We start from the raw sequence: 144,179 nt of genomic DNA on the forward strand, positions 1-144,179 counted from the left end.
GCGTCCAGTTTTAGATTACGATGCTTCACTTCAGGTTTCTTGTATGCCTTGGACCTTCTTATTGACGATGAGGCACAGAAATTGAATCCGAATTCAATACAAAAGGCACAATGCCGACTTAAGTACAAGAGGACTGACACTCTAACTTTCTAAGATTTGAACCTCTCCTGTGAGTCCAGTTTTAGATTCCGATGCTTCACTTCAGGTTTACTGTATACCTTGGGCCTTCTTATTGACGAAGAAACACAGAAATTGCATCCGAGTTTAGTATAAAATGCACAGTGGAGACTTAAGTACAAGAGGACTGACACTCTAACTTTCTATGATTTGAAACTCTCCTGTGAGTCCAGTTTTACATTCCGATGCTTCACTTCAGGTTTACTGTATCCCATGGACCTTCTTATTTACGATGAAACACAGAGTTTGCATCCGAATTTTAAAAAAAATCACAATGCCGACTTAAGTACAAGAGGACTGACACTCTCACTTTCTATGATTGGAACCTCTCCTGTGAGACCAGTTTTAGATTCCGATGCTTCACTTCAGGTTTACCGTTTACTTCGGACCTTCTTATTGACGATGAAACACAGAAATTGCATCCGAATTTAATACACAAGGCACAATGCCGACTTAAGTAAAAGAGGACTGATACTCTCACATTATGTGATTTCAACCTCTCTTGTGAGTTCAGTTTTAGGTTCCGATGCTTCACTTCAGGTTTACTGTATACCTTGGGCCTTCTTATTGACGAAAAAACACAGAAATTGCATCCGAGTTTAGTATAAAAGGCACAGTAGAGACTTAAGTACAAGAGGACTGACACTCTAACTTCCTATGATTTGAACCTCTCCTGTGAGTCCAGTTTTAGATTCCGATGCTTCTCTTCAGGCTTACTGTATACCTTGCACCTTCTTATAGACGACGAAACACAGATATTGCATCCGAATTTAATACAAAACGCACAATGCTGACTTAAGAACAAGAGGACTGACACTCTCACTTTCTACGATATGAACCTCTCCTTTGAGTCCAGTTTTAGACTCCGATGCTTCACTTCGAGTTTACTGTACACCTTGCACCTTCTTATTGACGATGAAACACTGAAATTGCATCGGAATTTTATACAAAAAGCACATTGCCGACGTAAGTACAAGAGGACTGACACTCTCACTATCTACGATTTGAATCTCTCCTGTGAGTCCAGTTTTAGATTCCAATACTTTGCTTCAGGTTTACTGTATCCCTTGGACCTTCTTATTGACGATGAAACACAGAAATTGCATCCGTATTTAATACAAAAGGCACAATGCCGACTTAAGCACAAGAGGACTGACACACTCACTTTCTATGGTTTGAACCTCTCCTGTGAGTCCAGTTTTAAATTCCGATGCTTCACTTCAGGTTTACTGTATACTTCGGACCTTCTTATTGACGATGAAACACAGTAATTGCATCCGAATTTAGAACAAAAGGACAATGCCGACTTAAGTAAAAGAGGACTGACACTCTCACTTTATGTGATTTGAACCTCTCTTGTGAGTTCAGTTTTAGGTTCCGATGCTTCACTTTAGGTTTATTGTATACCTTGCCCCTCTTATTGACGATGAAACTCAGAAATTGCATCCGAATGTAATACAAAAGGCACAATGCCGACTTAAGTACTAGAGGAATGACGCTCTCACTTTCTACGATATTTACCTTTCCTGTGAGTCCAGTTTTAGATCCGATGCTTCACTTCGAGGTTACTGTATAAGTTGCACCTTCTTATTGACAATGAAACACAGATATTGCATCAGAATTTAATACAAAAGGCACAATGCCGACTTAAGTACTAGAGCACTGACACTCTCACCTTCTATGATTTGAACATCTCCTGTGAGTCCAGTTTTAGATTCCGATGCTTCACTCCTGGTTAGCTGTATACCTTGGTTCTTCTTATTGACGATGAAACTCAGAGTTTGCATCCGAATTTAATACAAAAGGCACAATGCCGACTTAAGTACTAGAGGACTGACACTCTAACTTTCTATGATTTGAAACTCTCCTGTGAGTCCAGTTTTACATTCCGATGCTTCACGTCAGGTTTACTGTATCCCTTGGCCCTTCTTATTGACGATGAAACACAGAAATTGCATTCCAATTTAATACAAAAGGTACAATGCCGACTTAAGTAAAAGAGGACTGACACCCTCACTTTCTGTGATTTGAACCTCTCCTGTGCGTCCAGTTTTAGATTACGATGCTTCACTTCAGGTTTCTTGTATTCCTTGGACCTCCTTATTGACGATGAGACACAGAAATTGCAGCCGAATTCAATACAAAAGGCACAATGCCGACTTAAGTACAAGAGGACCGGCACTCAAACTGTCTATGTTTTGAACCTCTCCTGTGAGTCCAGTTTTAGATTCCAATGCTTCACTTCAGGTTTACTGTATCCCTTGGGCCTTCTTATTTACGATGAATCACAGAGTTTGCATCCGAATTAAATACAAAAGGCACAATGCCGACTTAAGTACAAGAGGACTGACACTCTCACTTTCTATGGTTTGAACCTCTCCTGTGAGACCAGTTTTAGATTCCGATGCTTCACTTCAGGTTTACTGTATACTTCGGACCCGCTTATTGACGATGAAACACAGAAATTGCATCCGAATTTAATACAAAAGGCACAATGCCGACTTAAGTAAAAGCGAACTGACACTCTCACTTTCTATGATTTGAACCTCTACAGTGAGTCCAGTTTTAGATTCCGATGCTTCACTTCAATTGTACTGTATACCTTGGACCCTCTTGTTGACGATGAAACACAGAAGTTGCATCCGAATTCAATACAAAAGGCACAATGCCGACTTAAGTAAAAGAGGACTGACACTCTCACTTTATGTGATTTGAACCTCTCTTGTGAGTTCACTTTTAGGTTCCAATGCTTCACTTGAGGTTTATTGTATGCCTTGTACCTTCTTATTGACGATGAAACTCAGAAATTGCATCCGAATTCAATACAAAAGGCACAATGCCGACTTAAGTACAAGAGGACCGACACTCAAACTGTCTATGTTTTGAACCTCTCCTGTGAGTCCAGTTTTAGTTTCCGATGCTTCACTTCGAGTTTACTGTATACGTTGCACATTCTTATTGACGATGAAACACAGAAATTGCATCCGAATTTAATACAAAAGGCACAATGCCGACTTAAGTAAAAGAGTACTGACACTCTCACTTTCTATGATTTGAACCTCTCCTGTAAGTCCAGTTTTAGATTCCGATGTTTCACATCAGGTTTGCTGTATCCCTTGGACCTTCTTATAGACGATGAAACACAGAAATTGAATCCGAGTTTAACACAAAAGGCACAATGCCGACCTAAGTAAACAGGACTGACACTCTCACTTTCTATGATTTGATATTCTCCTGTGAGTCCAATTTTACATTCCGATGCTTCACTTCAGGTTTACTGTATCCCTTGGCCCTTCTTATTGACGATGACACACCGAAATTGCATCCAAATTCAATAGAAAAGGCACAATGCCGACTTAAGTACTAGAGGAATGACACTCTCACTTTCTATGGTTTGAACCTCTCCTGTGAGACCAGTTTTAGATTCCGGTGCTTCACTTCAGGTTTACTGTATACTTCGGACCCGCTTATTGACGATGAAACACAGAAATTGCATCCGAATGTAATACAAAAGGCACAATGCCGACTTAAGTACTAGAGGAATGACGCTCTCACTTTCTACGATATTTACCTTTCCTGTGAGTCCAGTTTTAGATCCGATGCTTCACTTCGAGGTTACTGTATAAGTTGCACCTTCTTATAGACAATGAAACACAGATATTGCATCAGAATTTAATACAAAAGGCACAATGCCGACTTAAGTACTAGAGCACTGACACTCTCACCTTCTATGATTTGAACATCTCCTGTGAGTCCAGTTTTAGATTCCGATGCTTCACTCCTGGTTAGCTGTATACCTTGGTTCTTCTTATTGACGATGAAACTCAGAGTTTGCATCCGAATTTAATACAAAAGGCACAATGCCGACTTAAGTACTAGAGGACTGACACTCTTACTTTATGTGATTTGAACCTCTCTTGTGAGTTCAGTTTTAGGTTCCGATGCTTCACTTTAGGTTTATTGTATACCTTGTACCTTCTTATTGACGATGAAACTCAGAAATTGCATCCGAATTCAATACAAAAGGCACAATGCCGACTTAAGTACAAGAGGACCGACACTCAAACTGTCTATGTTTTGAACCTCTCCTGTAAGTCCAGTTTTAGTTTCCGATGCTTCACTTCGAGTTTACTGTATACGTTGCACATTCTTATTGACGATGAAACACAGAAATTGCATCCGAATTTAATACAAAAGGCACAATGCCGACTTAAGTAAAAGAGTACTGACACTCTCACTTTCTATGATTTGAACCTCTCCTGTAAGTCCACTTTTAGATTCCGATGTTTCACATCAGGTTTGCTGTATCCCTTGGACCTTCTTATAGACGATGAAACACAGAAATTGAATCCGAGTTTAACACAAAAGGCACAATGCCGACCTAAGTAAACAGGACTGACACTCTCACTTTCTATGATTTGAAATTCTCCTGTGAGTCCAGTTTTACATTCCGATGCTTCACTTCAGGTTTACTGTATCCCTTGGCCCTTCTTATTGACGATGAAACACCGAAATTGCATCCGAATTTAATACAAAAGGCACAATGCCGACTTAAGTACAAGAGGACCGACACTCAAACTGTTTATATTTTGAACCTCTCCTGTGAGTCCAGTTTTAGATTCAGATGCTTCACTTCAGGTTTACTGTATCCCTTGGATCTTCTTATTTACGATGAAATACAGAATTTGCATTAGAATTTAATACAAAAGGCACAATGCCGACTTAAGTACAAGAGGACTGACACTCTCACTTTCTATGATTTGAACCTCTCCTGTGAGACCAGTTTTAGATTCCGATGCTTCACTTCAGGTTTACTGTATACTTCGGACCCGCTTATTGACGATGAAACACAGAAATTGCATCCGAATTTAATACAAAAGGCACAATGCCGACTTAAGTAAAAGCGAACTGACACTCTCACTTTCTATGATTTAACCCTCTCCTGTGAGTCCAGTTTTAGATTCCGATGCTTCACTTCAATTGTACTGTATACCTTGGACCCTCTTGTTGACGATGAAACACAGAAGTTGCATCCGAATTTAATACAAAAGGCACAATGCCGACTTAAGTAAAAGAGGACTGACACTCTTACTTTATGTGATTTGAACCTCTCTTGTGAGTTCAGTTTTAGGTTCCGATGCTTCACTTTAGGTTTATTGTATACCTTGTACCTTCTTATTGACGATGAAACTCAGAAATTGCATCCGAATTCAATACAAAAGGCACAATGCCGACTTAAGTACAAGAGGACCGACACTCAAACTGTCTATGTTTTGAACCTCTCCTGTAAGTCCAGTTTTAGTTTCCGATGCTTCACTTCGAGTTTACTGTATACGTTGCACATTCTTATTGACGATGAAACACAGAAATTGCATCCGAATTTAATACAAAAGGCACAATGCCGACTTAAGTAAAAGAGTACTGACACTCTCACTTTCTATGATTTGAACCTCTCCTGTAAGTCCAGTTTTAGATTCCGATGTTTCACATCAGGTTTGCTGTATCCCTTGGACCTTCTTATAGACGATGAAACACAGAAATTGAATCCGAGTTTAACACAAAAGGCACAATGCCGACCTAAGTAAACAGGACTGACACTCTCACTTTCTATGATTTGAAATTCTCCTGTGAGTCCAGTTTTACATTCCGATGCTTCACTTCAGGTTTACTGTATCCCTTGGCCCTTCTTATTGACGATGAAACACCGAAATTGCATCCGAATTCAATACAAAAGGCACAATGCCGACTTAAGTACTAGAGGACTGACACTCTCACTTTCTATGATTTGAACATCTCCTGTGAGTCCAGTTTTAGATTCCGATGCTTCACTCCTGGTTTACTGTATCCCTTGGTTCTTCGTATTGACGATGAAACACGGAAATTGCATCCGAATTTAATACAAATGGCACAATGCCGACTTAAGTACTAGAGGACTGACACTCTCACTTTCTACGATTTGAACCTCTCCTGTGAGTCCAGTATTAGATTCCGATGCTTCTCTTCAGGTTTACTGTATACCTTGCAACTTCTTATTAACGACGAAACACAGAAATTGCATCCGAATTTATTACAAAAGGCACAATGCCGACTTAAGTACAAGACGAATGACACTCTCACTTTCTACGATATGAACCTCTCCTGTAAGTCCAGTTTTAGTTTCCGATGCTTCACTTCGAGTTTACTGTATACGTTGCACATTCTTATTGACGATGAAACACAGAAATTGCATCCGAATTTAATACAAAAGGCACAATGCCGACTTAAGTAAAAGAGTACTGACACTCTTACTTTCTATGATTTGAACCTCTCCTGTAAGTCCAGTTTTAGATTCCGATGTTTCACATCAGGTTTGCTGTATCCCTTGGACCTTCTTATAGACGATGAAACACAGAAATTGAATCCGAGTTTAACACAAAAGGCACAATGCCGACCTAAGTAAACAGGACTGACACTCTCACTTTCTATGATTTGAAATTCTCCTGTGAGTCCAGTTTTACATTCCGATGCTTCACTTCAGGTTTACTGTATCCCTTGGCCCTTCTTATTGACGATGAAACACCGAAATTGCATCCGAATTTAATACAAAAGGCACAATGCCGACTTAAGTACAAGAGGACCGACACTCAAACTGTTTATATTTTGAACCTCTCCTGTGAGTCCAGTTTTAGATTCAGATGCTTCACTTCAGGTTTACTGTATCCCTTGGATCTTCTTATTTACGATGAAATACAGAATTTGCATCCGAATTTAATACAAAAGGCACAATGCCGACTTAAGTACAAGAGGACTGACACTCTCACTTTCTATGATTTGAACCTCTCCTGTGAGACCAGTTTTAGATTCCGATGCTTCACTTCAGGTTTACTGTATACTTCGGACCCGCTTATTGACGATGAAACACAGAAATTGCATCCGAATTTAATACAAAACGCACAATGCCGACTTAAGTACAAGAGGACTGACACTCTCACTTTCTATGATTTGAACCTCTCCTGTGAAACCAGTTTTAGATTCCGATGCTTCACTTCAGGTTTACTGTATACTTCGGACCCGCTTATTGACGATGAAACACAGAAATTGCATCCGAATTTAATACAAAAGGCACAATGCCGAATTAAGTAAAAGCGGACTGACACTCTCACTTTCTACGATTTGAACCTCTCCTGTGAGTCCAGTTTTAGATTCCGATTCTTCACTTCAGGTTTACTGTATCCCTTGGACCTGCTTATAGACGATGAAACACAGAAATTGCATTCGAGTTTAATACAAAAGGCACAATGCCGACTTAAATAAAGAGATCTGACACTTTAACGTTCTATGATTTGAAACTCTTCTGTGAGTCCAGTTTTACATTCCGATGCTTCACTTCAGGTTTACTGTATCCCTTGGCCCTTCTTATTCACGATGAATCACAGAAATTGCATCCGAAGTCAATACAAAAGGCACAATGCCGACTTAAGTACTAGAGGACTGACACTCTCACTTTCTATGATTTGAACCTCTCCTGTGAGACCAGTTTTAGATTCCGATGCTTCACTTCAGGTTTACTGTTTACTTCGGACCTTCTTATTGACGATGAAACACAGAAATTGCATCCGAATTTAATACAAAAGGCACAATGCCGACTTAAGTAAAAGAGGACTGAAACTCTAGCATTATGTGATTTGAACCTCTCTTGTGAGTTCAGTTTTAGGTTCCGATGCTTCACTTTAGGTTTATTGTATACCTTGTACCTTCTTATTGACGATGAAACACAGATATTGCATCGGAATTAAATTCAAAAGCCACAATGCCGACTTAAGTACAAGAGGACTGACACTCTAACTTTCTAAGATTTGAACCTCTCCTGTGAGTCCAGTTTTAGATTCCGATGCTTCACGTCAGGTTTACTATATACCTTGGGCCTTCTTATTAACGAAGAAACATAGAAATTTCATCCGAATTTAGTACAAAAGGCACAATGGAGACTTAAGTACAAGAGGACTGACATTCTAACTTTCTATGATTTGAACCTCTCCTGTGAGTCCAGTTTTAGATTCCGATGCTTCTCTTCAGGTTTACTGTATACCTTGCACCTTCTTATTGACGACGAAACACAGAAATTGCATCCGAATTTAATACAAAAGGCACAATGCCGACATAAGTACAAGGGGACTGGCACTCTCACTTTCTACGATATGAACCTCTCCTGTTAGTCCAGTTTTAGATTCCGATGCTTCACTTCGACTTTACTGTATACCTTGCACCTTCTTATTGACGAAGAAACACAGAAATTGCATCCGAATTTAATACAAAAGGCACAATGCCGACTTAAGTAGAAGAGGACTGACACTCTAACTTTCTATGATTTGAACCTCTCCTGTGAGCCCAGTTTTAGATTCCGATGCTCCACTTCAGGTTTTCTGTATCCCTTGGACCTTCTTATTGACGATAAAACGCAGAAATTGCATCCGAATTTAATACAAAAGGCACAATGCCGACTTAAGTAGAAGAGGACTGACACTCTAACTTTCTATGATTTCAACCTCTCGTGTGAGCCCAGTTTTAGATTCCGATGCTTCACTTCAGGTTTTCTGTATCCCTTGGACCTTCTTATTGACGATAAAACACAGAAATTGCATCCGAACCTAATACAAAAGGCACAATGCCGACTTAAGTACAAGAGGACTGACACTTTAACTTTCTATGATTTGAACCTCTCCTGTGAGTCCAGTTTTAGATTCCGATGCTTCACTTTAGGTTTATTGTATACCTTGCACCTTCTTATTGACGATAAAACACAGAAATTGCATCCGAATTTAATACAAAAGGCACAATGCCGACTTAAGTAAAAGAGGACAGACACTCTCACTTTCTATGATTTGAACCTCTCCTGTGAGTCCAGTTTTAGATTCCGATGCTTCACTTCAGGTTTACTGTATGCCTTGGACCTTCTTATTGACGATGAGACACAGAAATTGCATCCGAATTCAATACAAAAGGCACAATGCCGACTTAAGTACAGGAGGACCGACACTCAAACTGTCTATGTTTTGAACCTCTCCTGTGAGTCCTGTTTTAGATTCCGATGCTTCACTTCAGGTTTACTGTATCCCTTGGACCTTCTTATTTACGATGAAACACAGAGTTTGCATCCGAATTTAATACAAAAGGCACAATGCCGTCTTAAGTACAAGAGGACTGACACTCTCACTTTCTATGATTTGAACCTCTCCTGTGAGACCAGTTTTAGATTCCGATGCTTCACTTCAGGTTTACTGTATACTTCGGACCTTCTTATTGACGATGAAACACAGAAATTGCATCCGAATTTAATACAAAAGGCACAATGCCGACTTAAGTAAAAGAGGACTGACACTCTCACTTTATGTGATTTGAACCTCTCTTGTGGGTTCAGTTTTAGGTTCCGATGCTTCACTTTATGTTTATTGTATACCTTGTACCTTCTTATTGACGATGAAACTCAGAAATTGCATCGGAATTAAATTCAAAAGGCACAATGCCAACTTAAGTACAAGAAGACTGACACTCTAACTTTCTAAGATTTGAACCTGTCCTGTGAGTCCAGTTTTAGATTCCGATGCTTCACTTCAGGTTTACTGTATACCTTGGGCCTTCTTATTGAGGAAGGAACGCAGAAATTGCATCCGAGTTTAGAACAAAAGGCACCATGCCGATTTTAATACAAGAGGACTGACACTCTAACTTTCAATGATTTGAACCTCTCCTGTGAGTCTAGTTTTAGATTCCGATGCTTCACTTCGGGTTTACTGTATACCTTGCACCTTCTTATTGACGATGAAACACAGAAATTGCATCCGTATTTAATACAAAAGGCACAATGCCGACTAAAGTAAAAGATGACTGACACTCTCACTTTCTATGATTTGAACCTCTCCTGTGAGTCCAGTTTTAGATTCCGATGCTTCACTTCAGGTTTACTGTATCCCTGGGACCTTCTCATTGACGATGAAACACAGAAATTGCATCCGAATTTTATACAAAAGGCACAATGCCGACATAAGTAAAAGAGGACTGGCACTCTCACTTTCTATGATTTGAACCTCTCCCGTGAGTCCAGTTTTAGATTCCGATGCTTCTTTTCAGGATTACTGCATGCCTTGGACCTTCTAATTGACGATGAAACACAGAAATTGCATCCCAATTTAAAACAAAAGGCACAATGTCGACTTAAGTAAAAGTGGACTGACACTCTCACTTTCTATGATTTGAACCTCTCCTGTGAGTCCAGTTTTAGATTCCGATGCTACATTTCAGGTTTACTGTATCCCTTGGACCTTCTTATTGACGATGAAACACAGAAATTGCATCCGAATTCAATAGAAAAGCCACAATGCCGACTTAAGTACTAGAGGACTGACACTCTCACTTTCTATGATTTGAACCCCTGCTGTGTGTCCAGTTGTAGATTCCGATGCTTCACTTCAGGTTTACTGTATCCTTTGGACCTTCTTATTGACCATGAAACACAGAGTTAGAATCCGAATTTAGTACAAAAGGCACAATGCCGACTTAAGTACAAGAGGACTGACACTCTCATTTTCTATGATTTGAACCTCTCCTGTGAGTCCGGTTTTAGATTCCGATACTTCACTTCAGGTTTACTGTATCCCTTGCACCTTCTTATTGACGATGAAACACAGAAATTGCATTCCAATTTAATACAAAAGGCACAATGCCGGCTTATGTAAAAGAGGACTGCCACTCTCACTTTCTGTGATTTGAACCTCTCCTGTGAGTCCAGTTTTAGATTACGATGCTACACTTCAGGTTCACTGTATGCCTTGGACCTTCTTATTGACGATGAGACACAGAAATTGCATCCGAATTCAATACAAAAGGCACAATGCCGACTTAAGTACAGGAGGACCGACACTCAAACTGTCTATGTTTTCAACCTCTCCTGTGAGTCCAGTTTTAGATTCCGATGCTTCACTTCAGGTTTACTGTATCCCTTGGACCTTGTTATTTACGATGAAACACAGAGTTTGCATCCGAAATTAATACAAAAGGCACAATGCCGTCTAAAGTACAAGAGGACTGACACTCTCACTTTCTATGATTTGAAAATCTCCTGTGAGACCAGTTTTAGATTCCGATGCTTCACTTCAGGTATACTGTATACTTCGGACCTTCTAATTGACGATGAAACACAGAAATTGCATCGGAATTAAATTCAAAAGGGACAATGCCGACTTAAGTACAAGAGTACTGACACTCTCACTTTCTATGATTTGAAACTCTCCTGTGAGTCTAGTTTTACATTCTGATGCTTCACTTCAGGTTTACTGTATACCTTGGACTTTCTTATAGACAATGAAACACAGAAATTGCATCCGAATTTAGTACAAAAGGCACAATGCCGACTTAAGTACAAGAGGACTGACACTCTCATTTTCTATGATTTGAACCTCTCCTGTGAGTCCGGTTTTAGATTCCGATACTTCACTTCAGGTTTACCGTATCCCTTGCACCTTCTTATTGACGATGAAACACAGAAATTGCATCCGAATTTAATACAAATGGCACAATGCTGGCTTAAGTACATGGGGACTGATACTCTTACTTTCTACGATTTGAACCTCTCCTGTGAGTCCAGTTTTAGATTCCGATGCTTCTCTTCAGGTTTACTGTATACCTTGCACCTTCTTAGTGACGACGAAACACAGAAATTGCATCCGAATTTAATACAAAAGGCACAATGCCGACCTAAGTACAAGAGGATTGACACTCTCACATTATACGATATGAACCTCTACTGTGAGTCCAGTTTTAGATTCCGATGCTTCACTTCGAGTTTACTGTATACCTTGCACCTTATTATTGACGATGAAACACAGAAATAGCATCCGAATTTAATACAAAAGGCACAATGCCGACTTAAGTAAAAGAGTACTGACAATCTCACTTTCTATGATTTGAACCTGTCCTGTGAGTCCAGTTTTAGATTCCGATGTTTCACTTCAGGTTTACTGTATCCCTTGAACCTTCTTATAGACGATGAAACACAGAAATTGCATCCGAGTGTAATACAAAAGGCACAATGCCGACTTAAGTAAAGAGGACTGGCACTCTCACTTTCTATGATTTGAAACTCTCCTGTGAGTCCAGTTTTACATTCCGATGCTTCACTTCAGGTATACTGTATCCCTTGGCCCTTCTTATTGACGATGAAACACAGAAATTGCATTCCAATTTAATGCAAAAGGCACAATGCCGGCTTAAGTAAAAGAGGACTGCCACTCTCACTTTCCGTGATTTGAACCTCTCCTGTGAGTCCAGTTTTAGATTACGATGCTACATTTCAGGTTTACTGTATGCCTTGGACCTTCTTATTGACGATGAGACACAGAACTTGCATCCGAATTCAATACAAAAGGCACAATGCCGACTTAAGTACAGGAGGACCGACACTCAAACTGTCTATGTTTTGAACCTCTCCTGTGAGTCCAGTTTTAGATTCCGATGCTTCACTTCAGGATTACTGTATCCCTTGGACCTTCTTATTTACGATGAAACACAGAGTTTGCATCCGAATTTAATACAAAAGGCACAATGCCGTCTTAAGTACAAGAGGACTGACACTCTCACTTTCTATGATTTGAACCTCTCCAGTGAGACCAGTTTTAGATTCCGATGCTTCACTTCAGGTTTACTGTATACTTCGGACCTTCTTATTGACGATGAAACACAGAAATTGCATCCGAATTTAATACAAAAGGCACAATGCCGACTTATGAAAAAGAGGACTGACACTCTCACTTTATGTGATTTGAACCTCTCTTGTGGGTTCAGTTTTAGGTTCCGATGCTTCACTTTATATTTATTGTATACCTTGTACCTTCTTATTGACGATGAAACTCAGAAATTGCATCGGAATTAAATTCAAAAGGCACAATGCTAACTTAAGTACAAGAGGACTGACACTCTAACTTTCTAAGATTTGAACCTGTCCTGTGTGTCCAGTTTTAGATTCCGATGCTTCACTTCAGGTTTACTGTATACCTTGGGCCTTCTTATTGACGAAGAAACGCAGAAATTGCATCCAAATTTAGAACAAAAGGCACAATGCCGATTTAAGTACAAGAGGACTGACACTCTAACTTTCTATGATTTGAACCTCTCCTGTGAGTCTAGTTTTAGATTCCGATGCTTCACTTCGGGTTTACTGTATACCTTGCACCTTCTTATTGACGATGAAACACAGAAATTGCATCCGTATTTGATACAAAAGGCACAATGCCGACTAAAGTAAAAGATGACTGACACTCTCACTTTCTATGATTTGAACCTCTCCTGTGAGTCCAGTTTTAGATTCCGATGCTTCACTTCAGGTTTACTGTATCCCTTGGACCTTCTCATTGACGATGAAACACAGAAATTGCATCCGAATTTTATACAAAAGGCACAATGCCGACATAAGTAAAAGAGGACTGACACTCTCACTTTCTATGATTTGAACCTCTCCCGTGAGTCCAGTTTTAGGTTCCGATGCTTCTCTTCAGGATTACTGCATACCTTGGACCTTCTAATTGACGATGAAACACAGAAATTGCATCCCAATTTAAAACAAAAGGCACAATGCCGACTTAAGTAAAGGAATACTGACAATCTCACTTACTATGATTTGAAACTCACCTGTGAGTCCAGTTTTAGATTCCGATGCTTCACTTCAGGTTTACTGTATACCTTGCACCTTCTTATTGACGATGAAACACAGAAATTGCATCGGAATTTAATTCAAAAGGCACAATGCCGACTTAAGTACAAGAGTACTGACACTCTCACTTTCTATGATTTGAAACTCTCCTGTGAGTCTAGTTTTAGATTCTGATGCTTCACTTCAGGTTTACTGTATACCTTGGACCTTCTTATTGACGATGAAACACAGAAATTGCATCCGAATTTTGTACAAAATGCACAATGCCGACTTAAGTACAAGAGGACTGACACTCTCATTTTCTATGATTTGAACCTCTCCTGTGAGTCCGGTTTTAGATTCCGATATTTCACTTCAGGTTTACTGTATCCCTTGCACCTTCTTATTGACGATGAAACACAGAAATTGCATCCGAATTTAATACAAATGGCACAATGCTGGCTTAAGTACATGGGGACTGATACTCTCACTTTCTACGATTTGAACCTCTACTGTGAGTCCAGTTTTAGATTCCGATGCTTCTCTTCAGGTTTACTGTATACCTTGCACCTTCTTAGTGACGACGAAACTTAGAAATTGCATCCGAATTTAATACAAAAGGCACAATGCCGACCTAAGTACAAGAGGAATGTCACTCTCACTTTCTACGATATGAACCTCTACTGTGAGTCCAGTTTTAGATTCCGATGCTTCACTTCGAGATTACTGTATACCTTGCACCTTATTATTGACGATGAAACACAGAAATAGCATCCGAATTTAATACAAAAGGCACAATGCGCGACTTAAGTAAAAGAGTACTGACACTCTCACTTTCAATGATTTGAACCTGTCCAGTGAGTCCAGTTTTAGATTCCGATGTTTCACTTCAGGTTTACTGTATCCCTTGAACCTTCTTATAGACGATGAAACACAGAAATTGCATCCGAGTGTAATACAAAAGGCACAATGCCGACTTAAGTAAAGAGGACTGACACTCTCACTTCCTATGATTTGAAACTGTCCTGTGAGTCCAGTTTTACATTCCGATGCTTCACTTCAGGTTTACTGTATCCCTTGGCCCTTCTTATTGACGATGAAACGCAGAAATTGCATCCGAATTCAATACAAAAGGCACAATGCCGACTTAAGTACTAGCGGACTGACACTCTCACTTTCTACGATTTGTACATCTCCTGTGAGTCGAGTTTTAGATTCCGATGCTTCACTTCTGGTTTACTGTATCCCTTGGATCTTCTTATTGACGATGAAACACAGAGTTTGCATCCGAATTAAATACAAAAGGCACAATGTCGACTTAAGTAGTAGAGGACTGACACACTAACTTTCTATGATTTGAAACTCTCCTGTGAGTCCAGTTTTAGATTCCGATGCTTCACTTCGAGTTTACTGTATACCTTGCACCTTCTTATTTACGATGAAACACAGAAATTGCATCCGAATTTAATACAAAAGGCACAATGCCGACTTAAGTAAAAGAGTACTGACACTCTCACTTTCTATGATTTGAACCTGTCCTGTGAGTCCAGTTTTAGATTCCGATGTTTCACTTCAGGTTTACTGTATCCCTTGAACCTTCTTATAGACGATGAAACACAGAAATTGCATCTGAGTGTAATACAAAAGGCACAATGCCGACTTAAGTAAATAGGACTGACACTCTCACTTTCTATGATTTGAAACTCTCCTGTGAGTCCAGTTTTACATTCCGATGCTTCACTTCAGGTTTACTGTATACTTCGGACCCGCATATTAACGATGAAACATAGTAATTGCATCCGAATTTAATACAAAAGTCACAATGCCGACTTAAGTAAAAGCGGACTGACACTCTAACTTTCTATGATTTGAACCTCTCCTGTGAGTCCAGTTTTAGATTCCGATGCTTTACTTCAGATTTACTGTATACCTAGGACCCTCCTGTTGATGATGAAACACAGAAGTTGCATCCGAATTTAATACAAAAGCACAATGCCGACTTAAGTAAAAGAGGACTGACACTCTCATTTTCTATGATTTGAACCTCTCCTGTGAGTCCAGTTTTAGATTCCGATGCTACATTTCCGGTTTACTGTATCCCTTGGACCTTCTTATTGACGATGAAACACAGAAATTGCATCCGAATTCAATAGAAATGCACAATGCCGACTTAAGTACTAGAGGACTGACACTCTCACTTTCTATGATTTGAACATCTCCTGTGAGTCCAGTTTTAGATTCCGATGCTACATTTCAGGTTTACTGTATCCCTTGGACCTTCTTATTGACGATGAAACACAGAAATTGCATCCGAATTCAATAGAAAAGGCACAATGCCGACTTAAGTACTAGAGGACTGACACTCTCACTTTCTATGATTTGAACCCCTTCTGAGAATCCAGTTTTAGATTCCGATGCTTCACTACAGGTTGACTGTATCCTTTGGACCTTCTTATTGACGATGAAACACAGAGTTAGCATCCGAATTTAATACAAAAGGCACAATGCCGACTTAAGTAAAAGAGTACTGACAATCTCACTTTCTATGATTTGAACCTGTCCTGTGAGTCCAGTTTTAGATTCCGATGTTTCACTTCAGGTTTACTGTATCCCTTGAACCTTCTTATAGACGATGAAACACAGAAATTGCATCCGAGTGTAATACAAAAGGCACAATGCCGACTTAAGTAAAGAGGACTGGCACTCTCACTTTCTATGATTTGAAACTCTCCTGTGAGTCCAGTTTTACATTCCGATGCTTCACTTCAGGTATACTGTATCCCTTGGCCCTTCTTATTGACGATGAAACACAGAAATTGCATTCCAATTTAATGCAAAAGGCACAATGCCGGCTTAAGTAAAAGAGGACTGCCACTCTCACTTTCCGTGATTTGAACCTCTCCTGTGAGTCCAGTTTTAGATTACGATGCTACATTTCAGGTTTACTGTATGCCTTGGACCTTCTTATTGACGATGAGACACAGAACTTGCATCCGAATTCAATACAAAAGGCACAATGCCGACTTAAGTACAGGAGGACCGACACTCAAACTGTCTATGTTTTGAACCTCTCCTGTGAGTCCAGTTTTAGATTCCGATGCTTCACTTCAGGATTACTGTATCCCTTGGACCTTCTTATTTACGATGAAACACAGAGTTTGCATCCGAATTTAATACAAAAGGCACAATGCCGTCTTAAGTACAAGAGGACTGACACTCTCACTTTCTATGATTTGAACCTCTCCAGTGAGACCAGTTTTAGATTCCGATGCTTCACTTCAGGTTTACTGTATACTTCGGACCTTCTTATTGACGATGAAACACAGAAATTGCATCCGAATTTAATACAAAAGGCACAATGCCGACTTAAGAAAAAGAGGACTGACACTCTCACTTTATGTGATTTGAACCTCTCTTGTGGGTTCAGTTTTAGGTTCCGATGCTTCACTTTATATTTATTGTATACCTTGTACCTTCTTATTGACGATGAAACTCAGAAATTGCATCGGAATTAAATTCAAAAGGCACAATGCTAACTTAAGTACAAGAGGACTGACACTCTAACTTTCTAAGATTTGAACCCGTCCTGTGTGTCCAGTTTTAGATTCCGATGCTTCACTTCAGGTTTACTGTATACCTTGGGCCTTCTTATTGACGAAGAAACGCAGAAATTGCATCCAAATTTAGAACAAAAGGCACAATGCCGATTTAAGTACAAGAGGACTGACACTCTAACTTTCTATGATTTGAACCTCTCCTGTGAGTCTAGTTTTAGATTCCGATGCTTCACTTCGGGTTTACTGTATACCTTGCACCTTCTTATTGACGATGAAACACAGAAATTGCATCCGTATTTAATACAAAAGGCACAATGCCGACTAAAGTAAAAGATGACTGACACTCTCACTTTCTATGATTTGAACCTCTCCTGTGAGTCCAGTTTTAGATTCCGATGCTTCACTTCAGGTTTACTGTATCCCTTGGACCTTCTCATTGACGATGAAACACAGAAATTGCATCCGAATTTTATACAAAAGGCACAATGCCGACATAAGTAAAAGAGGACTGACACTCTCACTTTCTATGATTTGAACCTCTCCCGTGAGTCCAGTTTTAGGTTCCGATGCTTCTCTTCAGGGTTACTGCATACCTTGGACCTTCTAATTGACGATGAAACACAGAAATTGCATCCCAATTTAAAACAAAAGGCACAATGCCGACTTAAGTAAAGGAATACTGACAATCTCACTTACTATGATTTGAAACTCACCTGTGAGTCCAGTTTTAGATTCCGATGCTTCACTTCAGGTTTACTGTATACCTTGCACCTTCTTATTGACGATGAAACACAGAAATTGCATCGGAATTAAATTCAAAAGGCACAATGCCGACTTAAGTACAAGAGTACTGACACTCTCACTTTCTATGATTTGAAACTCTCCTGTGAGTCTAGTTTTAGATTCTGATGCTTCACTTCAGGTTTACTGTATACCTTGGACCTTCTTATTGACGATGAAACACAGAAATTGCATCCGAATTTTGTACAAAATGCACAATGCCGACTTAAGTACAAGAGGACTGACACTCTCATTTTCTATGATTTGAACCTCTCCTGTGAGTCCGGTTTTAGATTCCGATATTTCACTTCAGGTTTACTGTATCCCTTGCACCTTCTTATTGACGATGAAACACAGAAATTGCATCCGAATTTAATACAAATGGCACAATGCTGGCTTAAGTACATGGGGACTGATACTCTCACTTTCTACGATTTGAACCTCTACTGTGAGTCCAGTTTTAGATTCCGATGCTTCTCTTCAGGTTTACTGTATCCCTTGGCCCTTCTTATTGACGATGAAACGCAGAAATTGCATCCGAATTCAATACAAAAGGCACAATGCCGACTTAAGTACTAGCGGACTGACACTCTCACTTTCTACGATTTGTACATCTCCTGTGAGTCGAGTTTTAGATTCCGATGCTTCACTTCTGGTTTACTGTATCCCTTGGATCTTCTTATTGACGATGAAACACAGAGTTTGCATCCGAATTAAATACAAAAGGCACAATGTCGACTTAAGTAGTAGAGGACTGACACACTAACTTTCTATGATTTGAAACTCTCCTGTGAGTCCAGTTTTAGATTCCGATGCTTCACTTCGAGTTTACTGTATACCTTGCACCTTCTTATTGACGATGAAACACAGAAATTGCATCCGAATTTAATACAAAAGGCACAATGCCGACTTAAGTAAAAGAGTACTGACACTCTCACTTTCTATGATTTGAACCTGTCCTGTGAGTCCAGTTTTAGATTCCGATGTTTCACTTCAGGTTTACTGTATCCCTTGAACCTTCTTATAGACGATGAAACACAGAAATTGCATCTGAGTGTAATACAAAAGGCACAATGCCGACTTAAGTAAATAGGACTGACACTCTCACTTTCTATGATTTGAAACTCTCCTGTGAGTCCAGTTTTACATTCCGATGCTTCACTTCAGGTTTACTGTATACTTCGGACCCGCATATTAACGATGAAACATAGTAATTGCATCCGAATTTAATACAAAAGTCACAATGCCGACTTAAGTAAAAGCGGACTGACACTCTAACTTTCTATGATTTGAACCTCTCCTGTGAGTCCAGTTTTAGATTCCGATGCTTTACTTCAGATTTACTGTATACCTAGGACCCTCCTGTTGATGATGAAACACAGAAGTTGCATCCGAATTTAATACAAAAGGCACAATGCCGACTTAAGTAAAAGAGGACTGACACTCTCACTTTCTATGATTTGAACCTCTCCTGTGAGTCCAGTTTTAGTATCCGATGCTACATTTCCGGTTTACTGTATCCCTTGGACCTTCTTATTGACGATGAAACACAGAAATTGCATCCGAATTCAATAGAAATGCACAATGCCGACTTAAGTACTAGAGGACTGACACTCTCACTTTCTATGATTTGAACATCTCCTGTGAGTCCAGTTTTAGATTCCGATGCTACATTTCAGGTTTACTGTATCCCTTGGACCTTCTTATTGACGATGAAACACAGAAATTGCATCCGAATTCAATAGAAAAGGCACAATGCCGACTTAAGTACTAGAGGACTGACACTCTCACTTTCTATGATTTGAACCCCTTCTGAGAATCCAGTTTTAGATTCCGATGCTTCACTACAGGTTTACTGTATCCTTTGGACCTTCTTATTGACGATGAAACACAGAGTTAGCATCCGAATTTAATACAAAAGGCACAATGCCGACTTAAGGACAAGAGGACTGACACTCTAACTTTCTATGATTTGAACCTCTCCTGTGAGTCCAGTTTTAGATTCCGATGCTTCACTTCAGGTTTACTGTATCACTTGGACCTTTTTATTTACGATGAAACACAGAGTTTGCATCCGAATTTAACACAAAATGCAAATTGCCGACTTAAGTACAAGAGGACTGACACTCTCACCTTCTATGATTTGATCCTCTCCTGTGAGATCAGTTTTAGATTCCGATGCTTCACTTCAGGTTTACTGTATACCTTGGACTCGCTTATTGACGATGAAACACAGAAATTGCATCCGAATTTAATTCAAAAGGCACAATGCCGACTTAAGTAAAAGCGGACAGACACTCTCACTTTCTATGATTTGAACCTCTCCTGTGAGTCCAGTTTTAGATTCCGATGCTTCACTTCAGGTTTACTGTATACCTTGGACCCTTTTGTTGACGATGGAACACAGAAGTTGCATCCGAATTTAATACAAAAGGCACAATGCCGACTTAAGTAAAAGAGGACTAACACTCTCACTTTATCTGATTTGAACCTCTCTTGTGGGTTCAGTTTTAGGTTCCGATGCTTCACTTTATGTTTATTGTATACCTTGTACCTTCTTATTGACGATGAAACTCAGAAATTGCATCGGAATTAAATTCAAAAGGCACAATGCTAACTTAAGTACAAGAGGACTGACACTCTCATTTTCTATGATTTGAACCTCTCCTGTGAGTCCGGTTTTAGATTCCGATACTTCACTTCAGGTTTACTGTATCCCTTGCACCTTCTTATTGACGATGAAACACAGAAATTGCATCCGATTTTAATACAAATGCCACAATGCTGGCTTAAGTACATGGGGACTGATACTCTCACTTTCTACGATTTGAACCTCTCCTGTGAGTCCAGTTTTAGATTCCGATGCTTCTCTTCAGGTTTACTGTATACCTTGCACCTTCTTAGTGACGACGAAACACAGAAATTGCATCCGAATTTAATACAAAAGGCACAATGCCGACCTAAGTACAAGAGGAATGACACTCTCACTTTCTACGATATGAACCTCTACTGTGAGTCCAGTGTTAGATTCCGATGCTTCACTTCGAGTTTACTGTATACCTTGCACCTTATTATTGACGATGAAACACAGAAATAGCATCCGAATTTAATACAAAAGGCACAATGCCGACTTAAGTAAAAGAGTACTGACACTCTCACTTTCTATGATTTGAACCTGTCCAGTGAGTCCAGTTTTAGATTCCGATGTTTCACTTCAGGTTTGCTGTATCCCTTGAACCTTCTTATAGACGATGAAACACAGAAATTGCATCCGAGTGTAATACAAAAGGCACAATGCCGACTTAAGTAAAGAGGACTGACACTCTCACTTTCTATGATTTGAAACTGTCCTGTGAGTCCAGTTTTACATTCCGATGCTTCACTTCAGGTTTACTGTATCCCTTGGCCCTTCTTATTGACGATGAAACGCAGAAATTGCATCCGAATTCAATACAAAAGGCACAATGCCGACTTAAGTACTAGGGGACTGACACTCTAACTTTCTATGATTTGAAACTCTCCTGTGAGTCCAGTTGTAGATTCCGATGCTTCACTTCGAGTTTACTGTATACCTTGCACCTTCTTATTGACGATGAAACACAGAAATTGCATCCGAATTTAATACAAAAGGCACAATGCCGACTTAAGTAAAAGAGTACTGACACTCTCACTTTCTATGATTTGAACCTGTCCTGTGAGTCCAGTTTTAGATTCCGATGTTTCACTTCAGGTTTACTGTATCCCTTGAACCTTCTTATAGACGATGAAACACAGAAATTGCATCCGAGTGTAATACAAAAGGCACAATGCCGACTTAAGTAAATAGGACTGACACACTCACTTTCTATGATTTGAAACTCTCCTGTGAGTCCAGTTTTACATTCCGATGCTTCACTTCAGGTTTACTGTATACTTCGGACCCGCTTATTAACGATGAAACATAGAAATTGCATCCGAATTTAATACAAAAGGCACAATGCCGACTTAAGTAAAAGCGGACTGACACTCTAACTTTCTATGATTTGAACCTCTCCTGTGAGTCCTGTTTTAGATTCCGATGCTTCACTTCAGATTTACAGTATACCTAGGACCCTCCTGTTGATGATGAAACACAGAAGTTGCATCAGAATTTAATACAAAAGGCACAATGCCGACTTAAGTAAAAGAGGACTGACACTCTCACTTTCTATGATTTGAACCTCTCCTGTGAGTCCAGTTTTAGATTCCGATGCTACATTTCCGGTTTACTGTATCCCTTGGAAATTCTTATTGACGATGAAACACAGAAATTGCATCCGAATTCAATAGAACTGCACAATGCCGACTTAAGTACTAGAGGACTGACACTCTCACTTTCTATGATTTGAACATCTCCTGTGAGTCCAGTTTTAGATTCCGATGCTTCACTTCAGGTTTACTGTATCCCTTGGACCTTCTTATTGACGATGAAACACAGAGTTTGCATCCGAATTTAATACAAAAGGCACAATGCCAACTTAAGTAAAAGAGGACTGACACTCTGACTTTCTGTGATTTGAACCACTCCTGTGAGTCCAGTTATAGATTACGATGCTTCACTTCTGGTTTCTTGTATGCCTTGGACCTTCTTATTGACGATGAAACTCAGAAATTGCATCGGAATTAAATTCAAAAGGCACAATGCTAACTTAAGTACAAGAGGACTGACACTCTAACTTTCTAAGATTTGAACCTGTCCTGTGAGTCCAGTTTTAGATTCCGATGCTTGACTTCAGGTTTACTGTATACCTTGGGCCTTCTTATTGACGAAGAAACGCAGAAATTGCATCCGAATTTAGAACAAATAGTACAATGCCGATTTAAGTACAAGAGGACTGACACTCTAACTTTCTATGATTTGAACCTCTCCTGTGAGTCTAGTTTTAGATTCCGATGCTTCACTTCGGGTTTACTGTATACCTTGCACCTTCTTATTGACGATGAAACACAGAAATTGCATCCGTATTTAATACAAAAGGCACAATGCCGACTAAAGTAAAAGATGAGTGACACTCTCACTTTCTATGATTTGAACCTCTCCTGTGAGTCTAGTTTTAGATTCCGATGCTTCACTTCGGGTTTACTGTATACCTTGCACCTTATAATTGACGATGAAACACAGAAATTGCCTCCCAATTTAAAACAAAAGGCACAATGCCGACTTAAGTAAAGGAATACTGACAATCCCACTTACTATGATTTGAAACTCACCTGTGAGTCCAGTTTTAGATTCCGATGCTTCACTTCAGGTTTACTGTATACCTTGCACCTTCTTATTGACGATGAAACACAGAAATTGCATCGGAATTAAATTCAAAAGGCACAATGCCGACTTAAGTACAAGAGTACTGACACTCTCACTTTCTATGATTTGAAACTCTCCTGTGAGTCTAGTTTTAGATTCTGATGCTTCACTTCAGGTTTACTGTATACCTTGGACCTTCTTATTGACGATGAAACACAGAAATTGCGTCCGAATTTAGTACAAAATGCACAATGCCGACTTAAGTACAAGAGGACTGACACTCTCATTTTCTATGATTTGAACCTCTCCTGTGAGTCCGGTTTTAGATTCCGATACTTCACTTCAGGTTTACTGTATCCCTTGCACCTTCTTATTGACGATGAAACACAGAAATTGCATCCGAGTTTAATACAAATGGCACAATGGTGGCTTAAGTACATGGGGACTGATACTCTCACTTTCTACGATTTGAACCTCTCCTGTGAGTCCAGTTTTAGATTCCGATGCTTCTCTTCAGGTTTACTGTATACCTTGCACCTTCTTAGTGACGACGAAACACAGAAATTGCATCCGAATTTAATACAAAAGGCACAATGCCGACCTAAGTACAAGAGGAATGACACTCTCACTTTCTACGATATGAACCTCTACTGTGAGTCCAGTTTTAGATTCCGATGCTTCACTTCGAGTTTACTGTATACCTTGCACCTTATTATTGACGATGAAACACAGAAATAGCATCCGAATTTAATACAAAAGGCACAATGCCGACTTAAGTAAAAGAGTACTGACACTCTCACTTTCTATGATTTGAACCTGTCCAGTGAGTCCAGTTTTAGATTCCGATGTTTCACTTCAGGTTTACTGTATCCCTTGAACCTTCTTATAGACGATGAAACACAGAAATTGCATCCGAGTGTAATACAAAAGGCACAATGCTGACTTAAGTAAAGAGGACTGTCACTCTCACTTTCTATGATTTGAAACTGTCCTGTGAGTCCAGTTTTACATTCCGATGCTTCACTTCAGGTTTACTGTATCCCTTGGCCCTTCTTATTGACGATGAAACGCAGAAATTGCATCCGAATTCAATACAAAAGGCACAATGCCGTCTTAAGTACTAGAGGACTGACACTCTCACTTTCTATGATTTGAACATCTCCTGTGAGTCGAGTTTTAGATTCCGATGCTTCACTTCTGGTTTACTGTATCCCTTGGATCTTCTTATTGACGATGAAACACAGAGTTTCCATCCGAATTTAATACAAAAGGCACAATGTCGACTTAAGTACTAGAGGACTGACACTCTCACTTTCTATGATTTGAACCTCTCCTGTGAGTCCAGTTTTAGATTCCGATGCTACATTTCCGGTTTACTGTATCCCTTGGACCTTCTTATTGACGATGAAACACAGAAATTGCATCCGAATTCAATAGAAATGCACAATGCCGACTTAAGTACTAGAGGACTGACACTCTCACTTTCTATGATTTGAACATCTCCTGTGAGTCCAGTTTTAGATTCCGATGCTTCACTTCAGGTTTACTGAATCCCTTGGACCTTCTTATTGACGATGAAACACAGAGTTTGCATCCGAATTTAATACAAAAGGCACAATGCCAACTTAAGTAAAAGAGTACTGACACTCTGACTTTCTGTGATTTGAACCACTCCTGTGAGTCCAGTTATAGATTACGATGCTTCACTTCAGGTTTCTTGTATGCCTTGGACCTTCTTATTGACGATGAAACACAGAAATAGCATCCGAATTTAATACAAAAGGCACAATGCCGACTTAAGTAAAAGAGTACTGACACTCTCACTTTCTATGATTTGAACCTGTCCTGTGAGTCCAGTTTTAGATTCCGATGTTTCACTTCAGGTTTACTGTATCCCTTGTACCTTCTTATAGACGATGAAACACGGAAATTGCATCCGAGTGTAATACAAAACGCACAATGCCGACTTAAGTAAAGAGGACTGACACTCTCACTTTCTATGATTTGAAACTCTCCTGTGAGTCCAGTTTGACATTCCGATGCTTCACTTCAGGTTTACTGTATACTTCGGACCCGCTTATTAACGATGAAACATAGAAATTGCATCCGAATTTAATACAAAAGGCACAATGCCGACTTAAGTAAAAGCGGACTGACACTCTCACTTTCTATGATTTGAACCTCTCCTGTGAGTCCAGTTTTAGATTCCGATGCTTCACTTCAGGTTTACTGTATACCTTGGACCCTCCTGTTGACGATGAAACACAGTAGTTGCATCCGAATTTAATACAAAAGGCACAATGCCGACTTAAGTAAAAGAGGACTGACCCTCTCACTTTCTGTGATTTGAACCTCTCCTGTGAGTCCAGTTTTAGATTCCCATGCTTCTCTTCAGGATTACTGCATACTTTGGACTTTCTAATTGACGATGAAACACAGAAATTGCATCCCAATTTAAGACAAAAGCCACAATGTCGAATTAAGTAAAAGAGGACTGACACTCTCACTTTCTATGATTTGAACCTCTCCTGTGAGTCCAGTTTTAGATTCCGATGCTTCATTTCAGGTTTACTGTATCCCTTGGACCTTCTTATTGACGATGAAACACAGAAATTGCATCCGAATTCAATAGAAAAGGCACAATGCCGACTTAAGTACTAGAGGACTGACACTCTCACTTTCTATGATTTGAACCCCTTCTGAGAATCCAGTTTTAGATTCCGATGCTTCACTACAGGTTTACTGTATCCTTTGGACCTTCTTATTGACGATGAAACACAGAGTTAGCATCCGAATTTAATACAAAACGCACAATGCCGACTTAAGTAAAAGCGGACAGACACTCTCACTTTCTATGATTTGAACCTCTCCTGTGGGTCCAGTTTTAGAATACGATGCTTCACTTCAGGTTTACTGTATACCTTGGACCCTTTTGTTGACGATGGAACACAGAAGTTGCATCCGAATTTAATACAAAAGGCACAATGCCGATTAAGTAAAGGAATACCGACAATCTCACTTACTATGATTTGTAACCTCTCCTGTGAGTCCAGTTTTAGATTCCGATGCTTCACTTCAGGTTTACTGTATACCTTGCACCTTCTTATTGACGATGAAACACAGAAATTGCATCGGAATTAAATTCAAAAGGCACAATGCCGACTTAAGTACAAGAGTACTGACACTCTCACTTTCTATGATTTGAAACTCTCCTGTGAGTCTAGTTTTAGATTCTGATGCTTCACTTCAGGTTTACTGTATACCTTGGACCTTCTTATTGACGATGAAACACGGAAATTGCGTCCGAATTTAGTACAAAATGCTCAATGCCGACTTAAGTACAAGAGGACTGACACTCTCATTTTCTATGATTTGAACCTCTCCTGTGAGTCCGGTTTTAGATTCCGATACTTCACTTCAGGTTTACTGTATACCTTGCACCTTCTTAGTGACGACGAAACACAGAAATTGCATCCGAATTTAATACAAAAGGCACAATGCCGACCTAAGTACAAGAGGAATGACACTCTCACTTTCTACGATATGAACCTCTACTGTGAGTCCAGTTTTAGATTCCGATGCTTCACTTCGAGTTTACTGTATACCTTGCACCTTATTATTGACGATGAAACACAGAAATAGCATCCGAATTTAATACAAAAGGCACAATGCCGACTTAAGTAAAAGAGTACTGACACTCTCTCTTTCTATGATTTGAACCTGTCCAGTGAGTCCAGTTTTAGATTCCGATGTTTCACTTCAGGTTTACTGTATCCCTTGAACCTTCTTATAGACGATGAAACACAGAAATTGCATCCGAGTGTAATACAAAAGGCACAATGCTGACTTAAGTAAAGAGGACTGTCACTCTCACTTTCTATGATTTGAAACTGTCCTGTGAGTCCAGTTTTACATTCCGATGCTTCACTTCAGGTTTACTGTATCCCTTGGCCCTTCTTATTGACGATGAAACGCAGAAATTGCATCCGAATTCAATACAAAAGGCACAATGCCGTCTTAAGTACTAGAGGACTGACACTCTCACTTTCTATGATTTGAACATCTCCTGTGAGTCGAGTTTTAGATTCCGATGCTTCACTTCTGGTTTACTGTATCCCTTGGATCTTCTTATTGACGATGAAACACAGAGTTTGCATCCGAATTTAATACAAAAGGCACAATGTCGACTTAAGTAAAGGAGTACTGACACTCTCACTTTCTATGATTTGAACCTGTCCTGTGAGTCCAGTTTTAGATTCCGATGTTTCACTTCAGGTTTACTGTATCCCTTGAACCTTCTTATAGACGATAAAACACAGAAATTGCATCCGAGTGTAATACAAAAGGCACAATGCCGACTTAAGTAAAGAGGACTGACACTCTCACTTTCTATGATTTGAAACTCTCCTGTGAGTCCAGTTTTACATTCCGATGCTTCACTTCAGGTTTACTGTATACTTCGGACCCGCTTATTAACGATGAAACATAGAAATTGCATCCGAATTTAATACAAAAGGCACAATGCCGACTTAAGTAAAAGCGGACTGACACTCTAACTTTCTATGATTTGAACCTCTCCTGTGAGTCCTGTTTTAGATTCCGATGCTTCACTTCAGATTTACAGTATACCTAGGACCCTCCTGTTGATGATGAAACACAGAAGTTGCATCCGAATTTAATACAAAAGGCACAATGCCGACTTAAGTAAAAGAGGACTGACACTCTCACTTTCTATGATTTGAACCTCTCCTGTGAGTCCAGTTTTAGATTCCGATGCTACATTTCCGGTTTACTGTATCCCTTGGACCTTCTTATTGACGATGAAACACAGAAATTGCATCCGAATTCAATAGAAATGCACAATGCCGACTTAAGTACTAGAGGACTGACACTCTCACTTTCTGTGATTTGAACATCTCCTGTGAGTCCAGTTTTAGATTCCGATGCTTCACTTCAGGTTTACTGTATCCCTTGGACCTTCTTATTGACGATGAAACACAGAGTTTGCATCCGAATTTAATACAAAAGGCACAATGCCAACTTAAGTAAAAGAGGACTGACACTCTGACTTTCTGTGATTTGAACCACTCCTGTGAGTCCAGTTATAGATTACGATGCTTCACTTCAGGTTTCTTGTATTCCTTGGACCTTCTTATTGACGATGAAACACAGAAATAGCATCCGAATTTAATACAAAAGGCACAATGCCGACTTAAGTAAAAGAGTACTGACACTCTCACTTTCTATGATTTGAACCTGTCCTGTGAGTCCAGTTTTAGATTCCGATGTTTCACTTCAGGTTTACTGTATCCCTTGTACCTTCTTATAGACGATGAAACACAGAAATTGCATCCGAGTGTAATACAAAACGCACAATGCCGACTTAAGTAAAGAGGACTGACACTCTCACTTTCTATGATTTGAAACTCTCCTGTGAGTCCAGTTTTACATTCCGATGCTTCACTTCAGGTTTACTGTATACTTCGGACCCGCTTATTAACGATGAAACATAGAAATTGCATCCGAATTTAATACAAAAGGCACAATGCCGACTTAAGTAAAAGCGGACTGACACTCTCACTTTCTATGATTTGAACCTCTCCTGTGAGTCCAGTTTTAGATTCCGATGCTTCACTTCAGGTTTACTGTATACCTTGGACCCTCCTGTTGACGATGAAACACAGTAGTTGCATCCGAATTTAATACAAAAGGCACAATGCCGACTTAAGTAAAAGAGGACTGACCCTCTCACTTTCTGTGAGTTGAACCTCTCCTGTGAGTCCAGTTTTAGATTCCCATGCTTCTCTTCAGGATTACTGCATACCTTGGACTTTCTAATTGACGATGAAACACAGAAATTGCATCCCAATTTAAGACAAAAGCCACAATGTCGAATTAAGTAAAAGAGGACTGACACTCTCACTTTCTATGATTTGAACCTCTCCTGTGAGTCCAGTTTTAGATTCCGATGCTACATTTCAGGTTTACTGTATCCCTTGGACCTTCTTATTGACGATGAAACACAGAAATTGCATCCGAATTCAATAGAAAAGGCACAATGCCGACTTAAGTAGTAGAGGACTGACACTCTCACTTTCTATGATTTGAACCCCTTCTGAGAATCCAGTTTTAGATTCCGATGCTTCACTACAGGTTTACTGTATCCTTTGGACCTTCTTATTGACGATGAAACACAGAGTTAGCATCCGAATTTAATACAAAACGCACAATGCCGACTTAAGTAAAAGCGGACAGACACTCTCACTTTCTATGATTTGAACCTCTCCTGTGGGTCCAGTTTTAGAATACGATGCTTCACTTCAGGTTTACAGTATACCTTGGACCCTTTTGTTGACGATGGAACACAGAAGTTGCATCCGAATTTAATACAAAAGGCACAATGCCGATTAAGTAAAGGAATACCGACAATCTCACTTACTATGATTTGTAACCTCTCCTGTGAGTCCAGTTTTAGATTCCGATGCTTCACTTCAGGTTTACTGTATACCTTGCACCTTCTTATTGACGATGAAACACGGAAATTGCATCGGAATTAAATTCAAAAGGCACAATGCCGACTTAAGTACAAGAGGAATGACACTCTCACTTTCTACGATATGAACCTTTACTGTGAGTCAAGTTTTAGATTCCGATGCTTCACTTCGAGTTTACTGTATATCTTGCACCTTCTTATTGACGATGAAACACAGAAATTGCATCCGAATTTAATACAAAAGGCACAATGCCGACTTAAGTAAATGAGTACTGACATTCTCACTTTCTATGATTTGAACCTGTCCTGTGAGTCCAGTTTTAGATTCCGATGTTTCACTTCAGGTTTACTGTATCCCTTGAACCTTCTTATAGACGATGAAACACAGAAATTGCATCCGAATTCAATAGAAAAGGCACAAACCCGACTTAAGTACTAGAGGACTGACACTCTCACTTTCTATGATTTGAACCCCTTCTGAGAGCCCAGTTTTAGATTCCGATGCTTCACTTCAGGTTTACTGTATCCTTTGGACCTTCTTATTGACGATGAAACACAGAGTTAGCATCCGAATTTAATACAAAAAGCACAATGCCGACTTAAGGACAAGAGGACTGACACTCTAACTTTCTATGATTTGAACCTCTCCTGTGAGTCCAGTTTTACATTCCGATGCTTCACTTCAGTTTTACTGTATCACTTGGACCATTTTATTTACGATGAAACACAGAGTTTGCATCCGAATTTAATACAAAATGCACAATGCCGACCTAAGTACAAGAGGACTGACACTCTCACATTCTTTGATTTGATCCTCTCCTGTGAGATCAGTTTTAGATTCCGATGCTTCACTTCAGGACTACTGTATACCTTGGACCCGCTTATTGACGATGAAACACAGAATTTGCATCCGAATTTAATTCAAAAGGCACAATGCCAACTTAAGTAAATGCGGACAGACACTATCACTTTCTATGATTTGAACCTGTCCTGTGAGTCCAGTTGTAGATTCCGATGCTTCACTTCGGGTTTACTGTATACCTTGCACCATCTTATTGACGATGAAACACAGAAATTGCATCCGAATTTAATACAAAAGGCACAATGCCGACTTAAGTAAAAGAGGACTGACAGTCTCACTTTCTATGATTTGAACCTCTCCTGTGAGTCCAGTTTTAGATTCCCATGCTTCTCTTCAGGATTACTGCATACGTTGGACCTTCTAATTGACGATGAAACTCAGAAATTGCATCCCAATTTAAGACAAAAGGCACAATGTCGAATTAAGTAAAAGAGGACTGACACTCTCACTTTCTATGATTTGAACCTCTCCTGTGAGTCCAGTTTTAGATTCCGATGCTACATTTCAGGTTTACTGTATCCCTTGGACCTTCTTATTGACGATGAAACACAGAAATTGCATCCGAATTCAATAGAAAAGGCACAATGCCGACTTAAGTACTAGAGGACTGACATTCTCACTTTCTATGATTTGAACCCCTTCTGAGAGGCCAGTTTTAGATTCCGATGCTTCACTTCAGGTTTACTGTATCCTTTGGACCTTCTTATTGACGATGAAACACAGAGTTAGCATCCGAATTTAATACAAAAGGCACAATGCCGACTTAAGGACAAGAGGTCTGACACTCTAACTTTCTATGATTTGAACCTCTCCTGTGAGTCCAGTTTTAGATTCCGATGCTTCACTTCAGGTTTACTGTATACCTTGGACCCTCTTGTTGACGATGAAACACAGAGGTTGCATCCGAATTTAATACAAAAGGCACAATGCCGACTTAAGTAAAAGAGGACTGACACCCTCACTTACTATGATTTGATCTTCTCCTGTGAGATCAGTTTTAGATTCCGATGCTTCACTTCAGGATTACTGTATACCTTGGACCCGCTTATTGACGATGAAACACAGAAATTGCATCCGAATTTAATTCAAAAGGCACAATGCCGACTTAAGTAAAAGCGGACTGACACTCTGACTTTCTGCGATTTGAACCTCTCCTGTGAGTCCAGTTATAGATTACGATACTTCACTTCAGGTTTCTTGTATGCCTTGGACCTTCTTATTGACGATGAAACACAGAAATAGCATCCGAATTTAATACAAAAGGCACAATGCCGACTTAAGTAAAAGAGTACTGACACTCTTACTTTCTATGATTTGAACCTGTCCTGTGAGTCCAGTTTTAGATTCCGATGTTTCACTTCAGGTTTACTGTATCCCTTGAACCTTCTTATAGACGATGAAACACAGAAATTGCATCCGAGTGTAATACAATAGGCACAATGCCGACTTAAGTAAAGAGGACTGACACTCTCACTTTCTATGATTTGAAACTCTCCTGTGGGTTAAGTTTTACATTCCGATGCTTCACTTCAGGTTTACTGTATACTTCGGACCCGCTTATTAACGATGAAACATAGAAATTGCATCCGAATTTAATAAAAAAGGCACAATGCCGACTTAAGTAAAAGCGGACTGACACTCTCACTTTCTATGATTTGAACCTCTCCTGTGAGTCCAGTTTTAGATTCCGATGCTTCACTTCAGGTTTACTGTATACCTTGGACCCTCCTGTTGACGATGAAACACAGAAGTTGCATCCGAATTTAAAACAAAAGGCACAATGCCGACTTAAGTAAAAGCGGACTGACACTCTCACTTTCTATGATTTGAGACTCTCTTGTGAGTCCAGTTTTACATTCCGATGCTTCACTTCAGGTTTACTGTATACTTCGTACCCGCTTATTAACGATGAAACATAGAAATTGCATCCGAATTTAATACAAAAGGCACAATGCCGACTTAAGTAAAAGCGGACTGACACTCTCACTTTCTATGATTTGAACCTGTCCTGTGAGTCCAGTTTTAGATTCCGATGCTACATTTCAGGTTTACTGTATCCCTTGGACCTTCTTATTGACGATGAAACACAAAAATTGCATCCGAATTCAATAGAAAAGGCACAATGCCGACTTAAGTACTAGAGGACTGACACTCTCACATTCTATGATTTGAACCCCTTCTGAGAGTCCAGTTTTAGATTCCGATGCTTCACTTCAGGTTTACTGTATCCTTTGGACCTTCTTATTGACGATGAAACACAGAGTTAGCATCCGAATTTAATACAAAAGGCACAATGCCGACTTAAGGACAAGAGGACTGACACTCTAACTTTCTATGATTTGAACCTCTCCTGTGAGTCCAGTTTTACATTCCGATGCTTCACTTCAGGTTTATTGTATCACTTGGACCATTTTATTTACGATGAAACACAGAGTTTGCATCCGAATTTAATACAAAATGCATAATGCCGACTTAAGTACAAGAGGACTGACACTCTCACTTTCTATGATTTGATCCTCTCCTGTGAGATCAGTTTTAGATTCCGATGCTTCACTTCAGGATTACTGTATACCTTGGACCCGCTTATTGACGATGAAACACAGAAATTGCATCCGAATTTAATTCAAAAGGCACAATGCCGACTTAAGTAAAAGCGGACAGACACTATCACTTTCTATGATTTGAACCTGTCCTGTGAGTCCAGTTGTGGATTCCGATGCTTCACTTCTGGTTTACTGTATACCTTGGGCCTTCTTATTGACGAAGAAACACAGAAATTGCATCCGAATTTAGAACAAAAGACACAATGCCGATTTATGTACAAGAGGACTGACACTATAACTTTTTATGATTTGAACCTCTCCTGTGAGTCTAGTTTTAGATTCCGATGCTTCACTTCGGGTTTACTGTATACCTTGCACCTTCTCATTGACGATGAAACACAGAAATTGCATCCGAATTTAATTCAAAAGGCACAATGCCGACTGAAATAAAAGATTACTGACACTCTCACTTTCTATGATTTGAACCTCTCCTGTGAGTCCAGTTTTAGATTCCGATGCTTCAGTTCAGGTTTACTGTATCCCTTGGACCTTCTCATTGACGATGAAACATAGAAATTGTATCCGAATTTTATACAAAAGGCACAATGCCGACATAAGTAAAAGAGGACTGACACTCTCACTTTCTATGATTTGAACCTCTCCTGTGAGTCCAGTTTTAGATTCCGATGCTTCTCTTCAGGATTACTGCATACCTTGGACCTGCTAATTGACGATGAAACACAGATATTGCATCCCAATTTAAAACAAAAGGCACAATGTCAACTTAAGTAAAAGAGGACTGACACTCTCACTTTCTATGATTTGAACCTCTCCTGTGAGTCCAGTTTTAGATTCCGATGCTACATTTCAGATTTACTGTATCCCTTGGACCTTCTTATTGACGATGAAACACAGAAATTGCATCCGAATTCAATAGAAAAGGCACATTGCCGACTTAAGTACTAGAGGACTGACACTCTCACTTTCTATGATTTGAACCCCTGCTGTGAGTCCAGTTTTAGATTCCGATGCTTCACTTCAGGTTTACTGTATACCTTGGACCCTTTTGTTGACGATGGAAAACAGAAGTTGCATCCGAATTTAATACAAAAGGCACAATGCCGACTTAAGTAAAGGAATACTGACAATCTCACTTACTATGATTTGAACCTCTCCTGTGAGTCCAGTTTTAGATTCCGATGCATCACTTCAGGTTTACTGTATCACTTGGACCTTTTTATTTACGATGAAACACAGAGTTTGCATCCGAATTTAATACAAAATGCAAATTGCCGACTTAAGTACAAGAGGACTGACACTCTCACTTTCTATGATTTGATCCTCTCCTGTGAAATCAGTTTTAGATTCCGATGCTTCACTTCAGGTTTACTGTATACCTTGGACCCGCTTATTGACGATGAAACACAGAAATTGCATCCGAATTTAATTCAAAAGGCACAATGCCGACTTAAGTAAAAGCGGACAGACACTCTCACTTTCTATGATTTGAACCTCTCCTGTGAGTCCAGTTTTAGATTCCGATGCTTCACTTCAGGTTTGCTGTATACCTTGGACCCTTTTGTTGACGATGGAACACAGAAGTTGCATCCGAATTTAATACAAAAGCACAATGCCGACTTAAGTAAAGGAATACTGACAATCTCACTTACTATGATTTGAACATCTCCTGTGAGTCCAGTTTTAGATTCCGATGCTTCACTTCAGGTTTACTGTATACCTTGCACCTTCTTATTGACGATGAAACACAGAAATTGCATCGGAATTAAATTCAAAAGGCACAATGCCGACTTAAGTACAAGAGGAATGACACTCTCACTTTCTACGATATGAACCTTTACTGTGAGTCCAGTTTTAGATTCCGATGCTTCACTTCGAGTTTACTGTATACCTTGCACCTTCTTATTGACGATGAAACAAAGAAATTGCATCCGAGTTTAATACAAAAGGCACAATGCCGACTTAAGTAAAGACGACTGACACTCTTACTGTCTATCATTTGAAACTCTCCTGTGAGTCCAGTATTACATTCCGATGCTTCACTTCAGGTTTACTGTATACTTCGGACCCGCTTATTAACGATGAAACATAGAAATTGCATCCGAATTTAATACAAAACGCACAATGCCAACTTTAGTAAAAGTGGACTGACACTCTGACTTTCTGTGATTTGAACCTCTCCTGTGAGTCCAGTTATAGATTACGATGCTTCACTTCAGGTTTCTTGTATGCCTTGGACCTTCTTATTGACGATGAAACAGAGAAATAGCATCCGAATTTAATACAAAAGGTACAATGCCGACTTAAGTAAAAGAGTACCGACACTCTCACTTTCTATGATTTGAACCTGTCCTGTGAGTCCAGTTTTAGATTCCGATGTTTCACTTCAGGTTTACTGTATCCCTTGAACCTTCTTATAGACGATGAAACACAGAAATTGCATCCGAGTGTAATACAAAAGGCACAATGCCGACTTAAGTAAAGAGGACTGACACTCCCACTTTCTATGATTTGAAACTCTCCTGTGAGTCCAGTTTTACATTCCGATGCTTCACTTCAGGTTTACTGTATACTTCGGACTTGCGTATTAACGATGAAACATAGAAATTGCATCCGAATTTAATACAAAAGGCACAATGCCGACTTAAGTAAAAGCGGACTGACACTCTCACTTTCTATGATTTGAACCTCTCCTGTGAGTCCAGTTTTGGATTCCGATGCTTCACTTCAGGTTTACTGTATACCTTGGACCTTCCTGTTGACGATGAAACACAGAAGTTGCATCCGAATTTATTACAAAAGGCACAACGCCGACTTAAGTAAAAGAGGACTGACACTCTCACTTTCTATGATTTGAACCTCTCCTGTGAGTCCAGATTTAGATTCCCATGCTTCTCTTCAGGATTACTGCATACCTTGGACCTTCTAATTGACGATGAAACACAGAAATTGCATCCCAATTTAAGACAAAAGGCACAATGTCGAATTAAGTAAAAGAGGACTGACACTCTCACTTTCTATGATTTGAACCTCTCCTGTGAGTCCAGTTTTAGATTCCGATGCTACATTTCAGGTTTACTGTATCCCTTGGACCTTCTTATTGACGATGAAACACAGAAATTGCATCCGAATTCAATAGAAAAGGCACAATGCCGACTTAAGTACTAGAGGACTGACATTCTCACTTTCTGTGATTTGAACCCCTTCTGAGAGTCCAGTTTTGGATTCCGATGCTTCACTTCAGGTTTACTGTATCACTTGGACCTTTTTATTTACGATGAAACACAGAAGTTGCATCCGAATTTATTACAAAAGGCACAACGCCGACTTAAGTAAAAGAGGACTGACACTCTCACTTTCTATGATTTGAACCTCTCCTGTGAGTCCAGATTTAGATTCCCATGCTTCTCTTCAGGATTACTGCATACCTTGGACCTTCTAATTGACGATGAAACACAGAAATTGCATCCCAATTTAAGACAAAAGGCACAATGTCGAATTAAGTAAAAGAGGACTGACACTCTCACTTTCTATGATTTGAGCCTGTCCTGTGAGTCCAGTTTTAGATTCCGATGTTTCACTTCAGGTTTACTGTATCCCTTGAACCTTCTTATAGACGATGAAACACAGAAATTGCATCCGAGTGTAATACAATAGGCACAATGCCGACTTAAGTAAAGAGGACTGACACTCTCACTTTCTATGATTTGAAACTCTCCTGTGGGTTAAGTTTTACATTCCGATGCTTCACTTCAGGTTTACTGTATACTTCGGACCCGCTTATTAACGATGAAACATAGAAATTGCATCCGAATTTAATAAAAAATGCAAAATGCCGACTTAAGTAAAAGCGGACTGACACTCTCACTTTCTATGATTTGAACCTCTCCTGTGAGTCCAGTTTTAGATTCCGATGCTTCACTTCAGGTTTACTGTATACCTTGGACCCTCCTGTTGACGATGAAACACAGAAGTTGCATCCGAATTTAAAACAAAAGGCACAATGCCGACTTAAGTAAAAGCGGACTGACACTCTCACTTTCTATGATTTGAGACTCTCTTGTGAGTCCAGTTTTACATTCCGATGCTTCACTTCAGGTTTACTGTATACTTCGTACCCGCTTATTAACGATGAAACATAGAAATTGCATCCGAATTTAATACAAAAGGCACAATGCCGACTTAAGTAAAAGCGGACTGACACTCTCACTTTCTATGATTTGAACCTGTCCTGTGAGTCCAGTTTTAGATTCCGATGCTACATTTCAGGTTTACTGTATCCCTTGGACCTTCTTATTGACGATGAAACACAGAAATTGCATCCGAATTCAATAGAAAAGGCACAATGCCGACTTAAGTACTAGAGGACTGACACTCTCACATTCTATGATTTGAACCCCTTCTGAGAGTCCAGTTTTAGATTCCGATGCTTCACTTCAGGTTTACTGTATCCTTTGGACCTTCTTATTGACGATGAAACACAGAGTTAGCATCCGAATTTAATACAAAAGGCACAATGCCGACTTAAGGACAAGAGGACTGACACTCTAACTTTCTATGATTTGAACATCTCCTGTGAGTCCAGTTTTACATTCCGATGCTTCACTTCAGGTTTACTGTATCACTTGGACCATTTTATTTACGATGAAACACAGAGTTTGCATCCGAATTTAATACAAAATGCATAATGCCGACTTAAGTACAAGAGGACTGACACTCTCACTTTCTATGATTTGATCCTCTCCTGTGAGATCAGTTTTAGATTCCGATGCTTCACTTCAGGATTACTGTATACCTTGGACCCGCTTATTGACGATGAAACACAGAAATTGCATCCGAATTTAATTCAAAAGGCACAATGCCGACTTAAGTAAAAGCAGACAGACACTATCACTTTCTATGATTTGAACCTGTCCTGTGAGTCCAGTTGTGGATTCCGATGCTTCACTTCTGGTTTACTGTATACCTTGGGCCTTCTTATTGACGAAGAAACACAGAAATTGCATCCGAATTTAGAACAAAAGACACAATGCCGATTTATGTACAAGAGGACTGACACTATAACTTTTTATGATTTGAACCTCTCCTGTGAGTCTAGTTTTAGATTCCGATGCTTCACTTCGGGTTTACTGTATACCTTGCACCTTCTCATTGACGATGAAACACAGAAATTGCATCCGAATTTAATTCAAAAGGCACAATGCCGACTAAAATAAAAGATGACTGACACTCTCACTTTCTATGATTTGAACCTCTCCTGTGAGTCCAGCTTTAGATTCCGATGCTTCAGTTCAGGTTTACTGTATCCCTTGGACCTTCTCATTGACGATGAAACATAGAAATTGTATCCGAATTTTATACAAAAGGCACAATGCCGACATAAGTAAAAGAGGACTGACACTCTCACTTTCTATGATTTGAACCTCTCCTGTGAGTCCAGTTTTAGATTCCGATGCTTCTCTTCAGGATTACTGCATACCTTGGACCTGCTAATTGACGATGAAACACAGATATTGCATCCCAATTTAAAACAAAAGGCACAATGTCAACTTAAGTAAAAGAGGACTGACACTCTCACTTTCTATGATTTGAACCTCTCCTGTGAGTCCAGTTTTAGATTCCGATGCTACATTTCAGATTTACTGTATCCCTTGGACCTTCTTATAGACGATGAAACACAGAAATTGCATCCGAGTGTAATACAATAGGCACAATGCCGACTTAAGTAAAGAGGACTGACACTCTCACTTTCTATGATTTGAAACTCTCCTGTGGGTTAAGTTTTACATTCCGATGCTTCACTTCAGGTTTACTGTATACTTCGGACCCGCTTATTAACGATGAAACATAGAAATTGCATCCGAATTTAATAAAAAAGGCAAAATGCCGACTTAAGTAAAAGCGGACTGACACTCTCACTTTCTATGATTTGAACCTCTCCTGTGAGTCCAGTTTTAGATTCCGATGCTTCACTTCAGGTTTACTGTATACCTTGGACCCTCCTGTTGACGATGAAACACAGAAGTTGCATCCGAATTTAAAACAAAAGGCACAATGCCGACTTAAGTAAAAGCGGACTGACACTCTCACTTTCTATGATTTGAGACTCTCTTGTGAGTCCAGTTTTACATTCCGATGCTTCACTTCAGGTTTACTGTATACTTCGTACCCGCTTATTAACGATGAAACATAGAAATTGCATCCGAATTTAATACAAAAGGCACAATGCCGACTTAAGTAAAAGCGGACTGACACTCTCACTTTCTATGATTTGAACCTGTCCTGTGAGTCCAGTTTTAGATTCCGATGCTACATTTCAGGTTTACTGTATCCCTTGGACCTTCTTATTGACGATGAAACACAGAAATTGCATCCGAATTCAATAGAAAAGGCACAATGCCGACTTAAGTACTAGAGGACTGACACTCTCACATTCTATGATTTGAACCCCTTCTGAGAGTCCAGTTTTAGATTCCGATGCTTCACTTCAGGTTTACTGTATCCTTTGGACCTTCTTATTGACGATGAAACACAGAGTTAGCATCCGAATTTAATACAAAAGGCACAATGCCGACTTAAGGACAAGAGGACTGACACTCTAACTTTCTATGATTTGAACATCTCCTGTGAGTCCAGTTTTACATTCCGATGCTTCACTTCAGGTTTACTGTATCACTTGGACCATTTTATTTACGATGAAACACAGAGTTTGCATCCGAATTTAATACAAAATGCATAATGCCGACTTAAGTACAAGAGGACTGACACTCTCACTTTCTATGATTTGATCCTCTCCTGTGAGATCAGTTTTAGATTCCGATGCTTCACTTCAGGATTACTGTATACCTTGGACCCGCTTATTGACGATGAAACACAGAAATTGCATCCGAATTTAATTCAAAAGGCACAATGCCGACTTAAGTAAAAGCAGACAGACACTATCACTTTCTATGATTTGAACCTGTCCTGTGAGTCCAGTTGTGGATTCCGATGCTTCACTTCTGGTTTACTGTATACCTTGGGCCTTCTTATTGACGAAGAAACACAGAAATTGCATCCGAATTTAGAACAAAAGACACAATGCCGATTTATGTACAAGAGGACTGACACTATAACTTTTTATGATTTGAACCTCTCCTGTGAGTCTAGTTTTAGATTCCGATGCTTCACTTCGGGTTTACTGTATACCTTGCACCTTCTCATTGACGATGAAACACAGAAATTGCATCCGAATTTAATTCAAAAGGCACAATGCCGACTAAAATAAAAGATGACTGACACTCTCACTTTCTATGATTTGAACCTCTCCTGTGAGTCCAGCTTTAGATTCCGATGCTTCAGTTCAGGTTTACTGTATCCCTTGGACCTTCTCATTGACGATGAAACATAGAAATTGTATCCGAATTTTATACAAAAGGCACAATGCCGACATAAGTAAAAGAGGACTGACACTCTTACTTTCTATGATTTGAACCTCTCCTGTGAGTCCAGTTTTAGATTCCGATGCTTCTCTTCAGGATTACTGCATACCTTGGACCTGCTAATTGACGATGAAACACAGATATTGCATCCCAATTTAAAACAAAAGGCACAATGTCAACTTAAGTAAAAGAGGACTGACACTCTCACTTTCTATGATTTGAACCTCTCCTGTGAGTCCAGTTTTAGATTCCGATGCTACATTTCAGATTTACTGTATCCCTTGGACCTTCTTATTGACGATGAAACACAGAAATTGCATCCGAATTCAATAGAAAAGGCACATTGCCGACTTAAGTACTAGAGGACTGACACTCTCACTTTCTATGATTTGAACCCCTGCTGTGAGTCCAGTTTTAGATTCCGATGCTTCACTTCAGGTTTACTGTATACCTTGGACCCTTTTGTTGACGATGGAAAACAGAAGTTGCATCCGAATTTAATACAAAAGGCACAATGCCGACTTAAGTAAAGGAATACTCACAATCTCACTTACTATGATTTGAACCTCTCCTGTGAGTCCAGTTTTAGATTCCGATGCATCACTTCAGGTTTACTGTATCACTTGGACCTTTTTATTTACGATGAAACACAGAGTTTGCATCCGAATTTAATACAAAATGCAAATAGCAGACTTAAGTACAAGAGGACTGACACTCTCACTTTCTATGATTTGATCCTCTCCTGTGAAATCAGTTTTAGATTCCGATGCTTCACTTCAGGTTTACTGTATACCTTGGACCCGCTTATTGACGATGAAACACAGAAATTGCATCCGAATTTAATTCAAAAGGCACAATGCCGACTTAAGTAAAAGCGGACAGACACTCTCACTTTCTATGATTTGAACCTCTCCTGTGAGTCCAGTTTTAGATTCCGATGCTTCACTTCAGGTTTGCTGTATACCTTGGACCCTTTTGTTGACGATGGAACACAGAAGTTGCATCCGAATTTAATACAAAAGGCACAATGCCGACTTAAGTAAAGGAATACTGACAATCTCACTTACTATGATTTGAACATCTCCTGTGAGTCCAGTTTTAGATTCCGATGCTTCACTTCAGGTTTACTGTATACCTTGCACCTTCTTATTGACGATGAAACACAGAAATTGCATCGGAATTAAATTTAAAAGGCACAATGCCGACTTAAGTACAAGAGGAATGACACTCTCACTTTCTACGATATGAACCTTTACTGTGAGTCCAGTTTTAGATTCCGATGCTTCACTTCGAGTTTACTGTATACCTTGCAGCTTCTTATTGACGATGAAACAAAGAAATTGCATCCGAATTTAATACAAAAGGCACAATGCCGACTTAAGTAAAAGAGTACTGACACTCTCACTATCTATGATTTGAACCTGTCGTGTGAGTCCAGTTTTAGATTCCGATGTTTCACTTCAGGTTTACTGCAACCCTTGAACCTTCTTATAGACGATGAAACACAGAAATTGCATGCGACTGTAATACAAAAGGCACAATGCCGACTTAAGTAAAGACGACTGACACTATTACTGTCTATCATTTGAAACTCTCCTGTGAGTCCAGTATTACATTCCGATGCTTCACTTCAGGTTTACTGTATACTTCGGACCCGCTTATTAACGATGAAACATAGAAATTGCATCCGAATTTAATACAAAACGCACAATGCCAACTTTAGTAAAAGTGGACTGACACTCTGACTTTCTGCGATTTGAACCTCTCCTGTGAGTCCAGTTATAGATTACGATGCTTCACTTCAGGTTTCTTGTATGCCTTGGACCTTCTTATTGACGATGAAACAGAGAAATAGCATCCGAATTTAATACAAAAGGTACAATGCCGACTTAAGTAAAAGAGTACCGACACTCTCACTTTCTATGATTTGAACCTGTCCTGTGAGTCCAGTTTTAGATTCCGATGTTTCACTTCAGGTTTACTGTATCCCTTGAACCTTCTTATAGACGATGAAACACAGAAATTGCATCCGAGTGTAATACAAAAGGCACAATGCCGACTTAAGTAAAGAGGACTGACACTCCCACTTTCTATGATTTGAAACTCTCCTGTGAGTCCAGTTTTACATTCCGATGCTTCACTTCAGATTTACTGTATACTTCGGACTTGCGTATTAACGATGAAACATAGAAATTGCATCCGAATTTAATACAAAAGGCACAATGCCGACTTAAGTAAAAGCGGACTGACACTCTCACTTTCTATGATTTGAACCTCTCCTGTGAGTCCAGTTTTGGATTCCGATGCTTCACTTCAGGTTTACTGTATACCTTGGACCTTCCTGTTGACGATGAAACACAGAAGTTGCATCCGAATTTATTACAAAAGGCACAACGCCGACTTAAGTAAAAGAGGACTGACACTCTCACTTTCTATGATTTGAACCTCTCCTGTGAGTCCAGATTTGGATTCCCATGCTTCTCTTCAGGATTACTGCATACCTTGGACCTTCTAATTGACGATGAAACACAGAAATTGCATCCCAATTTAAGACAAAAGGCACAATGTCGAATTAAGTAAAAGAGGACTGACACTCTCACTTTCTATGATTTGAACCTCTCCTGTGAGTCCAGTTTTAGATTCCGATGCTACATTTCAGGTTTACTGTATCCCTTGGACCTTCTTATTGACGATGAAACACAGAAATTGCATCCGAATTCAATAGAAAAGGCGCAATGCCGACTTAAGTACTAGAGGACTGACATTCTCACTTTCTGTGATTTGAACCCCTTCTGAGAGTCCAGTTTTGGATTCCGATGCTTCACTTCAGGTTTACTGTATCACTTGGACCTTTTTATTTACGATGAAACACAGAGTTTGCATCCGAATTTAATACAAAATGCACAATGCCGACTTAAGTACAAGTGGACTGACACTCTCACTTTCTATGATTTGATCTTCTCCTGTGAGATCAGTTTTAGATTCCGATGCTTCACTTCAGGAATACTGTATACCTTGGACCCGCTTATTGACGATGAAACACAGAAATTGCATCCGAATTTAATTCAAAAGGCACAATGCCGACTTAAGTAAAAGCGGACAGACACTATCACTTTCTATGATTTGAACCTGTCCTGTGAGTCCAGTTGTAGATTCCGATGCTTCACTTCTGGTTTACTGTATACCTTGGGCCTTCTTATTGACGATGAAACACAGAAATTGCATCCGAATTTAATACAAAAGGCACAATGCCGACTAAAATAAAAGATGACTGACACTCTCACTTTCTATGTTTTGAACCTCTCCTTTGAGCCCAGTTTTAGATTCCGATGCTTCAGTTCAGGTTTACTGTATCCCTTGGACCTTCTCATTGACGATGAAACACAGAAATTGCATACGAATTTTATACAAAAGGCACAATGCCGACATAAGTAAAAGAGGACTGACACTCTCACTTCCTATGATTTCAATCTCTCCTGTGAGTCCAGTTTTAGATTCCGATGCTTCTCTTCAGGATTACTGCATACCGTGGACCTTCTAATTGACGATGAAACACAGATATTGCATCCCTATTTAAAACAAAAGGCACAATCTCGACTTAGGTAAAAGAGGACTGACACTCTCACTTTCTATGATGTGAACCACTCCTGTGAGTCCAGTTTTAGATTCCGATGTTACATTTCAGATTTACTGTATCCCTTGACCTTCTTATTGACGATGAAACACAGAAATTGCATCCGAATTCAATAGAAAAGGCACAATGCCCACTTAAGTACTAGAGGACTGACACTCTCACTTTCTATGATTTGAACCCCTGCTGTGTGTCCAGTTTTAGATTCCGATGCTTCACTTCAGGTTTACTGTATGCTTTGGAGCTTCTTATTGACGATGAAACACAGAGTTAGCATACGAATTTAATACAAAAGGCACAATGCCGACTTAAGGACAAGAGGACTGACACTCTAACTTTCCATGATTTGAACCTCTCCTGTGAGTCCAGTTTTAGATTCCGATGCTTCACTTCAGGTTTACTGTATCACTTGGACCTTTTTATTTACGATGAAACACAGAGTTTGCATCCGAATCTAATACAAAATGCAAATTGCCGACTTAAGTACAAGAGGACTGACACTCTCACTTTCTATGATTTGATCCTCTCCTGTGAGATCAGTTTTAGATTCCGATGTTTCACTTCAGGATTACTGTATACCTTGGACCCGCTTATTGACGATGAAACACAGAAATTGCATCCGAATTTAATTCATAAGGCACAATGCCGACTTAAGTAAAAGCGGACAGACACTCTCACTTTCTATGATTTGAACCTCTCCTGTGAGTCCAGTTTTAGATTCCGATGCTTCACTTCAGGTTTACTGTATACCTTGCACCTTCTTAATGACGATGAAACACAGAAATTGCATCGGAATTAAATTCAAAAGGCACAATGCCGACTTAAGTACAAGAGGAATGACACTCTCACTTTCTACGATATGAACCTTTACTGTGAGTCCAGTTTTAGATTCCGATGCTTCACTTCGATTTTACTGTATACCTTGCACCTTCTTATTGACGATGAAACACAGAAATTGCATCCGAATTTAATACAAAAGGCACAATGCCGACTTAAGTAAAAGGGTACTGACACTCTCACTTTCTATGATTTGAACCTGTCCTGTGAGTCCAGTTTTAGATTCCGATGTTTCACTTCAGGTTTACTGTATCCCTTGAACGTTCTTATAGACGATGAAACACAGAAATTGCATCCGAATTTAATACAAAAGGCACAATGCCGACTTAAGTAAAAGTGGACTGACACTCTCACTTTCTATGATTTGAACCTCTCCTGTGAGTCCAGTTTTAGATTCCGATGCTACATTTCCGGTTTACTGTATCCCTTGGACCTTCTTATTGACGATGAAACCCAGATATTGCATCCGAATTCAATAGAAATGGCACAATGCCGACTTAAGTACTAGACGACTGACACTCTCACTTTCTATGATTTGAACATCTCCTGTGAGTCCAGTTTTAGATTCCGATGCTTCACTTCAGGTTTACTGTATCCCTTGGACCTTCTTATTGACAAAGAAACACAGAGTTTGCATCCGAATTTAATACAAAAGGCACAATGCCGACTTAAGTAAAAGGGTACTGACACTCTCACTTCCTATGATTTGAACCTGTCCTGTGAGTCCAGTTTTACATTCCGATGCTTCACTTCAGGTTTACTGTATACTTCGGACCCGCTTATTAACGATGAAACATAGAAATTGCATGCGAATTTAATACAAAAGGCACAATGCCGACTTAAGTAAAAGCGGACTGACACTCTCACTTTCTATGTTTTGAACCTCTCCTGTGAGTCCAGTTTTAGATTCCGATGCTTCAGTTCAGGTTTACTGTATCCCTTGGACCTTCTCATTGACGATGAAACACAGAAATTGCATCCGAATTTTATACAAAAGGCACAATGCCGACATAAGTAAAAGAGGACTTACACTCTCACTTTCTATGATTTGAACCTCTCCTGTGAGTCCAGTTTTAGATTCCGATGCTTCTCTTCAGGGTTACTGCATACCTTGGATATTCTAATTGACGATGAAACACAGATATTGCATCCCAATTTAAACAAAAAGCACAATGTCGACTTTAGTAAAAGAGGACTGACACTCTCACTTTCTATGATGTGAACCTCTCCTGTGAGTCCAGTTTTAGATTCCGATGCTACATTTCAGATTTACTGTATCCCTTGACCTTCTTATTGACGATGAAACACAGAAATTGCATCCGAATTCAATAGAAAAGGCACAATGCCGACTTAAGTACTAGAGGACTGACACTGTCTTTTTCTATGATTTGGACCCCTGCTGTGAGTCCAGTTTTAGATTCCGATGCTTCACTTCAGGTTTACTGTACCCTTTGGAGCTTCTTATTGACGATGAAACACAGAGTTAGCATCCGAATTTAATACAAAAGGCACAATGCCGGCTTAAGGACAAGAGGACTGACACTCTAACTTTCTATGATTTGAACCTCTCCTGTGAGTCCAGTTTTAGATTCCGATGCTTCACTTCAGGTTTACTGTATCACTTGGACCTTTTTATTTACGATGAAACACAGAGTTTGCATCCGAATTTAATACAAAATCCAAATTGCCGACTTAAGTACAAGAGGACTGACACTCTCACTTTCTATGATTTGATCCTCTCCTGTGAGATCAGTTTTAGATTCCGATGCTTCACTTCAGGTTTACTGTATACCTTGGACCCGCTTATTGACGATGAAACACAGAAATTGCATCCGAATTTAATTCAAAAGGCACAATGACGACTTAAGTACAAGAGGACCGACACTCAAACTGAGGATGTTTTGAACCTCTCCTGTGAGTCCAGTTTCAGATTCCAATGCTTCACTTCAGGTTTACTGTATCCCTTGGACCTTCGTATTTACGATGAAACACAGAGTTTTCATCCGAATTTAATACAAATGTCACAATGCCGACTTAAGTACAAGAGGACTGACACTCTAACTTTCTATGATTTGAACCTCTCCTGTGAGACCAGTTTTAGATTCCGATGCTTCACTTCAGGTTTACTGTATACTTCGGACCCGCTTATTGACGATGAAACACAGAAATTGCATCGGAATTTAATACAAATGGCACAATGCCGACTTAAGTACAAGGGGACTCACACTCTCACTTTCTACGATTTGAACCTCTCCTGTGAGTCCAGTTTTAGATTCCGATGCTTCTCTTCAGGTTTACTGTATACCTTGCACCTTCTTATTGACGACGAAACACAGAAATTGCATCCGAATTTAATAAAAAAGGCACAATGCCGACTTAAGTACAAGAGGAATGACACTCTCTTTTTCTACTATATGAACCTCTCCTGTGAGTCCAGTTTTAGATTCCGATGCTTCACTTCGAGTTTACTGTATACCTTGCACATTCTTATTGACGATGAAACACAGATATTGCATCCGAATTTAATTTAAAAAGCACAATGCCGACTTAAGTAAAAGAGTACTGACACTCTCACTTTCTATTATTCTAACCTCTCCTGTGAGTCCGGTTTTAGATTCCGATGCTTCACTTCAGGTTTACTGTATCCCTTGGACCTTCTTTTAGACGATGAAACACAGAAATTGCATCCGAGTTTAATACAAAAGGCACAATGCCGACTTAAATAAAGAGGTCTGACACTCTCACGTTCTATGATTTGAAACTCTCCTGTAAGTCCAGTTTTACATTCCGATGCTTCACTTCAGGTTTACTGTATCCCTTGGCCCTTCATATTGACGATGAAACACAGAAATTGCATCCGAATTCAATACAAAAGGCACAATGCCGACTTAAGTACTAGAGGACTGACACTCTCACTTTCTATGATTTGAACATCTCCTGTGAGTCCAGTTTTAGATTCCGATGCTTCACTTCTGGTTTACTGTATCCTTTGGACCTTCTTATTGACGATGAAACACAGAGTTTGCATCTGAATTTAATACAAAAGGCACAATGCCGACTTAAGTACTAGAGGACTGACACTCTCACTTTCTATGATTTGATCCTCTCCTGTGAAATCAGTTTTAGATTCCGATGCTTCACTTCAGGTTTACTGTATACCTTGGACCCGCTTATTGACGATGAAACACAGAAATTGCATCCGAATTTAATTCAAAAGGCACAATGCCGACTTAAGTAAAAGCGGACAGACACTCTCACTTTCTATGATTTGAACCTCTCCTGTGAGTCCAGTTTTAGATTCCGATGCTTCACTTCAGGTTTGCTGTATACCTTGGACCCTTTTGTTGACGATGGAACACAGAAGTTGCATCCGAATTTAATACAAAAGGCACAATGCCGACTTAAGTAAAGGAATACTGACAATCTCACTTACTATGATTTGAACATCTCCTGTGAGTCCAGTTTTAGATTCCGATGCTTCACTTCAGGTTTACTGTATACCTTGCACCTTCTTATTGACGATGAAACACAGAAATTGCATCGGAATTAAATTCAAAAGGCACAATGCCGACTTAAGTACAAGAGGAATGACACTCTCACTTTCTACGATATGAACCTTTACTGTGAGTCCAGTTTTAGATTCCGATGCTTCACTTCGAGTTTACTGTATACCTTGCAGCTTCTTATTGACGATGAAACAAAGAAATTGCATCCGAATTTAATACAAAAGGCACAATGCCGACTTAAGTAAAAGAGTACTGACACTCTCACTATCTATGATTTGAACCTGTCGTGTGAGTCCAGTTTTAGATTCCGATGTTTCACTTCAGGTTTACTGCAACCCTTGAACCTTCTTATAGACGATGAAACACAGAAATTGCATGCGACTGTAATACAAAAGGCACAATGCCGACTTAAGTAAAGACGACTGACACTATTACTGTCTATCATTTGAAACTCTCCTGTGAGTCCAGTATTACATTCCGATGCTTCACTTCAGGTTTACTGTATACTTCGGACCCGCTTATTAACGATGAAACATAGAAATTGCATCCGAATTTAATACAAAACGCACAATGCCAACTTTAGTAAAAGTGGACTGACACTCTGACTTTCTGTGATTTGAACCTCTCCTGTGAGTCCAGTTATAGATTACGATGCTTCACTTCAGGTTTCTTGTATGCCTTGGACCTTCTTATTGACGATGAAACAGAGAAATAGCATCCGAATTTAATACAAAAGGTACAATGCCGACTTAAGTAAAAGAGTACCGACACTCTCACTTTCTATGATTTGAACCTGTCCTGTGAGTCCAGTTTTAGATTCCGATGTTTCACTTCAGGTTTACTGTATCCCTTGAACCTTCTTATAGACGATGAAACACAGAAATTGCATCCGAGTGTAATACAAAAGGCACAATGCCGACTTAAGTAAAGAGGACTGACACTCCCACTTTCTATGATTTGAAACTCTCCTGTGAGTCCAGTTTTACATTCCGATGCTTCACTTCAGATTTACTGTATACTTCGGACTTGCGTATTAACGATGAAACATAGAAATTGCATCCGAATTTAATACAAAAGGCACAATGCCGACTTAAGTAAAAGCGGACTGACACTCTCACTTTCTATGATTTGAACCTCTCCTGTGAGTCCAGTTTTGGATTCCGATGCTTCACTTCAGGTTTACTGTATACCTTGGACCTTCCTGTTGACGATGAAACACAGAAGTTGCATCCGAATTTATTACAAAAGGCACAACGCCGACTTAAATAAAAGAGGACTGACACTCTCACTTTCTATGATTTGAACCTCTCCTGTGAGTCCAGATTTGGATTCCCATGCTTCTCTTCAGGATTACTGCATACCTTGGACCTTCTAATTGACGATGAAACACAGAAATTGCATCCCAATTTAAGACAAAAGGCACAATGTCGAATTAAGTAAAAGAGGACTGACACTCTCACTTTCTATGATTTGAACCTCTCCTGTGAGTCCAGTTTTAGATTCCGATGCTACATTTCAGGTTTACTGTATCCCTTGGACCTTCTTATTGACGATGAAACACAGAAATTGCATCCGAATTCAATAGAAAAGGCGCAATGCCGACTTAAGTACTAGAGGACTGACATTCTCACTTTCTGTGATTTGAACCCCTTCTGAGAGTCCAGTTTTGGATTCCGATGCTTCACTTCAGGTTTACTGTATCACTTGGACCTTTTTATTTACGATGAAACACAGAGTTTGCATCCAAATTTAATACAAAATGCACAATGCCGACTTAAGTACAAGTGGACTGACACTCTCACTTTCTATGATTTGATCTTCTCCTGTGAGATCAGTTTTAGATTCCGATGCTTCACTTCAGGAATACTGTATACCTTGGACCCGCTTATTGACGATGAAACACAGAAATTGCATCCGAATTTAATTCAAAAGGCACAATGCCGACTTAAGTAAAAGCGGACAGACACTATCACTTTCTATGATTTGAACCTGTCCTGTGAGTCCAGTTGTAGATTCCGATGCTTCACTTCTGGTTTACTGTATACCTTGGGCCTTCTTATTGACGATGAAACACAGAAATTGCATCCGAATTTAATACAAAAGGCACAATGCCGACTAAAATAAAAGATGACTGACACTCTCACTTTCTATGTTTTGAACCTCTCCTTTGAGCCCAGTTTTAGATTCCGATGCTTCAGTTCAGGTTTACTGTATCCCTTGGACCTTCTCATTGACGATGAAACACAGAAATTGCATCCGAATTTTATACAAAAGGCACAATGCCGACATAAGTAAAAGAGGACTGACACTCTCACTTCCTATGATTTCAATCTCTCCTGTGAGTCCAGTTTTAGATTCCGATGCTTCTCTTCAGGATTACTGCATACCGTGGACCTTCTAATTGACGATGAAACACAGATATTGCATCCCTATTTAAAACAAAAGGCACAATCTCGACTTAGGTAAAAGAGGACTGACACTCTCACTTTCTATGATGTGAACCACTCCTGTGAGTCCAGTTTTAGATTCCGATGTTACATTTCAGATTTACTGTATCCCTTGACCTTCTTATTGACGATGAAACACAGAAATTGCATCCGAATTCAATAGAAAAGGCACAATGCCCACTTAAGTACTAGAGGACTGACACTCTCACTTTCTATGATTTGAACCCCTGCTGTGTGTCCAGTTTTAGATTCCGATGCTTCACTTCAGGTTTACTGTATGCTTTGGAGCTTCTTATTGACGATGAAACACAGAGTTAGCATACGAATTTAATACAAAAGGCACAATGCCGACTTAAGGACAAGAGGACTGACACTCTAACTTTCCATGATTTGAACCTCTCCTGTGAGTCCAGTTTTAGATTCCGATGCTTCACTTCAGGTTTACTGTATCACTTGGACCTTTTTATTTACGATGAAACACAGAGTTTGCATCCGAATCTAATACAAAATGCAAATTGCCGACTTAAGTACAAGAGGACTGACACTCTCACTTTCTATGATTTGATCCTCTCCTGTGAGATCAGTTTTAGATTCCGATGTTTCACTTCAGGATTACTGTATACCTTGGACCCGCTTATTGACGATGAAACACAGAAATTGCATCCGAATTTAATTCATAAGGCACAATGCCGACTTAAGTAAAAGCGGACAGACACTCTCAATTTCTATGATTTGAACCTCTCCTGTGAGTCCAGTTTTAGATTCCGATGCTTCACTTCAGGTTTACTGTATACCTTGCACCTTCTTAATGACGATGAAACACAGAAATTGCATCGGAATTAAATTCAAAAGGCACAATGCCGACTTAAGTACAAGAGGAATGACACTCTCACTTTCTACGATATGAACCTTTACTGTGAGTCCAGTTTTAGATTCCGATGCTTCACTTCGATTTTACTGTATACCTTGCACCTTCTTATTGACGATGAAACACAGAAATTGCATCCGAATTTAATACAAAAGGCACAATGCCGACTTAAGTAAAAGGGTACTGACACTCTCACTTTCTATGATTTGAACCTGTCCTGTGAGTCCAGTTTTAGATTCCGATGTTTCACTTCAGGTTTACTGTATCCCTTGAACGTTCTTATAGACGATGAAACACAGAAATTGCATCCGAATTTAATACAAAAGGCACAATGCCGACTTAAGTAAAAGTGGACTGACACTCTCACTTTCTATGATTTGAACCTCTCCTGTGAGTCCAGTTTTAGATTCCGATGCTACATTTCCGGTTTACTGTATCCCTTGGACCTTCTTATTGACGATGAAACCCAGATATTGCATCCGAATTCAATAGAAATGGCACAATGCCGACTTAAGTACTAGACGACTGACACTCTCACTTTCTATGATTTGAACATCTCCTGTGAGTCCAGTTTTAGATTCCGATGCTTCACTTCAGGTTTACTGTATCCCTTGGACCTTCTTATTGACAAAGAAACACAGAGTTTGCATCCGAATTTAATACAAAAGGCACAATGCCGACTTAAGTAAAAGGGTACTGACACTCTCACTTCCTATGATTTGAACCTGTCCTGTGAGTCCAGTTTTACATTCCGATGCTTCACTTCAGGTTTACTGTATACTTCGGACCCGCTTATTAACGATGAAACATAGAAATTGCATGCGAATTTAATACAAAAGGCACAATGCCGACTTAAGTAAAAGCGGACTGACACTCTCACTTTCTATGTTTTGAACCTCTCCTGTGAGTCCAGTTTTAGATTCCGATGCTTCAGTTCAGGTTTACTGTATCCCTTGGACCTTCTCATTGACGATGAAACACAGAAATTGCATCCGAATTTTATACAAAAGGCACAATGCCGACATAAGTAAAAGAGGACTTACACTCTCACTTTCTATGATTTGAACCTCTCCTGTGAGTCCAGTTTTAGATTCCGATGCTTCTCTTCAGGGTTACTGCATACCTTGGATATTCTAATTGACGATGAAACACAGATATTGCATCCCAATTTAAACAAAAAGCACAATGTCGACTTTAGTAAAAGAGGACTGACACTCTCACTTTCTATGATGTGAACCTCTCCTGTGAGTCCAGTTTTAGATTCCGATGCTACATTTCAGATTTACTGTATCCCTTGACCTTCTTATTGACGATGAAACACAGAAATTGCATCCGAATTCAATAGAAAAGGCACAATGCCGACTTAAGTACTAGAGGACTGACACTGTCTTTTTCTATGATTTGGACCCCTGCTGTGAGTCCAGTTTTAGATTCCGATGCTTCACTTCAGGTTTACTGTACCCTTTGGAGCTTCTTATTGACGATGAAACACAGAGTTAGCATCCGAATTTAATACAAAAGGCACAATGCCGGCTTAAGGACAAGAGGACTGACACTCTAACTTTCTATGATTTGAACCTCTCCTGTGAGTCCAGTTTTAGATTCCGATGCTTCACTTCAGGTTTACTGTATCACTTGGACCTTTTCATTTACGATGAAACACAGAGTTTGCATCCGAATTTAATACAAAATCCAAATTGCCGACTTAAGTACAAGAGGACTGACACTCTCACTTTCTATGATTTGATCCTCTCCTGTGAGATCAGTTTTAGATTCCGATGCTTCACTTCAGGTTTACTGTATACCTTGGACCCGCTTATTGACGATGAAACACAGAAATTGCATCCGAATTTAATTCAAAAGGCACAATGACGACTTAAGTACAAGAGGACCGACACTCAAACTGAGTATGTTTTGAACCTCTCCTGTGAGTCCAGTTTCAGATTCCAATGCTTCACTTCAGGTTTACTGTATCCCTTGGACCTTCGTATTTACGATGAAACACAGAGTTTTCATCCGAATTTAATACAAATGTCACAATGCCGACTTAAGTACAAGAGGACTGACACTCTAACTTTCTATGATTTGAACCTCTCCTGTGAGACCAGTTTTAGATTCCGATGCTTCACTTCAGGTTTACTGTATACTTCGGACCCGCTTATTGACGATGAAACACAGAAATTGCATCGGAATTTAATACAAATGGCACAATGCCGACTTAAGTACAAGGGGACTCACACTCTCACTTTCTACGATTTGAACCTCTCCTGTGAGTCCAGTTTTAGATTCCGATGCTTCTCTTCAGGTTTACTGTATACCTTGCACCTTCTTATTGACGACGAAACACAGAAATTGCATCCGAATTTAATAAAAAAGGCACAATGCCGACTTAAGTACAAGAGGAATGACACTCTCTTCTTCTACTATATGAACCTCTCCTGTGAGTCCAGTTTTAGATTCCGATGCTTCACTTCGAGTTTACTGTATACCTTGCACATTCTTATTGACGATGAAACACAGATATTGCATCCGAATTTAATTTAAAAAGCACAATGCCGACTTAAGTAAAAGAGTACTGACACTCTCACTTTCTATTATTCTAACCTCTCCTGTGAGTCCGGTTTTAGATTCCGATGCTTCACTTCAGGTTTACTGTATCCCTTGGACCTTCTTTTAGACGATGAAACACAGAAATTGCATCCGAGTTTAATACAAAAGGCACAATGCCGACTTAAATAAAGAGGTCTGACACTCTCACGTTCTATGATTTGAAACTCTCCTGTAAGTCCAGTTTTACATTCCGATGCTTCACTTCAGGTTTACTGTATCCCTTGGCCCTTCATATTGACGATGAAACACAGAAATTGCATCCGAATTCAATACAAAAGGCACAATGCCGACTTAAGTACTAGAGGACTGACACTCTCACTTTCTATGATTTGAACATCTCCTGTGAGTCCAGTTTTAGATTCCGATGCTTCACTTCTGGTTTACTGTATCCTTTGGACCTTCTTATTGACGATGAAACACAGAGTTTGCATCTGAATTTAATACAAAAGGCACAATGCCGACTTAAGTACTAGAGGACTGACACTCTAACTTTCTATGATTTGAAACTCTCCTGTGAGTCCAGTTTTACATTCCGATGCTTCACTTCAGGTTTACTGTATCCCTTGGCCCTTCTTATTGACGATGAAACACAGAAATTGCATTCCAATTTAATACAAAATGCACAATGCCGACTTAAGTAGAAGAGGTCTGACACTCTCACGTTCTATGATTTTAAACTCTCCTATGAGTCCAGTTTTACATTCCGATGCTTCACTTCAGGTTTACTGTATACCTTGTACCTTCTTATTGACGATGAAACACAGAAATTGCATCGGAATTAAATTCGAAAGGCACAATGCCGACTTAAGTACAAGAGGACTGACACTCTAACTTTCTAAGATTTGAACCTGTTCTGTGAGTCCAGTTTTTGATTCCGATGCTTGACTTCAGGTTTACTGTGTACCTTGGGCCTTCTTATTGACGAAGAAACACAGAAATTGCATCCGAATTTAGTACAAAAGGCACAATGCCGATTTAAGTACAAGAGGACTGACACTCTAACTTTCTAAAATTTGAACCTCTCCTGTGAGACCAGTTTTAGATTCCGATGCTTCACTTCGGGTTTACTGTATACCTTGCACCTTCTTATTGACGATGAAACACAGAAATTGCATCCGAATTTAATGCAAAAGGCACAATGCCGAGTTAAGTTAAAGATGACTGACACTCTCACTTTCTATGATTTGAACCTCTCCTGTGAGTCCAATTTTAGATTCCGATGCTTCACTTCAGGTTTACTGTATCCCTTGGACCTTCTTATTGACGATGAAACACAGAAATTGCATCCGAATTTAATACAAAAACACAATGCCGATATAAGTAAAAGAGGACTGACACTCTCACTTTCTATGATTTGATCCTCTCCTGTGAGTCCAGTTTTAGATTCCAATGCTTCCTTTCAGTTGTACTGCATACCTTGGAGCTTCTTATTGACGATGAAACACAGAAATTGCATCCGAATTTAAAACAAAAGGCACAATGTCGACTTAAGTGAAAGAGGACTGACACTATCTTTTTCTATGATTTGAACCTCTCCTGTTAGTCCAGTTTTAGATTCCGATGCTACATTTCAGGTTTACTGTATCCCTTGGACCTTCTTATTGACGATGAAACACAGAAATTGCATCCGAATTTAATATAAGAGGCAAAATGCCGACTTAAGTGCTAGAGGACTGACACTCTCACTTACTATGATTTGAACCTCTCCTGTGAGTCCAGTTTTAGATTCTGATGCTTCACTTCAGGTTTACTGTATCCTTAGGACCTTCTTATTGACGAAGAAACACAGGGTTTGCATCCGAATTTAATACAAAAGGCACAATACCGACTTAAAGACAAGAGGACTGACACTCTAACTTTCTATGATTTGAACCTCTCCTGTGAGTCCTGTTTTAGATTCCGATGCTTCACTTCAGGTATACTGTATCCCTTGGACCTTGTTATTGACGATGAAACACAGAAATTGCATCCGAATTTAATACAAAAGGCACAATGCCGACTTAAGTAAAAGGGGACTGACACTCTATCTTTCTGTGTTTTGAACCTCTCCTGTGAGTCCAGTTTTAGATTCAGATGCTTCACTTCAGGTTTACTGAATCCCTTGGACCTTTTTATTTACGATGAAACACAGAGTTTGCATCCGAATTTAATACAAAAGGCACAATGCTGACGTAAGTACAAGAGGACTGACACTCTCACTTTCTATTATTTGAACCTCTCCTGTGAGTCCAGTTTTAGATTCTGATGCTTCACTTCAGGTTTACTGTATCCCTTGGACCTTCTTTTAGACGATGAAACACAGAAATTGCATCCGAGTTTAATACAAAAGGCACAATGCCGACTTAAATAAAGAGGTCTGACACTCTCACGTTCTATGATTTGAAACTCTCCTGTGAGTCCAGTTTTACATTCCGATGCTTCACTTCAGGTTTACTGTATCCCTTGGCCCATCATATTGACGATGGAACACAGAAATTGCATCCGAATTCAATAGAAAAGGCACAATGCCGACTTAAGTACTAGAGAACTGACACTCTCACTATCTATGATTTGAACATCTCCTGTGAGTCCAGTTTTAGATTCCGATGCTTCACTTCTGGTTTACTGTATCCCTCGGACCTTCTTATTGACGATGAAACACAGAGTTTGCATCTGAATTTAATACAAAAGGCACAATGCCGACCTAAGTACTAGAGAACTGACACTCTAACTTTCTATGATTTGAAACTCTCCTGTGAGTCCAGTTTTACATTCCGATGCTTCACTTCAGGTTTAATGTATCCCTTGGCCCTTCTTATTGACGATGAAACACAGAAATTGCATTCCAATTTAATACAAAATGCACAATGCCGACTTAAGTAGAAGAGGTCTGACACTCTCACGTTATATGATTTGAAACTCTCCTGTGAGTCCAGTTTTACATTCCGATGCTTCACTTCAGGTTTACTGTATACCTTGTACCTTCTTATTGACGATGAAACATAGAAATTGCATCGGAATTAAATTCAGAAGGCACAATGCCGACTTAAGTACAAGAGGACTGACACTGTAACTTTCTAAGATTTGAACCTGACCTGTGAGTCCAGTTTTAGATTCCGATGCTTCACTTCGGGTTTACTGTATACCATGCACCTTCTTATTGACGATGAAACACAGAAATTGCATCCGAATTTAATACAAATGGCACAATGCCGAGTAAAGTAAAAGATGACTGACACTCTCACTTTCTATGATTTGAACCTCTCCTGTGAGTCCAGTTTTAGATTCCGATGCTTCACTTCAGGTTTACTGTATACCTTGGACTTTCTTATTGACGATGAGACACAGACATTGCACCCGAGTATTATACAAAAGGCACAATGCCGACTTAAATAAAGAGGTCTGACACTCTCACGTTCTATGATTTGAAACTCTCCTGTGAGTCCAGTTTTACATTCCGATGCTTCACTTCAGGTTTACTGTATCCCTTGGCCCTTCATATTGACGATGAAACACAGAAATTAATCCGAATTCAATACAAGAGGCAAAATGCTGACTTAAGTGCTAGAGGACTGACACTCTCACTTACTATGATTTGAACCTCTCCTGTGAGTCCAGTTTTAGATTCTGATGCTTCACTTCACGTTTGCTGTATCCTTAGGTCCTTCTTATTGACGATGAAACACAGAGTTTGCATCCGAATTTAATACAAAAGGCACAATGCCGACTTAAGGACAACAGGACTGACACTCTAACTTTCTATGATTTGAACCTCTCCTGTGAGTCCTGTTTTAGATTCCGATGCTTCACTTCTGGTATACTGTATCCCTTGGACCTTGTTATTGACGATGAAACACAGAAATTGCATCCGAATTTAATAGAAAAGGCAGAATGCTGACGTAAGTACAAGGGGACTGACACTCTCACTTTCTATTATTTGAACCTCTCCTGTGAGTCCAGTTTTAGATTCCGATGCTTCACTTCAGGTTTACTGTATCCCTTGGACCTTCTTTTAGACGATGAAACACAGAAATTGCATCCGAGTTTAATACAAAAGGCACAATGCCGACTTAAATAAAGAGGTCTGACACTCTCACGTTCTATGATTTGAAACTCTCCTGTAAGTCCAGTTTTACATTCCGATGCTTCACTTCAGGTTTACTGTATCCCTTGGCCCTTCATATTGACGATGAAACACAGAAATTGCATCCGAATTCAATACAAAAGGCACAATGCCGACTTAAGTACTAGAGGACTGACACTCTCACTTTCTATGATTTGAACATCTCCTGTGAGTCCAGTTTTAGATTCCGATGCTTCACTTCTGGTTTACTGTATCCTTTGGACCTTCTTATTGACGATGAAACACAGAGTTTGCATCTGAATTTAATACAAAAGGCACAATGCCGACTTAAGTACTAGAGGACTGACACTCTAACTTTCTATGATTTGAAACTCTCCTGTGAGTCCAGTTTTACATTCCGATGCTTCACTTCAGGTTTACTGTATCCCTTGGCCCTTCTTATTGACGATGAAACACAGAAATTGCATTCCAATTTAATACAAAATGCACAATGCCGACTTAAGTGAAGAGGTCTGACACTCTCACGTTCTATGATTTGAAACTTTCCTATGAGTCCAGTTTTACATTCCGATGCTTCACTTCAGGTTTACTGTATACCTTGCACCTTCTTATTGACGATGAAACACAGAAATTGCATCGGAATTAAATTCGAAAGGCACAATGCCGACTTAAGTACAAGAGGACTGACACTCTAACTTTCTAAGATTTGAACCTGTCCTGTGAGTCCAGTTTTTGATTCCGATGCTTCACTTCAGGTTTACTGTGTACCTTGGGCCTTCTTATTGACGAAGAAACACAGAAATTGCATCCGAATTTAGTACAAAATTCACAATGCCGATTTAAGTACAAGAGGACTGACACTCTAACTTTCTAAAATTTGAACCTCTCCTGTGAGTCCAGTTTTAGATTCCGATGCTTCACTTCGGGTTTACTGTATACCTTGCACCTTCTTATTGACGATGAAACACAGAAATTGCATCCGAATTTAATACAAAAGGCACAATGCCGAGTTAAGTTAAAGATGACTGACACTCTCACTTTCTATGATTTGAACCTCTCCTGCGAGTCCAATTTTAGATTCCGATGCTTCACTTCAGGTTTACTGTATCCCTTGGACCTTCTTATTGACGATGAAACACAGAAATTGCATCCGAATTTAATACAAAAGACACAATGCCGATATAAGTAAAAGAGGACTGACACTCTCACTTTCTATGATTTGATCCTTCTCCTGTGAGTCCAGTTTTAGATTCCAATGCTTCCTTTCAGTTGTACTGCATACCTTGGACCTTCTTATTGACGATGAAACACAGAAATTGCATCCGAATTTAAAACAAAAGGCACAATGTCGACTTAAGTGAAAGAGGACTGACACTGTCTTTTTCTATGATTTGAACCTCTCCTGTTAGTCCAGTTTTAGATTCCGATGCTACATTTCAGGTTTACTGTATCCCTTGAACCTTCTTATTGACGATGAAACACAGAAATTGCATCCGAATATAATATAAGAGGCAAAATGCCGACTTAAGTGCTAGAGGACTGACACTCTCACTTACTATGATTTGAACCTCTCCTGTGAGTCCAGTTTTAGATTCTGATGCTTCACTTCAGGTTTACTGTATCCTTAGGACCTTCTTATTGACGAAGAAACACAGGGTTTGCATCCGAATTTAATACAAAAGGCACAATACCGACTTAAAGACAAGAGGACTGACACTCTAACTTTCTATGATTTGAACCTCTCCTGTGAGTCCTGTTTTAGATTCCGATGCTTCACTTCAGGTATACTGTATCCCTTGGACCTTGTTATTGACGATGAAACACAGAAATTGCATCCGAATTTAATACAAAAGGCACAATGCCGACTTAAGTAAAAGGGGACTGACACTCTATCTTTCTGTATTTTGAACCTCTCCTGTGAGTCCAGTTTTAGATTCCGATTTTTCACTTCAGATTTACTGTATCCCTTGGACCTTCTTATAGACGATGAGACACAGAAATTGCATCTGAATTTAATACAAAAGGCACATTGCCGACTTAAGTACAGGAGGACCGACTCTCTAACTGTCTATGTTTTGAACCTCTCCTGTGAGTCCAGTTTTAGATTCAGATGCTTCACTTCAGGTTTACTGTATCCCTTGGAATTTCTTATTGACGATGAAACACAGAGTTTGCATCTGAATTTAATACAAAAGGCACAATGCCGACCTAAGTACTAGAGAACTGACACTCTAACTTTCTATGATTTGAAACTCTCCTGTGAGTCCAGTTTTACATTCCGATGCTTCACTTCAGGTTTACTGTATCCCTTGGCCCTTCATATTGACGATGAAACACAGAAATTAATCCGAATTCAATACAAGAGGCAAAATGCTGACTTAAGTGCTAGAGGACTGACACTCTCACTTACTATGATTTGAACCTCTCCTGTGAGTCCAGTTTTAGATTCTGATGCTTCACTTCAGGTTTGCTGTATCCTTAGGTCCTTCTTATTGACGATGAAACACAGAGTTTGCATCCGAATTTAATACAAAAGGCACAATGCCGACTTAAGGACAAGAGGACTGACACTCTAACTTTCTATGATTTGAACCTCTCCTGTGAGTCCTGTTTTAGATTCCGATGCTTCACTTCTGGTATACTGTATCCCTTGGACCTTGTTATTGACGATGAAACACAGAAATTGCATCCGAATTTAATAGAAAAGGCACAATGCTGACGTAAGTACAAGAGGACTGACACTCTCACTTTCTATTATTTGAACCTCTCCTGTGAGTCCAGTTTTAGATTCCGATGCTTCACTTCAGGTTTACTGTATCCCTTGGACATTCTTTTAGACGATGAAACACAGAAATTGCATCCGAGTTTAATACAAAAGGCACAATGCCGACTTAAATAAAGAGGTCTGACACTCTCACGTTCTATGATTTGAAACTCTCCTGTAAGTCCAGTTTTACATTCCGATGCTTCACTTCAGGTTTACTGTATCCCTTGGCCCTTCTTATTGACGATGAATCACAGAAATTGCATCCGAATTTAATACAAATGGCACAATGCCGAGTAAAGTAAAAGATGACTGACACTCTCACTTTCTATGATTTGAACCTCTCCTGTGAGTCCAGTTTTAGATTCCGATGCTTCACTTCAGGTTTACTGTATACCTTGGACTTTCTTATTGACGATGAGACACAGACATTGCACCCGAGTTTAATACAAAAGGCACAATGCCGACTTAAATAAAGAGGTCTGACACTCTCACGTTCTATGATTTGAAACTCTCCTGTGAGTCCAGTTTTACATTCCGATGCTTCACTTCAGGTTTACTGTATCCCTTGGCCTTTCATATTGACGATGAAACACAGAAATTAATCCGAATTGAATACAAGAGGCAAAATGCTGACTTAAGTGCTAGAGGACTGACACTCTCACTTACTATGATTTGAACCTCTCCTGTGAGTCCAGTTTTAGATTCTGATGCTTCTCTTCAGGATTATTGTATTCCTTGGACCTTCTTATTGACGATTAAACACAGAAATTGCATCCGAATTTAATACAAAAGGCACAATGCCGACTTAAGTACAAGAGGACTGACACTCTAACTTTCTGTGATTTGAACCTCTCCTGTGAGTCCAGTTTTAGATTCCGATGCTTCACTTCGGGTTTACTGTATACCTTGCACCTTCTTATTGACGATGAAACACAGAAATTGCATCCGAATTTAATACAAAAGGAACAATGCCGAGTAAAGTAAAAGATGACTGACACTCTCACTTTCTATGATTTGAGCCTCTCCTGTGAGTCCAGTTTTACATTCCGATGCTTCACTTCAGGTTTACTGTATACCTTGTACCTTCTTATTGACGATGAAACACAGAAATTGCATCGGAATTAAATTCGAAAGGCACAATGCCGAGTTAAGTAAAAGATGATTGCCACTCTCACTTTCTATGATTTGAACCTCTCCTGTGAGTCCAATTTTAGATTCCGATGCTTCACTTCAGGTTTACTGTATCCCTTGGACCTTCTTATTGACGATGAAACACAGAAATTGCATCCAAATTTAATACAAAAGGCACAATGCCGACATAAGTAAAAGAGGACTGACACTCTCACTTTCTATGATTTGAACTTCTCCTGTGAGTCCAGTTTTAGATTCCAATGCTTCCCTTCAGTTGTACTGCATACCTTGGACCTTCTTATTGACGATGAAACACAGAAATTGCATCCGAATTTAAAACAAAAGGCACAATGTCGACTTAAGTAAAAGAGGACTGACACTCTCTTTTTCTATGATTTGAACCTCTCCTGTTAGTCCAGTTTTAGATTCCGATGCTACTTTTCAGGTTTACTGTATCCCTTGGACCTTCTTATTGACGATGAAACACAGAAATTGCATCCGAATTTAATACAGGAGGCAAAATGCCGACTTAAGTGCTAGAGGACTGACACTCTCACTTACTATGATTTGAACCTCTCCTGTGAGTCCAGTTTTAGATTCTGATGCTTCACTTCAGGTTTACTGTATCCTTAGGAACTTCTTATTGACGATGAAACACAGAGTTTGCATCCGAATTTAATACAAAAGGCGCAATACCCACTTAGAGACAAGAGGACTGACACTCTAACTTTCTATGATTTGAACCTCTCCTGTGAGTCCTGTTTTAGATTCCGATGCTTCACTTCAGGTATACTGTATCCCTTGGACCTTGTTATTGACGATGAAACACAGAAATTGCATCCGAATTTAATACAAAAGGCACAATGCCGACTTAAGTAAAATGGGACTGACACTCTATCTTTCTGTGTTTTGAACCTCTCCTGTGAGTCCAGTTTTAGATTCCGATTTTTCACTTCAGATTTACTGTATCCCTTGGACCTTCTTATAGACGATGAGACACAGAAATTGCATCTGAATTTAATACAAAAGGCACATTGCCGACTTAAGTACAGGAGGACCGACTCTCTAACTGTCTATGTTTTGAACCTCTCCTGTGAGTCCAGTTTTAGATTCAGATGCTTCACTTCAGGTTTACTGAATCCCTTGGACCTTTTTATTTACGATGAAACACAGAGTTTGCATCCGAATTTAATACAAAAGGCACAATGCTGACGTAAGTACAAGTGGACTGACACTCTCACTTTCTATTATTTGAACCTCTCCTGTGAGTCTAGTTTTAGATTCCGATGCTTCACTTCAGGTTTACTGTATCCCTTGGACCTTCTTTTAGACGATGAAACACAGAAATTGCATCCGAGTTTAATACAAAAGGCACAATGCCGACTTAAATAAAGAGGTCTGACACTCTCACGTTCTATGATTTGAAACTCTCCTGTGAGTCCAGTTTTACTTTCCGATGCTTCACTTCAGATTTACTGTATCCCTTGGCCCTTCATATTGACGATGAAACATAGAAATTGCATCCGAATTCAATACAAAAGGCGCAATGCCGACTTAAGTACTAGAGGACTGACACTCTCACTTTCTATGATTTGAACATCTCCTGTGAGTCCAGTTTTACATTCCGATGCTTCACTTCTGGTTTACTGTATCCCTTGGACCTTCTTATTGACGATGAATCACAGAGTTTGCATCTAAATTTAATACAAAAGGCACAATGCCGACTTAAGTACTAGAGGACTGACACTCTAACTTTCTATGATTTGAAACTCTCCTGTGAGTCCAGTTTTACATTCCGATGCTTCACTTCAGGTTTACTGTATCCCTTGGCCCTTCTTATTGACGATGAAACACAGAAATTGCATTCCAATTTAATACAAAATGCACAATGCCGACTTAAGTAGAAGAGGTCTGACACTCTCACGTTCTATGATTTGAAACTCTCCTGTGAGTCCAGTTTTACATTCCGATGCTTCACTTCAGGTTTACTGTATACCTTGTACCTTCTTATTGACGGTGAAACATAGAAATTGCATCGGAATTAAATTCAAAAGGCACAATGCCGACTTAAGTACAAGAGGACTGACACTCTAACTTTCTAAGATTTGAACCTGTCCTGTGAGTCCAGTTTTAGATTCCGATGCTTCACTTCAGGTTTACTGTGTAACTTGGGCCTTCTTATTGACGAAGAAACACAGAAATTGCATCCGAATTTAGTACAAAAGGCACAATGCCGACTTAAGTACAAGAGGACTGACACTCTAACTTTCTATGATTTGAACCACTCCTGTGAGTCCAGTTTTAGATTCTGATGCTTCTCTTCAGGATTATTGTATCCCTTGGACCTTCTTATTGACGATTAAACACAGAAATTGCATCCGAATTTAATACAAAAGGCACAATGCCGACTTAAGTACAAGAGGACTGACACTCTAACTTTCTGTGATTTGAACCTCTCCTGTGAGTCCAGTTTTAGATTCCGATGCTTCACTTCGGGTTTACTGTATACCTTGCACCTTCTTATTGACGATGAAACACAGAAATTGCATCCGAATTTAATACAAAAGGAACAATGCCGAGTAAAGTAAAAGATGACTGACACTCTCACTTTCTATGATTTGAACCTCTCCTGTGAGTGCAGTTTTAGATTCCGATGCTTCACTTCAGGTTTACTGTATACCTTGGACTTTCTTATTGACGATGAAACAAAGAAATTGCATCCGAGTTTAATACAAAAGGCACAATGCCGACTTAAATAAAGAGGTCTGACACTCTCACGTATTATGATTTGAAACTCTCCTGTGAGTCCAGTTTCACATTCCGATGCTTCACTTCTGGTATACTGTATCCCTTGGACCGTCTTATAGACGATGAAACACAGAAATTGCATCCGTATTTAGTACGAAAGGCACACTGCCGACTTAAGTACAAGACGAATGACACTCTCACTTTCTATGATTTGAACCTCTCCTGTGAGTTCAGTTTTAGATTCCGATACTTCACTTCAGGTTTACTGTATCCCTTGGACCTTCTTATTGACGACGAAACACAGAAATTGCATTCGAATTTAATACAAATAGTACAAGGCCGACATAAGCAAAAGAGGACTGACCGTCTCACGTTCTATGATTTGAACTTCTCCTGTGAGTCCAGTTTTAGATTCCAAAGCGTCACTTCAGGTTTACCGTATAGCTTGCACCTTATTATTGACGATGAAACACAGAAATAGCATCGGAACTTAATACAAAATGCACAATGCCGACATAAGTACAAGAGGACTGACACTCTAACTTTCTAAGATTTGGACCTGTCCTGTGAGTCCAGTTTTAGATTCCGATGCTTCACCTTAGGTTTACTGTATATCTTGGGCTTTCCTATTGACGATGAAACACAGAAACTGCATCCGAATTTAGTACAGAAGGCACAATGCCGACATAAGTACAAGAGGACTGACACACTAACTTCCTATGATTTGAAACTCTCCTGTGAGTCCAGTTTTAGATTCCGATGCTTCACTCCAGATTTACTGTATCCCGTGGACCTTCTTATTGACGATGAAACACAGAAATTGCATTCGAATTCAATACATTAGGCACAATGCCGTCTTAAGTACTAGAGGACTGACACTCTAACTTTCTATGATTTGAACCTCTCCTGTGAGTCCAGTTTTAGATTCCGATGCTTCACTTCAGGTTTACTGTATGCCTCGGACCTTCTTATAGACGATGAGACACAGAAATTGCATCTGAATTTAATACAAAAGGCACATTGCCGAATTAAGTACAAGAGGACCGACACTCTAACTGTCTATGTTTTGAACCTCTCCTATGAGTCCAGTTTTAGATTCCGATGCTTCACTTCAGTTTTACTGAATCCCTTGGACCTTTTTATTTACGATGAAACACAGAGTGTGCATCCGAATTAAATACAAAAGGCACAATGCCGTCTTAAGTACAAGAGGACTGACACTCTCACTTTCTATGATTTGAACCTCTCCTGTGAGACCAGTTTTAGATTCCGATGCTACACTTCAGGTTTACTGTTTACTTCGGACCTTCTTATTGACGATGAAACACAGAAATTGCATCCGAATTTAATACAAAAGTCACAATGCCGTCTCAAGTACAAGAGGACTGACAGTCTCACTTTCTATGATTTGAAACTCTCCTGTGAGTCCAGTTTTAGATTCTGATGCTTCACTTCAGATTTACTGTATACCTTGGACCTTCTTATTGACGATGAAACACAAAAATTGCATCTGAATTTAGTACAAAAGGCACAATGCCGACTTAAGTACAAAAGGACTGACACTCTCACTTTCCATGATATGAACCTCTCCTGTGAGTCCAGTTTTAGATTCCGATAATTCACTTTAGGTTTACTGTATCCCTTGGACCTTCTTATTGACGATGAATTACAGAAATTGCATCCGAATTTAATACAAAAGGCACAATGCGGACTTAAGTAAAAGAGGACTGACACTCTCACTTTCTGTGATCTGAACCTCTCCTGTGAGTCCAGTTTTAGATTCCGATTTTTCACTTCAGGTAAACTGTATGCCCTGGACCTTCTTATAGACGATGAGACACAGAAATTGCATCTGAATTTAATACAAAAGGCACATTGCCGACTTAAGTACAAGAGGACGGACACTCTAACTGTTTATGCTTTGAACCTCTCCTGTGAGTCCAGTTTTACATTCCGATGCTTCACTTCAGTTTTACTGAACCCCTTGGACCTATTTATTTACTACGAAACACAGAGTTTGCATCCGAATATAATACAAAAGGCACAATGCCGTCTTAAGTACAAGAGGACTGACACTCTCACTTTCTATGATTTGAACCTCTCCTGTGAGACCAGTTTTAGATTCCGATGCTTCACTTCAGGTTTACTGTTTACTTCGGACCTTCTTATTGACGATGAAACACAGAAATTGCATCCGAATTTAATACAAAAGGCACAATGCCGACTTAAGTACAAGAGGACTGACACTTTCACTTTCTATGATTTGAAACTCTCCTGTGAGTCCAGTTTTAGATTCTGATGCTTCACTTCAGATTTACTGTATACCTTGGACCATCTTGTTGACGATGAAACACCAAAATTGCATCCGAATTTAGTACAAAAGGCACAATGCCGACTTAAGCACAAGAGGACTGACACTCTCACTTTCAATGATATGAACCTCTCCTGTGAGTCCAGTTTTAGATTCCGATACTTCACTTCAGGTTTACTGTATCCCTTGGACCTTCTTATTGACGATGAAACACAAAAAATTGCATCCGAATTTAATACAAATGGCACAATGCCGACTTAAACAAAAGAGGACTGACCGTCTCTCGTTCTATGATTTGAACTTCTCATGTGAGTCCAGTTTTAGATTCCGATACTTCACTTCAGGTTTACTGTATCCCTTGGACCTTCTTATTGACGATGAAACACAGAAATGGCATCCGATTTTACTACAAAAGGCACAATGCCGACATAAGTAAAAGAGGACTGACACTCTCACTTCCTATGATTTGAACCTCTCCTGTTAGTCCAGTTTTAGATTCCGATGCTACATTTCAGGTTTACTATATTCCTTGGACCTTCTTATTGACGATGAAACACAGAAATTGCATCCGAATTTAATACAAGAGGCACAATGCCGACTTAAGTGCTAGAGGACTGACACTCTCACTTTCTATGATTTGAACCTCTCCTGTGAGTCCAGTTTTAGATTCTGATGCTTCACTTCAGGTTTACTGTATCCTTAGGACCTTCTTATTGACGATGAAACACAGAGTTTGCATCCGAATTTATTACAAAAGGCACAATGCCGACTTAAGGACAAGAGCACTGACACTCTAACTTTCTATGATTTGAACCTCTCCTGTGAGTCTTGTTTTAGATTCCGATGCTTCACTTCAGGTTTACTGTATCCCTTGGACCTTCTTATTGACGATGAAACACAGAAATTGCATCCGAATTTAATACAAAAGGCACAATGCCGACTTAAGTAAAAGATTACTGACACTCTCGCTTTCTGTGTTTTGAACCTCTCCTGTGAGTCCAGTTTTAGATTCCGATTTTTCACTTCAGGTTTACTGTATGCCTTGGACCTTCTTATAGACGATGAGACACAGAAATTGCATCTGAATGTAATACAAAAGGCACATTGCCGACTTAAGTACAAGAGGACCGACTCTCTAACTGTCTATGTTTTGAACCTCTCCTGTGAGTCCTGTTTTAGATTCAGATGCTTCACTTCAGGTTTACTGAATCCCTTGGACCTTTTTATTTACGATGAAACACAGAGTTTGCATCCGAATTTAATACAAAAGGCACAATGCCGACCTAAGTACAAGAGGACTGACACTCTCACTTTCTATGATTTGAACCTCTCCTATGAGTCCAGTTTTAGATTCCGATGCTTCACTTCAGGTTTACTGTATACCTTGGACCCTCTTGTTGACGATGAAACAAGAAGTTGCATCCGAATTTATTACAAAAGGCACAATGCAGACTTAAGTAAAAGAGGACTGACAATCTCACTTACTATGATTTGAACCTCTCCTGTGAGTCCAGTTTTAGACTCCGATGCTTCACTTCAGGTTTACTGTATACCTTGCACCTTCTTATTGACGATGAAACACAGAAATTGAATCGGAATTAAATTCAAAAGTCACAATGCCGACTTAAGTACAAGAGTACTGACGCTTTGACTTTCTATGATTTGAAACTCTCCTGTGAGTCCAGTTTTAGATTCTGATGCTTCACTTCAGGTTTACTGTATCCTTAGGACCTTCTTATTTACGATGACACACAGAGTTTGCATCCGAATTTAATACAAAAGGCACAATGCCGACTTAAGGACAAGTTGACTGACACTCTAACTTTCTATGATATGATCCTCTCCTGTGAGTCCTGTTTTAGATTCCGATGCTTCACTTCAGGTTTACTGTATCCCTTGGACCTTCTTATTGACGATGAAACACAGAAATTGCATCCGAATTTAATACAAAAGGCACAATGCCGACTTAAGTAAAAGAGGACTGATCCCTCTCACTTTCTGTGCTTTGAACCACTCCTGTGAGTCCAGTTTTAGATCCCGATTTTTCACTTCAGGTTTACTGTATGCCTTGGACCTTCTTATAGACGATGAGACACAGAAATTGCATCTGAATTTAATACAAAAGGCACATTGCAGACTTAAGTACAAGAGGAGCGACTCTCTACCTGTCTATGTTTTACCTCTCCTGTGAGTCCTGTTTTAGATTCAGATGCTTCACTTCAGGTTTACTGAATCCCTTGGACCTTTTTATTTACGATGAAACACATAGTTTGCATCCGAATTTAATACAACAGGCACAATGCCGACCTAAGTACAAGAGGACCGACACTCTCACTTTCTATGATTTGAACCTCTCCTGTGAGACCAGTTTTAGATTCCGATGCTTCACTTCAGGTTTACTGTATACCTTGGGCCCTCTTATTGACGATGAAACACAGAAATTGCATCCGAATGTAACACAAAAGGCAAAATGCCGACTTAAGTAAAAGCGGACTGACACTCTCACTTTCTATGATTTGAACCTCTCCTGTGAGTCCAGTTCTAGATTCCGATGCTTCACTTCAGGTTTACTGTATACCTTGGACCCTCTTGTTGACGATCAAACACAGAAGTTGCATTCGAATTTAATACAAAAGGCACAATGCCGACGTAAGTAAAAGAGGACTGACAATCTCACTTACTATGATTTGAACCTCTCCTGTGAGTCCAGTTTTAGATTCCGATACTTCACTTCAGGTTTACTGTATACCTTGCACGTTCTTATTGACGATGAAACACAGAAATTGCATCGGAATTAAATTCAAAAGGCACAATGCCGACTTAAGTAGAAGAGTACTGACACTCTCACTTTCTATGATTTGAAACTCTCCTGTGAGTCCAGTTTTAGATTCTGATGCTTCACTTGAGGTTTACTGTATACCTTGGACCTTCTTATTGACGATGAAACACAGTAATTGCATCCGTATTTAGTACAAAAGGCACAATGCTGACTTACGTACAAGAGGACTGACACTCTCACTTTCTATGATTTGAACCTCTCCTGTGAATCCAGTTTTAGATTCCGCTACTTCACTTCAGGTTTACTGTATATCTTGGGCCTTCTTATTGACGATGAAACACAGAAACTGCATCTGAATTCAATACAAAAGGCACAATGCCGACTTAAGTACTAGAGGACTGACACTCTAACTTTCTATGATTTGAACCTCTCCTGTGAGTCCAGTTTTAGATTCCGATGCTTCACTTCAAGTTTGCTGTTTCCCTTGGACCTTCTTATTGACGATGAAACACAGAAATTGCATCCGAATTTAATACAAAAGGCACAATGCGGACTTAAGTAAAAGAGGACTGACACTCTCACTTTCTGTGATCCGAACCTCTCCTGTGAGTCAAGTTTTAGATTCCGATTTTTCACTTCAGGTTTACTGTATGCCTAGGACCTTCTTATAGACGATGAGACACAGAAATTGCATCTGAAATTAATACAAAAGGCACATTGCCGACTTAAGTACAAGAGGGCCGACTCTCTAACTGTCTACGTTTTGATCCTCTCCTGTGAGTCCAGTTTTAGATTCCGATGCTTCACTTCAGTTTCACTGAATCCCTTGGACCATTTTATTTACGATGAAACACAGAGTTTGCATCCGAATTTAATACAAAAGGCACAATGCCGACTTAAGTACAAGAGGACTGACAATCTCACTTACTATGATTTGAACCTCTCCTGTGAGTCCAGTTTTAGATTCCGATACTTCACTTCAGGTTTACTGTATACCTTGCACCTTCTTATTGACGATGAAACAGAGAAATTGCATCGGAATAAAATTCAAAAGGCACAATGCCGACTTAAGTACAAGAGTACTGACACTCTCACTTTCTATGATTTGAAACTCTCCTGTGAGTCCAGTTTTAGATTCTGATGCTTCACTTCAGGTTTACTGTACACCTTGGACCTTCTTATTGACGATGAAACACAGAAATTGCATCCGTATTTAGTACAAAAGGCACAATGCTGACTTACGTACAAGAGGACTGACACTCTCACTTTCTATGATTTGAACCTCTCCTGTGAGTCCATTTTTAGATTCCGATACTTCGCTTCAGGTTTACTGTATATCTTGGGCCTTCTTATTGATGATGAAACACAGAAACTGCATCCGAATTTAGTACAAAAGGCACAATGCCGACTTAAGTACAAGAGGACTGACACTTTCACTTTCTATGATTTGAACCTCTCCTGTGAGACCAGTTTTAGATTCCGATGCTTCTCTTCAGGTTTACCGTATACCTTGGACCCCCTTGTTGACGATTAAACACAGAAATTGCATCCGAATTTATTACAAAAGGCCCAATGCCGACTTAAGTAAAGGAGGACTGACACTCTCACTTACTATGATTTGAACCTCTCCTGTGAGTCCAGTTTTAGATTCCGATGCTTCACTTCAGGTTTACTGTATACATTGGACCCTCTTGTTGACGATGAAACACAGAAGTTGCATCCGAATTTAATACAAAAGGCACAATGCCGACTTAAGTAAAAGAGGACTGACAATCTCACTTACTATGATTTGAACCTCTCCTGTGAGTCCAGTTTTAGATTCCGATGCTTCACTTCAGGTTTACTGTATACCTTCTTATTGACGATGAAACACAGAAATTGCATCGGAATTAAATTAAAAAGGCACAATGCCGACTTAAGTACAAGAGTACTGACACTCTCAATTTCTATGATTTGAAACTCTCCTGTGAGTCCAGTTTTAGATTCTGATGCTTCACTTCAGGTTTACTGTATACATTAGACCTTCTTATTGACGATGAAACACAGAAATTGCATCCGAATTTAGTACAAAAGGCACAATGCCGACTTAAGTACAAGAGGACTGACACTCTCACTTTCTATGATTTGAACCTCTCCTGTGAGTCCAGTTTTAGATTCCGATACTTCACTTCAGGTTTACTGTATCCCTTGGACCTTCTTATTGACGATGAAACACAGAAATTGCATCCGAATTTAATACAAATGGCACAATGCCGACTTAAGCAAAAGAGGACTGACCGTCCCACGTTCTATGATTTGAACTTCTCCTGTGAGTCCAGTTTTAGATTCCGATGCGTCAGTTCAGGTTTACCGTATAGTTTGCACCTTATTATTGACAATGAAACACAGAAATAGCATCGGAATTTCATACAAAATGCACAATGCCGACATAAGTACAAGAGGACTGACACACTAACTTTCTAAGATTTGGTCCTGTCCTGTGAGTCCAGTTTTAGATTCCGATGCTTCACTTCAGGTTTACTGTATCCTTAGGACCTTCTTATTGACGATGAAACACAGAGTTTGCATCTGAATTTATTACAAAAGGCACAATGCCGACTTAAGGACAAGAGGACTGACACTCTAACTTTCTATGATTTGAACCTCTCCTGTGAGTCTTGTTTTAGATTCCGATGCTTCACTTCAGGTTTACTGTATCCCTTGGACCTTCTTATTGTCGATGAAACACAGAAATTGCATCCGAATTTAATACAAAAGGCACAATGCCGACTTAAGTAAAAGAGGACAGACACTCTCACTTTCTGTGTTTTGAACCTCTCCTGTGAGTCCAGTTTTAGATTCCGATTTTTCACTTCAGGTTTACTGTATGCCTTGGACCTTCTTATAGACGATGAGACACAGAAATTGCATCTGAATTTAATACAAAAGGCACATTGCCGACTTAAGTACAAGAGGACCGACTCTCTAACTGTCTATGTTTTGAACCTCTCCCTTGAGTCCTGTTTTAGATTCAGATGCTTCACTTCAGGTTTACTGAATCCCGTGGACCTTTTTCTTTACCATGAAACACAGAGTTTGCATCCGAATTTAATACAAAAGGCACAATGACGACCTAAGTACAAGAGGACAGACACTCTCACTTTCTATGATTTGAACCTCTCCTCTGAGTCCAGTTTTAGATTCCGATGCTTCACTTCAGGTTTACTGTATACCTTGGACCCACTTGTTGACGATGAAACACAGAAGTTGCATCCGAATTTATTACAAAAGGCACAATGCCGACTTAAGTAAAAGAGGACTGACAATCTCACTTACTATGATTTGAACCTCTCCTGTGAGTCCAGTTTTAGATTCCGATGCTTCACTTTAGGTTTACTGTATACCTTGCACCTTCTTATTGACGATGAGACACAGAAATTGCATCTGAATTTAATACAAAAGGCACATTGCCGACTTAAGTACAAGAGGACCGACTCTCTACCTGTCAATGTTTTGAACCTCTCCTGTGAGTCCTGTTTTAGATCCAGATGCTTCACTTCAGGTTTACTGAATCCCTTGGACCTTTTTATTTACGATGAAACACAGAGTTTGCATCCGAATTTAATACAAAAGGCACAATGCCGACCTAAGTACAAGAGGACTCACACTCTCTCTTTCTATGATTTGAACCTCTCCTGTGAGACCAGTTTTAGATTCCGATGCTTCTCTTCAGGTTTACTGTATACCTTGGGCCCTCTTATTGACGATGAAACACAGAAATTGCATCCGAATGTAATACAAAAGGCAAAATGCCGACTGAACTAAAAGCGGACTGACACTCTCACTTTCTATGATTTGAACCTCTCCTGTGAGTCCAGTTTTAGATTCCGATGCTTCACTTCAGGTTTACTGTATACCTTGGACCGTCTGGTTGACGATGCAACAGAGAAGTTGCATCCGAATTTAATACAAAAGGCACAATGCCGACGTAAGTAAAAGAGGACTGACAATCTCACTTACTATGATTTGGACCTCTCCTGTGAGTCCAGTTTTAGATTCCGATGCTTCACTTCAGGTTTACTGTATACCTTGCACCTTCTTATTGACGATGAAACACAGCAATTGCATCGGAATTAAATTCAAAAGGCATAATGCCGAATTAAGAACAAGAGTACTGACACTCTCACTTTCTATGATTTGAAACTCTCCTGTGAGTCCAGTTTTAGATTCTGATGCTTCACTTCAGGTTTACTGTATACCTTGGACCTTCTTGTTGACGATGAAACACAGAAATTGCATCCGTATTTAGTACAAAAGGCACAATGCCGACTTAAGTACAAGAGGACTGACACTCTCACTTTCTATGATTTGAACCTCTCCTGTGAGTCCAGTTTTAGATTCCGATACTTCACTTCAGGTTTACTGTATCCCTTGGACCTTCTTATTGACGATGAAACACAGAAATTGCATCCGAATTTAATACAAATGGCACAATGCCGACTTAAGCAAAAGAGGACTGACCGTCTCACGTTCTATGATTTGAACTTCTCCTGTGAGTCCAGTTTTAGATTCCGATGCGTCACTTCAGGTTTAAAGTATAGCTTGCACCTTATTATTGACGATGAAACACAGAAATAGCATCGGAATTTAATACAAAATGCACAATGCCGACATAAGTACAAGAGGACTGACACTCTAACTTTCTAAGATTTGGACCTGTCCTGTGAGTCCAGTTTTAGATTCCGATGCTTCACTTCAGGTTTACCGTATATCTTGGGCCTTCTTATTGACGATGAAACACAGAAACTGCATCCGAATTTAGTACTAAAGGCACAATGCCGACTTAAGTACAAGAGGACTGACACTCTAACATTCTATGACATGAAACTCTCCTGTGAGTCCAGTTTTAGATTCCGATGCTTCACTTCAGATTTACTGTATCCCTTGGACTTTCTTATTGACGATGAAACACAGAAATTGCATCCGAATTCAATACAAAAGGAACAATGCCGACTTAAGTACTAGTGGACTAACACTCTAACTTTCTATGATTTGAACCTCTCCTGTGAGTCCAGTTATAGATTCCGATGCTTCACTTCAGGTTTACTGTTTCCCTTGGACCTTCTTATTGACGATGAAACACAGAAATTGCATCCGAATTTAATACAAAAGGCACAATGCGGACTTAAGTAAAAGAGGACTGACACTCTCACTTTCTGTGATCTGAACCTCTCCTGTGAGTCCAGTTTTAGATTCCGATTTTGCACTTCAGGTTTACTGAATGCCTTGGACCTTCTTATAGACGATGAGACACAGAAATTGTATCCGAATTTAATACAAAAGGCACATTGCCGACTTAAGTACAAGAGGACCGACACTCTAACTGTCTATGTTTTGAACCTCTCCTGTGAGTCCAGTTTTAGATTCCGATGCTTCACTTCAGTTTTACTGATTCCCTTGGACCTTTTTATTTACGATGAAACACAGAGTTTGCATCCGAATTTAATACAAAAGCACAATGCCGACTTAAGTACAAGAGGACTGACACTCTCACTTACTATGATTTGAACCTCTCCTGTGAGTCCAGTTTTAGATTCCGATACTTCACTTCAGGTTTACTGTATACCTTGGACCCTCTTGTTGACGATGAAACACAGAAGTTGCAACCGAATTTAATACAAAAGGCACAATGCCGACTTAAGTAAAAGAGGACTGACAATCTCACTTAGTATGATTTGAACCTCTCCTGTAAGTCCAGTTTTAGATTCCGATGCTTCACTTCAGGTTTACTGTATACCTTGCACCTTCTTATTTACGATGAAACACAGAAATTGCATCGGAATTAAATTCAAAAGGCACAATGCCGACTTAAGTACAAGAGGACTGACACTCTCACTTTCTATGATTTGAACCTCTCCTGTGAGTCCAGTTTTAGATTCCGATACTTCACTTCAGGTTTACTGTATCCCTTGGACCTTCTTATTGACGATGAAAAACAGAAATTGCGTCCGAATTTAATACAAAAGGCACAATGCCGACTTAAGCAAAAGAGGACTGACCGTCTCACGTTCAATGATTTGAACTTCTCCTGTGAGTCCAGTTTTAGATTCCGATGCGTCACTTCAGGTTTACCGTATAGCTTGCACCTTATTATTGACGATGAAACACAGAAATAGCATTGGAAGTTAATACAAAATGCACAATGCCGACCTAAGTACAAGAGGACTGACACTATCTCTTTCTATGATTTGAACCTCTCCTGTGAGACCAGTTTTAGATTCCGATGCTTCACTTCAGGTTTACTGTATACCTTGGGCCCTCTTATTGACGATGAAACACAGAAATTGCATCCGAATGTAATACAAAAGGCAAAATGCCGACTGAAGTAAAAGCGGGCTGACACTCTCACTTTCTATGATTTGAACCTCTCCTGTGAGTCCAGTTTTAGATTCCGATGCTTCACTTCAGGTTTACTGAATACCTTGGACCGTCTGGTTGACGATGAAACAGAGAAGTTGCATCCGAATTTAATACAAAGGCACAATGCCGACTTAAGTAAAAGTGGACTGACAAACTCACTTACTATGATTTGGACCTCTCCTGTGAGTCCAGTTTTAGATTCCGATGCTTCACTTCAGGTTTACTGTACACCTTGCACCTTCTTATTGACGATGAAACACAGAAATTGCATCCGTATTTAGTACAAAAGGCACAATGCCGACTTAAGTACAAGAGGACTGACACTCTCACTTCCTATGATTTGAAACTCTCCTGTGAGTCCAGTTTTAGATTCTGATGCTTCACTTCAGTTTTACTGAATCCCTTGGACCTTTTTATTTACGATGAAACACAGAGTTTGCATCCGAATTTAATACAAAAGCACAATGCCGACTTAAGTACAAGAGGACTGACACTCTCACTTACTATGATTTGAACCTCTCCTGTGAGTCCAGTTTTAGATTCCGATACTTCACTTCAGGTTTACTGTATACCTTGGACCCTCTTGTTGACGATGAAACACTTAAGTTGCAACCGAATTTAATACAAAAGGCACTATGCCGACTTAAGTAAAAGAGGACTGACAATCTCACTTACTATGATTTGAACCTCTCCTGTGAGTCCAGTTTTAGATTCCGATGCTTCACTTCAGGTTTACTGTATACCTTGCACCTTCTTATTTACGATGAAACACAGAAATTGCATCGGAATTAAATTCAAAAGGCACAATGCCGACTTAAGTACAAGAGTACTGACACTCTCACTTCCTATGATTTGAAACTCTCCTGTGAGTCCAGTTTTAGATTCTGATGCTTCACTTCAGGTTTACTGTGTACCTGGGACCTTCTTATTGACGATGAAAGACAGAAATTGCATCCGAATTTAGTACAAAAGGCACAATGCCGACTTAAGTACAAGAGGACTGACACTCTCACTTTCTATGATTTGAACCTCTCCTGTGAGTCCAGTTTTAGATTCCGATACTTCACTTCAGGTTTACTGTATCCCTTGGACCTTCTTATTGACGATGAAAAACAGAAATTGCATCCGAATTTAATACAAATGGCACAATGCCGACTTAAGCAAAAGAGGACTGACCGTCTCACGTTCTATGATTTGAACTTCTCCTGTGAGTCCAGTTTTAGATTCCGATGCGTCACTTCAGGTATACCATATAGCTTGCACCTTATTATTGACGATGAAACACAGAAATAGCATCGGAATTTAATACAAAAGGCACAGTGCCGACATAAGTACAAGAGGACTGACACTCTAACTTTCTAAGATTTGGACCTGTCCTGTGAGTCCAGTTTTCGATTCCGATGCTTCACCTCAGGTTTACAGTATATCTTGCGCCTTCTTATTGACGATGAAACACAGAAATTGCATCCGAATTTAGTACAAAAGGCACAATGCCGACTTAAGTACAAGAGGACTGACACTCTAACTTTCTATGATTTGAAACTCTCCTGTTAGTCCAGTTTTAGATTCCGATGCTTCACTTCAGATTAACTGTATCCCTTGGACCTTCTTATTGACGATGAAACACAGAAATTGCATCCAAATTCAATACAAAAGGCACAATGCCGACTTAAGTACTAGAGGACTGACACTCTCACTTTCTATGATTTTAAACTCTCCTGTGAGTCCAGTTTTTGATTCCGATGCTTCACTTCAGGTTTACTGTATACCTTGGACCTTCTTATTGACGATGAAACAAAGAGTTTGCACCTGAATTTTATACAAAAGGCACAATGCCGACTTAAGGACAAGAGGACTGACAATCTAACTTTCTATGATTTGAACCTCTCCTGTGAGTCCAGTTTTAGATTCCGATGCTTCACTTCAGGTTTACTGTTTCCCTTGGACCTTCTTATTGACGATGAAACACAGAAATTGCATCCGAATTTAATACAAAAGGCACAATGCGGACTTAAGTAAAAGATGACTGACACTCTCACTTTCTGTGATCTGAACCTCTCCTGTGAGTCCAGTTTTAGATTCCGATTTATCACTTCAGGTTTACTGTATGCCTTGGACCTTCTTATAGACGATGAGACACAGAAATTGCATCTGAATTTAATACAAAAGGCACATTGCCGACTTAAGTACAAGAGGACCGACCCTCTAACTGTCTATGTTTTGAACCTCTCCTGTGAGTCCAGTTTTAGATTCCGATGCTACACTTCAGTTTTACTGAATCCCTTGGACCTTTTTATTTACGATGAAACACAGAGTTTGCATCCGAATTTAATACAAAAGGCACAATGCCGACTTAAGTAAAAGATGTCTGACACTCTCACTTTCTATGATTTGAACTTCTCCTGTGAGTCCAGTTTTAGATTCCGATGCGTCACTTCAGGTTTACCGTATACCTTGCACCTTATTATTGACGATGAAACACAGAAATTGCATAGGAATTTAATACAAAAGGCACAATGCCGACATAATTACAAGAGGACTGACACTCTAACTTTCTATGATTTGAACCTCTCCTGTGAGTCCAGTTTTAGATTCCGATGCTTCACTTCAGGTTTACTGTATCCCTTGGACCTTCTTAATGACAATGAAATACAGAAATTGCATCCGAATTTAATACAAAAGGCACAATGGCGACTTAAGTAAAAGAGGACTGACACTCTCACTTTCTATGATTTGAACCTCTCCTGTGAGTCCAGTTTTAGATTCCGATGCTTCACTTCAGGTTTACTGTATCCCTTGGACCTTCTAGTTGACGATGATACACAGAATTAGCATCCGAATTTAATACAAAAGGCACAATGCCGACTTAAATACAAGAGGACTGACACTCTCACTTTATATGATTTGAACCTCTCCTGTGAGTCTAGTTGTAGATTCCGATGGTTCACTAGAGGTTTACTGATACCCTGCACCTTCTTATTGATGGTGAAACACAGAAATTGCATCCGAATTCAATACAAAAGGCACAATGCCTACTTAAGTACAAGAGGCCTGACACTCCCCCTTTCTATGATTTGAACCTCACCTGTGAGTCCAGTTTTAGATTCCGATGCTTCACTTCAGGTTTACTGTATCCCTTGGACATTCTTATTGACGATGAAACACAGAAATTGCATTCGAATTCAATACAAAAGGCACAATGCCGACTTAAGTACTAGGGGACTGACACTCTCACTTTCTATGATTTGAACCTCTCCTGTGAGTCCAGTTTTAGATTCCGATGCTTCACATCAGGTTTACTGTATGCCTTGGCCCTTCTTATTGTCGATGAGACACAGAAATTGCATCCGAATATAATACAAATGGCACAATGCAGACTTAAGTACAAGAGGACCGACACTCTAACTGTCTATGTTTAGAACCTCTCCTGTGAGTCCAGTTTTAGATTCCGATGCTTCACTTCAGGTTTACTGTATCCCTTGGACCTTCTTATTGGCGATGAAACACAGAGTTTGCATCCGAATTTCATACATAAGGCACACTGCCGACATAAGTACAATAGGACTGACACTCTCACTTTCTATGATTTGAACTTCTCCTGTGAGACCAGTTTTAGATTCCGATGCGTCACTTCAGGTTTACCGTATAGCTTGCACCTTATTATTGACGATGAAACACAGAAATAGCATCGGAATTTAATACCAAAGGCACAATGCCGACATAAGTACAAGAGGACTGACACTCTAACTTTCTAAGATTTGGACCTGTCCTGTGAGTCCAGTTTTCGATTCCGATGCTTCACCTCAGGTTTACAGTATATCTTGGGCCTTCTTATTGACGATGAAACACAGAAATTGCATCCGAATTTAGTACAAAAGGCACAATGCCGACTTAAGTACAAGAGGACTGACACTCTAACTTTCTATGATTTGAAACTCTCCTGTTAGTCCAGTTTTAGATTCCGATGCTTCACTTCAGATTTACTGTATCCCTTGGACCTTCTTATTGACGATGAAACACAGAAATTGCATCCGAATTTAATAAAAAGCACAATGCCGACTTAAGTAAAAGAGGACTGACACTCTCACTTTCTTTGATTTGAACCTCTCCTGTGAGTCCAGTTTTACATTCCGATGCTTCACTTCAGGTTTACTGTATACCTTGGACCTTCATATTGGCGATGAAACACAGAAATTGCATCGGAATTAAATTCAAAAGGCACAATGCCGACTTAAGTACAAGGGGACTGACACTCTAACTTTCTATGATTTGAAATTCTCCTGTGAGTCGAGTTTTAGATTGCGATGCTTCACTTCAGGTTTACTGTATCCCTTGGACCATCCTATTGACGATGAAACACAGAAATTGAATCCGAATTTAATACAAAAGGCACAATGCCGACTTAAGTAAAAGAGGACTGAAACCCTCACTTTCTATGATTTGAACCTCTCCTGTGAGTTTAGTTTTAGATTCTGATGCTTCACTTCAGGTTTACTGTATACCTTGCACCTTCTTATCGACGATGAAACACAGAAATTGCATCCGAATTTAATACAAAAGGCACAATGCCGACTTAAGTAAAAGAGGACTGACACTCTCACTTTCTATGATTTGAACATCACCTGTGAGTCCAGTTTTAGATTCCGATGCTTCACTTCAGGTTTACTGTATACCTTGGACCTTCTTATTGACGATGAAACACAGAAATTGCACCCGAATTTAGTACAAAAGGCACAATGCGGACTTAAGTAAAAGAGGACTGACACTCTCACTTTCTGTGATCTGAACCTCTCCTGTGAGTCCAGTTTTAGATTCCGATTTATCACTTCAGGTTTACTGTATCCCTTGGACCTTCTTATTGACGATGAAAGACAGAAATTGCATCCGAATTTGATACAAAAGGCACAATGCCGACTTAAGTAAAAGAGGACCGACACTCTCACTTTCTATGATTTGAACATCTCCTGTGAGTCTAGTTTTAGATTCCGAAGCTTCACTTCAGGTTTACTGTATCCCTTGGACCTTCTTATTGACGATGAAACACAGAAATTGCATCCGAATTTAATACAAAATGCACAATGCCGACTTAAGAACAAGAGGACTGACACTCTCCCTTTCCATGATTTGAACCTCTCCTGTGAGTCCAGTATTAGATTCCGATGCCTCACTTCAGGTTTACTGTATACCTTGGACCTTCTTATCGACGGTGAAACACAGAAATTGCATCCGAATTTAACACAAAGGCACAATGCCGACTTAAGTAAAAGAGAACTGACACTCTCACTTTCTATGATTTGAACCTCTGCTGTGAGTCCAGTTTTAGATTCCGATGCTTCACTTCAGGTTTACTGTATCCCTTGCACCTTCTTATTGACGATGAAATACAGAAATTGAATCCGAATTCATTACAGTAGGCGCAATGTCGACTTACGTACTAGATGACTGACACTCTCGCTTTCTATGATTTGAACCTCTCATGTGAGTCTAGTTTTAGATTCCGATGCTTCACTTTAGGTTTACTGTATCCCTTGGACCTTCTTATTGACAATGAAACACAGAGTTTGCATCCGAATTTAATACAAAAGGCACAATGCTGACTTAGGTACAAGAGGACTGACACTCTAACTTTCTCTGATTTGAACCTCTCCTGTGAGTCCAGTTTTAGATTCCGATGCATCAGTTCAGGTTTACTATATCCCTTGGACCTTCTTAATGACGATGAAACACAGAAATTGCATCCGAATTTAATAGAAATGGCACAATGAGGACTTAAGTAAAAGAGGACTGACACTCTCACTTTCTGTGATTAGAACCTCTCCTGTGGGTCCAGTTTTAGATTCCAATGCTTCACTTCAGGTTTACTGTATGCCTTGGACCTTCTTATTGACGATGAGACACAGAAATTGCATCCGAATTTAATACAAAATGCACAATGCCGACTTAAGTACAAGAGGACGGACACTCTAACTGTCTATGCTTTAAACCTCTCCTGTGAGTCCAGTTTTAGATTCCGATGCTTCACTTCAGGTTTACTGTATCCCTTGGACTTTCTAATTTACGATGAAACACAGAGTTTGCGTCCGAATTTAATACAAAAGGCACAATGCCGACATAACTACATGAGGACTGACACCCTAAATTCCATGATTTGAACCTCTCCTGTGAGTCCAGTTTTAGATTCCGATGCTTCACTTCACGTTTACTGTATACATTGCACCTTCTTATTGACGATGAAACACAGAAATTGCATCCGAATTTAATACAAAAGGCACAATGCCGACTTAAGTAAAAGAGGACTGACACTTTCACTTTCTATGATTTGAACCTTTCCTGTGAGTCCAGTTTTAGATTCCGATGCTTCACTTCAGGTTTACCGTATCCCTTGGACCTTCTTATTGACGATGAAACACAGAAATTGCATCCGAATTTAATAAAAAGCACAATGCCGACTTAAGTAAAAGAGGACTGACACTCTCACTTTCTATGATTTGAACCTCTCCTGTGAGTCCAGTTTTACATTCCGATGCTTCACTTCAGGTTTACTGTATACCTTGGACCTTCATATTGACGATGAAACACAGAAATTGCATCGGAATTAAATTCAAAAGGCACAATGCCGACTTAAGTGCAAGAGGACTGACACTCTAACTTTCTATAATTTGAAATTCTCCTGTTAGTCCAGTTTTAGATTGCGATGCTTCACTTCAGGTTTACTGTATCCCTTGGACCTTCCTATTGACGATGAAACACAGAAATTGAATCCGAATTTAATACAAAAGGCACAATGCCGACTTAAGTAAAAGAGGACTGACACCCTCACTTTCTATGAATTGAACCTCTCCTGTGAGTTTAGTTTTAGATTCCGATGCTTCACTTCAGGTTTACTGTATACCTTGCACCTTCTTATCGACGATGAAACACAGAAACTGCATCCGAATTTAATACAAAAGGCACAATGCCGACTTAAGTAAAAGAGGACTGACACTCTCACTTTCTATGATTTGAACATCACCTGTGAGTCCAGTTTTAGATTCCGATGCTTCACTTCAGGTTTACTGTATACCTTGGACCTTCTTATTGACGATGAAACACAGAAATTGCACCCGAATTTAGTACAAAAGGCACAATGCCGACTTAAGTACAAGAGGACTCACACTCCCACTTTCTATGATTTGAACCTCTCCTGTGAGTCCAGTTTTAGATTCCGATGCGTCACTTCAGGTTTACCGTATACCTTGCACCTTATTATTGACGATGAAACACAGAAATTGCATCGGAATTTAATACAAAAAGCACAATGCCGACAGAAGTACAAGAGGACTGACACTCTAACTTTCTATGATTTGAACCTCTCCTGTGAGTCCAGTTTTAGATTCCGATGCTTCACTTCAGGTTTACTGTATCCCTTGGACCTTCTTAATGACGATGAAATACAGAAATTGCTTCCGAATTTAATACAAAAGGCGCAATGCCGACTTAAGTAAATGAGGACTGACACTCTAACTCTCTATGATTTGAACCTCTCCTGTGAGTCCAGTTTTAGATTCCGATGCTTCACCTCAGGTTTACTGTAACCTTGCACCTTCTTATTGACGATGAAACACAGAAATTGCATCGGAATTAAATTCAAAAGGCACAATGCCGACTTAAGTACAAGAGGACTGACACTCTCCCTTTCTATGATTTGAAACTCTCCTGTGAGTCCAATTTTAGATTCCGAAGCTTCACTTCACGATTACTGTATACCTTGGACCTTCTTATTGACGATGCAACACAGAAATTTCATCCGAATTTCATACCAAAGGCACAATGCCGACTTAAGTAAAAGAGGACTGACGCTCTCACTTTCTATGATTTGAACCTCTCCTGTGAGTCCAGTTTTAGATTCCAATGCTTCACTTCAGGTTTACTGTATTCCTTGGACCTTCTTATTGACGATGAAACACAGAAATTGCATCGAATTCAATACAATAGGCACAATGCCGACTTAAGTACTAGAGGACTGACACTCTCACTTTCTATGATTTGAACCTCTTCTGTGGGTCCAGTTTTAGATTCCGATGCTTCACTTCAGGTTTACTGTATCCCTTGGACCTTCTTATTGACGATGAAACACAGAAATTGCATCCGAATTCAATACAATAGGCGCAAAGCCGACTGAAGTACTAGAGGACTGACACTCTCACTTTCTATGATCTGAACCTCTCCTGTGAGTCTAGTTTTAGATTCCGATGCTTCACTTCAGGTTTACTGTATCCCTTGGACCTTCTTATTGACGATGAATTACAGAAATTGCATCGGAATTAAATTCAAAAGGCACAATGCCGACTTAAGTACATGAGGACTGACACTCTCACTTTCTATGACTTGATTCTCTCCTGGGAGTCCAGTTTTAGATTCCGATGCTTCACTTCAGGTTTACTGTATCCCTTGGACCTTCTTATTGACGAAGAAAGACAGAAATTGCATCCGAATTCGATACAAAAGGCACAATGCCGACTTAAGTAAAAGAGGACTGACACTCTCACTTTCTATGATTTGAACATCTCCTGTGAGTCTAGTTTTAGATTCCGATGCTTTACTTCAGGTTTACTGTATCCCTTGGACCTTCTTATTGACGATGAAACACAGAAATTGTATCCGAATTTAATACAAAATGCACAATGCCGACTTAAGTACAAGAGGACTGATACTCTCCCTTTCCATGATTTCAACCTCTCCTGTGAGTCCAGTATTAGATTCCGATGCCTCACTTCAGGTTTACTGTATACCTTGGGCCTTCTTATCGACGATGAAACACAGAAATTGCATCCGAATTTAACACAAAGGCACAATGCCGACTTAAGTAAAAGAGGACTGACACCCTCACTTTCTATGATTAGAACCTCTGCTGTGAGTCCAGTTTTAGATTCCGATGCTTCACTTCAGGTTTACTGTATCCCTTGGACCTTCTTAATGACGATGAAACACAGAAATTGCATCCGAATTTAATAGAAATGGCACAATGAGGACTTAAGTAAATACGACTGACACTCTCACTTTCTGTGATTATAACCTCTCCTGTGAGTCCAGTTTTAGATTCCAATGCTTCACTTCAGGTTTACTGTATGCCTTGGACCTTCTTATTGACGATGAGACACAGAAATTGCATGCGAATTTAATACAAAATGCACAATGCCGACTTAAGTACAAGAGGACGGACACTCTAACTGTCTATGTTTTAAACCTCTCCTGTGAGTCCAGTTTTAGATTCCGATGCTTCACTTCAGGTTTACTGTATCCCTTGGACTTTCTAATTTACGATGAAACACAGAGTTTGCGTCCGAATTTAATACAAAAGGCACAATGCCGACTTAACTACATGAGGACTGACACCCTAAATTTCCATGATTTGACCTCTCCTGTGAGTCCAGTTTTAGATTCCGATGCTTCACTTCACGTTTACTGTATACCTAGCACCTTCTTATTGACGATGAAACACAGAAATTGCATCCGAATGTAATACAAAAGGCACAATGCCGACTTAAGTAAAAGAGGACTGACACTCTCACTTTCTATGATTTGAACCTCTCCTGTGAGTCCAGTTTTACATTCCGATGCTTCACTTCAGGTTTACTGTATACCTTGGACCTTCATATTGACGATGAAACACAGAAATTGCATCGGAATTAAATTCAAAAAGCACAATGCCGACTTAAGTACAAGAGGACTGACACTCTAACTTTCTATGATTTGAAATTCTCCTGTGAGTCCAGTTTTAGATTACGATGCTTCACTTCAGGTTTACTGTATCCCTTGGACCTTCCTATTGACGATGAAACACAGAAATTGAATCCGAATTTAATACAAAAGGCACAATGCCGACTTAAGTAAAAGAGGACTGACACCCTCACTTTCTATGATTTGAACCTCTCCTGTGAGTTTAGTTTTAGATTCCGATGCTTCACTTCAGGTTTACTGTATACCTTGCACCTTCTTATTGACGATGAAACACAGAAATTGCTTCCGAATTTAATACAAAAGGCACAATGCCGACTTAAGTAAAAGAGGACTGACACTCTCACTTTCTATGATTTGAACATCACCTGTGAGTCCAGTTTTAGATTCCGATGCTTCACTTCAGGTTTACTGTATACCTTGGACCTTCTTATTGACGACGAAAAACACAGAAATTGCACCCGAATTTAGTACAAAAGGCACAATGCCGACTTAAGTACAAGAGGACCCACACTCCCACTTTCTATGATTTTAACCTCTCCTGTGAGTCCAGTTTTAGATTCCGATGCGTCACTTCAGGTTTACCGTATGCCTTGCACCTTATTATTGACGATGAAACACAGAAATTGCATCGGAATTTAATACAAAAAGCGCAATGCCGACAGAAGTACAAGAGGACTGACACTCTCCCGTTCTATGATTTGAAACTCTCCTGTGAGTCCAATTTTAGATTCCGAAGCTTCACTTCACGATTACTGTATACCTTGGACCTTCTTATTGACGATGCAACACAGAAATTTCATCCGAATTTCATACCAAAGGCACAATGCCGACTTAAGTAAAAGAGGACTGACGCTCTCACTTTCTATGATTTGAACCTCTCCTGTGAACAGTTTTAGATTCCGATGCTTCACTTCAGGTTTACTGTATCCCTTGGACCTTCTTATTGACGATGAAACACAGAAAATGCATCGAATTCAATACAATAGGCACAATGCCGACTTAAGTACTAGAGGACTGACACTCTCACTTTCTATGATTTGAACCTCTTCTGTGGGTCCAGTTTTAGATTCCGATGCTTCACTTCAGGTTTACTGTATCCCTCGGACCTTCTTATTTACGATGAAACACAGAGTTTGCATCCGAATTTATTACAAAAGGCACAATGCCGACTTAAGTAAAAGAGGACTGACACTCTCGCTTTCTATGATTTGAACCTCTCCTGTGAGTCCAGTTTTAGATTCCGATGCTTCACTTCAGGTTTACTGTATCCCTCGGACCTTCTTATTTACGATGAAACACAGAAATTGCATCCGAATTCAATACAATAGGCGCAAAGCCGACTGAAGTACTAGAGGACTGACACTCTCACTTTCTATGATCTGAACCTCTCCTGTGAGTCTAGTTTTAGATTCCGATGCTTCACTTCAGGTTTACTGTATCCCTTGGACCTTCTTATTGACGATGAAACACAGAGTTTGCTTCCGAATTTAATACAAAATGCACAATGCCGACTTAAGTACAAGAGGACTGACACTCTAACTTTCTATGATTTGAACCTGTCCTGTAAGTCCAGTTTTAGATTCCGATGCTTCACTTCAGGTTTACTATATCCCTTGAACCTTCTTATTGACGATGAAACACAGAAAATGCATCCGAATTTAATAGAAAAGGCACAAAGAGGACTTAAGTAAAAGAGTACTGACACTCTCACTTTCTGTGATTTGAACCTCTCCTGTGAGTCCAGTTTTAGATTCCGATGCTTCACTTCAGGTTCAGTGTATGCCTTGGACCTTCTTATTGACGATGAGACACCGAAATTGCATCCGAATTTAATACAAAAGGCACAATGCCGACTTAAGTACAAGAGGACAGACACTCTAACTGTCTATGTTTTGAACCTCTCCTGTGAGTCCAGTTTTAGATTCCGATGCTTCACTTCAGGTTTACTGTATCCCTTGGACTTTCTAATTTACGATGAAACACAGAGTTTGCTTCCGAATTTAATACAAAAGGCACAATGCTGACTTAACTACATGAGGACTGACACCCTAACTTTCTATGATTTGAACCTCTCCTGTGAGTCCAGTTTTAGATTCCAATGCTTCACTTTAGGTTTACTGTCTACCTTGCACCTTCTTATTGACGATGAAACACAGAAATTGCATCCGAATTTAATGCAAAAGGCACAATGCCGACTTAAGTAAAAGAGGACTGACACTCTCACTTTCTATGATTTGAACCTTTCCTGTGAGTGCAGTTTTAGATTCCGATGCTTCACTTCAGGTTTACCGTATCCCTTGGACCTTCTTATTGACGATGAAACACATAAATTGCATCCTAATTTAATACTAAAGGCACAATGCCGACTTAAGTAAAAGAGGACCGACTCTATCACTTTCTATGATTTGAACCTCTCCTGTGAGTCCAGTTTTACATTCCGATGCTTCACTTCAGGTTTACTGTATACCTTGGACCTTCTTATTGACGATGAAAGACAGAAATTGCATCCGAATTTGATACAAAAGGCACAATGCCGACTTAAGTAAAAGAGGACTGACACTCTCACTTTCTATGATTTGAACATCTCCTGTGAGTCTAGTTTTAGATTCCGATGCTTCACTTCAGGTTTACTGTATCCCTTGGACATTCTTATTGACGATGAAACACAGAGTTTGCATCCGAATTTAATACAAAAGGCACAAGGCCGACTTAAGTACAAGAGGACTGACACTCTAACTTCCTATGATTTGAATTTCTCCTGTGAGTCCAGTTGTAGATTCCAATGATTCACTTAATGTTTACTGTATCAATTGGAGCTTCTTATTGACGATGAAACACAGAGTTTGCATCCGAATTTAATACAAAAGGCACAAGGCCGACTTAAGTACAAGAGGACTGACACTCTAACTTCCTATGATTTGAATTTCTCCTGTTAGTGCAGTTTTAGATTCCGATGCTTCACTTCAGGTTTACTGTATCCCTTGGACCTTCTTATTGACGATGAAACACAGAAATTGCATCGGAATTAAATTCAAAAGGCACAATGCCGACTTTAGTACAAGAGGACTGACACTCTAATTATCTATGATTTGAACCTCTCCTGTGAGTCCAGTTTTAGATTCCGATGCTTCACTTCAGGTTTACGGTATCCCTTGGCCCTTCTAGTTGACGATGAAGCACTGAAATTGCACCCGAATTTAATACAAAACGCACAATGCCGACTTCAGTACAAGAGGACTGACACTCTCATTTTATATGATTTGAACCTCTCCTGTGAGCCCAGTTGTAGATTCCGATGGTTCACTACAGGTTTCCTGTATACCTTGCAACTTCTTATTGACGATGAAACACAGAAATTGCATCCGAATTTAATACAATAGGCGCAATGTCGACTTAAGTACTAGATGACTGACACTCTCACTTTCTATGATTTGAACCTCCCATGTGAGTCTAGTTTTAGATTCCGATGCTTCACTTCAGGTTTACTGTATCCCTTGGACCTTCTTATTGCCAATGAAACACAGAGTTTGCATCCGAATTTAATACAAAAGGCACAATGCTGACTTAAGTACAAGAGGACTGACACTCTAACTTTCTATGATTTGAACCTCTCCTGTGAGTCCAGTTTTAGATTCCGATGCATCACCTCAGGTTTACTATATCCCTTGGAACATCTTATTGACGATGAAACACAGAAATTGCATCCGAATTTAATAGAAAAGGCTCAATAAGGACTTAAGTAAAAGGGGACTGACACTCTCACTTTCTGTGATTTGAACCTCTCCTGTGAGTCCAGTTTTAGATTCCGATGCTTCACTTCAGGATTACTGTATCCCTTGGACTTTCTAATTTACGATGAAACACAGAGTTTGCGTTTGAATTTAATACAAAAGGTACAATGCCGACTTAACTACATGAGGACTGACACCCTAAATTTCCATGATTTGAACCTCTCCTGCGAGTCCAGTTTTAGATTCCGATGCTTCACTTTACGTTTACTGTATACCTTGCACCTTCTTATTGACGATGAAACACAGAAATTGCCTCCGAATTTAATACAAAAGGCACAATGCCGACATAAGTAAAAGAGGACTGACACTCTCACTTTCTATGATTTGAACCTTTACTGTGAGTCCAGTTTTAGATTCCGATGCTTCACTTCAGGTTTACCGTATCCCTTGGACGTTCTTATTGACGATGAAGCACAGAAATTGCATCCGAGTTTAATAAAAAGCACAATGCCGACTTAAGTAAAAGAGGACTGACACTCTCACTTTCTATGATTTGAACCTCTCCTGTGAGTCCAGTTTTACATTCCGATGCTTCAATTCAGGTTTATGTATACCTTGGACTTTCTTATTAACGATGAAACACAGAAATTGCATCGGAATTAAATTCAAAAGGAACAATGCCGACTTAAGTACAAGAGGACTGACACTCTATCTTTCTATGTTTTGAAATTCTCCTGTGAGTCCAGTTTTAGATTGCGATGCTTCACTTCAGGTTTACTGTATCACTTGGACCTTCCTATTGACGATGAAACACAGAAATTGAATCCGAATTTAATACAAAAGGCACAATGCCGACTTAAGTAAAAGAGGACTGACACCCTCACTTTCTATGATTTGAACCTCTCCTGTGAGATTAGTTTTAGATTCCGATGCTTCACTTCAGGTTTACTATATCCCTTGAACCTTCTTATTGACGATGAAACACAGAAATTGCATCCGAATTTAATAGAAAAGGCACAATGAGGACTTAAGTAAAAGAGTACTGACACTCTCACTTTCTGTGATTTGAACCTCTCCTGTGAGTCCAGTTTTAGATTCCGATGCTTCACTTCAGGTTCAGTGTATGCCTTGGACCTTCTTATTGACGATGAGACACCGAAATTGCATCCGAATTTAATACAAAAGGCACAATGCCGACTTAAGTACAAGAGGACAGACACTCTAACTGTCTATGTTTTGAACCTCTCCTGTGAGTCCAGTTTTAGATTCCGATGCTTCACTTCAGGTTTACTGTATCCCTTGGACTTTCTAATTTACGATGAAACACAGAGTTTGCTTCCGAATTTAATACAAAAGGCACAATGCCGACTTAACTACATGAGGACTGACACCCTAACTTTCTATGATTTGAACCTCTCCTGTGAGTCCAGTTTTAGATTCCAATGCTTCACTTTAGGTTTACTGTCTACCTTGCACCTTCTTATTGACGATGAAACACAGAAATTGCATCCGAATTTAATGCAAAAGGCACAATGCCGACTTAAGTAAAAGAGGACTGACACTCTCACTTTCTATGATATGAACCTTTCCTGTGAGTCCAGTTTTAGATTCCGATGCTTCACTTCAGGTTTACCGTATCCCTTGGACCTTCTTATTGACGATGAAACACATAAATTGCATCCGAATTTAATACAAAAGGCACAATGCCGACTTAAGTAAAAGAGGACCGACTCTATCACTTTCTATGATTTGAACCTCTCCTGTGAGTCCAGTTTTACATTCCGATGCTTCACTTCAGGTTTACTGTATACCTTGGACCTTCTTACTGACGATGAAACACAGAAATTGCATCCATATTTAATACAAAAGGCACAATGCCGACTTAAGTAAAAGAGGAGTGACACTCTCACTTTCTATGATTTGAACCTCTCGTGTGAGTCCAGTTTTAGATTCCGATGCTTCACTTCAGGTTTACTGCATCCCTTGGACCTTCTTATTGAGATGAAACCCAGATATTGCATCCGAATTCAATACAAAAGGCACAATGCCGACTTAAGAACTAGAGGACTGCCACTCTCATTTTCAATGATTTGAACCTATCCTGTGAGTCCAGTCTTAGATTCCAATGATTCACTTCATGTTTACTGTATCAATTGGAGCTTCTTATTGACGATGAAACACAGAGTTTGCATCCGAATTTAATACAAAAGGCACAATGCCGACTTAAGTACAAGAGGACGGACACTCTAACTTCCTATGATTTGAATTTCTCCTGTTAGTGCAGTTTTAGATTCCGATGCTTCACTTCAGGTTTACTGTATCCCTTGGACCTTCTTATTGACGATGAAACATAGAAATTGCATCGGAATTAAAATCAAAAGGCACAATGCCGACTTAAGTACAAGAGGACTGACACTCTCACTTTCTATGATTTGATTCTCTCCTGGGAGTCCAGTTTTAGATTCCGATGCTTCACCTCAGGTTTACTGTATACCTTGCACCTTCTTATTGACGATGAAACACAGAAATTGCATCGGAATTAAATTCAAAAGGCACAATGCCGACTTTAGTACAAGAGGACTGACACTCTAACTATCTATGATTTGAACCTCTCCTGTGAGTCCAGTTTTACATTCCGATGCTTCACTTCAGGTTTACGGTATCCCTTGGCCCTTCTAGTTGACGATGAAACACTGAAATCGCACCCGAATTTAATACAAAACGCACAATGCCGACTTCAGTACAAGAGGACTGACACTCTCACTTTATATGATTTGAACCTCTCCTGTGAGCCCAGTTGTAGATTCCGATGGTTCACTACAGGTTTCCTGTATGCCTTGCTCCTTCTTATTGACGATGAAACACAGAAATTGCATCCGAATTTAATACAAAAGGCACAATGCCGACTTAAGTACAAGAGGACTGACACTCTCCCTTTCTATGATTTCAACCTCTACTGTGAGTCTAATTTCAGATTCCGATTCTTCACTTCAGGTTTACTGTATCCCTTGGACCTTCTTAATGACGATGAAACACAGAAATTGCATCCGAATTCAATACAATAGGCGCAATGTCGACTTGAGTACTAGATGACTGACACTCTCACTTTCTATGATTTGAACCTCCCATGTGAGTCTAGTTTTAGATTCCGATGCTTCACTTCAGGTTTACTGTATCCCTTGGACCTTCTTATTGACAATGAAACACAGAGTTTGCATCCGACTTTAATACAAAAGGCACAATGCTGACTTAAGTACAAGAGGACTGACACTCTAACTTTCTATGATTTGAACCTCTCCTGTGAGTCCAGTTTTAGATTCCGATGCATCACCTCAGGTTTACTATATCCCTTGGAACATCTTACTGACGATGAAACACAGAAATTGCATCCGAATTTAATAGAAAAGGCTCAATAAGGACTTAAATAAAAGGGGACTGACACTCTCACTTTCTGTGATTTGAACCTCTCCTGTGAGTCCAGTTTTAGATTCCGATGCTTCACTTCAGGATTACTGTATGCCTTGGACCTTCTTATTGACGATGAGACACAGAAATTGCATCCGTATTTAATACAAAAGGCACAATGCCGTTTTAAGTACAAGAGGACAGACACTCTAACTGTCTATGTTTTGAACCTCTCCTGTGAGTCCAGTTTTAGATTCCGATGCTTCACTTCAGGTTTACTGTATCCCTTGGACTTTCTAATTTACGATGAAACACAGAGTTTGCGTTCGAATTTAATACAAAAGGCACAATGCCGACTTAACTACATGAGGACTGACACCCTAAATTTCCATGATTTGAACCTCTCGTGTGAGTCCAGTTTTAGATTCCGATGCTTCACTTTACGTTTACTGTATACCTTGCACCTTCTTATTGACGATGAAACACAGAAATTGCATCCGAATTTAATACAAAAGGCACAATGCCGACATAAGTAAAAGAGGACTGACACTCTCACTTTCTATGATTTGAACCTTTACTGTGAGTCCAGTTTTAGATTCCGATGCTTCACTTCAGGTTTACCGTATCCCTTGGACGTTCTTATTGACGATGAAGCACAGAAATTGCATCCGAGTTTAATAAAAAGCACAATGCCGACTTAAGTAAAAGAGGACTGACACTCTCATTTTCTATGATTTGAACCTCACCTGTGAGTCCAGTTTTACATTCCGATGCTTCAATTCAGGTTTATGTATACCTTGGACTTTCTTATTGACGATGAAACACAGAAATTGCATCGGAATTAAATTCAAAAGGAACAATGCTGACTTAAGTACAAGAGGACTGACACACTAACTTTCTATGTTTTAAAATTCTCCAGTGAGTCCAGTTTTAGATTGCGATGCTTCACTTCAGGTTTACTGTATCCCTTGGACCTTCCTATTGACGATGAAACACAGAAATTGAATCCGAATTTAATACAAAAGGCACAATGCCGACATAAGTAAAAGAGGACTGACACCCTCACTTTCTATGATTTGAACCTCTCCTGTGAGTTTAGTTTTAGATTCCGATGCTTCACTTCAGGTTTACTGTATACCTTGCACCTTCTTATTGACGATGAAACACAGAAATTGCATCCGAATTTAATACAAAAGGCACAATGCCGACTTAAGTAAAAGAGGACTGACACACTCACTTTCTATGATTTGAACATCACCTGTGAGCCCAGTTTTAGATTCCGATGCGACACTTCATGTTAACCGTATACCTTGCACCTTATTATTGACGATGAAACACAGAGTTTGCATCCGAATTTAATACAAAAGGCACAATGCCGACTTAAGTACAAGAGGACTGACACCCTAACTTTCTATGATTTGAATCTCTCCTGTGAGTCCAGTTTTAGATTCAGATGTTTCTCTTCAGGTTTACTGTATACCTTGCACCATCTTATTGACGATGAAACACAGAAATTGTATCCGAATTTTATGCAAAAGGCACAATGCCGACTTAAGTACGAGAGGACTGACACTCTCACTTTCTATATTTTGAACCACTCCTGTGAGTCCAGTTTTAGATTCCGATGGTTCACTTCAGGTTTAATGTATACCTTGCACCTTCTTATTGACGATGAAACACAGAAATTGCATCCGAATTTAATACATAAGGCACAATGCCGACTTAAGAACAAGAGGACTGACACTCTCCCTTTCCATGATTTGAACCTCTCCTGTGAGTCCAGTATTAGATTCCGATGCCTCACCTCAGGTTTACTGTATACCTTGGACCTTCTTAAGGACGATGAAACACAGAAATTGCATCCGAATTTAATACAAAAGTCATAATGCCGACTTAAGTAAAAGAAGACTGACACTCTAACTTTCTATGATTTGAACCTCTCCTGTGAGTCCAGTTTTAGATTCCGATGCTTCACTTCAGGTTTACTGTATCCCTTGGACCTTCCTATTGACGATGAAACACAGAAATTGCATCCGAATTCAATACAATAGGCGCAATGCCGACTTAAGTAGTAGAGGACTGACACTCTCACTTTCTATGATTTGAACCTCTCCTGTGAGGCTAGTTTTAGATTCCGATACATCACTTAAGGTTTACTGTATCCCTTGGACCTTCTTATTGACGATGAAACACAGAGTTTGCATCCGAATTTAATACAAAAGGCACAATGCCGACTTAAGTGAATGAGGATTGACACTCTCTCTTTCTATGATTTGAACCTCTCCTGTGAGTCCAGTTTTAGATTCCGATGTTTCACTTCAGGTTTACTGTATACCTTGCACCTTCTTATTGACGATGAAACATAGAAATTGCATCGGAATTAAATTCTAAAGGCACAATGCCTACTTAAGTACAAGAGGACTGACACACTAACTCTCTATGATTTGAACCTCTCCTGTGAGTCCAGTTTTAGATTCCGATGCTTCACCTCAGGTTTACTGTATACCTTGCACCTTCTTATTGACGATGAAACACAGAAATTGCATCGGAATTAATTTCAAAAGGCACAATGCCGACTTTAGTACAAGAGGACTGACACTCTAACTATCTATGATTTGAATCTCTCCTGTGAGTCCAGTTTTAGATTCCGATGCTTCACTTCAGGTTTACGGTATCCCTTGGCCCTTCTAGTTGACGATGAAACACTGAAATTGCACCCGAATTTAATACAAAACGCACAATGCCGACTTCAGTACAAGAGGACTGACACTCTCACTTTATATGATTTGAACCTCTCCTGTGAGCCCAGTTGTAGATTCCGATGGTTCACTACAGGTTTCCTGTATACCTTGCACCTTCTTATTGACGATGAAACACAGAAATTGCATCCGAATTTAATACAAAAGGCACAATGCCGACTTAAGTACAAGAGGACTGACACTATCCCTTTCTATGATTTCAACCTCTACTGTGAGTCTAATTTTAGATTCCGATTCTTCACTTCAGGATTACTGTATACCTTGGACCTTCTTATTGACGATGCAACACAGAAATTGCATCCGAATTTCATACCAAAGGCACAATGCCGAGTTAAGTAAAAGAGGACTGACGCTCTCACTTTCTACGATTTGAACCTCTCCTGTGATTGCAGTTTTATATTCCGATGCTTCACTTCAGGTTTACTGTATCCCTTGGACCTTCTTATTGACGATGAAACACAGAAATTGCATCCGAATTTAATACAAAATGCACAATGCCGACTTAAGTACAAGAGGACTGACACTGTAACTCTCTATGATTTGAACCTCTCCTGTGAGTCCAGTTTTAGATTCCGATGCTTCACTTCAGGTTTACTGTATACCTTGCACTTTCTTATTGACGATGAAACACAGAAACTGCATCCGAATTTAATACAAAAGGCACAATGCCGACTTAAGTATAAGAGGACTGACACTCTCACTTTCTATGATTTGAACCTCTCCTGTGAGTCCAGTTTTAGATTCCGATGGTGCACTTCAGGTTTATTGTATACCTTGCACCTTCTTATGGACGATGAAACACAGAAATTGAATCAGAATTTAATACAAAAGGCAAAATGCCGACTGAAGTACAAGAGGACCGACACTCTCCCTTTCTATGGTTTGAACCTCTCCTGTGATTCCAGTTTTATATTCCGATGCTTCACTTCAGGTTTACTGTATCCTTTGGACCTTCTTATTGACGATGAAACAAAGAAATTGCATCCGAATTTAATAAAAAATGCACAATGCCGACATAAGTACAAGAGGACTGACACTCTCACTTTCTATGATTTGAACATCTCCTGTGAGTCCCGTTTTAGATCCCGATGGTTCACTTCTGGTTTAATGTATACCTTGCACCTTCTTACTTACGATGAAACACAGAAATTGCATCCGAATTTCATACGAAAGGCACAATGGCGACGTAAGTACAAGAGGACTGACACTCTCCCTTTCCATGATATGAACCTCACCTGTGAGTCCAGTATTAGATTCCGATGCCTCACCTCAGGTTTACCGTATACCTTGGACCTTCTTATCGACGATGAAACACAGAAATTGCATCTGAATTTAATACAAAAGGCACAATGCCGACTTAAGTAAAAGAAGACTGACACTCTAACTTTCTATGATTTGAACCTCTCCTGTGAGTCCAGTTTTAGATTCCGATGCTTCACTTCAGGTTTACTGTATCCCTTGGACCTTCCTATTGACGATGAAACACAGAAATTGCATCCGAATTCAATACAATAGGCGCAATGCCGACTTAAGTAGTAGAGGACTGACACTCTCACTTTCTATGATTTGAACCTCTCCTGTGAGTCTAGTTTTAGATTCCGATACAACACTTAGGGTTTACTGTATCCCTTGGACCTTCTTATTGACGATGAGACACAGAGTTTGCATCCGAATTTAATACAAAAGGCACAATGCCGACTTAAGTGAATGAGGATTGACACTCTCTCTTTCTATGATTTGAACCTCTCCTGTGAGTCCAGTTTTAGATTCCGATGTTTCACTTCAGGTTTACTGTATACCTTGCACCTTCTTATTGACGATGAAACATAGAAATTGCATCGGAATTAAATTCTAAAGGCACAATGCCTACTTAAGTACAAGAGGACTGACACTCTAACTCTCTATGATTTGAACCTCTCCTGTGAGTCCAGTTTTAGATTCCGATGCTTCACCTCAGGTTTACTGTATACCTTGCACCTTCTTATTGACGATGAAACACAGAAATTGCATCGGAATTAAATTCAAAAGGCACAATGTCGACTTTAGTACAAGAGGACTGACACTCTAACTATCTATGAATTGAACCTCTCCTGTGAGTCCAGTTTTAGATTCCGATGCTTCACTTCAGGTTTACGGTATCCCTTGGACCTTCTAGTTGACGATGAAACACTGAAATTGCACCCGAATTTAATACAAAACGCACAATGCCGACTTAAGTACAAGAGGACTGACACTCTCACTTTATATGATTTGAACCTCTCCTGTGAGCCCAGTTGTAGATTCCGATGGTTCACAACAGGTTTCCTGTATACCTTGCACCTTCTTATTGACGATGAAACACAGAAATTGCATCCGAATTTAATACAAAAGGCACAATGCCGACTTAAGTACAAGAGGACTGACACTCTCCCTTTCTATGATTTCAACCTCTACTGTGAGTCTAATTTTAGATTCCGATTCTTCACTTCAGGATTACTGTATACCTTGGACCTTCTTATTGACGATGCAACACAGAAATTGCATCCGAATTTCATACCAAAGGCACAATGCCGACTTAAGTAAAAGAGGACTGACGCTCTCACTTTCTACGATTTGAACCTCTCCTGTGATTGCAGTTTTATATTCCGATGCTTCACTTCAGGTTTACTGTATCCCTTGGACCTTCTTATTGACGATGAAACACAGAAATTGCATCCGAATTTAATACAAAATGCACAATGCCGACTTAAGTACAAGAGGACTGATACTATAAATCTCTATGATTTGAACCTCTCCTGTGAGTCCAGTTTTAGATTCCGATGCTTCGCTTCAGGTTTACTGTATACCTTGCACTTTCTTATTGACGATGAAACACAGAAACTGCATCCGAATTTAATACAAAAGGCACAATGCCGACTTAAGTACAAGAGGACCGACACTCTCCCTTTCTATGGTTTGAACCTCTCCTGTGATTCCAGTTTTAGATTCCGATGGTGCACTTCAGGTTTATTGTATACCTTGCACCTTCTTATGGACGATGAAACACAGAAATTGAATCCGAATTTAATACAAAAGGCACAATGCCGACTGAAGTACAAGAGGACCGACACTCTCCCTTTCTATGGTTTGAACCTCTCCTGTGATTCCAGTTTTATATTCCGATGCTTCACTTCAGGTTTACTGTATCCCTTGGACCTTCTTATTGACGATGAAACAAAGAAATTGCATCCGAATTTAATAAAAAATGCACAATGCCGACATAAGTACAAGAGGACTGACACTCTCACTTTCTATAGTTTGAACCTTTCCTGTGAGTCCTGTTTTTGATTCCGATGGTTCACTTCTGGTTTAATGTATACCTTGCACCTTCTTATTGACGATGAAACACAGAAATTGCATCCGAATTTAATACGAAAGGCACAATGGCGACGTAAGTACAAGAGGACTGACACTCTCCCTTTCCATGATATGAACCTCTCCTGTGAGTCCAGTATTAGATTCCGATGCCTCACCTCAGGTTTACCGTATACCTTGGACCTTCTTATCGACGATGAAACACAGAAATTGCATCCGAATTTAATACAAAAAGGACAATGCCGTCTTAAGTAAAAGAAGACTGACACTCTCACTTTCTATGTTTTGAACCTCTCCTGTGAGTCCAGTTTTAGATTCCGATGCTTCATTTCAGGTTTAATGTATCCCTTGGACCTTCTTATTGACGATGAAACACAGAAATTGCATCCGAATTCAATACAATTGGCGCAATGCCGACTTAAGTACTAGAGGACTGACATTCTCCCTTTCTATGATTTGAACCTCTCCTGTGAGTCTAGTTTTAGATTCCGATGCTTCACTTCAGGTTTACTGTATCCCTTGGACCTTCTTATTGACGTTGAAACACAGAGTTTGCATCCGAATTTAATACAAAAGGCACAATGAGGATTTAAGTAAAAGAGGACTGACACTGTCACTTTTTGTGATTTGAACCTCTCTTGTGAGTCCAGTTTTATATTCCGATGCTTTACTTCAGGTATACTGTATGCCTTGGACCTTCTTATTGACGATGAGACACAGAAATTGGATCCGAATTTAATACAAAAGGCACAATGCCGACTTAAGTACAAGAGGACAGACACTCTAACTGTCTATGATTTGAACCTCTCCTGTGAGTCCAGTTTTAGAATCCGATGCGTCACTTCAGGTTTACCAGATACCTTGCACCTTATTATTGACGATGAAACACAGAAATTGCATCGGAATTTAATACAAAAGGCACAATGCCGACATAAGTACAAGAGGACTGACACTCTAACTCTCTATGATTTGAACCTCTCCTGTGAGTCCAGTTTTAGATTCCGATGCGTCACTTCAGGTTTACCGTATACCTTGCACTTTATTATTGATGATGAAACACAGAAATTGCATTGGAATTTAATACAAAAGGCACAATGCCGACATAAGTACAAGAGGACTGACACTCTAACTTTCTATGATTTGAAGCTCTCCTGTGAGTCCAGTTTTAGATTCCGATGCTTCGCTTCAGGTTTACTGTATCCCTTGGACCTTCTTCATGACGATGAAATACAGAAATTGCATCCGAATTTAATACAAAAGGCACAATGCCGACTTAAGTAAATGAGGACTGACACTCTCCCTTTCTATGAATTGAACCTTTTCTGTGGGTCCAGTTTTAGATTCCGATGTTTCACTTCAGGTTTACTGTATACCTTGCACCTTCTTATTGACGATGAAACATAGAAATTGCATCGGAATTAAATTCAAAAGGCACAATGCCGACTTAAGTACAAGAGGACTGACACTCTAACTCTCTATGTTTTGAACCTCTCCTGTGAGTCCAGTTTTAGATTCCGATGCTTCACCTCAGGTTTACTGTATACCTTGCACCTTCTTACTGACGATGAAACACAGAAATTGCATCGGAATTAAATTCAAAAGGCACAATGCCGACTTAAGTACAAGAGGACTGACACTCTAACTATCTATGATTTGAATCTCTCCTGTGAGTCCAGTTTTAGATTCCGATGCTTCACTTCAGGTTTACGGTATCCCTTGGACATTCTAGTTGACGATGAAACACTGAAACTGGCTCCGAATTTAATACAAAAGGCACAATGCCGACTTAAGTACAAGAGGACTGACACTCTCACTTTATATGATTTTAACCTCTCCTGCGAGCCCAGTTGTAGATTCCGATGGTTCACTACAGGTTTCCTGTATACCTAGCACCTTCTTATTGACGTTGAAATACAGAAATTGCATCCGAATTTAATACAAAAGGCACAATGCCGACTTAAGTACAAGAGGACTGACACTCTCTCTTTCTATGATTTGAACCTCTCCTGTGGGTCCAGTTTTAGATTCCGATGCTTCACTTCAGGTTTACTGTATCCCTCGGACCTTCTTATTTACGATGAAACACAGAGTTTGCATCCGAATTTATTACAAATGGCACAATGCCGACTTAAGTATAAGAGGACTGACACTCACTCTTTCTATGATTTGAACCTCTCCTGTGAGTCCAGTTTTAGATTCCGATGCTTCACTTCAGGATTACTGTATACCTTGGACCTTATTATTGACGATGCAACACGGAAATTGGATCCGAATTTCATACCAAAGGCACAATGCCGACTTAAGTAAAAGAGGACTGACGCTCTTACTTTCTACGATTTGAACCTCTGCTGTGATTGCAGTTTTATATTCCGATGCTTCACTTCAGGTTTACTGTATCCCTTGGACCTTCCTATTGACGATGAAACACAGAAATTGCATCCGAATTCAATACAATAGGCGCAACGCCGACTTAAGTAGTAGAGGACTGACACTCTCACTTTCTATGACTTGAACCTCTCCTGTGAGTCTAGTTTTAGATTCCGATACTTCACTTAAGGTTTACTGTATCCCTTGGACCTTCTTATTGACGATGAAACACAGGGTTTGCATCCGAATTTAATACAAAAGGCACAATGCCGACTTAAGTGAATGAGGATTGACACTCTCTCTTTCTATGATTTCAACCTCTCCTGTGAGTCCAATTTTTGATTCCGATTCTTCACTTCATAATTACTGTATACCTTGGACCTTGTTATTGACGATGCAACACAGAAATTGCATCCGAATTTCATACCAAAAGCACAACGCCGACTTAAGTAAAAGAGGACTGACGCTCTCACTTTCTACGATTTGAACCTCTCCTGTGAATGCAGTTTTATATTCCGATGCTTCACTTCAGGTTTACTGTATCCCTTGGACCTTCTTATTAACGATGAAACACAGAAATTGCATCCGAATTTAATACAAAATGCACAATGCCGACTTAAGTACAAGAGGACTGACACTGTAACTCTGTATGATTTGAACCTGTCCTGTGAGTGGAGTTTTAGATTCCGATGCTTCACTTCAGGTTTACTGTATACCTTGCACTTTCTTATTGACGATGAAACACAGAAATTGCATCCGAATTTAATACAAAAGGCACAATGCCGACTTAAGCATAAGAGGACTGACACTCTCACTTTCTATAATTTGAACCTCTCCTGTGAGTCCAGTTTTAGATTCCGATGGTGCACTTCAGGTTTATTGTATACCTTGCACCTTCTTATGGACGATGAAACACAGAAATTGAATCCGAATTTAATACAGAAGGCACAATGCCGACTGAAGTACAAGAGGACTGACACTCTCCCTTTCTGTGGTTTGAACCTCTCCTGTGATTCCAGTTTTATATTCCGATGCTTCACTTCAGGTTTACTGTATCCCTTGGACCTTCTTATTGACGATGAAACACAGAGTTTGCATCCGAATTTAATACAAAAGGCACAATGAAGATTTAAGTAAAAGAGGACTGACACTCTCACTTTCTGTGATTTGAACCTCTCCTGTGATTCCAGTTTTAGATTCCGATGTTTCACTTCGGGTTTACTGTATACCTTGCACCTTCTTATTGACGATGAAACATAGAAATTGCATCGGAATTAAATTCAAAAGGCACAATGCCGACTTAAGTACAAGAGGACTGACACTCTAACTATCTATGATTTGAACCTCTCCTGTGAGTCCAGTTTTAGATTCCGATGCTTCACTTCAGGTTTACGGTATCCCTTGGACCTTCTAGTTGACGATGAGACACTGAAACTGCATCCGAATTTAATACAAAAGGCACAATGCCGACTTAAGTACAAGAGGACTGACACTCTCCCTTTCTATGATTTGAACCTCTCCTGTAAGTCCAATTTTAGATTCCGATGCTTCAATTCAGGATTACTGTATACCTTGGACCTTCCAATTGACGATGCAACACAGAAATTGCATCCGAATTTCATTCCAAAGGCACAATGCCGACTTCAGTAAAAGAGGACTGACGCTCTCATTTTCTATGATTTGAACCTCTCTTGTGAGTCCAGTTTTAGATTCCGATGCTTCACTTCAGGTTTACTGTATCCCTTGAACCTTCTTATTGACGATGAAACACAGAAATTGCATCCGAATTCAATACAAAGGCACAGTGCCGACTTAAGTACTAGAGGACTGACACTCTTACTTTCTATGATTTGAACCTCTCCTGTGGGTCCAGTTTTAGATTCCGATGCTTCACTTCAGGTTTACTGTATCCCTTGGACCTTCTTATTGACGATGAAACACAGAGTTTGCATCCGAATTTAATACAAAAGGCACAATGAGGATTTAAGTAAAAGAGGACTGACACTGTCACTTTTTGTGATTTGAACCTCTCCTGTGAGTCCAGTTTTATATTCCGATGCTTTACTTCAGGTATACTGTATGCCTTGGACCTTCTTATTGACGATGAGACACAGAAATTGGATCCGAATTTAATACAAAAGGCACAATGCCGACTTAAGTACAAGAGGACAGACACTCTAACTGTCTATGATTTGAACCTCTCCTGTGAGTCCAGTTTTAGAATCCGATGCGTCACTTCAGGTTTACCAGATACCTTGCACCTTATTATTGACGATGAAACACAGAAATTGCATCGGAATTTAATACAAAAGGCACAATGCCGACATAAGTACAAGAGGACTGACACTCTAACTCTCTATGATTTGAACCTCTCCTGTGAGTCCAGTTTTAGATTCCGATGCATCACTTCAGGTTTACCGTATACCTTGCACTTTATTATTGATGATGAAACACAGAAATTGCATTGGAATTTAATACAAAAGGCACAATGCCGACATAAGTACAAGAGGACTGACACTCTAACTTTCTATGATTTGAACCTCTCCTGTGAGTCCAGTTTTGGATTCCGATGCTTCGCTTCAGGTTTACTGTATCCCTTGGACCTTCTTAATGACGATGAAATACAGAAATTGCATCCGAATTTAATACAAAAGGCACAATGCCGACTTAAGTAAATGAGGACTGACACTCTCCCTTTCTATGAATTGAACCTCTTCTGTGGGTCCAGTTTTAGATTCCGATGTTTCACTTCAGGTTTACTGTATACCTTTCACCTTCTTATTGACGATGAAACATAGAAATTGCATCGGAATTAAATTCAAAAGGCACAATGCCGACTTAAGTACAAGAGGACTGACACTCTAACTCTCTATGTTTTGAACCTCTCCTGTGAGTCCAGTTTTAGATTCCGATGCTTCACCTCAGGTTTACTGTATACCTTGCACCTTCTTACTGACGATGAAACACAGAAATTGCATCGGAATTAAATTCAAAAGGCACAATGCCGACTTAAGTACAAGAGGACTGACACTCTAACTATCTATGATTTGAACCTCTCCTGTGAGTCCAGTTTTAGATTCCGATGCTTCACTTCAGGTTTACGGTATCCCTTGGACATTCTAGTTGACGATGAAACACTGAAACTGCATCCGAATTTAATACAAAAGGCACAATGCCGACTTAAGTACAAGAGGACTGACACTCTCACTTTATATGATTTTAACCTCTCCTGCGAGCCCAGTTGTAGATTCCGATGGTTCACTACAGGTTTCCTGTATACCTTGCACCTTCTTATTGACGTTGAAACACAGAAATTGCATCCGAATTTAATACAAAAGGCACAATGCCGACTTAAGTACAAGAGGACTAACACTCTCTCTTTCTATGATTTTAACCTCTCCTGCGAGCCCAGTTGTAGATTCCGATGGTTCACTACAGGTTTCCTGTATACCTTGCACCTTCTTATTGACGTTGAAACACAGAAATTGCATCCGAATTTAATACAAAAGGCACAATGCCGACTTAAGTACAAGAGGACTAACACTCTCTCTTTCTATGATTTGAACCTCTCCTGTGAGTCCAGTTTTAGATTCCGATGCTTCGCTTCAGGTTTACTGTATACCTTGCACTTTCTTATTGACGATGAAACACAGAAACTGCATCCGAATTTAATACAAAAGGCACAATGCCGACTTAAGTATAAGAGGACTGACACTCTCACTTTCTATGATTTGAACCTCTCCTGTGAGTCCAGTTTTAGATTCCGATGGTGCACTTCAGGTTTATTGTATACCTTGCACCTTCTTATGGACGATGAAACACAGAAATTGAATCCGAATTTAATACAAAAGGCACAATGCCGACTGAAGTACAAGAGGACCGACACTCTCCCTTTCTATGGTTTGAACCTCTCCTGTGATTCCAGTTTTATATTCCGATGCTTCACTTCAGGTTTACTGTATCCCTTGGACCTTCTTATTGCCGATGAAACAAAGAAATTGCATCCGAATTTAATAAAAAATGCACAATGCCGACATAAGTACAAGAGGACTGACACTCTCACTTTCTATAGTTTGAACCTTTCCAGTGAGTCCTGTTTTTGATTCCGATGGTTCACTTCTGGTTTAATGTATACCTTGCACCTTCTTATTGACGATGAAACACAGAAATTGCATCCGAATTTAATACGAAAGGCACAATGGCGACGTAAGTACAAGAGGACTGACACTCTCCCTTTCCATGATATGAACCTCTCCTGTGAGTCCAGTATTAGATTCCGATGCCTCACCTCAGGTTTACCGTATACCTTGGACCTTCTTATCGACGATGAAACACAGAAATTGCATCCGAATTTAATACAAAAAGGACAATGCCGTCTTAAGTAAAAGAAGACTGACACTCTCACTTTCTATGTTTTGAACCTCTCCTGTGAGTCCAGTTTTAGATTCCGATGCTTCATTTCAGGTTTAATGTATCCCTTGGACCTTCTTATTGACGATGAAACACAGAAATTGCATCCGAATTCAATACAATTGGCGCAATGCCGACTTAAGTACTAGAGGACTGACATTCTCCCTTTCTATGATTTGAACCTCTCCTGTGAGTCTAGTTTTAGATTCCGATGCTTCACTTCAGGTTTACTGTATCCCTTGGACCTTCTTATTGACGTTGAAACACAGAGTTTGCATCCGAATTTAATACAAAAGGCACAATGAGGATTTAAGTAAAAGAGGACTGACACTGTCACTTTTTGTGATTTGAACCTCTCCTGTGAGTCCAGTTTTATATTCCGATGCTTTACTTCAGGTATACTGTATGCCTTGGACCTTCTTATTGACGATGAGACACAGAAATTGGATCCGAATTTAATACAAAAGGCACAATGCCGACTTAAGTACAAGAGGACAGACACTCTAACTGTCTATGATTTGAACCTCTCCTGTGAGTCCAGTTTTAGAATCCGATGCGTCACTTCAGGTTTACCAGATACCTTGCACCTTATTATTGACGATGAAACACAGAAATTGCATCGGAATTTAATACAAAAGGCACAATGCCGACATAAGTACAAGAGGACTGACACTCTAACTCTCTATGATTTGAACCTCTCCTGTGAGTCCAGTTTTAGATTCCGATGCGTCACTTCAGGTTTACCGTATACCTTGCACTTTATTATTGATGATGAAACACAGAAATTGCATTGGAATTTAATACAAAAGGCACAATGCCGACATAAGTACAAGAGGACTGACACTCTAACTTTCTATGATTTGAAGCTCTCCTGTGAGTCCAGTTTTAGATTCCGATGCTTCGCTTCAGGTTTACTGTATCCCTTGGACCTTCTTAATGACGATGAAATACAGAAATTGCATCCGAATTTAATACAAAAGGCACAATGCCGACTTAAGTAAATGAGGACTGACACTCTCCCTTTCTATGAATTGAACCTTTTCTGTGGGTCCAGTTTTAGATTCCGATGTTTCACTTCAGGTTTACTGTATACCTTGCACCTTCTTATTGACGATGAAACATAGAAATTGCATCGGAATTAAATTCAAAAGGCACAATGCCGACTTAAGTACAAGAGGACTGACACTCTAACTCTCTATGTTTTGAACCTCTCCTGTGAGTCCAGTTTTAGATTCCGATGCTTCACCTCAGGTTTACTGTATACCTTGCACCTTCTTACTGACGATGAAACACAGAAATTGCATCGGAATTAAATTCAAAAGGCACAATGCCGACTTAAGTACAAGAGGACTGACACTCTAACTATCTATGATTTGAATCTCTCCTGTGAGTCCAGTTTTAGATTCCGATGCTTCACTTCAGGTTTACGGTATCCCTTGGACATTCTAGTTGACGATGAAACACTGAAACTGCATCCGAATTTAATACAAAAGGCACAATGCCGACTTAAGTACAAGAGGACTGACACTCTCACTTTATATGATTTTAACCTCTCCTGCGAGCCCAGTTGTAGATTCCGATGGTTCACTACAGGTTTCCTGTATACCTTGCACCTTCTTATTGACGTTGAAATACAGAAATTGCATCCGAATTTAATACAAAAGGCACAATGCCGACTTAAGTACAAGAGGACTGACACTCTCTCTTTCTATGATTTGAACCTCTCCTGTGGGTCCAGTTTTAGATTCCGATGCTTCACTTCAGGTTTACTGTATCCCTCGGACCTTCTTATTTACGATGAAACACAGAGTTTGCATCCGAATTTATTACAAATGGCACAATGCCGACTTAAGTATAAGAGGACTGACACTCACTCTTTCTATGATTTGAACCTCTCCTGTGAGTCCAGTTTTAGATTCCGATGCTTCACTTCAGGATTACTGTATACCTTGGACCTTATTATTGACGATGCAACACAGAAATTGGATCCGAATTTCATACCAAAGGCACAATGCCGACTTAAGTAAAAGAGGACTGACGCTCTTACTTTCTACGATTTGAACCTCTGCTGTGATTGCAGTTTTATATTCCGATGCTTCACTTCAGGTTTACTGTATCCCTTGGACCTTCCTATTGACGATGAAACACAGAAATTGCATCCGAATTCAATACAATAGGCGCAACGCCGACTTAAGTAGTAGAGGACTGACACTCTCACTTTCTATGACTTGAACCTCTCCTGTGAGTCTAGTTTTAGATTCCGATACTTCACTTAAGGTTTACTGTATCCCTTGGACCTTCTTATTGACGATGAAACACAGGGTTTGCATCCGAATTTAATACAAAAGGCACAATGCCGACTTAAGTGAATGAGGATTGACACTCTCTCTTTCTATGATTTCAACCTCTCCTGTGAGTCCAATTTTTGATTCCGATTCTTCACTTCATAATTACTGTATACCTTGGACCTTGTTATTGACGATGCAACACAGAAATTGCATCCGAATTTCATACCAAAAGCACAACGCCGACTTAAGTAAAAGAGGACTGACGCTCTCACTTTCTACGATTTGAACCTCTCCTGTGAATGCAGTTTTATATTCCGATGCTTCACTTCAGGTTTACTGTATCCCTTGGACCTTCTTATTAACGATGAAACACAGAAATTGCATCCGAATTTAATACAAAATGCACAATGCCGACTTAAGTACAAGAGGACTGACACTGTAACTCTGTATGATTTGAACCTGTCCTGTGAGTGGAGTTTTAGATTCCGATGCTTCACTTCAGGTTTACTGTATACCTTGCACTTTCTTATTGACGATGAAACACAGAAATTGCATCCGAATTTAATACAAAAGGCACAATGCCGACTTAAGTATAAGAGGACTGACACTCTCACTTCCTATGATTTGAACCTCTCCTGTGAGTCCAGTTTTAGATTCCGATTGTGCACTTCAGGTTTATTGTATACCTTGCACCTTCTTATGGACGATGAAACACAGAAATTGAATCCGAATTTAATACAAAAGGCACAATGCCGACTGAAGTACAAGAGGACTGACACTCTCCCTTTCTATGGTTTGAACCTCTCCTGTGATTCCAGTTTTATATTCCGATGCTTCACTTCAGGTTTACTGTATCCCTTGGACCTTCTTATTGACGATGAAACACAGAGTTTGCATCCGAATTTAATACAAAAGGCACAATGAAGATTTAAGTAAAAGAGGACTGACACTCTCACTTTCTGTGATTTGAACCTCTCCTGTGATTCCAGTTTTAGATTCCGATGTTTCACTTCGGGTTTACTGTATACCTTGCACCTTCTTATTGACGATGAAACATAGAAATTGCATCGGAATTAAATTCAAAAGGCACAATGCCGACTTAAGTACAAGAGGACTGACACTCTAACTATCTATGATTTGAACCTCTCCTGTGAGTCCAGTTTTAGATTCCGATGCTTCACTTCAGGTTTACGGTATCCCTTGGACCTTCTAGTTGACGATGAAACACTGAAACTGCATCCGAATTTAATACAAAAGGCACAATGCCGACTTAAGTACAAGAGGACTGACACTCTCCCTTTCTATGATTTGAACCTCTCCTGTAAGTCCAATTTTAGATTCCGATGCTTCAATTCAGGATTACTGTATACCTTGGACCTTCCAATTGACGATGCAACACAGAAATTGCATCCGAATTTCATTCCAAAGGCACAATGCCGACTTCAGTAAAAGAGGACTGACGCTCTCATTTTCTATGATTTGAACCTCTCTTGTGAGTCCAGTTTTAGATTCCGATGCTTCACTTCAGGTTTACTGTATCCCTTGAACCTTCTTATTGACGATGAAACACAGAAATTGCATCCGAATTCAATACAAAGGCACAGTGCCGACTTAAGTACTAGAGGACTGACACTCTTACTTTCTATGATTTGAACCTCTCCTGTGGGTCCAGTTTTAGATTCCGATGCTTCACTTCAGGTTTACTGTATCACTTGGACCTTCTTATTGACGATGAAACACAGAGTTTGCATCCGAATTTAATACAAAAGGCACAATGAGGATTTAAGTAAAAGAGGACTGACACTGTCACTTTTTGTGATTTGAACCTCTCCTGTGAGTCCAGTTTTATATTCCGATGCTTTACTTCAGGTATACTGTATGCCTTGGACCTTCTTATTGACGATGAGACACAGAAATTGGATCCGAATTTAATACAAAAGGCACAATGCCGACTTAAGTACAAGAGGACAGACACTCTAACTGTCTATGATTTGAACCTCTCCTGTGAGTCCAGTTTTAGAATCCGATGCGTCACTTCAGGTTTACCAGATACCTTGCACCTTATTATTGACGATGAAACACAGAAATTGCATCGGAATTTAATACAAAAGGCACAATGCCGACATAAGTACAAGAGGACTGACACTCTAACTCTCTATGATTTGAACCTCTCCTGTGAGTCCAGTTTTAGATTCCGATGCATCACTTCAGGTTTACCGTATACCTTACACTTTATTATTGATGATGAAACACAGAAATTGCATTGGAATTTAATACAAAAGGCACAATGCCGACATAAGTACAAGAGGACTGACACTCTAACTTTCTATGATTTGAACCTCTCCTGTGAGTCCAGTTTTGGATTCCGATGCTTCGCTTCAGGTTTACTGTATCCCTTGGACCTTCTTAATGACGATGAAATACAGAAATTGCATCCGAATTTAATACAAAAGGCACAATGCCGACTTAAGTACAAGAGGACTGACACTCTAACTCTCTATGTTTTGAACCTCTCCTGTGAGTCCAGTTTTAGATTCCGATGCTTCACCTCAGGTTTACTGTATACCTTGCACCTTCTTACTGACGATGAAACACAGAAATTGCATCGGAATTAAATTCAAAAGGCACAATGCCGACTTAAGTACAAGAGGACTGACACTCTAACTATCTATGATTTGAACCTCTCCTGTGAGTCCAGTTTTAGATTCCGATGCTTCACTTCAGGTTTACGGTATCCCTTGGACATTCTAGTTGACGATGAAACACTGAAACTGCATCCGAATTTAATACAAAAGGCACAATGCCGACTTAAGTACAAGAGGACTGACACTCTCACTTTATATGATTTTAACCTCTCCTGCGAGCCCAGTTGTAGATTCCGATGGTTCACTACAGGTTTCCTGTATACCTTGCACCTTCTTATTGACGTTGAAACACAGAAATTGCATCCGAATTTAATACAAAAGGCACAATGCCGACTTAAGTACAAGAGGACTAACACTCTCTCTTTCTATGATTTGAACCTCTCCTGTGGGTCCAGTTTTAGATTCCGATGCTTCACTTCAGGTTTACTGTACCCCTCGGACCTTCTTATTCACGATGAAACACAGAGTTTGCATCCGAATTTATTACAAATGGCACAATGCCGACTTAAGTATAAGAGGACTGACACTCACTCTTTCTATGATTTGGACCTCTCCTGTGAGTCCGGTTTTAGATTCCGATGCTTCACTTCAGGATTACTGTTTACCTTGGACCTTATTATTGACGATGCAACACAGAAATTGGATCCGAATTTCATACCAAAGGCACAAATCCGACTTAAGTAAAAGAGGACTGACGCTCTTACTTTCTACGATTTGAACCTCTCCTGTGATTGCAGTTTTATATTCCGATGCTTCACTTCATGTTTACTGTATCCCTTGGACCTTCCTATTGACGATGAAACACAGAAATTGCATCCGAATTCAATACAATAGGCGCAATGCCGACTTAAGTAGTAGAGGACTGACACTCTCACTTTCTATGACTTGAACCTCTCCTGTGAGTCTAGTTTTAGATTCCGATACTTCACTTAAGGTTTACTGTATCCCTTGGACCTTCTTATTGACGATGAAACACAGGGTTTGCATCCGAATTTAATACAAAAGGCACAATGCCGACTTAAGTATAAGAGGACTGACACTCTCACTTTCTATGATTTGAACCTCTCCTGTGAGTCCAGTTTTAGATTCCGATGGTGCACTTCAGGTTTATTGTATACCTTGCACCTTCTTATGGACGATGAAACACAGAAATTGAATCCGAATTTAATACAAAAGGCACAATGCCGACTGAAGTACAAGAGGACTGACACTCTCCCTTTCTATGGTTTGAACCTCTCCTGTGATTCCAGTTTTATATTCCGATGCTTCACTTCAGGTTTACTGTATCCCTTGGACCTTCTTATTGACGATGAAACACAGAGTTTGCATCCGAATTTAATACAAAAGGCACAATGAGGATTTAAGTAAAAGAGGACTGACACTCTCACTTTCTGTGATTTGAACCTCTCCTGTGAGTCCAGTTTTATATTTCGATGCTTTACTTCAGGTTTACTGTATGCCTTGGACCTTCTTACTGACGATGAGACACAGAAATTGCATCTGAATTTGATACAAAAGGCACAATGCCGACTTAAGTACAAGAGGACAGACACTCTAACTGTCTATGATTTGAACCTCTCCTGTGAGTCCAGTTTTGGAATCCGATGCGTCACTTCAGGTTTACCAGATATCTTGAACCTTACTATTGACGATGAAACACAGAAATTGCATCCGAATTTAATACAAAAGGCACAATGCCGACTTAAGTACAAGAGGACAGACACTCTCTCTTTCTATGAATTGAACCTCTCCTGTGGGTCCAGTTTTAGATTCCAATGTTTCACTTCGGGTTTACTGTATACCTTGCACCTTCTTATTGACGATGAAACATAGAAATTGCATCGGAATTAAATTCAAAAGGCACAATGCCGACTTAAGTACAAGAGGACTGACACTCTAACTATCTATGATTTGAACCTCTCCTGTGAGTCCAGTTTTAGATTCCGATGCTTCACTTCAGGTTTACGGTATCCCTTGGACCTTCTAGTTGACGATTAAACACTGACACTGCATCCGAATTTAATACAAAAGGCACAATGCCGACTTAAGTACAAGAGGACTGACACTCTCACTTTATATGATTTGAACCTCTCCTGTGAGCCCAGTTGTAGATTCCGATGGTTCACTACAGGTTTCCTGTATACCTTGCACCTTCTTATTGACGTTGAAACACAGAAATTGCAACCGAATTTAATACAAAAGGCACAATGCCGACTTAAGTACAAGAGGACTGACACTCTCCCTTTCTATGATTTGAACCCCTCCTGTAAGTCCAATTTTAGATTCCGATGCTTCAATTCAGGATTACTGTATACCTTGGACCTTCCAATTGACGATGCAACACAGAAATTGCATCCGAATTTCATTCCAAAGGCACAATGCCGACTTCAGTAAAAGAGGACTGACGCTCTCACTTTCTATGATTTGAACCTCTCTTGTGAGTCCAGTTTTAGATTCCGATGCTTCACTTCAGGTTTACTGTATCCCTTGAACCTTCTTATTGACGATGAAACACAGAAATTGCATCCGAATTCAATACAAAAGGCACAGTGCCGACTTAAGTACTAGAGGACTGACACTCTTACTTTCTATGATTTGAACCTCTCCTGTGGGTCCAGTTTTAGATTCCGATGCTTCACTTCAGGTTTACTGTATCCCTCGGACTTTCTTATTTACGATGAAACACAGAGTTAGCATCCGAAGTTATTACAAATGGCACAATGCCGACTTAAGTACAAGAGGACTGACACTCTAACTCACTATGATTTGAACCTCTCCTGTGAATCCAGTTTTAGATTCCGATGCTTCACTTCAGGTTTACTATATCCCTTGGACCTTCTTATTGACGATGAAACACAAAAATTGCATCAGAATTTAATAGAAAAGGCACAATGAGAATTTAAGTAAAAGAGGACTGACACTCTCACTTTCTGTGATTTGAACCTCTCCTGTGAGTCCAGTTTTATATTCCGATGCTTTACTTCAGGTTTACTGTATGCCTTGGACCATCTTATTGTCGATGAGACACAGAAATTGCATCCGAATTTAATACAAAAGGTACAATGCCGACTTAAGTACAATTGGACAGACACTCTAACTGTCTATGATTTGAACCTCTCCTGTGAGTCCAGTTTTAGATTCCGATGCTTCACTTCAGGTATACCAGATACCTTGCACCTTATTATTGACGATGAAACACAGAAATTGCATCGGAATTTAATACAAAAGGCACAATGCCGACATAAGTACAAGAGGACTGACACTCTAACTCACTATGATTTGAACCTCTCCTGTGAGTCCAGTTTTAGATTCCGATGCGTCACTTCAGGTTTACCGTATACCTTGCACTTTATTATTGATGATGAAACACAGAAATTGCATCGGAATTTAATACAAAATGCACAATGCTGACATAAGTACAAGAGGACTGACACTCTAACTTTCTATGATTTGAACCTCTCCTGTCAGTCCAGTTTTAGATTCCGATGCTTCACTTCAGGTTTACTGTATCCCTTGGACCTTCTTAATGACGATGAAATACAGAAATTGCATCCGAATTTAATACAAAAGGCACAATGCCGACTTAAGTAAATGAGGACTGACACTCTCTCTTTCTATGATTTAAACCTCTCCTGTGAGTCCAGTTTTAGATTCCGATGTTTCACTTCAGGTTTACTGTATACCTTGCACCTTCTTATTGACGATGAAACACAGAAATTGCATCCGAATTTAATAGAAAAGGCACAATGAGGACTTAAGTAAAAGAGGACTGACACTCTCACTTTCTGTGATTTGAACCTCTCCTGTGAGTCCAATTTTAGTTTCCGATGCTTCACTTCAGGATTACTGTATACCTTGGAACTTCCTATTGACGATGCAACACAGAAATTGCATCCGAATTTCATACCAAAGGCACAATGCCGACTTAAGTAAAAGAGGACTGACGCTCTCACTTTCTATGATTTGAACCTCTCCTGTGAGTCTAGTTTTAGATTCCGATGCTTCACTTCAGGTTTACTGTATCCCTTGGACCTTCTTATTGACGATGAAACAGAGAAATAGAATCCGAATTCAATACAATAGGCGCAATGCCGACTTAAGTACTTGAGGACTGACACTCTCACTTTCTATGATATGAACCTCTCCTGTGAGTCTAGTATTAGAATCCGATGCTTCACTTCAGGTTTACTGTACCCCTTGGACCTTCTTATTGACGATGAAACACAGAGTTTGCATCCGAATTTAATACAAAATGCAAAATGCCGACTTAAGTACAAGAGGACCGACACTCTAACTTTCTATGATTTGAACCTCTCCTGTGAGTCCAGTTCTAGATTCCGATGCTTCACTTCAGGTTTACTATATCCCTTGGACCTTCTTATAGACGATGAAACACTGAAATTGCATCCGAATTTAATAGAAAAGGCACAATGAGGACTTAAGTAAAAGAGGACTGACACTCTCACTTTCTGTGATTTGAACCTCTCCTGTGAGTCCAGTTTTAGATTGCGATGCTTCAGTTCAGGTTTACTGTATCCCTTGGACTTTCTAATTTACGATGAAACACAGAGTTTGCATCCGAATTTAATATAAAAGGCACAATGCCGACTTAACTACATGAGGACTGACACTCTCCCTTTCTATGATTTGAACCTCTCCTGTGAGTCCAATTTTAGATTCCGATGCTTCACTTCAGGATTACTGTATACCTTGGACCTTCTTATTGACGATGCAACACAGAAATTGCATCCGAATTTCATACCAAAGGCACAATGCCGACATAAGTAAAAGAGGACTGACGCTCTCACTTTCTATGATTTGAACCTCTCCTGTGAGTCCAGTTTTAGATTCCGATGCTTCACTTCAAGTTTAGTGTATCCCTTGGACCTTCTTATTGACGATGAAACACCGAAATTGCATCCGAATTCAAAACAAAAGGCACAATGCCGACTTAAGTACTAGAGGACTGACACTCTCACTTTCTATGATTTGAACCTCTCCTGTGGGTCCAGTTTTAGATTCCGATGCTTCACTTCAGGTTTACTGTATCCCTCGGACCTTCTTATTTACGATGAAACACAGAGTTAGCATCCGAATTTATTACAAATGGCACAATGCCGACTTAAGTATAAGAGGAATGACACTCACCCTTTCTATGATTTGAACCTCTCCTGTGAATCCAGTTTTAGATTCCGATGCTTCACTTCAGGTTTACTATATCCCTTGGACCTTCTTATTGACGATGAAACACAAAAATTGCATCAGAATTTAATAGAAAAGGCACAATGAGAATTTAAGTAAAAGAGGACTGACACTCTCACTTTCTGTGATTTGAACCTCTCCTGTGAGTCCAGTTTTATATTCCGATGCTTTACTTCAGGTTTACTGTATGCCTTGGACCATCTTATTGACGATGAGACACAAAAATTGCATCCGAATTTAATACAAAATGCACAATGCCGACTTAAGTATAATTGGACAGACACTCTAACTGTCTATGATTTGAACCTCTCCTGTGAGTCCAGTTTTAGATTCCGATGCTTCACTTCAGGTTTACCAGATACCTTGCACCTTATTATTGACGGTGAAACACAGAAATTGCATCGGAATTTAATACAAAATGCACAATGCTGACATAAGTACAAGAGGACTGACACTCTAACTTTCTATGATTTGAACCTCTCCTGTGAGTCCAGTTTTAGATTCCGATGCTTCACTTCAGGTTTACTGTATCCCTTGGACCTTCTTAATGACGATGAAATACAGAAATTGCATCCGAATTTAATACAAAAGGCACAATGCCGACTTAAGTAAATGAGGACTGACACTCTCTCTTTCTATGATTTAAACCTCTCCTGTGAGTCCAGTTTTAGATTCCGATGTATCACTTCAGGTTTACTGTATACCTTGCACCTTCTTATTGACGATGAAACATAGAAATTGCATCGGAATTAAATTCAAATGGCACAATGCCGACTTAAGTACAAGAGGACTGACACTCTAACTCTCTATGATTTGAAACTCTCCTGTGAGTCCAGTTTCAGATTTCGATGCTTTACCTCATGTTTACTGTATACCTTGCACCTTCGTATTGACGATGAAACAAAGAAATTGCATCGGAATTAAATTCAAAAGGCACAATGCCGACTTAAGTACAAGAGGACTGACACTCTAACTATCTATGATTTGAACCTCTCCTGTGAGTCCAGTTTTAGATTCCGTTGCTTCACTTCAGGTTTACGGTATCCTTTGGACCTTCTACTTGACGATGAAACACTGAAATTGCATCCGAATTTAATACAAAAGGCACAATACCGACTTAAGTACTAGAGGACTGACACTCTCACTTTATATGATTTGAACCTCTCCTTTGAGCCCAGTTGTAGATTCCGATGGTTCACTACAGGTTTCCTGTATACCTTGCACCTTCTTATTGACGACGAAACACAGAAATTACATCCGAATTTAATACAAAAGGCACAATGCCGACTTAAGTACAAGAGGACCGACACTCTCCCTTTCTATGAATTGAACCTCTCCTGTGAGTCCAATTTTAGTTTCCGATGCTTCACTTCAGGATTACTGTATACCTTGGAACTTCCTATTGACGATGCAACACAGAAATTGCATCCGATTTTCATACCAAAGGCACAATGCCGACTTAAGTAAAAGAGGACTGACGCTCTCACTTTCTATGATTTGAACCTCTCCTGTGAGTCCAGTTTTAGATTCCGATGCTTCACTTCAGGTTTACTGTATCCCTTGGACCTTCTTATTGACGATGAAACACAGAAATAGAATCCGAATTCAATACAATAGGCGCAATGCCGACTTAAGTACTTGAGGACTGACACTATCACTTTCTATGATTTGAACCTCACCTGTGAGTCTAGTTTTAGAATCCGATGCTTCACTTCAGGTTTACTGTATCCCTTGGACCTTCCTATTGACGATGAAACACAGAGTTTGCATCCGAATTTAATACAAAAGGCAAAATGCCGACTTAAGTACAAGAGGACTGACACTCTAACTCTCTATGATTTGAACCTCTCCTGTGAGTCCAGTTCTAGATTCCGATGCTTCACTTCAGGTTTACTATATCCCTTGGACCTTCTTATAGACGATGAAACACAGAAATTGCATCCGAATTTAATAGAAAAGGCACAATGAGGACTTAAGTAAAAGAGGACTGACACTCTCACTTTCTGTGATTTGAACCTCTCCTGTGAGTCCAGTTTTCGGTTCCGATGCTTCAGTTCAGGTTTACTGTATCCCTTGGACTTTCTAATTTACGATGAAACACAGAGTTTGCATCCGAATTTAATATAAAAGGCACAATGCCGACTTAAGTAAAAGAGGACTGACACTCTCTCTTTCTATGATTTGGACCTCTCCTGTGATTCCCGTTTTAGATTCCGATGCTTCACTTCAGGTTTACTGTATACCTTGCACCTTCTTATTGACGATGAAACATAGAAATTGCATCCGAATTAAATTCAAAAGGCACAATGCCGACTTACGTACAAGAGGACTAACACTCTAACTCTCTATGATTTGAACCTCTCCTGTGAGTCCAGTTTTAGATTCCGATGCTTCCCTTCAGGTTTACTGTATACCTTGCATCTTCTTATTGACGATGAAACACTGAAACTGCATCCGAATTTAATACAAAACGCACAATGCCGACTTAAGTATAAGAGGACTGACACTCTCACATTCTATGATTTGAACCTCTCCTGTGAGTCCAGTTTTAGATTCCGATGGTGCACTTCTGGTTTACTGTATACCTTGCACCATCTTATGGACGATGAAACACAGAAATTGAATCCGAATTTAATACAAAAGGCACAATGCCGACTGAAGTACAAGAGGACCGACACACTGACTTTCTATGGTTTGAACCTCTCCTGTGATTCCAGTTTTATATTCCGATGCTTCACTTCAGGTTTACTGTATGCCTTGGACCTTCTTATTGACGATGAAACGCAGAAATTGCATCCGAATTAAATACAAAATGCACAATGCCGACATAAGTACAAGAGGACTGACACTCTCTCTTCCTATACTTTGAACCTCTCCTGTGAGTCCAGTTTTAGATTCCGATGGTTCACTTCAGGTTTAATGTATACCTTGCACCTTCTTATTGACGATGAAACACAGAAATTGCATCCGAATTTAATACAAAAGGCACAATGCCGACTTAAGTACAAGAGGACTGACACTCTCCCTTTCCATGATTTGAACCTCTCTTGTGAATCCAGTATTAGATTCCGATGCCTCACCTCAGGGTTACTGTATACCTTGGACCTTCTTATCGACGATGAAACAGAGAAACTGCATCCGAATTTAATACAAAAGGCACAATGTCGACTTAAGTAAAAGAAGACTGACACTCTCACTTTCTATGATTTGAACCTCTCCTGTGAGTCCAGATTTGGTTTCCGATGCTTCACTTCAGGTTTACTGTATCCCTTGGACCTTCTTATTGACGATGAAACACAGAAATTGCATCCGAATTCAATACAATAGGCGCAATGCCGACTTAAGTACTAGAGGACTGACACTCTCACTTTCTATGATTTGAACCTCTCCTGAAAGTCTAGTTTTAGATTCCTATGCTTCACTTCAGGTTTACTGTATCCCTTGGACCTTCTTATTGACGATGAAACACAGAGTTTGCATCCGAATTTAATACAAAAGGCACAATGCCGACTTAAGTACAAGAGGACTGACACTCTAACTTTCTATGATTTGAACCTCTCCTGTGAGTCCAGTTTTAGATTCCGATGCTTCACTTCAGGTGTTACTGTATACCTTGCACCTTCTTATTGACGATGAAACATAGAAATTGCATCCGAATTATGTTCAAAATGCACAATGCCGACTAAAGTACAAGAGGACTGACACTCTAACTCTCTATGATTTCAACCTCTCCTGTGAGTCCAGTTTTAGATTCCGATGCTTCAATTCAGGTTTACTGTATACCTTGGACCCTCTTATCGACGATGAAACACAGAAATGGCATCCGAATTTAATACAAAAGGCACAATGAGGACTTATGTAAAAGAGGACTGACACTCTCACTTTCTGTGATTTGAACCTCTCCTGTGAGTCCAGTTTTAGATTCCGATGCTTCAGTTCAGGTTTACTGTATCCCTTGGACTTTCTGATTTACGATGAAACACAGAGTTTGCATCCGAATTTAATACAAAAGGCACAATGCCGACTTAACTACATCAGGACTGAAACTCTCCCTTTCTATGATTTGAACCTCTCCTGTGAGTCCAATTTTAGATTCCGATGCTTCACTTCAGGATTACTGTATAACTTGGACCTTCTTATTGACGATGCAACACAGAAATTGCATCCGAATTTCATACCAAAGGCACAATGCCGACATAAGTAAAAGAGGACTGATGATCTCACTTTCTATGATTTGAACCTCTCCTGTGAGTCCAGTTTCAGATTCCGATGCTTCACTTCAAGTTTAGTGTATCCCTTGGACCTTCTTATTGACGATGAAACACAGAAATTGCATTCGAATTCAATACAAAAGGCACAATGCCGACTTAAGTACTAGAGGACTCACACTCTCACTTTCTACGATTTGAACCTCTCCTGTGGGGTCCAGTTTTAGATTCCGATGCTTCACTTCAGGTTTACTGTATCCCTCGGACCTTCTTATTTACGATGAAACACAGAGTTTGCATCCGAATTTATTACAAAAGGCACAATGCCGACTTAAGTAAAAGAAGACTGACACTCTCTCTTTCTATGATTTGGACCTCTCCTGTGAGTCCAGTTTTAGATTCCGATGCTTCACTTCAGGTTTACTGTATACCTTGCATCTTCTTATTGACGATGAAAAACTGAAACTGCATCCGAATTTAATACAAAAGGCACAATGCCGACTTAAGTATAAGAGGACTGACACACTCACTTTCTATGATTTGAACCGCTCCTGTGAGTCCAGTTTTAGATTCCGATGGTGCACTTCAGGTTTACTGTATACCTTGCACCTTCTTATGGACGATGAAACACAGAAATTGAATCCGTATTTAATACAAAAGGCACAATGCCGACTGAAGTACAAGAGGTCCGACACTCTCCCTATCTATGGTTTGAACCTCTCCTGTGATTCCTGTTTTATATTCCGATGCTTCACTTCAGGGTTACTGTATCCCTTGGACCTTCTTATTGACGATGAAACACTGAAACTGCATCCGAATTTAATACAAAAGGCACAATGCCGACTTAAGTATAAGAGGACTGACACACTCACTTTCTATGATTTGAACCGCTCCTGTGAGTCCAGATTTGGTTTCCGATGCTTCACTTCAGGTTTACTGTATCCCTTGGACCTTCTTATTGACGATGAAACACAGAAATTGCATCCGAATTCAATACAATAGGCGCAATGCCGACTTAAGTACTAGAGGACTGACACTCTCACTTTCTATGATTTGAACCTCTCCTGAAAGTCTAGTTTTAGATTCCTATGCTTCACTTCAGGTTTACTGTATCCCTTGGACCCTCTTATTGACGATGAAACACAGAGTTTGCATCCGAATTTAATACAAAAGGCACAATGCCGACTTAAGTACAAGAGGACTGACACTCTAACTTTCTATGATTTGAACCTCTCATGTGAGTCCAGTTTTAGATTCCGATGCTTCACTTCAGGTTTACTATATCCCTTGGACCTTCTTATTGACGATGAAACACAGAAATTGCGTCCGAATTTAATAGAAAAGGCACAATGAGGATTTAAGTATAAGAGGACTGACACTCTCTCTTTCTATGATTTGAACCTCTCCTGTGAGTCCAGTTTTAGATTCCGATGCTTCACTTCAGGTGTTACTGTATACCTTGCACCTTCTTATTGACGATGAAACATAGAAATTGCATCCGAATTATGTTCAAAATGCACAATGCCGACTAAAGTACAAGAGGACTGACACTCTAACTCTCTATGATTTCAACCTCTCCTGTGAGTCCAGTTTTAGATTCCGATGCTTCAATTCAGGTTTACTGTATACCTTGGACCCTCTTATCGACGATGAAACACAGAAATAGCATCCGAATTTAATACAAAAGGCACAATGAGGACTTATGTAAAAGAGGACTGACACTCTCACTTTCTGTGATTTGAACCTCTCCTGTGAGTCCAGTTTTAGATTCCGATGCTTCAGTTCAGGTTTACTGTATCCCTTGGACTTTCTGATTTACGATGAAACACAGAGTTTGCATCCGAATTTAATACAAAAGGCACAATGCCGACTTAACTACATCAGGACTGAAACTCTCCCTTTCTATGATTTGAACCTCTCCTGTGAGTCCAATTTTAGATTCCGATGCTTCACTTCAGGATTACTGTATAACTTGGACCTTCTTATTGACGATGCAACACAGAAATTGCATCCGAATTTCATACCAAAGGCACAATGCCGACATAAGTAAAAGAGGACTGATGATCTCACTTTCTATGATTTGAACCTCTCCTGTGAGTCCAGTTTCAGATTCCGATGCTTCACTTCAAGTTTAGTGTATCCCTTGGACCTTCTTATTGACGATGAAACACAGAAATTGCATTCGAATTCAATACAAAAGGCACAATGCCGACTTAAGTACTAGAGGACTCACACTCTCACTTTCTACGATTTGAACCTCTCCTGTGGGGTCCAGTTTTAGATTCCGATGCTTCACTTCAGGTTTACTGTATCCCTCGGACCTTCTTATTTACGATGAAACACAGAGTTTGCATCCGAATTTATTACAAAAGGCACAATGCCGACTTAAGTAAAAGAAGACTGACACTCTCTCTTTCTATGATTTGGACCTCTCCTGTGAGTCCAGTTTTAGATTCCGATGCTTCACTTCAGGTTTACTGTATACCTTGCATCTTCTTATTGACGATGAAACACTGAAACTGCATCCGAATTTAATACAAAAGGCACAATGCCGACTTAAGTATAAGAGGACTGACACACTCACTTTCTATGATTTGAACCGCTCCTGTGAGTCCAGTTTTAGATTCCGATGGTGCACTTCAGGTTTACTGTATACCTTGCACCTTCTTATGGACGATGAAACACAGAAATTGAATCCGAATTTAATACAAAAGGCACAATGCCGACTGAAGTACAAGAGGTCCGACACTCTCCCTATCTATGGTTTGAACCTCTCCTGTGATTCCTGTTTTATATTCCGATGCTTCACTTCAGGGTTACTGTATCCCTTGGACCTTCTTATTGACGATGAAACACTGAAACTGCATCCGAATTTAATACAAAAGGCACAATGCCGACTTAAGTATAAGAGGACTGACACACTCACTTTCTATGATTTGAACCGCTCCTGTGAGTCCAGTTTTAGATTCCGATGCTTCACTTCAGGTTACTGTATCCCTTGGACCTTCTTATTGACGATGAAACACAGAAATTGCATCCGAATTCAATACAATAGGCGCAATGCCGACTTAAGTACTAGAGGACTGACACTCTCACTTTCTATGATTTGAACGTCTCCTGAAAGTCTAGTTTTGGATTCCGATGCTTCACTTCAGGTTTACTGTATCCCTTGGACCTTCTTATTGACGATGAAACACAGAGTTTGCATCCGAATTTAATACAAAAGGCACAATGCCGACTTAAGTACAAGAGGACTGACACTCTAACTTTCTATGATTTGAACCTCTCCTGTGAGTCCAGTTTTAGATTCCGATGCTTCACTTCAGGTTTACTATATCCCTTGGACCTTCTTATTGACGATGAAACACAGAAATTGCATCCGAATTTAATAGAAAAGGCACAATGAGGATTTAAGTATAAGAGGACTGACACTCTCTCTTTCTATGATTTGAACCTCTCCTGTGAGTCCAGTTTTAGATTCCGATGCTTCACTTCAGGTGTTACTGTATACCTTGCAAATTCTTATTGACGATGAAACATAGAAATTGCATCCGAATTATGTTCAAAAGGCTCAATGCCGACTAAAGTACAAGAGGACTGACACTCTAACTCTCTATGATTTCAACCTCTCCTGTGAGTCCAGTTTTAGATTCCGATGCTTCAGTTCAGGTTTACTGTATCCCTTGGACTTTCTGATTTACGATGAAACACAGAGTTTGCATCCGAATTTAATACAAAAGGCACAATGCCGACTTAACTACATCAGGACTGAAACTCTCCCTTTCTATGATTTGAACCTCTCCTGTGACTCCAATTTTAGATTCCGATGCTTCACTTCAGGATTACTGTATAACTTGGACCTTCTTATTGACGATGCAACACAGAAATTGCATCCGAATTTCATACCAAAGGCACAATGCCGACATAAGTAAAAGAGGACTGATGCTCTCACTTTCTATGATTTGAACCTCTCCTGTGAGTCCAGTTTCAGATTCCGATGCTTCACTTCAAGTTTAGTGTATCCCTTGGACCTTCTTATTGACGATGAAACACAGAAATTGCATTCGAATTCAATACAAAAGGCACAATGCCGACTTAAGTACTAGAGGACTCACACTCTCACTTTCTACGATTTGAACCTCTCCTGTGGGTCCAGTTTTAGATTCCGATGCTTCACTTCAGGTTTACTGTATCCCTCGGACCTTGTTATTTACGATGAAACACAGAGTTTGCATCCGAATTTATTACAAAGTGCACAATGCCGACTTAAGTAAAAGAAGACTGACACTCTCTCTTTCTATGATTTGGACCTCTCCTGTGAGTCCAGTTTTAGATTCCGATGCTTCACTTCAGGTTTACTATATACCTTGCACCTTTTTATTGACGATGAAACATAGAAATTGCATCCGAATTAAATTCAAAAGGCACAATGCCGACTTAATTCAAGAGGACTGACACTCTAACTCTCTATGATTTGAACCTCTCCTGTGAGTCCAGTTTTAGATTCCGATGCTTCACTTCAGGTTTACTGTATACCTTGCATCTTCTTATTGACGATGAAACACTGAAACTGCATCCGAATTTAATACAAAAGGCACAATGCCGACTTAAGTATAAGAGGACTGACACACTCACTTTCTATGATTTGAACCGCTCCTGTGAGTCCAGTTTTAGATTCCGATGGTGCACTTCAGGTTTACTGTATACCTTTCACCTTCTTATGGACGATGAAACACAGAAATTGAATCCGAATTTAATACAAAAGGCACAATGCCGACTGAAGTACAAGAGGTCCGACACTCTCCCTATCTATGGTTTGAACCTCTCCTGTGATTCCTGTTTTATATTCCGATGCTTCACTTCAGGGTTACTGTATCCCTTGGACCTTCTTATTGACGATGAAACACAGAAATTGCATCCGAATTTAATACAAAATGCACAATGCCGACGTAAGTACAAGAGGACTGACACTCTCACTTTCTATATTTTGAACCTCACCTATGAGTCCAGTTTTAGATTCCGATGGTTCAATTCAGGTTTTTATGTATACCTTGCACCTTCTTATTGACGATGAAACACTGAAATTGCATCCGACTTTAATACAAAAGGCACAATGCCGACTTAAGTACAAGAGGACTGACACTCTCCCTTTCTATGATTTGAACTTCTCCTGTGAATCCAGTATTAGATTCCGATGCCGCACCTCAGGTTTACTGTATACCTTGGACCTTCTTATCGACGATGAAACACAGAAACTGCATCCGAATTTAATACAAAAGGCACAATGTCGACTTAAGTAAAAGAAGACTGAGACTCTCACTTTCTATGATTTGAACCTCTCCTGTGAGACCAGTTTTAGATTCCGATGCTTCACTTCAGGTTTACTGTATTCCTTGGACGTTCATATTGACGATGAAACACAGAAATTGCATCCGAATTCAATACAATAGGCGCAATTCCGACTTGAGTACTAGAGGACCGACACTCTCACTTTCTATGATTTGAACCTCTCCTGTGAGTCTAGTTTTAGATTCCGATGCTTCACTTCAGGTTTACTGTATCCCTTGGACCTTCTTATTGACGATGAAACACAGAGTTTGCATCCGAATTTAATACAAAAGGCACAATGCCGACTTAAGTACAAGAGGACTGACACTCTAACTTTCTATGATTTGAACCTCTCCTGTGAGTCCAGTTTTAGATTCCGATGCTTCACTTCAGGTTTACTATATCCCTTGGACCTTCTTATTGACGATGAAACACAGAAATTGCATCCGAATTTAATAGAAAAGGCACAATGAGGATTTAAGTAAAAGAGGACTGACACTCTCACGTTCTGTGATTTGAACCTCTCCTGTGAGTCCAGTTTTAGATACCGAAGCTTCTCTTCAGGTTTACTGTATGCCTTGGACCTTCTTATTGACGTTGCGACACAGAAATTGCATCCGAATTTAGTACAAAAGGCACAATGCCAACTTAAGTACAAGAATACAGACACTCTAACTGTCTATGTTTTGAACCTCTCCTGTGAGTCCAGTTTTAGATTCCGATGCTTCACTTCAGGTTTACCAGATACCTTGCACCATCTTATTGACGATGAGACACAGAAATTGCATCCGAATTGAATACAAAAGGCACAATGCCGACATAAGTACAAGAGGACCGACACTCTAACTGTCTATGTTTTGAAGCTCTCCTGTGAGTTTAGTTTTAGATTCCGATGCTTCACTTCCGGTTTACTGTATACCCTGCACCTTCGTATTGACGATGAAACGCAGAAATTGCATCGGAATTAAATTCAAAAGGCACAATTCCGACTTAAGCAAAAGAGGACTGACACTCTAACATTTAAGATTTGAACCTCTCCTGTGAGTCCAGATTTAGATTCAGATGCTTCACCTCAGGTTTACTCTATACCTTGCACCTTCTTATTGACGATGAAACACAGAAATTGCATCGGAATTAAATTCAAAAAGCACAATGCCGACTTAAGTACAAGAGCACTGACACTCTAACTATCTATGATTTGAACCTCTCCTGTGAGTCCAGTTTTAGATTCCGATGCTTCACTTCAGGTTTACTGTATCCCTTGGACCTTCTTAATGGCGATGAAATACAGAAATTGCATCCGAATTTAATACAAAAGGCACAATGCCGACTTGAGTAAATGAGGACTGACACTCTCTCTTTCTATGATTTGAACCTCTCCTGTGAGTCCAGTTTTAGATTCCGATGTTTCATTTCAGGTTTACTGTATACCTTGCACCTTCCTATTGACGATGAAACATGGAAATTGCATCGGAATTATATTCAAAAGGCACAATGCCGACTTAAGTACAAGAGGACTGACACTCTTACTCTCTATGATTTGAACCTCTCCTGTGAGTCCAGTTTTAGTTTCCGATGCTTCACCTCAGGTTTACTGTATACCTTGCACCTTCTTTTTGACGATGAAACACAGAAATTGCATCGGAATTAAATTCAAAAGGCACAATGCCGAATTAAGTACAAGAGGACTGACACTCCCACTATCTATAATTTGAACCTCTCCTGTGAGTCCAGTTTTAGATTCCGATGCATCACTTAAGGTTTACGGTATCCCTTGGACCTTCTAGTTGACGATGGAACACTGGAATTGCATCCGAATTTAATACAAAATGCACAATGCCGACTTAAGTACAAGAGGACACACACTCTCACTTTATATGATTTGAACCTCTCCTGTGAGCCCAGTTGTAGATTTCGATGGTTCACTACAAGTTTCCTGTATACCTTGCACCATCTTATTGACGATGAAACACAGAAATTGCATCCGAATTTAATACAAAAGGCACAATGCCGACTTAAGTACAAGAGGACTGACACTCTCCCTTTCTATGATTTGAACCTCTCCTGTGAGTCCAATTTTAGATTCCGATGCTTCACTTCAGAATTACTGTATACCTTGGACCTTCCTATTGACGATGCAACACAGAAATTGCATGCGAATTCAATACAAAAGGCACAATGCCGACTTAAGTACTAGAGGACTGACACTCTAACTTTCTATGATCTGAACCTCTCCTGTGGGTCCAGTTTTCGATTCCGATGCTTCACTTCAGGTTTACTGTATCCCTTGGACCTTCTTATTGACGATGAAACACAGAAATTGCATGCGCATTCAATACAAAAGGCACAATGCCGACTTAAGTACTAGAGGACTGACACTCTAACTTTCTATGATTTGAACCTCTCCTGTATGTCCAGTTTTCGATTCCGATGCTTCACTTCAGGTTTACTGTGTCCCTCGGACCTTCTTATTTACGATGAAACACAGAGTTTGCATCCGAATTTATTACAAATGGCACAATGCCGACTTAAGTATAAGAGGACTGACACTCTCTCTTTCTATGATTTGAACCTCTCCTGTTAGTCCAGTTTTAGATTCCGATGCTTCACTTCAGGTTTACTGTATACCTTGCACCTTCTTATTGACGATGAAACATAGAAATTGCATCCGAATTATATTCAAAAGGCACAATGCCGACTAAAGTACAAGAGGACTGACACTCTAACACTCAATGATTTGAACCTCTCCTGTGAGTTCAGATTTAGATTCCGATGCTTGACTTCAGGTTTACTGTATACCATGTACCTTCTTATTGACGATGAAACACAGAAATTGCATCCGAATTTAATACAAAAGGCACAATGCCGACTTAAGTAAAAGAGGACTGACACTCTCACTTTCTATGATTTGAACATCTCCTGTGAGTCCAGTTTTAGATTCCGATGCTTCAAATCAGGTTTACTGTATCCCTTGGACCTTCTCATTGACGATGAAACACAGAAATTGCATCTGAATTCAACACAGTAGGCGCAATGCCGACTTAAGTACTAGAGGACTGACACTCTCACTATCTATGATTTGAACCTCTCCTGTGAGTCTAGTTTTAGATTCCGATGCTTCACTTCAGGTTTACTGTATCCCTAGGACCTTCTTATTGACGATGAAACACAGAGTTTGCATCCGAATTTAATACAAAATGCACAATGCCGACTTAAGTACAAGAGGACTGACACTTTAACTTTCTGTGATTTGAACCTCTCCTGTGAGTCCAGCTTTAGATACCGATGCTTCACTTCAGGTTTACTGTATGCCTTGGACCTTCTTATTGACGATTAAACACAGAAATTGCATCCGAATTTAATAGAAAAGGCACAATGAGGATTTAAGTAAAAGAGGATTGACACTCTCACGTTCTGTGATTTGAACCTCTCCTGTGAGTCCAGTTTTAGATACCGATGCTTCACTTCAGGTTTACTGTATGCCTTGGACCTTCTTATTGACGATGAGACACAGAAATTGCATCCGAATTTAGTACAAAAGGCACAATGCCAACTTAAGTACAAGAGGAGAGACACTCTAACTGTCTATGTTTTGAACCTCTCCTGTGAGTGCAGTTTTAGATTCCGATGGTTCAATTCATGTTTAATGTATACCTTGCACCTTCTTATTGACGATGAAACACAGAAATTGCATCCGAATTTAATACAAAAGGCACAATGCCGACTTAAGTACAAGAGGACTGACACTCTCCCTTTCTATGATTTGAACCTCTCCTGTGAATCCAGTATTAGATTCCGATGCCTCACCTCAGGTTTAATGTATACCTTGGACCTTCTTATCGACGATGAAACACAGAAACTGCATCCGAATTTAATACAAAAGGCACAATGTCGACTTAAGTAAAAGAAGACTGAGACTCTCACTTTCTATGATTTGAAACTCTCCTGTGAGACCAGTTTTAGATTCCGATGGTTCACTTCAGGTTTACTGTATTCCTTGGACGTTCTTATTGACGATGAAACACAGAAATTGCATCCGAATTCAATACAATAGGCGCAATGCCGACTTAAGTACTAGAGGACTGACACTCTCACTTTCTATGATTTGAACCTCTCCTGTGAGTCCAGTTTTAGATTCCGATGCTTCACTCCAGGTTTACTGTATCCCTTGGACCTTCTTATTGACGATGAAACACAGAAACTGCATCGGAATTTAATACAAAAGGCACAATGCCGACGTAAGTACAAGAGGACTGACACTCTAACTCTCTATGATTTGAAACTCGCCTGTGAGTCCAGTTTTAGATTCCGATGCTTCACTTCAGGTTTACTGTATACCCTGCACCTTCTTATTGACGATGAAACACAGAAATTGCATCGGAATTAAATTCAAAAGGCACAATGCCGACTTAAGTACAAGAGGACCGACACTCTAACTATCTATGATTTGAACCTCTCCTGTGAGTCCGGTTTTAGATTCCGATGCTTCACTTCAGCTTTACTGAATGCCTTGGACCATCTTATTGACGATGAGACACAGAAATTGCATCCGAATTGAATACAAAAGGCACAATGCCGACATAAGTACAAGAGGACCGACACTCTAACTGTCTATGTTTTGAAGCTCTCCTGTGAGTTTAGTTTTAGATTCCGATGCTTCACCTCAGGTTTACTGTATACCATGCACCTTCTTATTGACGATGAAACATAGAAATTGCATCCGAATTTAATACAAAAGGCACAATGCCGACTTAAGCACAAGAGGACTGACACTCTAACATTCTAAGATTTGAACCTCTCCTGTGAGTCCAGTTTTAGATTCAGATGCTTCACCTCAGGCTTACTCTATACCTTGCACCTTCTTATTGACGATGAAACACAGAAATTGCATCGGAATTAAATTCAAAAGCACATTGCCGACTTAAGTACAAGAGCACTTACACTCTAACTATCTATGATTTGAACCTCTCCTGTGAGTCCAGTTTTAGATTCCGATGCTTCACTTCAGGTTTACTGTATCCCTTGGACCTTCTTAATGGCGATGAAATACAGAAATTGCATCCGAATTTAATACAAAAGGCACAATGCCGACATAAGTAAATGAGGACTGACACTCTCTCTTTCTATGATTTGAACCTCTCCTGTGAGTCCAGTTTTAGATTCCGATGTTTCATTTCAGGTTTACTGTATACCTTGCACCTTCTTATTGACGATGAAACATAGAAATTGCATCGGAATTAAATTCAAAACGCACAATGCCGACTTAAGTACAAGAGGACTGACACTCTAACTCTCTATGATTTGAACCTCTCCTGTGAGTCCAGTTTTAGATTCCGATGCTTCACCTCAGGTTTACTGTATACCATGCACCTTCTTATTGACGATGAAACATAGAAATTGCATCCGAATTTAATACAAAAGGCACAATGCCGACTTAAGTACAAGAGGACTGGCACTTTCCCTTTTCATGATTTGAACCTCTCCTGTGAGTCCAGTATTAGATTCCGATGCCTCACTTCAGGTGTACTGTATACCTTGGACCCTCTTATCGACGATGAAACACAGAAATTGCATCCGAATTTAATACAAAAGGCACAATGCCGACTTAAGTAAAAGAGGACTGACACATTCACTTTCTATGATTTGAACATCTCCTGTGAGTCCAGTTATAGATTCCGATGCTTCACTTCAGGTTTACTGTATACCTTGCACCTTCTTATTGACGATGAAACACAGAAATTGCATCCGAATTTAATACAAAAGGCAAAATGCCGACTTCAGTAAAAGAGGCTGACACTCTCACTTTCTATGATCTGAACCTCTCCTGTGAGTCCAGTTTTTAGATTCCGTTGCTGCACTTCAGCTTTACTGTATACATTGGACCTTCTTATTGACGATGAAACACAGAAATTGCATCCGAATTTAATACAAAAGGCACAATGCCGACTTAAGTGAAAGAGGTCTGACACTCTCACTTTCTATGATTTGAACCTCTCCTGTGAGTCCAGTTTTAGATTCCGATGCTTCACTTCAGGTTTACTACATCCCTTGGACCTTCTCATTGACGATGAAACACAGAAATTGCATCCGAATTTAATACAAAAGGCACAATGCCGACTTAAGTACTAAAGGACTGACACTCTCACTTCCTATGATTTGAATCTCTCCTGTGTGTCCCGTTTTAGATTCCGATGCTTCTCTTCAGGATTACTGTATCCCTTGGACGTTCTTATTGACGATGAAACATAGAGTTTGCATCCAAATTTAATACAAAAATCACAAATCCGACTTAAGTACAAGAGGACTGACACTCTAACTTTCTATGATTTGAACCTCTCCTGTGAGTCCAGTTTTAGATTCCGATGCCTCACTTCAGGTTTACTGTATACCTTGCACCTTCTTATTGACGATGAAACACAGAAATTGCATCCGAATTTAATACAAAAGGCACAATGCCGACTTGAGTAAAAGAGGACTGACGCTCTCACTTTCTATGATTTGAACCTTTCCTGTGAGTCCAGTTTTAGATTCCGATTCTTCACTTCAGGTTTACCGTATCCCTTGGACCTTCTTATTGACGACGAAACACAGAAATTGCATCCGAATTTAATACAAAAGGCACAATGCCCACTTAAGTAAAAGAGGAGTAACACTCTCACTTTCTATGATTTGAACCTCTCCTGTGAGTCCAGTTTTACATTCCGATGCTTCACTTCAGGTTTACTGTATGCCTTGGACCTTCTTATTGACGATGAGAGACAGAAATTGCATCCAAATTTAATACAAAAGGCACAATGCCGACCTAAGGAAAAGGGGACTGACACTCTCACTTTCTATGATTTGAACCTCTCTTGTGAGTACAGTTTTAGATTCCGATGCTTCACTTTAGGTTTACTGCATCCCTTGGACCTTCTTAATGACGATGAAACACAGAAATAGCATCCGAACTCAATACAAAAGGCACAATGCCGACTTAAGTACTAGAGGACTGCCACTCTCATTTTCAATGATTTGAACCTCTCCTGTGAGTCCAGTTTTAGATTCCGATGCTTCACTTCAGGTTTACTGAATCCCTTGGACGTTCTTATTGACGACGAAACACAGATATTGCATCCGAATTTAATACAAAAGGCACAATGCCGACTTAAGTAAAAGAGGACTGACACTCTCACTTTCTGTAATTTGAACCTCTCCTGTGAGTCCAGTTTTAGATTCCGATGCTTCACTTCAGGTTTACTGTATCCCTTGGACCTTCTTATTGACGATGAAACACAGAAATTGCATCGGAATTAAATTCAAAAGGCACAATGTCGACTTAAGTACAAGAGGACTGACACACTAACTTTCTATGATTTGAAATTCTCCTGTGAGCCCAGTTTTAGATTGCGATGCTTCACTTCAGGTTTACTGTATCCCTTGGACCTTCCTATTGACGATGAAACACAGAAATTGCATCCGAATTTAATACAAAAGGCACAATGCCGACTTAAGTAAAAGAGGACTGACACCCTCTCTTTCTATGATTTGAACCTCTCCTGTGAGTTTAGTTTTAGACTCCGATGCGACACTTCTTGTTTACCGTATACCTTGCACCTTATAATTGACGATGAAACACACAGTTTGTATCCGAATATAATACAAAAGGCACAACGCCGACTTAAGTACAAGAGGACTGACAACCTAACTTTCTGTGATATGAACCTCTACTGTGAGTCCAGTTTTAGATTCCGATGCTTCACTTCAGGTTTACTGTATACCTTGCACCTTCTTATTGACGATGAAACACAGAAATTGCATCCGAATTTAATACAAAAGGCACAATGCCGACATAAGTACAAGAGGACCGACACTCTAACTGTCTATGTTTTGAAGCTCTCCTGTGAGATTTGTTTTGGATTCCGATGCTTCACTTCAGGTTAACTGTATACCTTTGACCTTCTTATTGACGATGAAACACAGAAATTGCATCCGAATTTAATACAAAAGGCACAATGCCGACTTCAGTAAAAGAGGCTGACACTCTCACTTTCTATGATTTGAACCTCTCCTGTGAGTCCAGTTTTAGATTCCGATGCTTCACTTCAGGTTTACTGCATCCCTTGGAGCTTCTCATTGACGATGAAACACAGAAATTGCATCAAAATTCAATACAAAAGGCACAATGCCGACTTAAGTACTAGAGGACTGACACTCTCACTTCCTGTGATTTGAACCTCTCCTGTGTGTCCAGTTTTAGATTCCGATGCTTCTCTTCAGGATTACTGTATCCCTTGGACGTTCTTATTGACGATGAAACATAGAGTTTGCATCCAAATTTAATACAAAAGGCACAATGCCGACTTAAGTACAAGAGGACTGACACTCTAACTTTCTATGATTTAAACCTCTCCTGTGAGTCCAGTTTTAGATTCCGATGCTTTACTTCAGGTTTACTGTATCCCTTGGACCTTCTTGTTGACGAAGAAACACAGAAATTGTATCCGAATTTAATACAAAAGGAACAATGCCGACTTTAGCAAAAGAGGACTGACACTCTCACTTTCAGTGATTTGAACCTCTCCTGTGAGTCCAGTTTTAGATTCCGATGCTTCACTTCAGGTTTACTGTATCCCTTGGACTTTCTAATTTACGAAGAAACAGAGAGTTTGCATCCGAATTTAATACAAAAGGCACAATGCCGACTTAACCACATGAGGACTGACACCCTAATTTTCTATGATTTGAACCTCTCCTGTGAGTCCAGTTTTAGATTCCGATGCCTCACTTCAGGTTTACTGTATACCTTGCACCTTCTTATTGACGATGAAACACAGAAATTGCATCCGAATTTAATACAAAAGGCACAATGCCGACTTAAGTAAAAGAGGACTGACGCTCTCACTTTCTATGATTTGAACCTTTCCTGTGAGTCCAGTTTTAGATTCCGATTCTTCACTTCAGGTTTACCGGATCCCTTGGACCTTCTTATTGACGATGAAACACAGAAATTGCACCCGAATTTAATACAAAAGGCACAATGCCGACTTAAGTAAAAGAGGAGTAACACTCTCACTTTCTATGATTTGAACCTCTCCTGTGAGTCCAGTTTTACATTCCGATGCTTCACTTCAGGTTTACTGTATACCTTGGACCTTCTTATTGACGATGAAAGACAGAAATTGCAAGCAAATTTAATACAAAAGGCACAATGACGACCTAAGTAAAAGGGGACTGACACTTTCACTTTCTATGATTTGAACCTCTCTTGTGAGTCCAGTTTTAGATTCCGATGCTTCACTTTAGGTTTACTGCATCCCTTGGACCTTCTTAATGACGATGAAACACAGAAATAGCATCCGAACTCAATACAAAAGGCACAATGCCGACTTAAGTACTAGAGGACTGCCACTCTCATTTTCAATGATTTGAACCTTTCCTGTGAGTCCAGTTTTAGATTCCGATTCTTCACTTCAGGTTTACCGTATCCCTTGGACCTTCTTATTGACGACGAAACACAGAAATTGCATCCGAATTTAATACAAAAGGCACAATGCCGACTTAAGTAAAAGAGGAGTAACACTCTCACTTTCTATGATTTGAACCTCTCCTGTGAGTCCAGTTTTACATTCCGATGCTTCACTTCAGGTTTACTGTATGCCTTGGACCTTCTTATTGACGATGAGAGACAGAAATTGCATCCAAATTTAATACAAAAGGCACAATGCCGACCTAAGGAAAAGGGGACTGACACTCTCACTTTCTATGATTTGAACCTCTCTTGTGAGTACAGTTTTAGATTCCGATGCTTCACTTTAGGTTTACTGCATCCCTTGGACCTTCTTAATGACGATGAAACACAGAAATAGCATCCGAAATCAATACAAAAGGCACAATGCCGACTTAAGTACTAGAGGACTGCCACTCTCATTTTCAATGATTTGAACCTCTCCTGTGAGTCCAGTTTTAGATTCCGATGCTTCACTTCAGGTTTACTGAATCCCTAGGACGTTCTTATTGACGACGAAACACAGATATTGCATCCGAATTTAATACAAAAGGCACAATGCCGACTTAAGTAAAAGAGGACTGACACTCTCACTTTCTGTAATTTGAAACTCTCCTGTGAGTCCAGTTTTAGATTCCGATGCTTCACTTCAGGTTTACTGTATCCCTTGGACCTTCTTATTGACGATGAAACACAGAAATTGCATCGGAATTAAATTCAAAAGGCACAATGTCGACTTAAGTACAAGAGGACTGACACACTAACTTTCTATGATTTGAAATTCTCCTGTGAGCCCAGTTTTAGATTGCGATGCTTCACTTCAGGTTTACTGTATCCCTTGGACCTTCCTATTGACGATGAAACACAGAAATTGCATCCGAATTTAATACAAAAGGCACAATGCCGACTTAAGTAAAAGAGGACTGACACCCTCTCTTTCTATGATTTGAACCTCTCCTGTGAGTTTAGTTTTAGACTCCGATGCGACACTTCTTGTTTACCGTATACCTTGCACCTTATAATTGACGATGAAACACACAGTTTGTATCCGAATATAATACAAAAGGCACAATGCCGACTTAAGTACAAGAGGACTGACAACCTAACTTTCTGTGATATGAACCTCTACTGTGAGTCCAGTTTTAGATTCCGATGCTTCACTTCAGGTTTACTGTATACCTTGCACCTTCTTATTGACGATGAAACACAGAAATTGCATCCGAATTTAATACAAAAGGCACAATGCCGACATAAGTACAAGAGGACCGACACTCTAACTGTCTATGTTTTGAAGCTCTCCTGTGAGATTTGTTTTGGATTCCGATGCTTCACTTCAGGTTAACTGTATACCTTTGACCTTCTTATTGACGATGAAACACAGAAATTGCATCCGAATTTAATACAAAAGGCACAATGCCGACTTCAGTAAAAGAGGCTGACACTCTCACTTTCTATGATTTGAACCTCTCCTGTGAGTCCAGTTTTAGATTCCGATGCTTCACTTCAGGTTTACTGCATCCCTTGGAGCTTCTCATTGACGATGAAACACAGAAATTGCATCAAAATTCAATACAAAAGGCACAATGCCGACTTAAGTACTAGAGGACTGACACTCTCACTTCCTGTGATTTGAACCTCTCCTGTGTGTCCAGTTTTAGATTCCGATGCTTCTCTTCAGGATTACTGTATCCCTTGGACGTTCTTATTGACGATGAAACATAGAGTTTGCTTCCAAATTTAATACAAAAGGCACAATGCCGACTTATGTACAAGAGGACTGACACTCTAACTTTCTATGATTTAAACCTCTCCTGTGAGTCCAGTTTTAGATTCCGATGCTTTACTTCAGGTTTACTGTATCCCTTGGACCTTCTTGTTGACGAAGAAACACAGAAATTGTATCCGAATTTAATACAAAAGGAACAATGCCGACTTTAGTAAAAGAGGACTGACACTCTCACTTTCAGTGATTTGAACCTCTCCTGTGAGTCCAGTTTTAGATTCCGATGCTTCACATCAGGTTTACTGTATCCCTTGGACTTTCTAATTTACGAAGAAACAGAGAGTTTGCATCCGAATTTAATACAAAAGGCACAATGCCGACTTAACCACATGAGGACTGACACCCTAATTTTCTATGATTTGAACCTCTCCTGTGAGTCCAGTTTTAGATTCCGATGCCTCACTTCAGGTTTACTGTATACCTTGCACCTTCTTATTGACGATGAAACACAGAAATTGCATCCGAATTTAATACAAAAGGCACAATGCCGACTTAAGTAAAAGAGGACTGACGCTCTCACTTTCTATGATTTGAACCTTTCCTGTGAGTCCAGTTTTAGATTCCGATTCTTCACTTCAGGTTTACCGGATCCCTTGGACCTTCTTATTGACGATGAAACACAGAAATTGCACCCGAATTTAATACAAAAGGCACAATGCCGACTTAAGTAAAAGAGGAGTAACACTCTCACTTTCTATGATTTGAACCTCTCCTGTGAGTCCAGTTTTACATTCCGATGCTTCACTTCAGGTTTACTGTATACCTTGGACCTTCTTATTGACGATGAAAGACAGAAATTGCAAGCAAATTTAATACAAAAGGCACAATGCCGACCTAAGTAAAAGGGGACTGACACTTTCACTTTCTATAATTTGAACCTCTCTTGTGAGTCCAGTTTTAGATTCCGATGCTTCACTTTAGGTTTACTGCATCCCTTGGACCTTCTTAATGACGATGAAACACAGAAATAGCATCCGAACTCAATACAAAAGGCACAATGCCGACTTAAGTACTAGAGGACTGCCACTCTCATTTTCAATGATTTGAACCTCTCCTGTGAGTCCAGTTTTAGATTCCGATGCTTCACTTCAGGTTTACTGTATCCCTTGGAGCTTCTTATTGACGATGAGACACAGAGTTTGCATCCGAATTTAATACAAAAGGCACAATGCAGACTTAAGTACAAGAGGACTGACACTCTAACTTCCTATGATTTGAATCTCTCCTGTGAGTGCAGTTTTAGATTCCGATGCTTCACATTAGGTTTACTGTATCCCTTGGACCTTCTTATTGACGATGAAACACAGAAATTGCATCCGAATTTAATACAAAAGCACAATGCCGACTTAAGTACAACAGGACTGACACTCTCACTTTATATGATTTGAACCTCTCCTGTGAGTCCAGTTGTAGATTCCGATGGTTCACTACTGGTTTACTATATACCTTGCACCTTCTTATTGACGATGAAACACAGAAATTGCATCCGAATTTAATACAAAAGGCACAATGCCGACTTAAGTAAAAGAGGAGTAACACTCTCACTTTCTATGATTTGAACTTCTCCTGTGAGTCCAGTTTTAGATTCCGATGCTTCACTTCAGGTTTACTGAATACCTTGCACCTTCTTATTGACGATGAAACACAGAAATTGCATCCGAATTTAATACAAAAGGCACAATACCGACTTAAGTAAAAGAGGACTGACAGCCTCACATTCTATGATTTGAACCTCTCCTGTGTGTCCAGTTTTAGATTCCGATGCTTCACTTCAGGTTTACCGTACCCCTTGGACCTTGTTATTGACGATGAAACACAGAAATTGCACCCGAATTTAATACAAAAAGCAAAATGCCGACTTAAGTAAAAGAGGAATGACACTCTTACTCTCTATGATATGAACCTTTTCTGTGAGTCCAGATTTAGATTCCGATGCTTCACTTCAGGTTTACTGTATACCTTGCACCTTCTTATTGACGATGAAACACTGAAATTGCATCGGAATTAAATTCAAAAGGCACAATGCCGACTTAAGTACAAAAGGACTGACACTCTTACTATCTATGATTTGATTCTCTCCTGTGAGTCTAGTTTTAGGTTCCGATGCTTCACGTCAGGTTTACTGTATCCCTTGGACCTTCTAGTTGACTATGAAACACAGAAATTGCATCCGAATTTAATACAAAAGCACAATGCCGACTTAAGTACAAGAGGACTGTCACTCTCACTTTATATGATTTGAACCTCTCCTGTGAGTCCAGTTGTAGATTCCGATGGTTCACTACTGGTTTACTATATACCTTGCACCTTCTTATTGACGATGAAACACAGAAATTGCATCCGAATTTCATACCAAAAGCACAATGCCGACTTAAGTAAAAGGGTACTGACACTCTCACTTTCTATGATTTGAACCTCTTCTGTAAGTCCAGTTATAGATTCCGATGCTTCACTTCTGGTTTACTGAATCCCTTGGACCTTCTTATTGACGATGAAACACAGAAATTGCATCCGAATTTAATACAAAAGGCACAATGCCGAATTAAGTAAAAGAGGACTGACACTCTCACTTTCTGTAATTTGAACCTCTCCTGTGAGTCCAGTTTTAGATTCCGATGCTTCACTTCAGGTTTACTGTATGCCTTGGACCTTCTTATTGACGATGAAACACAGAAATTGCATCCGAATTTAATACAAAAGGCACAATGCCGACATAAGTACAAGAGGACCGACACTCTAACTGGCTATGTTTTGAAGCTCTCCTGTGAGATTTGTTTTAGATTCCGATGCTTCACTTCAGGCTTACTGTATACCTTGGACCTTCTTATTGACGATGAAACACAGAAATTGCATCCGAATTTAATACAAAAGGCACAATGCCGACTTCAGTAAAAGAGGCTGACACTCTCACTTTCTATGATTTGAACCTCTCCTGTGAGTCCAGTTTAAGATTCCGATGCCTCACTTCAGGTTTACTGTATACCTAGCACCTTCTTATTGACGATGAAACACAGAAATTGCATCCGAATTTAATACAAAAGGCATATGCCGACTTAAGTAAAAGAGGACTGACGCTCTCACTTTCTATGATTTCAACCTTTCGTGTGAGTCCAGTTTTAGATTCCGATGCTTCTCTTCAGGTTTACCGTATCCCTTGGACCTTCTTATTGACGATGAAACACAGAAATTGCATCCGAATTTAATACAAAAGGCACAACGCCGAGTTAAGAAAAGAGGACTGACACTCTCCCCTTCTATGACTTGAACCTCTCCTGTGAGTCCAGTTTTACATTCCGATGCTTCACTTCAGGTTTACTGTATACCTTGGACCTTCTTATTGACGATGAGACACAGAAATTGCATCCGAATGTAATACAAAAGGCACAATGCCGACCTAAGTAAAAGGGCACTGACACTCTCACTTTCTATGATTTGAACCTCTCCTGTGAGTCCAGTTTTAGATTCCGATGCTTCACTTCAGGTTTACTGTATGCCTTGGACCTTCTTGTTGACGATGAGACACAGAAATTGCATTAGAATTTAATACAAAAGGCACAATGCCGACATAAGTACAAGAGGACCGACACTGTAACTGTCTATGTTTTGAAGCTCTCCTGTGAGATTTGTTTTAGATTCCGATGCTTCACTTCAGGTTTACTGTATACCTTGGACCTTCTTAATGACGATGAAGCGCAGAAATTGCATCCGAACTCAATACAAAAGGCACAATGCCGACTTAAGTACTAGAGGACTTCCACTCTCATTTTCAATGATTTGAACCTCTCCTGTGAGTCCAGTTTTAGATTCCGATGCTTCACTTCAGGTTTACTGTCTCCCTTGGATCTTCTTATTGACGATGAAGCACAGAAATTGTATCTGAATTCAATACAATAGGCGCAATGCCGATTTAAGTACTAGAGGACTGACACTCACACTTCCTATGATTTAAACCTCTCCTGTGAGTCTCGTTTTAGAATCCGATGCTTCACTTCAGGTTTACTGTATCCCTTGGACCTTCTTATTGACGATGGAACATAGAGTTTGCTTCCGAATTTAATACAAAAGGCACAATGCCGACTTAAGTTCCAGACCACTGACACTCTAACTTTCTATGATTTGAACCTCTCCTTTGAGTCCAGTTTTAGATTCCGATGCTTCACTTCAGGTTTACTGTATACCTTGCACCTTCTTATTGACGATGAAACACAGAAATTGCATCCGAATTTAATACAAAAGGCACAATGCCGACTTAAGTAAAAGAGGACTGACACTCTCACTTTCTATGATTTGAACCTTTCCTGTGAGTCCAGTTTAGATTCCGATGCTTCACTTCAGGTTTACCGTATCCCTTGGACCTTCTTATTGACGATGAAACACAGAAATTGCATCCGAATTTAATACAAAAGGCACAATGCCGACTTAAGTAAAAGAGGACTGACACTCTCACTTTCTATGATTTGAACCTCTCCTGTGAGTCCAGTTTTACATTCCGATGTTTCACTTCAGGTTTACTGTATACCTTGGACCTTCTTATTGATGATGAAACACAGAAATTGCATGCGAATTTAATACAAAAGGCAAAATGCCGACTTAAGTAAAAGAGGACTGACACTCTCACTTTCTATACTTTGAACCTCTCCTGTGAGTCCAGTTTTAGATTCCGAAGGTTCACTTCATGTTTACTGTATCCCTTGGACCTTCTTTTTGACGATGAAACACAGAAATTGCATCCGAATTCAATACAATAGGCGCAATGCCGACTTAACTAGTAGAGGACTGACACTCTCATTTTCTATGCTTTGAATCTCTCCTGTGAGTGCAGTTTTAGATTCCGATGCTTCACATTAGGTTTACTGTATCCCTTGGACCTTCTTATTGACGATGAAACACTGAAATTGCATCGGAATTAAATTCAAAAGGCAGAATGCCGACTTAAGTACAAAAGGACTGACACTCTAACTATCTATGATTTGACCCTCTCCTGTGAGTCTAGTTTTAGATTCCGATGCTTCACGTCAGGTTTACTGTATCCCTTGGACGTTCTAGTTGACTATGAAACACAGAAATTGCATCCGAATTTAATACAAAAGCACAATGCCGACTTAAGTACAACAGGACTGACACTCTCACTTTATATGATTTGAACCTCTCCTGTGAGTCCAGTTGTAGATTCCGATGGTTCACTACTGGTTTACTATATACCTTGCACCTTCTTATTGACGATGAAACACAGAAATTGCATCCGAATTTAATACAAAAGGCACAATGCCGACTTAAGTAAAAGAGGAGTAACACTCTCACTTTCTATGATTTGAACTTCTCCTGTGAGTCCAGTTTTAGATTCCGATGCTTCACTTCAGGTTTACTGAATACCTTGCACCTTCTTATTGACGATGAAACACAGAAATTGCATCCGAATTTAATACAAAAGGCACAATACCGACTTAAGTAAAAGAGGACTGACAGCCTCACATTCTATGATTTGAACCTCTCCTGTGTGTCCAGTTTTAGATTCCGATGCTTCACTTCAGGTTTACCGTACCCCTTGGACCTTGTTATTGACGATGAAACACAGAAATTGCACCCGAATTTAATACAAAAAGCAAAATGCCGACTTAAGTAAAAGAGGAATGACACTCTTACTCTCTATGATATGAACCTTTTCTGTGAGTCCAGATTTAGATTCCGATGCTTCACTTCAGGTTTACTGTATACCTTGCACCTTCTTATTGACGATGAAACACTGAAATTGCATCGGAATTAAATTCAAAAGGCACAATGCCGACTTAAGTACAAAAGGACTGACACTCTTACTATCTATGATTTGATTCTCTCTTGTGAGTCTAGTTTTAGGTTCCGATGCTTCACGTCAGGTTTACTGTATCCCTTGGACCTTCTAGTTGACTATGAAACACAGAAATTGCATCCGAATTTAATACAAAAGCACAATGCCGACTTAAGTACAAGAGGACTGTCACTCTCACTTTATATGATTTGAACCTCTCCTGTGAGTCCAGTTGTAGATACCGATGGTTCACTACTGGTTTACTATATACCTTGCACCTTCTTATTGACGATGAAACACAGAAATTGCATCCGAATTTCATACCAAAAGCACAATGCCGACTTAAGTAAAAGGGTACTGACACTCTCACTTTCTATGATTTGAACCTCTTCTGTAAGTCCAGTTTTAGATTCCGATGCTTCACTTCAGGTTTACTGAATCCCTTGGACCTTCTTATTGACGATGAAACACAGAAATTGCATCCGAATTTAATACAAAAGGCACAATGCCGACTTAAGTAAAAGAGGACTGACACTCTCACTTTCTGTAATTTGAACCTCTCCTGTGAGTCCAGTTTTAGATTCCGATGCTTCACTTCAGGTTTACTGTATGCCTTGGACCTTCTTATTGACGATGAAACACAGAAATTGCATCCGAATTTAATACAAAAGGCACAATGCCGACATAAGTACAAGAGGACCGACACTCTAACTGGCTATGTTTTGAAGCTCTCCTGTGAGATTTGTTTTAGATTCCGATGCTTCACTTCAGGTTTACCGTATCCCTTGGACCTTCTTATTGACGATGAAACACAGAAATTGCATCCGAATTTAATACAAAAGGCACAATGCCGACTTAAG

The sequence above is a fragment of the Schistocerca americana genome, chromosome 6, assembly GCF_021461395.2.
Source record: "Schistocerca americana isolate TAMUIC-IGC-003095 chromosome 6, iqSchAmer2.1, whole genome shotgun sequence".
NCBI classification, from domain to species: domain Eukaryota; kingdom Metazoa; phylum Arthropoda; class Insecta; order Orthoptera; family Acrididae; genus Schistocerca; species Schistocerca americana.